Here is a 144,179-nt window from a genome sequence, read left to right as displayed (position 1 = left end):
AATGGTTGGCCCCGCTCATATCAGACGGTACTCCCCAGTGGTTGGAGATTGAAGCACCGATTGAAAAGAAGGATCTTAACATTGTTGCACGATTCTGTTTTAGCTTCATCAGCAGCTATATCATGCCATCCCAGAATGAATCGATCCTCCACCTAGCCAAGGCAGCCTGTCTGGGTTGCATCATAGAGGAGACCAGGATAAATCTAGGGATCACTATAGCACAGGAGATGGTCAGGATGGCCAAGCAGCACCAGACCTCTCTTTCATTCCCAATGTTGATCACCGAGCTATACAGACGGGATCGGGTCCCTAGAGATGTAGAGAAGGATGTGGAAATGATTCCCATATCCTCTACTGATATTCGGAGGATCGAGGCAAAATATTTGAAGAAAGAGGTGGAGAACAAGAAGAAGGCTGCCCCGATGGACTCTTCCCTAATTATAGACAAAGACTCACTACCTACAGAGGCATATTTTCCTACTTCGGCCCCTAGGCCTTCAGTTACTACTTGTACTGTACCTTTTAACACTCCAGGTTCTTCTGCTGCTGCACTGCCTCCTAGACCTGTTGTTGCTACTGTCTCCCGGACCTTGCTCACTCAGGCTTCATTATTCCAGATGGGGCAACTTGCCCATTCAGTTGATCATTGGGCTGCCATACTCGAGGCCTCCATTCTGAGCATGATTCAGATTGCCCTAGTTGATACTGTGACACCATCGAGCACTATCATTGACGCCCTTACAGCTAGGATAGCGGTGTGTGAGTGTGGTCAAGGGGCCACTGTGGAGATGACGACTTTAAAGGCCACTATAGATGTGTTGAGGAGCAATGTGGATCAGCTGAAGTCCACCAACATGTCCATGATTTTTGGGACGGTGCAGATCCCAAATGTGCCAGATATGCCTCCGGCTACCACCAGAGATGAGGTTAGAGTTGAGGAGACAAATGATCCCGAGTCTGAGGAAGAGGCTGATGAGGAGATGCTTGAGGTGGTTAAGGAAGCTTCATATGAGAGCCTTATTGAGACTAAGGAGGCTATGGTAGATGCAGATGTGCAGGCTTCTTTGGCGGATACACCATTGGCCGATCCTAGTGCAGTATTGTTCCTTCTGAGTTGACTCTGGGCACTAATACCAAAGTCCAGATTAATGCACCGAGCACTGATGCCCAGACAGATGGAGTGACTAAGTAGACAGGATGCCTTCTTTACCTTCCTCTTTGTCTTACTTTTATTTTGACTTTTGGATATTTTTGTTTTGTTTGCATTTGAGGACAAATGATTTTATTTATAGTGGGGTGAGGCCCACCTTTAGTGTGACCTTTCGTGACTCTCTTGTTTTGTGTATATATTTTGATTTTGAGCTATAATTGTGTTTTACACTGTTTTTGTGTATGATTTTTGGACCCTTCCGGGAAAAAAAATTATGCCACCTCTTGTTTGTGATTAAATGTGGATGTTCTCTTGCAAATGTAAGTGTCAGTTTTGATCAATACCAATGACTTGAATAGTGCTCATAATTGAACAAAAATAAATATGCGGCTACGATGAGGCCTAATGAAGCTGCATAGACAATATGTGAACTTTTTGCATCTCGTTGTGACTAGCCAAGTATCAAATTGAGTCTCTTGTGATGAGCATTGCACACTAGCGAAAGTGTGGAATCTTGTTTGACATTGGTGTGTATGGCTTGTGTGATGAGCTTACCGTGAACCATATGTGATGACACCTAGAATTTGTCCCATTGGTCTGGTTGACTAAGTGATGCAACCTTTTGATATGATCTTAGGCAACTTTGTAGAGTGTAAAACAATTTGATATTATACCTCTTTTGTGGCCTACCTTGTGAGTGTATGAACCCCGTTTGAACACCCTTTCAGCCTTAACCTTTTCTTGGAAGATACTTGATAAAATTGTGACCTTTCTTGATCCATTTCCCATAATCCTCATGATTTGCAGTTTGTTTAAATAGCCAACTTAGGCCAAAAGCCTAAGTTGGGGGTGTGGTGAAAAGAGATGGTAAATCAAGAAGAGCAAGAAAGTACCCTTTCACCCATGTTGTGAGAAAAATGGAACCCCTCCATATAAAAAAAAAAGAAAGAAAAGAAGAAGAAATTGAAAAAAAAATGAAAAAGTTGTGGAATAAAGTTGTGAAAACATAAAGAAAATGGGGTTTCCAACAGTCCATGGAAAGTGATAATGGGTGACTTTTGAGCACGAATGAGAATGATGAAGAAATGGAAAGATAGTGTTGTTCACACCATATGTCATGAAGATTATAGCCATTGAGCCTAAATGACCATACCTTTGCACTCAACCCCGTTACAAGCCTTGAAAAGACCTTTTTGATTTTGAGTGAGCTGAAACAAGGGTTGATTGGAAAATACGGGCAAACCTATGGTGAAGTCATGCATTGTGTTCATCTTTGTAAGTGTGAGTGTTGCATTTGATTCCGAATCATTAATTTTTGAACCATTTTGTGTGAATATGGAACAAGGCAGCTGAAAGAACGAACAAAAGAAGGCCTGAGGATCGTCTAACCCATTGGGCTAGTCGACGAACGGCAATGGTCTCGCCTAATGTTCCAATGTGCCAAGCCCTGAAGGAGAAAATCAAGTCGATGATAGAAAGGAGCAGTCGGTGAGTCACCAAACGGCTCCGCGATACATTGCCATATCGCCCTAAGTTTCATAACTTGAAGATGCAATTGACCAAAGGGCGGATCGCCGAGTAGATCGGTGATCCCGACTTATTGCGTCGAATGGTCCTTTGCAACACATTTTTGGCGATTATAAATGCGTTTTTAAATTCTTAGTTTAGTATGTAGTTTTTATTGAAGTTTTAGTATCAATAAAATTTTAATTCTGTTTTGAAGTTTAGAGCTTAGAACTGAGTTTTTGGAGACAATATTTCCTTAGCTTTGAAGATTTGAAGATTTCCATTTTTAAGAAATTGGAAGTGGATGCTGAAGATTCTTCATCTTAGACCTTTGTAAAGATAATATCAATCTGACCCAGTTGATGGAAACATAATTTGGTAACGATTTTAACCTTTTTATGATGTCTAGTAAACCCCAATTCTTGGGGTGTGATTATATGATTATGGGTGGATTTAGCAGTTGGGTATTGTTAATTGATAATGTAAATGTTGTTTAAAAGCGATTTCATTCAGTAAATGTGGCTTAATCTAAAGGGTTGTAGTTGCAAATGCAACTCTACCTTCGTGTTTTTGGCTTGCTCGAGATAGAGGTTTTAAAACCAAGATTACTAATTTGATGGTCTGTGGGTATTGGGTTTTCATGGGTTCAGCTCGAGAGAGTGAACCCTAAACCCTTTTCTAGACATTCAGCGAGAGAGAGTGAATGGACTAAAGCGAATGTTGTTCTTAATTGCTGCTTAGTGATGTTCGAGAGAAACCAATTTGATTCGGGGTAAATTGTTCGAGAGAAAGTTTATCCCCACTAAAGTCTAGCTTATTCACTCATTTACAGATATTCACTATTAATTGCAATTACCCGATTGTCTACCTTAGCCCATAATACAATCACATCCCAAGAACCCATCTCTATATTTGCTATTGTTCGTATTATTTGTTGTTGTAGCTGATAGTTGAAACAAAACCCCCTTGTTATTTGACACTTGTGTCACCCCTAACTTGAACCATGTTTATATTCGTAAATGTTTTTAGCTATGATTGACTTGAGCATATTCTTACTTGCCTATTGATTCTCAATTTCAAACCACTTCTTTGGTACTCAACCCCAACTCACATAGTTGGGTTATATCACTACTTAACGATCGTTGACACTTAGTATTGGATGAAAAGTCCTGATACGTGAAATCACGTCCCAAGTCTTCTATTCAAGAGTTGTAATAGATGTTTTGAGACGAAGAGTTAGTAAAGACTTCCGTTTGCTTATGAAAATGTTTTCAATTGATTGGTTCTAAAGAAAGTTTTAAATTTTCCCGTACTTTTCTAGTATCTTATATTATGATTATGCTAAGGGTTTATATGAGACCCCTTCGAGGTCAAGTACGCCATGTTACATCTAGGGGGTACCCCTGGGTCGTGACATCGACAACTTCAACGATCTCAATGAGCCTAATGTTAATGACCCTCATCTAATAGGTGGAATTGGTTCCATTCGCTTGCCTCCGACTGAAGGGAATGATATGTTCCATATTACAAGTACTATGTTGCAGTCCGTTCTCCTTCAAGAACATATCCCAAGAGTCAGTCCGGTTGAGGTTGTTCCCGTTTTCTTTAATGAGAGAAGCATGTAAGTGGCTGGCTGAATTGCCACAAGAATCAATCACTCATAGGAAGAACTTGTCACCGCATTTCAAGTTCATTTTTACCCCCTTCGAAGATAATGACTCTTTGGGACAGCATCCAAAGCTTCAAGCATTTGGAGGGTGAGCCAATTCATGAGACTTGGCTGCGATTTAAGAAGTTGGTGCTGCAATGCTCAACTCATGGTTTGCCCAACAATGTTTTGCTGCAATATTTTTACCAAAGCCTTGATTCGATGAACAAGGGTGTAGTTGACCAACTTTCTCCAGGAGGTTTGATATAACAACCTTACATTATATCAGCCCAGCTTTTGGATGGTATGATTACAATTAATTAGGCTTGGTACACCCGCAAAGATAAGGTCTCCCCTCTCACGTTTAAATTGACCAAGGAGCAGCATGAGAAAGACCAAGAGAGGGATCAGAACATGGCAAAGATCATGACACAACTTGACATTTTGTCCAAAAATGTCATGGGAGCTAGTGCTCTAAATGTCAATGTTGTGGGTGTCAGGTGTGTTAATCCCAATGAGGGCAAGTTTGAAGTGTTGTACAACGAATAGGTGAACTTCCTAGCCAACCAAAGAGGTGGTTATCGTTCAAAAAACCCGAGGTAGGGTGGTAACCAAGGCTGGAATAGGGATGAAGGCTGGAAAGATTGTGATAGAGAGTGGAGGGGTCGTAACCCTACTTGGAAGGAAAGGGATGGGAGAGGCATAGATATGCTCCTCCCCACGAGCGCCAAAAGCCCAAGGAATTCGATGGTGGTCGATCTTAGGATATGATGTCTCGTATTCTCAACAAGATTGAGGGGTCTGACAAAATTTTTAAAGAGATGAAGGAAGATATGTCGACCCTTAGCCAGACGGTTACCTCCCATTCCGTCTCTATCAAATAGTTGGAGACCCAAATTTATCATATCTCGTCTCATGTAAACCCGAGACAACAAGGGAGTTGCCTAGTGATACTATGGCCAACCCCAAGAATGAAGTTTGAATGAGGACTTGCGTTGTGCCACGACGTTAACTAAGGTGCTTCTTGGGAGGCAACCCAAGTTTTATTTTCTTTCTTTTTGTTTATGAAATAATCGTGTGTTGATTGTGTAGGTTAAAGTGTGGAATGTGTTTGAAAAGTGGAGATTGGCGAGCAAAATGCCCAGTCAGTGTCACCGAAGAGGTCGGTGAGCCCGACTTGGACCGTTGTTGGACTCATGGAATTTTGAAATTGGAGTCTGTAAAACTCGGAGCTTCGAGGAGCAAATAGGCGAATCACCGACCAGGTCAGCGATCACGATTTTGTCCGTTGTTTGGAGCCCCACATTAACTGGAGGTCCTATAAAACTCGGCGAGGTAACTGCCAACTCGGCGTGTCACCGAGTTGGTCGGCGAGTAAGACTAATGTCATCAAATGGGCGAGAACTGGAGAGTTTTGAAGGCCAAAAGTTCAAAAGTTCAAAATATTTCATATTCCCTCACTTTTCAACATTCCAAACTCACACACGTAGTATATTTTCATATATTCTTGTGTTTTTATCCCTTATTAGTCGTTGATTGTGTGTTCGGAGTTGGAGTCGTTGCCGCCTAGCTTTACAATATTTTTGAATAAAATGTTGGTTTTTCGAACCCCGAACTCGTATTTAGCAATTTTAATCATTTGCAATATATCTTATCTTAGTGATGTGTGTTGGGCCTCTCTGATTTCATTGATTTTTGTGCTGGTGTGCTTGAATGCATGTTTTAATCCAAATATCTTGTCTAAATTGTCTATATCGTTGATTTCCCAAAATTTTCGTGCTTAAAATTGATCGAAATTGTTGGCTTGTGCTTAAATGGTGTTGTGTCTAGTCGGGTGAAATCTAAGTAACCCGCATTTGTGCCAAATGACATACATTGCCCAATAATGGAGTGGTTGATGTCACTCTTAAGGGCAAAAGTCGTCAAATGGCCAAATTTGGCCAAACAGGCTGAAGTGTGAGTATCCCGGGGACATAGGTGTAATGGGTCTTAGCTTAATTGAATAAGTGCATAGTTTGATTTTGTTTTTGGGTGCTGCGGGGTTGAATTTGGAAGTCAAGGTTAAAAGTAGGCACGTTGGGCCGTTTGGCGAGCTAGGTCGAGCTCGCCGAACCACTCGGCGGTTCGCCAAATCCCCCTAGATCACCTTTAATTTCATGTTATTTTTCAGTTTGGGTGCTTTACGTTTCGGCAAGAAGCATGAGTTCGTCGAGTGCACTCAGTGACGCACCAAAAGTCCTTCTGGATTGCCCTTTCTACGCCCCTAACCCCTAAAATGCACTGTAACTATCGGCGGGGTAGTCCTTGCTTGCCGAATGCTATCGTCCATTCTCCGAAAGACCCTTCTCATTGGCGACATGCCATTTTTCTGGTTATTTTTATGCCAGTCCTTTCGGCGAGCCCAATTTGGCTCTCCAAAGCGATTTGGTGACTCGTCGACTGGTTCGGCGAGTCTGTCTGCCCCTTTTCTTCTGCAAATTTGGCTTGAACTGTTCCTAACTCTTTTTGATGTTTTTGCAGATATGGTTAGAACCAACCTAGACATGTCACCCCATAAGAGAGCACAGGGCATCGTGATAAATGAAGGGGGAGCCAATCCTTCCAACAAGGGAAGGACAGAGCCTCCTAAGAGAGAAAAGGGCATAGGGGAGAGGCCAGCATCTGACGTTCCGGAGTACAACTCCGGCAGCAAGGGAGAAGCCTTTAACTCCCAAGCTGTATTATCTGAGCTGGAGAATGACCAACCATTACAGTCCCAGAGAGCGGAGACCCGTGCTAGATTTCCTCCTGACTTAGCTAGAGTCCCCGTAGCCTCCTCTCTGGTAGGTACAGTGCCAGCTCCCGCACCTCTTGTGGATCCAGTGCCACCAGTGGTCCCTCCTCCCTGGCTGCTCTACAGATTAAAAGTCGATGGGTTGCGGATTATTCTTGAGGAGAAGCTACTTTCTACATAGGGCCTAGATGGAAATTTGTAGCGATCCTTTCAAAATGATACCATTACTTAAACAAGAAATCTAATTAAATACTTGCGACATTTAAAACCAATTAAGGAGGGCATACTGATTTTAATCTAGTAGAGGGATTAGATTCATAACGAACTCCAAAAAAAATATAACATTTAAGCAATTAACCGACCAGATCTTCATGCATGTGTTAACCTCACAGTCGAGGGTGAAATAACAACAATATTACAAGCTTCCGAGTACGGAAATCAGTCGGCTCATGCTTCACACAACTTTCAAGACATATAGCAAATTAGTATATTACAAGACTTGGGTTTACGCACCCCAAAAAGATAAAAACGTATAACCATACTTATATTACAACCCATGGTGACATTGACCAAATCAGCCCTCAAAATCTCCTGTAAATATATAGCACAAAGATCATGTACAAGTCCCAAGTTTATACAAAATATATATGCCTATATGCAAATGTGATCTTCCTTAAGGCTTTCAAAATCTCCATCATCAATGGCCAGTTTCAAGCATCATCGCGAACAGCCCCTACGATAGAAACAACTATCGCTAAGCATATAGCTTAATGGTGTACAAACTATAGGTTTGGAGCCCTTAAATTCACCAAGTTATCATTCTCAAGTCAAGGGCAGCACGATCGAAACAAAATCAGTAAATCAAGTAAACAATATACAAGGAGTATCAAGTTCAATATATAAAGGTCTAAATGTCAAGAATGCTCATAGCACAACTTTTCAAGATATTCAATAACAAGGCTCACCCAATATATACATCATGTCATCACACCAAGCACGAGCAGGTATCAAGAAGGGTCAAAACCCAATAATCAAGAGAACCAAGAACCATATTTAAAAATGGCTTCCTAGTTCGTACTTAAAATGGACAACTTCCATTCTTAAGACGAACTAAAAATCCAGAGTCAAGATGTCAAATGATCCGAACCAAGAGGCATGCCAAGAGTGACAAAGTCACAGCCACAAGAAGGACAAGGTCCCAAAAAGAGTGCTGAGTGATCAAACAATCCGTACAAGTGGGCGAGTTACATTAGCGTCTTTAATGTATTAAAGAATATCAATACGACAATGCAAAGTGACAAGAGGTAACCAAGGTACCAAGATAACTTTCAGATATACCAGTAGGTAAAAAGAGTACAAGTATAGGTTTATACACAAACCTCAGTTCTTTAGCACAAAAACAGTCCAACAAAACTCCACGAGTCAAATCATAGACCTAGCAGCGTATCAAAGTCATCAACTTGTACACGAGGATATACAACCTTAAAAAAATGAATTCAATAACTTATTTACTTTCTAGCAGCTCAATAATGATGACATAAAATAGGGTTATCATAACAAGTAAGCCTAGCCTGTACAAATATGACTATGCTCCCAAACAGTATATTCTGGCCATCCTAGTGCATCATGTCGCAACTAAGATTTGAAATGGCAAACGGCAAAACTGGACTGTATACTCTTCATGAAAGATGTAGGTACCTCTCTTAAGGTTTCAAACAACCATAAATCACCGCAAAATGTATTTTGGATAAAAAGAGATATTCAAAACACTAATAGTTGTCCATACAGGATTTCAAACTTCAGAATCTGGACAAAACTTGTCCTATGATGCGTCCCATATTTCGAATCCATAACAACTAAATTAGAGTTTAACATAAACATAAGAGTTGTACATATACAAATTATATTTCCAAATCATATTTATTCACAGTAAACAAAGTTCAATAGAATGAGATATGCTTAATCTACTAAACGCTACCCAGCTCAAAAATAGGTTTTACCACTTACCAAAGAGAAAAGTGTAACTCGATTTCCAGCCAAAAGGACCAAGATTTTCTCTTGTGATCTTGAAGAACAACAGGTTAGATAATGTTCTAAGGGACTTATACTTCAGGTGAGACGAATTTCCTAAGGGGAGGTGTCAAAATATAGTAACACAAGAGGTGCTTATCATATACACAGCTGTCCATAAAAGTTGGCTGCCCAAATACTTGTGCGCTGCCCAAATGCATACATATACACCTATATATATATATCCTGCTATACAAATTTCAAATTAAAACATTACGCAAATACCCCCATATAATACATTAAATTACGATGACAATTATTTTAAGCAAGGTTGCAAATATAACATTATTTCAAGTTCCCAAAATGAGAATTAAGCATATTGTAATAATTAAGCAGTGGTTTATCGACATGTGACTCTTGTTAGCATTTTCGGGGTGTTACAAAAATATTCTAGGGTGAGGGAGACAGTCCAGTACCATCGTTTTAAGCAGTTTACCAAACCCCGAGGCCCATACATGCCTACATGGGTCCGGGAGTTTTACTCCGCATATGGTGACCTGGTTCCTAAAGGCAAGAAGAAGGCTATTACTTTCAAACCAATGGGGTCCATCATGGTACGGGGGATTGTAGCCGTGATCACATCAATGTGGTACTTGATAGAGGATCAGACTTTGACTACCCTAACCGAGCTACCACTACAACACCCTTGGATAAGCTCAAAGGCTGGCTAGCTCCCCTCATCTCTAATACCACCCTAAGGTGGATTGAGGCAGGAGTCCAGATTGAAAAGAGGGACTTGAGTGTAGCTGCACGATATTGGTTTGGATTCATCAGCAGCTCCGTTATTCCTTCCCAGAATGAGTCCATTCTCCGCCATCCTAATGTGTCCTACCTTGGGTCTATTATGTCTAAGAAGAACATTGACATGGGACTTATCATAGAGTAGGAGATGGCTATGATAGCCAAACAGAGGCAGACGTCCCTTCCCTTCCCGGTGCTGATTACAGAGTTGTGTTGGAGTTCCTCAGGACGCAATGAGAGATATTGAGGTCACTCCTTCATCTTCCATAGACATTCGGCATATAGAGGCCGAGTATACAATAGAGAAGGAAGACAGGAGGAGAGCAGACTCGATAGATACATCTCCGGAGGTGGACATTGACTCTATACCTGCAGAGGCACCCTTTCCAACTCCGGCCTCTGGGTCGTCAGGTATATCTTCTCCCACTTCTTCCTCCCAGGCTCCTAGTACTTTTATTATAGCCCAGCCCGCCAAGATTACTCAGGCGATGATCTTGAAGATGGGGCACCTAGCCCATTCAACTGATGTGCGGGCTACCCGATTAGAGGTTGCAGTCTCATGGATGATTGAGAATGTCATCCTTGCATCACTGACCCCCCCTCTGAACTTCTGTTGATGATTTGACTGCGAGAGTCGCAGCTTGTGAGAGTTGATAGGGGAAGTCTTCTGAGGTTATGACTTTGAAAGCCAAAGTGGCAGATCAGAAGAGGAAGGATGTAGACTTTCTCAAGTCTACTGACTTCACTTCATTATTAGAGGTAATAGATGATGTGGATACCCAACCTAGTTCTGAGAGTCCTCTAGTTACCACTGAAAATGTGCTGAGGCATGATGTGGCAGTTGACAAGTCAGAGACAAAGATCGACAAGGAGCAGATACAAGTGAGGGAGGAGAGCATATATGGAGACCTGCCAGATCTGGAGGAGACGATTGTACAGTTAGTGATTCAGACATCGCTGACAAAGACGTCCATGGCAGGCCCTAGTGGAGCTGGTATTGTTACTAATATGACTTCGGGCACTAAGGCCCATAATCAGACTGCTATGACACTGGGCACTGATGCCATGACAGATGGAGCGACTGCTTAGACAGGATCTTCATTACCTCCCTCTTTGTCTTCTTTCATTGATTTTTGGATATTTTTCTTGCATTTGAGGACAAATTGCTTTTTTTTCTGGTGGGGTGAGGTATTTCTATACCTACCTCTTGTGAATATTACTTTTGACTGTATATTGGGTTTTATGCTATAAATTGTGTTTTGGAACTGTGTTTGTGGATATTTGAGCTTGTGGCTCCTTATTTGAATTGTAAATGATTTTTGGACCCTTCCGAAAAAAAATTGCCACCTCTTGTATATTTAATTGTGGTTGTTCTTATGCAAATTTGAGTGTCAGTTGTGATCAATATCGATGACTTGAATAGTGCTCTCAATATAACAAAAATGAATGTGCAGCTACGATGAGGCCAAATGAAGTTGCATAGACAATATGTGAACATTTTGCATCTCATTATGACTAGCCGATTATCAAATTGAGTCTCTTGTGATGAACGTTGCACATTAGCGAAAGTGTGAAGTCTTGTTTGACATTGGTGTCAATCCCTTGTGAGATGAGCTTACCATGAACCATGTGTGACGACACCTAGAAATTGCCCCATTGGTCCGATTGACTAAGTGATGTAAGCTCTTGAAATGATCATAGGCAACATTTTAAAGAATGAAACAATGTGACATTATACCTCTTTTGTGGCCTACCTTGTAAGTGTGTGAACTCTTCTTGAGCATCCGTTGAGCCTTAGACTTTTTCTTGGAAGAAACTTGATGCAATTGTGACCTTTCTTTATCCATTACCCAGAATTCTCATGATTTGTGGTTTGTTTGAATACCCAACTTAGGCCAAAAACCTAAGTTGGGGCTGTGGTGAAAAAAGAAGGTGAATCAAGAAGTGCAAGGAAGTCCCTCTTGATCTATGGTTTTGAGAAAGATATATCCCTTCCATACAAAGAAAAGAGAAAAAGAAAAAAGAATGAAAAAGTTTGGAAATAAAGTTGAAAATACAAAAGAAATGGGGTGATCAATAGTCCATGGAAAGTGAATAATGGGGAGAATTTTGAGCATGAATGAGAATGATGAAGAAAAGGGAATGTTGTTCATACCACATTTCATGAGGATAGCAGCCACTGAGCCTAAATCACCATACATTTAGACTCAGCCCCATTACAAGCCTTAAAAAGACCTTTTTGATCTTGAGTGAGCTAAAACAAGTATTGATTGGAAAATAAGGGCAAACCTATGGGTGAAGTCATGCATGTGTTCATCTTTGTAAGCGTGAGAGTTTTTTTTTATTTCGAAACTATAAATTGTTGAACCATTGTGTGTGAATATGGAATCATTCTTTGTGTGAAGGAATTTGAGTACTTTTGTTAAGCTTGAACTTGAATTTGAAGCAAGTATTGTGCACTTGAGAATCTTTGGTGATGGTGAGTCACAACTTGAATCATTTAGTGCACAATTGATCCTTGCATGAGTAAGTTGAGTGTTGTTGTGTGCATTCATAATTGAGTCTTGTGTAGCACTGTTTGAGACATCCATTTTGAACTGATGAACTCGACTTTTACTTGAGAACAAGCAAAAGTTTAAGTTGGGGGTGTTGATGAGTCCTAGATTTGGACTCATTTAGTTCTTTGTTTGGATAGATTTAGTGTCCTCAAATGCTTATTTTGTGCCAATAACTGATGTAAATTCCTTGATTTCCAGGTATTTGGATTGAGGAACAAAGCATGGACACTAATTTGCAAAAAGGAACAAACGAGCTGAAAGAACAAAGAAATGAAGGCCTAGTGATTGCCAAGTCCCTTTGTTGAGTCTCCGAATGGCCACCATTTCGCCTAAAGTTCGAGTGTGCCAAGCCCTGAAGGAGAAATTCAAGTTGGCTAGAGAAAAAAGCAGTCGGTGTGTCAATGAGTGGTTTCGCATTGCAGTGTTGGATCGCCCAAAGTTACAAAACTTGAAGATGATGAAGGCCAAAGCAAAAAGGCGATGGAATTGACCAAAGGGCAGATCACCGAGCCGATCACCAAGCCCGACTTACTACGCCATATGGCCCTTCGCAACATATTTTTGGCAACTATAAATACATTTTTGAACATTTAGTTTGGCATCTAATCTTTAATCAAATTTTATTTTGAACATTAATTAGATTAATTTTTTAGTTTAAACTCTGAGTATTGAGACAAGTTTTCTTTAGCTTTGAAGAATGGAAGTTTTCCATTTTTGAGAAATTGGAAGTGGGTCCTTGAGATTCTTCAATTTGGACCTTTGTAAAGACAAAATTAATCTTATCCAGTTGATGGAAACACAACTTGGTAACGATTTTTATCTTTTTATAATGTCTAGCTAAAACCTCAATTCTTGGGGTGTGATTATGTAATTATGGGTTGATTTACTTTATGGGTATTGCTAATTGTTAGTTTAAATGATGTTTAGAAGTGATTTCAATCATTAATTATGGTTTAATTTAAAGGATTGTAGTTGCAAATGCAGTTCTACCTACATGTTTTTGGCTTGCGAGAGAGAGAGGTTTTAAAATCAAGATTATTGATTGATGGTTTGTAGGTATTGGTTGTTATAGGTTCAGCTCGAGAGAGTGAATCCTAAATCCTTTTCCACACATTCAACTCTAGAGAGTGAATGGACTAAGGCGTAGGTTGTTCTTATTCTACATGCTTGTCGATGTTTGAGAGAAATCGACTTCATTTGTTCAAGAGAAAATTTACCTCCTCTATAGTCTAGCTTAATCACTTATATACAACTATTAACTAACAGTTGCAACTACCCATATGTTTATATTAGCCTATAATCGAATCACATCCCAAGAACTCATCTCATTATTGTTATTTTTGTGTTGTTTGTTGTTTTTGTAGTTGATAAAATCAAAATCAAACCTCCTGTTATTTGACATTCGTGTCACCCCTAAATTTGAATTATGTTTTTATTCGATAATGTCTATTCCTGTGATTGACTTGAGCATATTCGTACTTTACTCTTGACTCTTAAACACGTACAACTATATGTGGGATTCAACCGCAACTCATTTAGTTGGGTTATTATACTGACTAATGATCGTTGACGTTTAGAACTGGATTAAGTGTCCTTGAAACGTTAATCACCCATGAGGGGCCAACCACCTCCCGTGATTGGACCCATGCCTCGTAAGTGGGCCTCGTGGATGAGCACACTAAAAATTTGCGTAAGGCAATGACCACGGCCAGGACCCACACCTCGTGGATGGGTCCACGGCTCGTGGTTGGGATCCGTAGGTCCATGGACCAAGTTTCATATTCTCTGAACCCAAACCACGCCCGACATGTACGGACCGTAGGTCCACCTATGTCCCGTCGGTGGGGTCTCGTGGATGGGCAGTGAGGCGGTTAGTTAAGAACTTAATGGTCCTTTTTGGATTTAATTAGACTTAAGTGGTGTCATTTTACCCTAGTAAAAACCACTTATATAAGTAATTTACACCCCTAAACTAAGTCATTCAAGTCATCATTTTTAAACCCCCAAAAGAATCCCAAAGTTCATCCTCTCAAATAATTCTCTCTCTAGAAAGTTTAAGAAGAAGAAGAGGGTCAAGATAGGTCAAGTCAAATCTCCATTACTCCAAGCTTGGTAGGCTTTGTAATTAAGGTATGATGCCTTATTCATCCATTGAGTCCCCTAGAATTCCACAATTTGAAGAGGAATTCCCCAATTCTAGTTAGTGTTTCTTCCAATTTTGTAGGTTATGATTAATGTTGATCCAATTGAGTGGATTATAGTTTTTTATGATTGTTTATGGTAAATTTTCATGTTTATAGGATGAATCTATATGGATTCATGCGAAACCCTTGCTTCTAACATAGAATTGATGAAATTGAGTTTTATGTCATAAAAGGGGAAATTGATAATTTAGATGTAATCTTCTAAGATTCATGAAATACATGATAGATTACATGAAATTGAAGTAAAGAGATATGAACTTCTTGAGAGTAGAGCATCTAGACATGAATTTAATTAGATTAAAGGATATATGATAAATCATGATTAGTAGTGCTTGAGATTGAGCCTATATGATGATGCATGATTAGAATTGCTTAAGAATGAAGAATGTGATTAGAATGTCTTGAGATCTAGGCATATGTGATGATGATGAGAAGTAATGCTTTTAGAGTAAGGCTTGTAGTTATGAATGTGAATGCTAGGGCTTTGAGAGTAAAGCTAATATGATGAACTATGAATGTTAAGGCATTGAGAGTGAATCTTATATGGTGTTGAATTGAAAGAAGAGTTGTTGTGGAAGGATTTACCCACATGACCTATATTATGAATGTATGATATTATGCATGTTGTTATAGAATCTATGTAAATGATTTAAGAACACTTTGAGAGTAACGTGTTAATGATTATGATATTGATGTTGAGCTGCTTGATAGGACATTCTCATGAACACATAATGAACATGATGGGAAAGGTTTCCTCACATAATGAAGATTCTAGGATTGAAAGGCTTTCTCACCTAAATGAATCAAAGATTTACATGTAGATATGGACGGTGAAAGGTTTTCTCCTGCGTGATTTAATAAGCCTTCATAATGAACTAAAGCATGCTTCAAGAAGTACCCCGTAAGTGTTCAAAGGATTCATGTATAAACTATTTTAGCTTGAAGTAGTGATGTGATATCCCTTCATGAATACCTTGACTTGGTAAGACAAGATCATGCGTGGCAGCTTGAGATAGTAGAACTTATGGATAGCCTTGGATTAAGAAATTGTACCCTTCCAATGTAGCTTGAACTAGCATGAGAGGATTATTACATGATAGCTTGACTTGGTGAGGTCACACCACTTCATGATAGCTTGGATTGAACAATAGTACCCTTCCTTGATTAGCTTGGACTTGCATGAGAGTATGTCTTCCATGATAGCTTGGTCTAGCATAGTAAGGTGCTTTTCCTTGATAGCCTTGAAATACATGAATCATAACTATTCATGAGTAATGATGTGTCATTGTACAAGTAGAGGGATACTCTACCATGACTAGTAAGAAAGACTAAAGAGAAAGTAGCATGATTATAATTAAACAAGATTACTTCAAGGAAGTATTGTAAATATGTTTCTATATGAGATTGATTGTATGATAATAGCTTAGCTTTGATTGTTAATTGAATTGCTTTCCTTGACATGTATGACTAAAGGTGGATAACCTATGCAAAGAGTAAAAACAAGTTGAGGTTACTTGAGAAGTGTTCCTCTTATGATATGATGATCTATGTGCATTGAATAAGCTTATGACTTATTTTGATGTCTTTTATTCTTATAGCCTATGTCTTATGTTGATTAATGTCTATGTTATGCTTACATGTTGATGATGTATGTTGGCCATCATATTTAGTATATTTTTTACCAACACATACTCTTGCCTACATTCTTATCAAATGTAGGGTCTGGCGATATTGACTTCCATTCCCTGTGGCTAGGTTCATAGTAGAGTAAGGAGTGAAGATTTGGTGAGTCCTCATAGCAACAAGGATTTGATCAGCTTTCTCTTTTATGTCTTGCTTTTATGTTTAGAACTTTTGTATGGGCTGTGTCCCAAGAATATTCAAGTATTAGATGGTTTGAAATAATGTTAAAGACTTCCGCTTCATTTTATGAAACTTTGATTGTATTGGAAAATGTTTTATTTCCGCATCATTTTCTATTATCTTATATTATGAAAGCTAAGTGGCTTGTATGAGGCCTTTTGGGGTCTTGTACACCATGTAACGTGTAGGGTGTACCCGTGGGTCATGACAAATAGTTTCTATCATTGTGGCAAGAGTGGCCATAAGGTGAGAGATTGCCCGATGCTCAAGGTTAAAGGGAGAGAGGGCAAGCAAGCCCCTCCTAGCGGTTCAAATTCCAATGCTCCAAAACAAAACCGTTTTTGTGCTCTCCAAACCCGAGGTGACCAAGAGAGTCCTTCGGATGTAGTTACCGGTATGTTAAATATTTTTCAATTTGATGTATATGCTTTGATTGATCCTGCAGCTACTTTATCTTTGGATTCCAATTCCCAAATGAGCCTATCCTAGAGTGAAAGGGGAGAAATTATATGCCTAAAGGTCGGTTTGTCTCTTGTCTTAAAGCTAGGAAGATGATCTCTAAATGCTGTATTTACCGTCTTGTTAGGGTGAGGGATGTAGATTCTAAAACCCTAACCCTTGAGTCGGTCCCCGTACTTAAGGAATTTCTGGAAGTTCTCCCCGATGATTTACTTGGCAATCCTCCCTAGCGGGAAATAGACTTCGGTATTGACCTTCTTCCAAATACGAAACCTATCGCTATCCCTCCCTATAGAATGGCTCCGAAGTTAAAAAGGTTGAAAGAGCAACTAAAGGATTTGTTGGATAAGGGTTTCATCTGACTGAGTATCTCTCCATGGGGTCCTTCCGTGTTGTGTGTTAAGAAGAAGGACGGGTCTCTTTGGATGTGTATTTTATCGTCAATCGAATAAAGTGACCATTAAGAATATGTATCATCTTCCAAGGATAGATGACTTGTTTGACCAACTTCAAGGGGCTAGTTATTTCTCTAAGACTGACCTTCGTTCGGGTTATCACCAATTAAGGGGGAGAGGGGATAATATTCCAAAGACGGCTTTTAGAACTCAGTATGGTCATTATGAGTTCTTGGTAATGTCGTTTGGGTTGACTAATGCTCCGGTGGCATTTGTGGATTTGATTAATAGGGTGTTTAGACAATACCTTGATATGTTCGTAATTATGTTCATTGATGATATTTTGATCTATTGAAGGAGTGAGAATGAGCATATTGATCATTTGAGGATTGTGTTGCAAATTTTTAAGGACCAACAACTTTTTGCAAAGTTTAGCAAGTGTGAATTTTGCTTAAGATTCGTAGCTTTCCTTGGTCATATTGTGTCTAGTAAGGGTATTGAGGAGGATCCTAAGAAGACGGATGTGGTCAAGAGTTGACATAGACCCCTATCTCCCTCGGACATTAGAAGCTTTTTGGTTTGGCCGGTTACTATAAAAGTTTTTTTGAGGGATTTTCTTCCATTGCTTCTCCTTTGACGACTTTGACTCAAAAGAAGGCAAAGTTTGTGTGGTTGGAAGCTTGTGAGAAAAGTTTCCAAGAGTTGAAAGATAGACTTACTTCCGCATTGGTGTTGACCTTACCGAAAGGTACGGATGGTTTTGTGGTGTATTGTGATGCCAGAGTTGGGTTGGAATGTGTGCTTATGAAAAATGGTAAGGTTATTGCCTATGCTTCAAGGCAAATTAAAGTCCATGAGAAGAACTATCCTACCCATGATCTTGAGTTAGCGGCGGTTGTTTTTGCCTTAAAGATATGGAGGCATTATTTGTATGGGGTTCATGTTGATGTTTTCACTGATCACAAGAGTCTACAATGTGTGTTTAGTCAAAAGGACTTGAATCTTCTCCAAAGAAGGTGACTAGAACTCTTGAAGAAGGATTATGACATGATTGTCCTTTATCATACCGGTAAAGCTAATGTGGTAGCGGATGCTCTTAGTAGAATGTTGATAGGAAGTGTGGCTCATGTAGATGAGGAAAAGAAAGAGTTGGTTCGAGATGTTCGTAGGTTGGCCCGTCTAGGTGTTCAATTAGTGGGTTACACCAAGGGTGGTTTCATGGTCCAAAATGGTTCCGAATCATCCTTTGTAATGGATGTGAAAGCTAAGTAAGGTCCTGATCCCATTTTTGTTGAGTTGAAAGAGGCGGTGCTCAAGATTTTGGTCGAGGCTTACTCCCAAGGGGGAGATGGTATGCTTAGATATCAAGGTCATCTATGTGTTCCGAATGTTGATGATTTGAGAGAATGAATCCTAGAGGAAGCCCATAGTTCTCAGTATTCTATCCAGCCGGAGCCACCAAGATGTACAGTGATTTATGCAAACTCTATTGTCATGACCCAAGGCTAGCCCCTAGATGTGACACGGCGTACTTGACCCCGAAGGGGTCTTATACAAGCCGCATAGCTCATTCATTGCATAGATAATAGAAATAGTACGGAATTAAAGCTTTTTATTTAAAACCATACGATTCAAAACATTCAAAATACTCATTAAAATCTTTCAAAAGACACAGCGGAAGTCTAAGTCTCACATGGCCATCTGAGACACAATCTTAAAACATAAGTAGGGACACGACCCTTGACAATCAAAACCTACTAAATGTCTATTACATGAAGAAATCAAACATAAGAGACCTTGTCCCCTAATCAATGAGGACATACCAAGTCTTGGAAGAATCTCTAATCCAAGCTTCAACTAGGGGTAAGCAACTCACTTGCTGGAACCTACACTTGTAGTTAAACATAGAAGAAGAATGGGTTAGCATAATTAAGTACTAAGTATGATAGACATGCAAAAATCATGCTTAAAAAGGAAATTTGATTTGAAAGTCATGTTTTTATGCCACTTTGGTAAAACTTCATGAATATGTGTAAAAGAGGCATAATTCAAGTCATTTATCACACTAGAACAAAAACACCATGTAAACCATTACCTTCACTTCAAACCTTCACCTCAAGTAACCCTCATGCTATACCATGTGCAATGTATGGATAGCGTCCCATACCACCATCCACACTAAGGCACCACATTAAGGTCACCAAAAGTGAACTTACCATTTAATCTTTCCATCTTCAAAACTACTCACACCAAGAGATAATATTACAATAGTCATATCATCACATAAGGACCATCACCTAAGACAACTCTAAGTCATACTTGTGCAATGTACAAGTAGCATCCCATACTACTACTTACACTAAGTACTTCTTTGAAGTCACCATAAGCAAGGCACATTTATATACAACAAGTCATGACAAGGAAGTAACTCATAATACAATCCAAGGATAGCATGCATCATTTACATTTAAGCATTTAAGCCAACATTCTTCATTAGGTTCATTTTGGACACATTCATGCATTTAGAGGACTTTCAAACATTTAGTCATTAAGACTTAGAACTCACTATGACCCTCTCAAAGCCTACTCGTGCAATGCATGGATGGCATCCCATACTAACACCCACACTTTGTAGAACTCCTCAAGAAACCATAATATACATCTCACATGATGGGAATAAGCGTTTAACCGACATAGACCATGTTAGCTTGACATTGAATCCGGTGTCATGAAACCCCACACCGTAAAGAGGTGGTCTCCTTGCCGAAGGAAGACCCGTTCATCTAGCTTAGGTGGATCCATCATCTATGACCTATGTGGGCACATAGTTATGGGATATGAAAGACGTTCATTGAGATCTGGCCTAACGTTGGGAGAACTTCCATCTAACCATATCCTCTCGGTGCTTAGCATCCATTCCCATAGAGTAGTTTCATTAACATTACATTGTTGTACTTAAGAAGGACACCAACATTAGGCCTACCGACCCAAAGTACTTTTCCCAAGAAAGGGCCACCACCAATAGGCCTACCGTTTCAAGGTACATTAAGGATAGCTCATTGACTTTCCTAGAAAGAGCCATCATTATTAGGTCTATCATATCTAGGTTCATCATTTAACACAAGAAGGAGGCCACCACCATTAGGTCTACCACTTCAAGGTTTAACATCACACACAAGGAAGGGCCACCACCATTAGGTTTACCAGTCCAAGGTTTTACATTCACATTAGCACCTAGACTCCTCATGAAAGGCCACCACCATTAGATCTACCAATCCAAGGTTTAGCCTAGAATACTTCATCATTCATTCATTTATAAAAAGGCCAACACTAGGCCTACCAATCCCAAGACATTCATTCATTTATAAAGAGGCTACCAACATTAGGTCTACCAAGTCATGTTTATTTAGACACTTAAGTCAAAATACATTAATTATACAAGAAGAGGATACCCTAGCCTACCAATTCAAGATATTTCATTCATGATCACATTCATTAATACAAAAAAAAAGATGCCTAAGCTTACCAATTCAAGAGATCACATTCAACATAGCTTTCATCTATCAGGAAGAGGGCACCTAAGCCTACCAATTCAAGATACAACATTACACTATAAAAACTCTTCACATTCCATCATCAATATTCATGAGTGTTATATGAGAATATGCTTTCAATCAGAACACATTTACATTTTATACAAGATCATCATTCTATCATTGAAATCACATGTATATCCTTCACATTAACATAGTAAGTAAACACCTCCACTTTTCAAGTGGATCAACATCTCTAGCACAATTCTACTTCAGCATGTAATTAGGTCATAACTTGCCCTTTCAAGGCCATGATCAAAAGTCACCAATACACCAACAATTTACTCCAATTAAGTCATGTATAATGATACCATTCAACAATTAAATCAATTTAGGCATAATTCATCAACATTCATTCATGATCAACAAACCCACTTCATAAGGCACAATTTAGAAATTGAGAGGAATCATGGGTTCATAGAGTATTTTCATCATAAATCATCAATTAAACACCAATACAATCATAATTTGTCATTTGAAAATGTTTGATGAAAGAACCCATGAGATTGAGTGAAACCCTAGATTTTTCATACTTTGAAATCACTTTGGATTTGGCTCCTTGAATGGAAAATTAGACAAGGATCAAAACCACCATACCTTAATAGATGAGTTCCATGAAAATCCACTCAATCAGCCCTCCTTTTCAAGCCCTAAGTCTTCTTCTTCTCTTGGTCTTCAATGGAGTTCTAGAGAGAATATATTTGGAGAGGGAGGGGTTTTGATTTGGGGAATTTGAATAATGAAATCTAAAATAGTATTTTATTGTTATAATACTCTTAAAATATATTAATGAACCCAAAATAACAATCCAAACACTTAAGTAGCGAAGGGAGGAGTTTACCAAACCACCTTTGGCTTGATCGAGATTTTTTTAGAGATTGCAAGTCCAAACGACGGCCTAGACTTACGAACTGTGAGTGAATTGACGGACCGTGTTGCTGGTTCGTGGTCTGGGGTTGGGGCATGGTTTTGGAGGTTTTAACCTATGGAGGCCATCCATGGGGCATGAACGGACCTACGGGTTGTAAACCCCATCCGTAGGTCATTAAATTTTTGGCAACTTTCAAGGTTCTTTGGGGTCTTAGGGGTTAGACTAAGGGTCCTCCTCAAGGACCCCTAGGGTGGTCCTTGGGGAGTTGTACCTTGACGTTTGAATCCTAAACCCGTCAACCATGACTCGGGAAAACATCAAACCACCTCAAACCCCATGAAAAACTCACATACTCACTAGTTAGGCTCTAGGTTTACTTATTCATTTTACGGGTCGTTACATTTATTGATGGAATGGGATGAAGAATGATCTTGCGGAATTTATGGCCAAGTGTCCTAATTGTCAACAAGTGAAGGTTGAGAACCAAAGACCGGGAGGTTTGTCCTAAGACATTGCTATCCCTACTTGAAAGTGGAAGACTTGAATATGGACTTTATAGTTTGTTTGTCTCGCACCTGGCGACAACATGACTTTATATGGGTGATAGTAGATCGGATGAAGAAATCGGCTCATTTCCTTCCTGTCAAGATTTCATATTCGGCGGAGGTTTATGCTAAGATGTACTTGAGAGAGATGGTAAAATTGCATGTTGTTCCTTTGTCTATCATTTTCGATTGTGGTACCCAATTCACTTCTCAATTTTGGAAGTCATTCCAAAAGGATATTTGTACGAAAGTTATGTAACACCCCGGAAACTAGTAGGCTAAACTAGAGCTTAACATGAATTTTAGGGTCGTAAATGTTACTCCACATACTTAAAAATAAAGGGGTTTAGTGTTAGAACGTTAAGGTATGACCCCGAAGGACCAACCATGGGTCCTTGAGAAAGGCCCTAGAAAACTGCCTGGGTAGTGTACCACAAAGGGTACCCACACATCGTGGTCAGTCCACGCCCATGGGTAAAAAGGCCATAGGTGGGAGCCTATAAATGAGGCTCTCTAAACCTCGACCCACGTTTCACCAGCACGGGTCGTGGGTTCAACCACGGTCTGTAGGTGAGGGTCTCATGGATGGGCCAAAATTCTCTTACCACAAACCACGCCCAACCAGGATGGGTCGTGGTTCCATACACGGTCTGCAAGTCAGGGGTTCGTGGTTCAAGCCTGGAACAGCTTTTTGGCAGTTAATCTTACGGGCGTTTTGGGGTTTTTCAATTTTAATTAATAACTAAGTGAGGTCATTTAAGGCTAAATTAGATCACCTATATAAGGATTTTTATTCACTTAAATAAGTCTTTTAACTCATTCGTCCAAATCCCAAAAGAAAGACCCAAATCCCCTCCAAAAAAATTCTCTCTCTAGAACTTCAAGGAACAAGAAGAAGGAAGTTGGAGCTAGGGTTGAAGTAGCAAGTTTTCTTATCAAATTCATTGGAATTCATTGCTAAGGTATGGTAGTCCTTCATCCATGGATAGCTTTTATCCATGGAGTCCTTCAAAACCCCAATTTCGAAGATACCCCAAAAGCTAGGGTTTGATTCCAAAACCACGGGTTCCTTTCTAAAAATATTCTAATGCTTGAATTACATTATATTATGATTGAATTGATGATTTATTATAGTTTTTATGTTAAAATCCCAAGAACTCATGAAATCCCTATATTTCCTAATTATGATCTTGTGATGTAGGTTTGTGAATGAAAGATGGATATTGTGAGATTATGCACTACAACATTTTAGGCCTACGGCCACACTAATTCGGGACAACGCTTTTAAAGTGTTGCCTAAAATACTTTTAGGGACGATTTTAAAGAGTAGCCCAAGTTTTTAACTTTTAGCTTCGATAATATTGGTAACACTTGTAAATACTATTTAATGGTATAACCTACACTTTATAAGTGTTGTTACAATATGATATAATTGGCAACAAATATTTACATATATGGCAACACTTTTAAAGTGTCCTATTTTTATAATTGTAGAAGCAACACATTACAAATGTTGCCTTAAAATTTTCACTAAAATATTATATTCCCTCCAACATTTTTAACTCTGCCTCAAATTTTTATTGAGAAAAAAAAATAATTCACTAAACATTAAAAAAAAAATTCCCCCAAATCAAAACGTAAGAGCTTTTCTCACAGAACACACTCAAGAGCTTTTCTCACAAAGCTAAAGAATTGAAGATCGAACACAAAGTTGAAGAGCTGAAGAGATGAAGAGTTGAAGATCGAACACAGGTAATTCATAAAACATTAAGACTTTCTTTTCCCCCAAATCAGAAAAACTTTTCGTCAATTTGAAGAACACGATTTTCCTTCCAAGCTAAGTCTGAAGAACACGATTTCCGTCAAAAATTCTCACAGATTTCACGATTTCACATTGAAGAGCTGAAGAGCTACTCATTGAAGAACAGGATTTCATGATTTCTTCTTGAAGAGCTGCAGGTTACGCCTCACAGATGAACACACCTCACTAAAATGGAACAAAATGCTTCACTTGAGAAGATGGTGTCTTAAAGCTTCATCACATTGAATGGTTTATTAGGTAAGAAATTCTATCTTTGAAAGTTTAAATTTTAGCTTTAGGGTTTTGATATTCTTGTGTCTGCAGATACGATTGTGGGAAAGCTTTATCAACTAAAATGTGCATTTATGGCCTCAAATGGGTCACTCCTAAATCAGTAAGGAAAGCATACAGGTCTGGGTGTTTGTGGGATGTTGATAAATCCATCAAGAATGTCTAGAAAATAATACATGTTTGCATTTTTTGGAGCATATGGTCGATAATTTCTTCTTTTTCGTGTTTTTGGAGTAATTAGTATGATTTGTTTAATATGAGGAAAGATCTGTAAGGAATTCAAATTGTTGATACACTTATGCAATCATATCTATAAACATGTTGGCTACCCAAGTGAGGATTTCAATTGAGTATATAGTTTGAAGGTGTGTTGATTGATTATAACAGGTTATTTATGTAAAGATTCAAAGGAATTCAAGGTTTGTTCTCTGAACTATAACTATGATTTGTCATGTTGCTTGAAGTTTTGATACTATCCAGAATTTTGAATTCTTGAGTTGAACTTCTTGTCATTGTCGTTATACAATCTGAATTCAAAAGAGAATTTTGCAAAAGAATGTTGTTTCTATATTAATTCTAGATTGATGTAATTAAGAAGTTGTTGTCGTAAAACTGTATTGTGTTGCTGCTATAACTAAGTATTGATCTGAAAATTTTAGATTGCAAGTTCCTTTTTAAAGTGAATTTCTGATTGTGAAAACAAATAATGGTACTAAGATTAACTAGAAAGGTTGCGAAGTCCAATTTTAGTGTGTTCTTACTGTTCATTATCTATTTCATGACCATTTCCCTACAATAGGTTGTTAACATATTTGGTTCTGCAGAATTTGAAGTCTTTATCTACTTTTGGTTAAAATTTTGCATTGTTATTAACCTGATATTCTTCTGTCGTGTTATTTCTTGAACTTGATTGAGATTTATAAAGAGCCATAACACTTCAATATTTAGGATTCCTACCATTTTGGACACCTTCTTTGCTCATGTTGTTGTGTTCTTTTCAATTCTTGTGGTTGTAATGTTAAAATCCTTGACTGAAGAGGTTTGCTTATTGCTCTTCATTGCTAATATCTTTGTGCACATTAAACTAACGATATTTCTAGTCACACCAATTTTGTCGATATTCGCCTTGGAGATATCTGATAATAAAAGGGAACATAGAAGGAAGTATAAGATTTTTGTTTTTTTTTTGTTACTTGTGGAATTCTTATCTTCCGGAAGTGTGCTTGTTCATGTGAGAGTGGTTATGTTCAACTTGATGCACCGATCGTAAGACCTCTTCTGACAACCATATTTTCAAATGTTTATACCTGAATAAGCACAAATAGAAACAGAGAAAATAGCATCAACTCGTAAGGCAGTCCCCTTTAACTCTGCTTGTAGGGGCATTTCCAAAATTGTGTTCAATTTAAAAGAAGGCATAAATATATTTTGTATATGTTCAAAAAAGTTGTGGAACCTTCATTTTTATTCTCTATAATAGAACTTCTGTGCATTCCAAATTCCCAAAAGTAGGCAGGAATTGGTTTGACTTTGACCCTGTAATGAGACTTAGAGCTTTCATCTATTTGCTTGCAAAATTTTGAGGTACACTATCAGTTGATTGAGTAATACATGTTTAACAATTATAAAGAAGAACATTTAATTTCACGCACAATAAAATGAAGTTGTCAAGGTTGCGTTATCTTCATTTTCGTTTTAAGCTTATTCTCCATTTTCATGTTATAGGACATGCTGGACTAAAATAAATGCTGGTTTTCTCAATGGTCACCACATATAAATTTCTGTTTCTTTAGAAAATTGCATTACTTGTCGCATTCACCTTTTTGCATAGGATTTCGTCATTTATCATGATAGTCAATTGATAACTTTTGTATCTTTTAGTATGAAGAGGGTTTTAAGGATGTTACATCTTTGTAATGTGGATATCATCATGTAGATATTAATCAGCCCTAAGACCTACTTGATTGGGTGCTGCCTTTATGACATGATGTTCATTAAAAAATTTAGAGACATCCTTATAGGTGTATATGATAATCTAGTTTGATGATTATGTGATCAGCAATTACTTATCAGTCCAACTTTGAAATTTGTTATCATATCTCTCTGCAGATTATCAAGGCCTCACTAAGTCCTTATGTCATGGAAAAATTTATTGTTCCTCAATTACAGCAAAGCTAGTTAATCTGAAGATTGGAAGCCCATGGGAAATGATGCAAGTTTTACCCATCAACTAAAAGATCAACATAGCAGGGATCGATGTCACATGCTTTGATGCTAATCATTTCCCGGGTTCCCTAATAATCCTTTTTGAGCCACCCAATGGTCAGGTGTGGTTCAATTTTTTTTGCCATGTGCTTTTTCTTAATTCTAGTTTGATTTATCTTGTGATGGCTGCTTTGTTTTTGTTCTACAATAGGTTGTCCTGCACACGGGGGATTTCCGATTTTGTGAAGAAATGACAAGGAATGCAGTCTTGCAGACTTATGGTAGTCTCATCCTAGATACTACATACTATGATCCTCAGGTATTTATATTGTTAATTCATTCTTGGCTGTGAAGTCAAATAACCTACCAAAAATTATGTGCTTGGTGTGGATTTTAGGTAGTAAACTCAATAAATGGTTATATATTTTGAGTGTCATACCCTGGCAATAGAAGCAATCACTTTGAAGAAATTCTCTACTATGATTATGTCACATGTATTAGGTTTGCTGGTAAAACGGGTTGAATGCTTGTTGTAGTGTATGCCTTTGCCTATATGCTATGTTGTACCGATTATTTCATTTGTCCTGTTTCGGAAAGAAAGAAAGTTTGTGCTACTGATAGGGCGCAAACGGAGGTCGAAAGAACTTGTTCAAGTGCTTCCTGTAAGAAAATTTAGAAGAAGACTCCAGCCAAAAGTGCAAAATCTAAAGATATTCCCGTGTAGTGTTCTATACTAGGAACACCATTCTGAGTGGTAAATACCCTAAATAAATAACCTACTTACATGGGCTTTTGTATCATCTCAGTTCTTAGAAAAGTAAATGATATACTAATCAACATCATCTGTTTTACAAAAATTAAGTAGGATGCTTGAAATGCGCATATATTACTGGAAGCTCTCCATATATATACGCATTTGTTGGATTTACCACAATGGAGATTACAAGTGATGGTTCAAAGCAATGTCAGTGTGTATTTTATGATGTATTAGTTGTTTAACTAGTTGTGTGATTTCTACGTCTTAATGCATGTGACAATGGGTTATTGACAATGAACATGACTGCACTATGACTCCACTTGTGGGATTACGCTGGACATGTTGTTGACAAAAAAGTACCAGACTTTTTTCTAACTGCTAAGCTTATTGATTTCATTTTCTATTTAGGCAATTAATGATTTCCCTCGCGTTTATCATTAATAATAGAGGAATATCAATCAAGTTTGTCAGTTACTGGTTTCTAGTTTTTTCTTTTCGTATGGTACTTGTCCTTTTTCATAAACGATTATTAGTTTGAATTTTCACAGAAGACCCTTCTTATTGGTATTCCAATTTTAATAGTAGACTAGATTGGTTTTGGTGCAGTCAGTGTTAATGATCTCCCACATTATTCTATCCATTTAATTGATTCATTGGTGCTTGTCAAATGTACAAACCTGGCTTGTAAAACCTACAAATAATGACCTGTGTTATGTGCTAATATAACCGTGTTCAAGTAATTTCGTAGGTTTTTAGAGGAATTTCAGATACACAGTCGATATGTACTTGTCAACTATAGGTTTGAATCCTTTAAGAGTAGTTGACTTCTTTGATATTCAATTACCATCAATAGTATCCGCTATCTAGAAGTGTTAAGTATTCGTGATAGATATGTGATATTAACAATTCTTTATCTCTATCATTCTCTAACTAGGTATGTCCACGTACTGACTTTGAAATCAGTTAGATTCGTGGTGTGCTTACCATTTTCTCTTTCAGCAATGAAATGTATTCTGACTCTTACGTGTGGAGTTGTAAATCTACAGTGCTGATGTGATCTAATTTTTGGCTAGCATTTCTTTCGAGGCTAAATGTTTAGAATTTAGCAGAGTGAATTGAAGTTTAACTTGGTATGAGAAAATCAATGATGATGCAATTTGTTTCTTCTTGAGTAAAGACACGTTTTGGGCTCTTTTATTCTATTAAAGTTACATACTGAGTTGAGTTTGTTACTGAAATCCGAGAACTTAGACCCAAGTTCGGGAGTGGAAGGCCCTCAGGGATTTCTCAACTGTCAAAAAAAAATCTGATCTACATTTGCACTTGTTTGTGTCCAACTTTTCCCCTTCTTTATAATCATATCTTGCTAGATCCAAGTAAAAACATATTAACACCTAGTACTCACTCTTAGATGAAGATGTGAAAATGACTTAGAAAGAAGAGAAACCATAGCTAGTCTCACGCCCAAATTCGGAACTGCTAATTAATGAATGGATATACAGAATATTTAGTATATTAGGTTGTTCTGTTTATGTAATTTTAGATGTTTACACTGGTTGCTTCAGCCTGGCATGGTTCGCTTTGGTTCCCTCTAACTTCATGTTATACTTGTGGCTGATGTTCTAAAGTTCTCTTTCACTACTTTTTGCTTAAATTCAATCAAATGTTGGTATTTCTCTTTTTGATACACTTAATTTGAGTTATAAATTGATTTTCTTTTGATGACTGCAAATAGTATAGGAAAAAATATGTATCTTTGTTACAATATTTCTAGTTAACAATATTATTTGTAGTCTTGCATCTTACATGTGGTTTAATGTCCTAAGGAATTGGAGCATGAACGAAGTTAGGAGCTAAAATATATGCAGAGCCATGTGACTATGATGGAGACTTCTTGAACAATTGTGATTAAATTTATTTTTGGTTTTGTGAAATTAATTACAAGTACACATCTTGTAATATTGTTTTTTTAGTAATTGTAATATAATATGAGACAATTTGCTTTTTATATATTTATTTTAAATCTATATATTCACATTATTATTTTTAAGTTATTTATTAGCTAATTTTGTGCTTAGAGTCAACTAAGTAAGATAGTAATGTATAATGTGACAATCAGAAATATGCAAAACAATAAAATTGTGGCATATAAATATTTTAAAATAATATTTATAGCCTATATAACATTGCCACACTTTTAAAGTGTGGCCATAGAACTTTATTTGTGTGGCTTATTCATCTCAAATTGTGCCATATAACTTAAAAACAACACTTAACAAATGTAGCTTTAGAGGAGGTAGCAAATGCTACGTTTTGCAAGTGTGGCCTATGATAGTAAAGGCCACACTTGAAAAATGTAGCGTCAAGTCATGAAAAGTGTTACCATATGATGTGCTAAAGGCGTAGCCTTTGTAGCTTTTAGGCCACACTTTTGAAGCGTAGCATTTCAAGCAACACTTGAAAAGTGTGGCCTTAGATCAAAGGTTATGCTTGCTAAGGCCACCCCCGAAAAAATATTACCTAAGGTCAAAAAGTGTGCCCTTAGATCAAAGGCTACACTTTTTGATGGTTTAGACAACACTTTTTCGGGGTGGCGAAAGACCTAAAATGTTGTAGTTATGCTTGTACTAATTGAACTACTTGAATTATGTTAATATCCATGTCTAATGTAGTGAATTCTAGATGTTTTGATTCAATATGAGCTTTGATCCTTGAAAGGGCAAACTCTGATATTATGAATGAATTATAAAGTTTAGTATATGCTTTAAGAACACTTTGACAGTAAAGTGAATATGATCATGATCTAGTTGTTGTGTTGTTGAAAGGTTATTCTCATATACACACTCATGCATGAATATGATATGATGTGAAAGGTTATCTCACAATATAGTGATTCTAAGGTTGAAAGGCTTTCTGATTACGTTTCAAGGACACTTCATCCAATTCTAAGTGCCAACGAGCGTTAGTCAATATATAACACAACTAAATTAGTTGGGGTCGAATCCCACAGGGAGCAGTTTGTGTATAAGATTCAATTGGGAAGTATGAACACGTTCAAATCAGTCATAGGAATAAAAGTTATCGAATAAAATCATCATTCAAATCAAGGGGTGACAAGAATGTCAAATGGGGGGGTTTTGATTTTGATTACTAACTTCAAATAGTGGCAAACAATATGAGAGAACAATAATAAGACAGGTTCTTGGGATGTGATTCGATTATAGGCTAATATAGACAAATGGATGATTGCAACCATTAGAAAATAGTTAAATATCAATGAGTAAGCTAGGCTATAGAGGAGATAAACTTTCTCTCGAACAATTTACCCAGAATCAAGTTGATTTCTCTCGAACATTAACAAGCATGCAAAATCAAAACAGCCCACACCTTAGCCCATTCACTCTCTCGAGCTGAATGTGTAGGATTGGGTTTAGGATTCACTCTCTCGAGCTGGACCCAGGTCAACCCAATACCCACTGACCATCAGTCAAAAACCTTAGATCTAAAACGTCTCTCTCGAGCAAGCCAAGAACACAAGGCTAGAACTGCATTGGCAACTACAATTCTTAAAATAAACCACAGTTAATGATTGAAATCACTTCTAAATAGCATTTAAACTAACAATTAGCAATATCCATAAACTAAATCATCACATAATCACAACCCAAGAATTGGGGTTTTAGCTAGACATCATAAAAAGGTAAAAATCATTACCAAATTGATTAACCATCAACTGGGCAAGAGTAGATTCGTCCTTACAATGCTCCAATCCGAAAAATCTCAAGGACCCACTTCCAATTTCTCAAAAGTGAAAAACTTCAATTCTTCAAAGCTTAGGAAAAACTAGAGAAAACTTGTCTCAGTTCTAAAAATATGAGCTATGATAAGATAGTATGATATTAGATACTTAATTAAATGTTCAAAAATGTGTTGCGAAGAGTCACTCGATGAAGTAACTCAGGCTCGCCGAACCACTCGGTAAGCCACCCTTTGGTCATTTTCATCACCTTTCTACCTTGGCATTCAACATCCTCAAGGTCTATAACTTTAGGCAATCTAGCACTGTATCGCAGAACTACTCGGTGATCCGCCGACTGCTTTTTTCAGTCTCCAACTTGATTTCTTCCCTCAGGCTTGGCACACTGAACTTTAGGCGGTCAAATAGCCACTCGGCAATTTGCCGAGTGATCTTGGCGATCGCTAGGATACTTTTCTTCATCCTTTGAGCCTATTTTGTTCCTTTTTACTTGCTTTGTTCCTCAATCCATATACCTGAAAATCAAGGGTTTTACATCAGTTATTGGCACAAAATAAGTATTTGAGGACACTAATTCTATATAAACAAAGCCCTAAATGAGTCCAAATCTCATACTCGTCAACACCTAGTGAGTCCACAAATTGGACTCATTTAGGGATATATTTTGATAGAATTAGTGTCCTCAAATGCATATTTTGTCTCAATATTTGATCAAAACCCTTAAGTTTTGGGTATTTGGAGTTGGAGGGAAAGCATGGACACTACTTCGCAAAAAGGAACAAAGGCAGCTGAAAGAACGAAGAAATGAAGATTTGAGAATCGCCGAACCTGTTCGGCGAGTCCCCAAAAGTCTTATCCTTGTCTTTTGTTCCAGTGTGCTGAGCCTTGAAAGAAAGGATCAAATCGGCGGTGAAAAGGAGCAGTCGGTGTGTCGCCGAACAATTTTGCAAAGTAGTACTATCTCGCCCAATGATCCAAAACACGATGATGCTAAAGGATAGAGCAAGACGGCGATGAATCCTACCAAAGGGCGGATCGCCGAGTTGATCGGCGATCTCGACTAACAACGCCGAATGATCTGTTGTAGCACAGATTTTTGAAAACTATAAATACTCGTTGAGAGTTGTAGCATAATATCAGATTTTTAATATAGAATTTTGAGTTCTAAGTTTGGAGAGGGTTTTAAAGAGCTTCAAGATTCAAAGGGTTTCAACTCCAAGAATTTGAACTTGGGTCTTGTGGATTCTTCACTCTTGACTTGTTTTAAGACTTTCATACCCATTTGAATGCAAACTCATATTGGTATAAATTTCTATCTTTTTTACATGTCTAGCTAAAACCCCAATTCTTGGGGTGTGATTTTGTGAATATGGGTTAGATTATCTATTGGGTCTTGCTTGTTGATGATTTATTTGTTGTTTAGATGTGATTTTGTTTAGTAGTTTTGGTGGAACTTGATGAAATTTTAGTTGCAAATACCATTTCACCTTTGTGTTTTCGGCTTGCTCGAGAGAGAGGCCGTAAAACTGAGACTACTAAATTAATTGCCGGTGGGATTGGGTCAACATGAGGTTCAGCTCGAGAGAGTGAATCCTAGTCCTTCTCCCACACACTCAGCTCGAGAGACTGAGTGGGCTAAGGCAAAAGTTGTTCTTCATCCGGTAACTCGGTGTTCGAGAGAAACCGAGTTAATTCGGGGTAAGTTGCTTGAGAGAGAATTTACTCCCACTATAGTCTAGCCTAGTCACAAATATTCAACGGATTTATTATCAAAAGCATGTACCCTATAGTTTAGTTTATCCCGTATTCCTGTCACATCCCAAGAATCCCCTCTCTTTGATTAGTACTCCTTAAATTTTCGCTGATTTTTGTTTACTTGTGACAAACCCCCATTGTTAATTGACACTCTTGTGCCACCCCTTAGATTTAACATGTTCTTATTCGATAATGTTTTTAGCTATGACTAGTTAGGACTAAATTTTATTTTTCTATTAATTCTCAAAACCACTCCCTTGGGACTCGACCCTAACCCTTGGTTGGGTTACTTTACTATTTTATGATCATAGACACTTGCATTGGAAGTTGTGTATTGATTACGCAAACATCAAAATGGCACCGCTGCCGGGGAGTGGTGTTATTTGAGAATTCTTAGATTAGTAGAATTTTTGTTCTTCTTTGTTGTAGTTTTACTAACTTTATTTTTAGGTTTGTTTTGATGATTTGTGCTTCAAAAGCAGAGGAGGTGAATATATCAATCAACACTTGCGAGCTAATGGAGTTTCCTCCATTACAGGTAATGATGATTCGGGATTGTATCCTAACCTTCAAGCAATTGGAGGGTGAAACTTTCCACAAGGCATGGGCAAGGTTTAAAGAACTGATCACTCAATGCCCAATTCATGACATTCCCAACATAATACTCCTTGACTGTTTCTATAGAGGTCTTGGCCCCGAAAACAAGAGGTTGGTCGACCAAGTCATTTCGGATGGTATTGCAAAATAGCCATATACGAGGGCAGTCCAACTGCTTGACAACATGGCTAAAATGAACCAAGAAGTAGAAAAGGACTTCATGTTGGTCGCACTGATAACTTAGATGGATGAGTTGGCCAAAAAGATGGTGAAGATCGAAGTTCAGTGCAAGAGGAAGGATAAATATTTCCCTCCTCATGAGCGAAGAAGTCTCAAGGACAATGAGGTTAAACACATTGAGGGAATGCTCTCAACCATTCTCCACAAGGTGACTGAGCAAGCTAGAGAGCTGGATGAATTGAAAGAAAACATTGAAGGGATTAAGTGAATGATGTGGTCTCATTCCAGAGCTGTCCAGCTGCTCGAAAACCTTATGGGTCATGCGTTGCCTCATCTCCACTCGCAGAAAAATAGGGGGTTGCCTAGTGATAATATGACTAACCCCAACAATGAAGCTTGAATGCTAACATGCGTCGTGCCACGACATTAACTAATGCGCTATTTGGGAGTCAACCTAAAACCCTTTAAATGTTTTAGTTTGCTTTTATAAATAATGGTGTGTTGGTTGTACATGTTTAAATGCGGAAAGTGTTTGGAAAGTGCAAAGTGGCGAGTAAAATGGTCAATCGGCATATCTCTGAAAAGTTCGTCCGACTTGACCCACTGTTTGGCTCAACACAAGTTTAATTCAGAGCCTGTAAAACTCAGCGAGCTTAAAAAGCAGTTCGGCGTGCCACCGACTAGGTCAGTGACCACGATTTAGACCCCCGTTTGGACCCTCAATTTGGATGAAGGTCCTATAAACTCGGCGAGCCAAGTGACCACTCGATGTGTTGCCGAGTGGATCGATGAGTGCGACTAACGTCGCCGAATGGACGCGAACTGGACGGTTTATAATGGCCAAAGGTCTCAGAATTTGAACTTCTTCACTTTCTCTCGCTTTTAAACTTCACAAACTCACACCAAGGTAGTATTTTCAATATTCTTGCTTTCCATTAGTATTTTAGTTGTTGATTGATGGTCGGAACTAGGATTTCTTTGCCGCCTAGCATTTCAATTCTATTTCAATTGGCATATAAGGTTGGTTTTCGAATCCCGAGTTTACTTTTGAAAATTTTGTACTCATTTGCAATGATCATATCATACTGTCATGTGTTGGGCCTCTCTGATAGGATTAGAATGTTTCTATGCCGATTTCAATTTGAAAATCTTGCCCGTATTGTATTGATCGTCAAATGTCTCTGTATTTGTGCTTTTAAATGAATGAAATTTTGTTGGGTTGTGCTTGCATGTTGTTTGGATTGATTGGGTAAAGTCTGAGTAGCTCGTGTTTGGGCTAATTGACATGAATTGCTCAATCATAGAGCGGGTGACATCATTCTTAAGAGCAAATATCGTCACATGGTCAAATTTAGCAAAAGTAGGAAAAATCTGAGTATTCCGGGGTGATGGGTATTACGGGTCTTGATTGAATTCCATTAGTGCATACTTTGATTTTTTTTCGGGGGTTACGGGGTTGAATTCAAGAAAGTATGTTGGAAATAGGCACGTTGGGCCGTTTGGCGAGCTGGGTCGAGCTCGCCGAACCACTCGGTGATTCGCCTAATGACCCCATATCACCTTTAATCTCATGCTATATTTGTTGTTGTATTCTGTGACTTTCGGCGAAAAAGCTTGAGGTCACCAAAAGTACTCGGCGATTCGACAAAAGTCTGATTAATCGCCTTTTGTCTACACCCCTAAAACTGTTGTTGCACTGTAACTTTCGGTGGATAAATCCTTGCTTGCCAAAAGTAGTAGGCGAATCACCGAAAGGGCCTTCACATCGACGACTTGCCTTAATTTTTAAGCCAATCCCTTCGGCGAGCCCGATCTAGCTCGCCAAAGAGGTTCGACGATCCTGTCTGCAATAGATTCTCTGTGCTTGTGTTTGATTCTCTCCTAATTTCTCCCGATCCTTTACAGATATTATACGTACAAATCTAAACATGCCACCCAAGACAAAAGCACATGGCATAAATATAAACGAAGGGGGATCAAATCTCCCAGAGAAGAGAAGGCAAGAACTCCCACCGGCAGACAAAGGCAAAAGAAAGAAGCACATAGCTAGGAAAAGAGTAGATGTTGGAACCCAGGCTAATTTTTTGAACCAGAAGATGAGAAACTTCTAAATAACCGAAGGGATGAACTCCGGGTAGATCTTAATCCACATCCACTAGAATTCCCTAAGCTACTACTTCTCCGGCAACAGACTTTGTGCCAGCTCAGACACTTCCAGTGATCCCTGCACTCCCCATCGTTCCTCCACCTAGACTGCTGAACAGATTGAAAGGTGATAGGGTACGGACCATACTAGAGGAGAAGCTATTATCTATGGAGGGCCTGGAAGGCAAATATCCCGATGTTATGGACACCCTCCGCTACCATGAGTTTGAGCAGTTCACAAGGCCTCGAGGCCCTTACATTCCTTCCTGGGTCGGGGAATTTTACACAGCTTATGGGGAGTTGGTGCCCAAGAGAAAAAAGAAGGCAAGCAAGTTTGGATCGGTGAAGTCAGTCATGGTCAGAGGCAAGGAAGTGGATTGCAACAACGAATATATAAACACTGTATTAGGTAGACCGATGCATTCCGCACTTCCTTATGAGGGGTTGCCTATTGTTCAGCCCCTAGATGACCTAAAGGGTTGGTTGGCTCCTCTGATTTCTAATACCACCCCGAGGTGGATCGAGATAGGGGCTCCTATTGAGAAGAGGGACATGAAGATTGCTGCCAGGTTCTGGTTTGGCTTTATCAATAGCACCATAATGCTATCCCAGAACGAGTCTGTTTTTCTCCATCCTAAGGCAACTTGTCTCGGTTCTATCATGTCCAGGAGGCACATAGACCTAGGACTGCTGATTTCACAGGAGATGGCCATGAGAGCCAAACAGAAACTAACTTCTCTGCCATTCCCAGTCCTGATCACTGAGCTGTGCCGGCGTGCTGGAGTACCCCCGGGACACTGCGAGGGATATTTAGGTCACACATTCATCCTCCACTGACATCCAGTGTATTGAGGCTAAGTTCATACGAGAGTAGGCTGATGGGAAGAGAGCAGTTCTAGCAGATATTTCTCCGAATGTTGATGTTGACTCATTACCCGCAGAGGCATCTTCGCCTACTCCGGCCTATAGGCCGTAAGGTACATCCGTTCCTTCCTCTTTTTCACAACCCCCATGTGCTTCCTCCTCCTCCCCCCAACTTGTCAGGATTACTCAGGCCATGATCCTAAAGATGGGGTGTTTGGCCCAATCAGCGGATACACGAGAAATTCGACTTGAGAGATCTATTCCAGGGATGATCGAGAGTTCCATACTTGCTGCACTCACCCCCTTCAGATTTCTATTGATGCGTTGACTCTGAGAGTCACAGCTTGTGAGAGCAGACAGGGGGAATCCTCTGAGGTAACAGTTTTAAAAGAAGAAGTAGCAGATCTGAGGAAGGACGTAGACTATCTAAAGTCTACCGACTTCAGTTCATTAATAGGGAAGGCAAACGACTTGGACGCTCCTGAGATTTCGGTCATCACTGGAGATGTACATAGAGATGCGACAGTAGATGAGGTTTCGGATGCAGAGACCGACGAAGATCAGATAGTGGTACATGATGATGAGACGATAGAGAATCGAGAGGAGAGCATATTTAGAGATTTGCCAGATCTTGTGAAGACGGTTGTGCAACCGGTGATCCAGACATCACCGACTAAGACGTCCACAACAACTTCACTGGATCTGGCACTACTATTCCCTCAGAGGTTACCCAGGGCACTAATGCCCAAATTCAGAGTATCACACCGGACACTGAAGCCCAGACAGATGGATAGACTGCATAGACAGTAGCCTTTCTTTACCTCCCTCTCTGTCTTACTTTCTTTCACTTTTGGATACTTTATTTCATTTGTATTTGATGACAAATACATTTTAATTGTGGTGGGGTGAGGCTCATCTTTAGTGTGCTATTTGTGACTTGTGTTTTTGTGTATATTTGAGTTGTTCTGTTTAAAAATTATGTTTTATACACTGTTTTGTGGAGGGTTGAGCTTGTGGCTCCGTGTTTTAAATTGCAAAATGATTTTGACCCTTCCGAAAAAGTTTTGTCACCCCTTCTGTGTTGAATGTGGTTGTTCCTTCGCAAATTTGAGTATCGATTTTGATCAATACCGATGACTTGGATAGTGCTTATAATAGAACAAACCTGAATGTACGGCTACAAGAAGGTCAAATGAAGTTGCATAGACAATATGTGAACTCTTTGCATCTCATTGTGACTAGTCAATGATCAAATCGAGTCTCTTGTGATGATCGTTACACACTAGCGAAAGTGTGGAGTCTTGTTTGACTTATAGTGTCAATGCCTAGTGTGATGAGCTTACTTGTGAACTATGCATGATGGATCCTAGAATTTTCCCCATTGATCCGATCAACTAAATGATGTTATCTCTTGATATGATCTTAGGCAACTTCTAAGAGTGTGAGCCAATTTGATATATACCTTTTTGTGGCCTACCTTGTGAGTGTGTGAACCGTTTTAGATCACCCCTTTAGCCTTACCTTTCTTTGGAAGAAACTTGATGAAAACAATGACCTTTCTTTATCCATCACCCATAATCCTCATGAAGTTGTGGTTAATTGAATAGCCAACTTAGGCCAAAAGCCTAAGTTGGGGGTGTGGTGAAAAGATAAGAGCAAGTCAAGAAGTGCAAGAAAAGTCTCATTCAACCCATGGTGTTGAGAAAAATGGAAACCCTCCATATATATATATAAAAAAAAGAGAAGAAAAGAATGAAAAAAGAAAGTTGTGGAATAAAGTACAAAAGAAATGGGGTTTTCAAACAATCCATGGAAACTGAATAATAGGATGACTTATGAGTACTAAATAGAATAATGAAGGAAAAGGAAAGGAAATGTTGTGAACACCACATTTCATGAGGATGAAAGTCACGGAGCCTAAATGACCATACCTTTGCACTCCTCCCAATTTCAAGCCTTGAAAGACCTTTGTGATCTTGAGTGAACTGAAGCAAGTGTTGATTGGAAAATACGGGCAAACCTATGGGTGAAATTATGCATTGTGTTCTTCTTTGTGAGTGTGAGCGTTGCATCTGATTCCGAAGCTTTAATTGTGAACCATTGTGTGAATATAAAATCATTCTTTGTGTGAGGGCATTTGAACACAATAGTTGAGCTTGAACTTGCATTTGAAGCAGGTATTGTGAGCTTGAGATTATTTGATAATGGTATGCCACAACTTGAAACTTTGAGTGCACATTTGATCCTTTCATGAGTAAGTTAAGTCTTGTTGTGTACATTTATGATTGATTCTTGTATAGCACTATTTGAGACACCCTTTTTGAAAAGTCGAACTAGAGTTTGCTTGAGGACAAGCAAAAGTTTAAGTAGCGGGTGTTGATGAGTCCAAAAATTGGACTCATTTAGGGCTATATTTTGATAAAATTAGTGTCCTCAAATGCATATTTTGTCTCAATATATGATGAAAAACCCTTAAGTTTCAGGTATTTGGAATTGGAGGGAAAGCATGGACACTACTTAGCAAAAAGAAACAAAGGCAGCTGAAAAAATGAAGATCTGAGAATCACCGAACCCATTCGGCGAGTCGCCGAAAGGTCTTATCCTCGCCTTTGTTCCAGTGTGCTGAGCCCTAAAAGAAATGATCAAATCGGCGGTGAAAAAGAGCAGTCGGAGTGTCACCGAGTAGTTTCGCAAAGCAGTACTATGTCGCCCAATGATCCAAAACACGATGATGCTGAAGGATAGAGCAAGACGGCGATGAAACCTACCAAAGGGCGGATCGGCGAGTTGATCAGCGATCTCGACTAACGACGTTGAATGATCCGCTGCAACATAGATTTTTGAAAACTACAAATACTCGTTGAGAGTTGTAGCTTAATATCATATTTTTAATATAGAATTTTTAACATAGAATTTTGAGTTCTAAGTTTGGAGAGGGTTTTGAAGAACTTAAGGATTCAAAGGGTTTCAACTCCAAGAATTTGAACTTGGGTCTTGTGGATTCTTCACTCTTGGCTTGTTTTTAGACTTAAATCTTCATACCCATTTGAATGCAAACTCATAATGGTATAAATTTCTATCTCTTTTACATGTCTAGCTAAAACGTCAATTCTTGGGGTGTGGTTTTGTGAATATGGGTTAGATAATCTGTTGGGTCTTGCTTGTTGATAAATTATTTGCTGTTTAGATGTGATTTCGTTTAGTAGTTGTGGTGCAACTTAATGAACTTGTAGTTGCGAATACGATTTCACCTTTGTGTTTTCGGCTTGCTCGAGAGAGAGGTCGTAAAACTAAGACTACTAAATTGATGGCCGTTTGGATTGGGTCGACATGAGGTTCTTCTCGAGAGAGTGAACCCTAGTGATTCTCCCACACACTCAGCTTGAGAGAGTGAGTGGGCTAAGGTGGAGGCTGTTCTTCATGCGGCAACTCAGTGTTCGAGAGAAACCGAGTTAATTCGGGGTAAGTTGCTCAAGAGATAATTTACCCCTACTATAGTCTAGCCTAGTCACAAATAGTCAACGGATTTCTTATCAAAAGCATGTACTCAATAGTTTAGTTTATCCCGTATTCCTATCACATTCCAAGAATCCCCTCTCCTTGATTAGTACTCCTTATATTTTCACTGATTTTTGTTTACTTGTGACAAACCCCCATTGTTAATTGACACTCTTGTGTAACCCCTTAGATTTAACATGTTCTTATTGGATAATATTTTTAGTTATGACTAGTTAGGACTAAATTTTATTTTTCTATTAATTCTCAAAACCACTCTCTTGGGACTCGACCCCAACCCTTGGTTGGGTTACTTTACTATTGTATGATCGTAGACACTTGCATTTGAAGTTGTGTCTTTATTACGCAAACATCAACACCCCCAACTTAAACTTTTGCTTGTCCTCAAATAAAACTCAAGTTCAGCAGTTCAAAAAAGATGTCTCAGACAGTGCTACACAAGACTCAATCATGAATGCACACAACAAGACTGAACTTACTCATGCAAGGATCAATTGTGCACTCAAAGATTCAAGTTGTGACTCACCATCATCAAAGATTCTCAAGTTCGCAATACTTGCTTCAAATGAAAGTTCAAGCTCAACAAAGGTACTCAAATGCCCTCACAACAAGAATGATTCCATATTCACACACTATTTTTCAACAAATTATAGTTCTGAAATCACATACAACTCTCACACTCACAAATATGAACATATGCATGACTTCGCCCATAGGTTTGCCCTAATTTTCCAATCAACATTCACTTCAGCTCACTCAAGACCAAAAAGGTATTTTCAAGGCCTGTAATGGGGCTTAGTTTAAACGTATTGTCATTTAGTCTCAGTGGTTTCTATCCTCATGAAATGTGGTATGAACATCACTTTCTTTCCTTTTCTTCAACATTTTCACTTGTGCTCAAAATTCACCCCATTCACTTTCAATTGAATACCGGACACCCCATTTCTTTTGAAACTTTCATAACTTTTATTTCACAACTTCTTCATTCTCTTCTTTTTCATTCTTCTTTTCTTTTTTCTTCTTTTTTTTATGGAGGGGTTCCAACTTTTTCAAAACCATGGATCAAGGGGGACTTCTTCACACTTCTTGATTTACCTTCTCTTTTCACCACACCCGCAACTTAGGCTTTTGGCCTAAGTTGGCTATTCAAACAAACCACACTTCATGAGGATTATGGGTGAATGAATAAAAAGGGGTTACAAACTTCATCAAGTTTTTTCCAAGAAAAGGATAAGGCTCAAAAGGGTTTCAAGCAAAGTTCACACACTCACAAGGTTGGCCACAAAAGAGGTATATTGTTAAATTGTTTCACTCTTCAAAATTATTGCCTAAGATTATTTCAAGAGCTTGCATCACTTAGTCAAACGGACCAACAGGGAAAATTCTAGGTGTCATCACGCAAGGTTCACGGTAAGCTCATCACACAAGGCATTGGCACCAATATCAAACAAGACTCCACACTTTTGCTAGTGTGTAATGTTCATCACAAGAGACTCATTCTATAATCGGCTAGTCACAACGAGATGAAATAAGTCCACATATTGTTTATGCAACTTCATTTGGCCTCATCATAGTCGCGCATTCATTTTTGTTCGATAAAGAGCACTATTCAAGTCATCGATATTGATCATAATCGATACTCAAATTTGAACAAGAACAACCAGAATCACACAAGGGGTGGCAATTTTTTTTAGAAAGGGTCAAAAACCATTTACATTCAAAACAAGGAGCCATAAGCTCAAACATCCACAAAATAGAAATCAACACAACAATTTACAACGCAAAAACCCATTATATACAAAATATAGTCAAAAGGTAGGTATAGAAATACCTCACCGCACCACAAATAAAAAGTAGTCCTCAAATGCAACAAAATACTAAAAAGTCAATGAAAATGACAGAGAAGGAGGTAAAGAAAGGTTCTCTCTACACAGTCTCTCCATATGTCGGGGCATCAGTGCCCGATGTTACATCAGCAGCACTGGCTCCACTAGGGCCTGCCATGGACATCTCTGTCAGCGATGTCTAAATCACTGACTGTACAATCGTCTCCTCGAGGTCTGGCAGGTCTCCATAGATGGTGTCTTCTGGTACCTCTATTTGCTCCCGTTTGTCTCTTTCTCTGACTCATCAGCTGCCACATCATCCATTGGTACGTCTGCAGTGGTGGCCGGAGGAATCTCAGAAGTAGCCGGGGAATCCATATCATTAGCTGCCTCCAAAAGTGAAGTGAAGTCTATGGACTTTAAGTAGTCCACATCCTTTCTCAAATCAACAACCTCGGCTTTTAAAGTCGTCACCTCTGAAGTGACCCCATGTAGACTCTCACACATCGTGACTCTCATCGTGAAATCATCAATAAAAGTCTGGAGGGATGTCAATGCAGCTAGGATGGCCTTCTTAATCATCCAGGGTACCTCAGCCTCCAACCGGGTAGCCCGTACATTAGCAAAATGGGCTAAGTGCTCCATCTTCAGGATCATGGCCTGAGTAATCCTAGTGGGCTGGGAAGCAGTAGAAACACCAGGAGCCAGGGAGGAAGTGGAAGTAGATGTACCTGAAGGCCCGGAGGCCGAAGTAGGCAAAGGTGCCTCTGCAGGCATCGAATCAACATCAACCTCTGGGGATGTATCCACCGGAGATGCTCTCTTCCTTTCTGCCTCCTCCCGAGTGTACTCAACCTCTATGCGCCGGATGTCTGTGGAGGATGTGGGAGTGATCTTGATGTCCCTCTTCTCGTCTCGAGGAACGCCTGCATGCCGGCATAGCTCTGTGATCAAGATCGAGAAAGGAAGGGACTCCTGCCTGGTGTTGCTTGTCCCTCAAGGCCATCTCCTTCTCAATTATAAATCCCAAGTTGAGCCGCTTCTTTTCTATGATCGCTCCTAGACAAGCTGCCTTTGCATAGCGGAGGATGGACTCATTCTGTGAAGGCATGATCGAACTGCTAATGAATCCAAACCAGTACCGTCCAGCTACATTCAAGTCCTTCTTCTCTATCTAGATTCCTGCCTCAATCCACCTCGGGTGGTATCAGAAATAAGGGGGTAAGCCAGCCCTTTAGGTCATCCAGGGGTTAAGTTGTTGACAGACCCTCATACTCATGCTCGAACCCCGTAGCTCTATCAAAAATAGAATTGATGTGATCTCTGTTGCACTCCAGTTCTTTCCCTCGGACCAAGATGGACTTCACCGATCTGAAGGCACTAGCCTTCTTCTTCCCCTGAGGAACTAGATCATTATAAGCAAAATAGAACTCACGGACCTAGGTGGCGATATATGGGCCTCAAGGCCTGGTGAAGATATCTAATATGTGCCACCGGAGTGTGTCCAATAATAGAGGGTACTTGTGCTCTAAGCCCTCTGTGGACAGCAAAATCTCCTCAAGAATCGTCCTCAAGCTCTCAACCTCTAGCCAGTTGAGTAGCCGAGGAGGAGGACCCTGAACTGGTGGCGCTGGAACCACAGTCTGTGCCAGAGCTGGCATTGTATCAGTAGGTGGAGCAGTGGCCTCTGGAACTCTGGATGAATCTTGGTGAGACCTAGCAAGAATTTATGTTCGCCGAGACTGTAGAGGCTTGTCATCATTAGGCTCGGAGAGTAAGACCTAAAAGGTAAATGAGTCCCCATCACTTCCGGAGTCCTGCTCCAGTCTCTCAGCTTTGGGCACCTTGCCCTTGCCTTATCCTCCCTTGGGAGGTGCCAACTTTCCCTTTTTAGGAGGGTTAGCTTCCCCCTCATTAATCAATATGCCCCGTGCTCATTTCCGGGGCGGCATATCTAGGTTGGTTCTAGCCATATTTGCAAAACACACCAAAATAAGTTAGAACGCCTCAAGAAAAATGCAGAAAATAAATTGCAGAAAGACTCGTTGAACCGATCGGCGAGTCACCGAATCACTTTGACGATTTAGATCGGGCTCATCGAAAGGATTTGCTTAAACATTTTCCAGAAAAATGGCCTGTCGGCGATGGGAAGGACCATTCAGCGAATCGTCGACCTCATTCGGCGAGCACAAACAAGCCTGCCGAAAGTAACAGTGCATTTTAGGGGATGGAGGCGTAAAAAGGGCGATCAAAGACGACTTTCGGCGAGTCGTCTAGTGCACTCGATGATCTCAGGCATCTCGCCGAAAGTTACAGAACCAATCTCAACAAAAAGCATGAAATTAAGGGCGATCGATGGGGATTTTGGTGAACCACCAAGTGATTCGGCGAGCTCGACCCAGCTCGCCAAACTGTCCAACGTGCCCATTTTCAACCCCAACTTCCAAAATCAACCCTGCAGCCCCCAAAAACAAAATCAAACCACACACATTCTCAATTAAGCCCACACCCATTAGACCCATGCCACCGGGGTACTCAGACTTCCCCCGATTTGGCCAAAATTAACCATTTCACGACTTTAGCCCTTAAAAATGACATCAAACACTCCATCATTGGGCAAAGCACGTCATGTAGTACAATTTGGGTTACTCAGACATCACCTGACTAGACTCAAAAACAATAAAGCACAACCCATAAGATTTCGATCAATTTTAAAGCATGCAATTCGGGAAATTAACAACTTAGAAATTTTAGGCACGATGTCAAAATTAAAATAGGCACACAAGAACACAAATACGATTTTAGAGAGGCCCAGCACACATCAAAAAGGATTTATCAGTTGCAAATGAGTTCAATTGCTATATATGAGTTTGGGGTTCAAAAAACCAACCCTTAATGTCGAATTACAATTTGAAATGTTAGGCAGCAAAGATTTCCAACTCCGAACACAAGATTGACAACTAAAAAGCGGTAAAATGCGAAAAATATGGGAAATATAGAGTGGGGGTGTGATTGTATGAAGTTAAAAAGTGAGGGAATGTGAAAGAGTTTGAAAGTTTAAACATTTGGCCTTTTAAAACCGTTCAGTTTGCCCTTTCGGCGATGTTATTTTTCCTCGCCGAACCACTCGATGACACGCCGAGTGGTTATCTACCTTGCAAAGTTTTACAGGACCTCCAGTTAACTTTAGGGTTGAAATGGCGGACAAAGTCGGGCTCACCGACCTGTTTGGTGATTCACCGACTTGCCCATGGGCCCGCCGAGTTTTACAGACTCCAACCTAATATTTTCCTGAGCCCAACGGCGGTCCAAGTCGGGCACACCGACCTCTTCTAAGAGTCACCGACTGGATATTTTGCTCATCAACCTGCACAATCAACGCACGTTATTTCAAAAACAAAAATACAGCAATAAAAACTTGGGTTGCCTCCCAAGCAATGCCTTAGTTAACGTCGTGGCACAACGCAAGTCCCCACTCAAACATCATTTTTGGGGTTTGCCATAGTATCACTAGGCAACCCCCTTTGTTGTCTGGGTTTAAATGAGAAGAAATTTAACCCATTTCGGTCTCCAACTGCTTGATAGAGACAAAATAAGAGGTCATCATCTGGTCAAGGGTTGATACGTCTTCCTTCATCTCCTTCAAAATTTTATCGGACCCTTCAACCTTGTTGAGAATACGAGCGAGCATATCCTTAGCCCGGCCACCCTCAGAATCTTTGGGCTTTTGACGCTCGTGGGGAGGAACATACCTATCATTTTCCCCGTCTCTTTCCTTCCAAGTGGGGTTACGATCCCTCCACTCTCTATCACGATCTCTCTAGCCCTCCTCCCTATTCCAACAATGGTTACCACCCTACCTTGGGTAGTTTGCACAATAACTTCCTCTTGGTTGGCTAGGAAGTTCACTTCCTCGTTGTACAGTGCTTAAAACTTGGCCTCATCAGGGTTTACACACCCAACACCCACATCATTTACACTTTTAGCACCAGCTCCCATGACATTCTTGGCTAAATTGTCGAGTTGAGTCATCATCTTATCCATGTATTGGTACCCTCTCTTGATCTTTCTCAACATGCTACGTTGTCAATTTAAAAGTGAGAGGGGAGACCTGACCTTCACGGGTGTACCATGCTTGATTAAGTTTGGCCATACCATGGCTGCTATAACATAAGGTTGTTGCATCAGACCTCCCAGAGAAATTTGATCAGCTACTCCCTTGTTCACCGAATCAAGGCTTCGGTAAAAGCATTGCAGCAAAATGTTGTCGGGCAAACCATGAGTTTGGCATTGCAGCACAAACTTCTTAAATCTTAGCCAAGTCTCATGGATTATCTCACCCTCAAAACATGTGAAGCTTTGGATGTTGTCCCTAAGTGTCATCATCTTCGAAGGAGGGAAAATCGCACTTGGAATGCAGTGACAAGCTTTTCCCACAAAGTGATGGAATCTCTTGGCAATTTAGCCAACCACTTACATGTTTCTCCCATTAGAGAAAATGGGAACAACCTCAACCGGACCAACTCTTGAGATATGTTCTTAAAGGAGAACAGCCCACAAACATCAACAAAGTTCCTTATATGCTCATGGGGATCCTCATTAGCCAACCCACTAAACAACCCTTTCAATTGCAAGAGTTGCAACATGGTTCTTTTAATGTGGAACACACCGTTCCCTTCAGCCAGTGGCAAGCGAATGGCACCAACTCCACCCACTAGGTTTGGGTCATTTACATTTGTATCATTGACATCATTGAGGTTTTCGATGTCATCTTGGTTGCCCACTTTGCTACCATTGCTTCTGTTAACACTCATTTCCCCTACTCTAAAACAACAACACAAAAACCAAAACTAAAAGTAAGTAGATTCAACTATGACTAAAAAGAACAAAATACAACTTCACCAAAAGAATGTCAAACAACACCACTCCCCGGTAGCGGTGCCATTTTGATTAACATTTCAAGGACACTTCATCCAATTCTAAGTGTCAATGATTGTTAGTCAGTATATAACCCAACTAAATGAGTTGGGGTCGAATCCCACAGGGATCGATACGTGTATAAGATTCAATTGGGAAGTATGAACATGTTCAAATCAGTCATAGGAATAAAATTTATCAAATAGAAACATCATTCAAATCAGGGGTGATACTAAGTCTGGAAACGAAAACGGGAGGTGCTGGTTTCGATTCCGATCTGTCTCGGTCTGTTACCAGTTTCGTCTTGGTTCCGGCTTGTACCGGTTTTACGCGAGTTCGGAAGGGGTAACGGGACAAAAACCGAGATTTACGGGTTAGTCCCAGTTCCGATCCCGGTTTGTCCCGATTCGGTCTGGTTCATTTTTTTCAAAAAAAATCTTAATTATATAGCCGTTGGGCAACAGGTTTTGGGCCCCACCAGCTGCTCTTTCACCCCCATAACTCCCCCTTACACCTCCATACCTGCTAAACTTTTTTTAATACCCCAACCATCTAAAAACTACATTTTCATCCTTTTTTTCAACTATAAATACCCCCAATCTATCATTCTTTTCACTCACAAAAATATTATCTTCTACTCTCTCTAGTTTCTACCTCTCTAATCTCTTATTCTCGTTAAAATTACGAATTTGGTCTTTGGAAATTGGAGCTTCAAAATTCAACTTTCAATTTTCGGCTTTTGGTCATACACGTCTACTTTTTTAAGTAGATGTTTGGTACATTCGTTCTAACTCACTTTTCATTTAGTTATTTATTTGTTTGCATTTAATTATTTATTTTGTGAGTAATTAGTCTCTAGTCTCTACTTATTTAGTAATTTATTTGTTTAAAACTTTGCATTACATATTCGTATTATATATAATTTACTCACTTTTATATTTGAATATGGATTCCGGTTAAAACAATATTGACAAGGGTAAAACAACCATAGTTGATTTGATCACTAATTTATGGAGCTCAAAATTCAAGAAAAATTAAAAAACCAGTAGTACTTCTAAATCTAAAAAAACTTTTCAATTAAGAATAAATACGGATGATTATATGCAGGTTGATGAAACTATTTTTAATATTGATAGTAATAGTGGATTAGATCCTTATCATAAACATTTACCAAGAAGGTTTGGTAATTTTGATGAGGAATTACGTGAAGATGATGAACATGATGATGTTAATGATTATATTGATAGTTTTAATAATAATGTTGATGAATATGATGAAGATGAAACTCAGCCAGCTACGGCTACTCCCACTCCCTGTCCCTTTTTCCCTCCTGCTCCCTTTCGTTGTCCTGTTCCCGTTCCCCCTGTGCATCCTAAGACTAAGGTCAAACGCGCTAAAAAATCAATTGTGTGGCAATTTATGACTCAGAATGAAGATAAAATACAAGCTATTTGTAATAAATGTAAACATAGAATGAATCATAAAATTGTATGAAAACAGGGTGGGACGGGACATTTGGGTAATCATTTAATGTCATGTTGTAAAACTGAATTTTTGCATGCTAAAGCTGTAGCCGAAGCTAAAAAGAATTGTACCACCCTTCCTGAAAATGTAGGAGTAGAGAGAGGGCTCTAATATGGTCCAAACACAGTTGAATCCTTCTAATGTTTCTGTCTCTAGTATACAATGGTCATATAGTAGAGAAAAAGATCTTGAAGAATTAGCTAAAATGATTGTTGTTATGGGTTTGCCATTTAGTTTTGCTGAAAATCCCGGTTTTATTCATTATATTCAAATTGTGTATAATCCACATTTTAAAGGTTTTACTAGAAATACAATTAAAAAGGCTATCTTCGATTATCAAGCTCAACATTTTCAATATCTTCATTGTTTATTGTATTATAATACTTGTAAAATAGCTATTACTTCTGATATGGGCCATAGTGTAAATGGTAATGATTATTTCACTATTACTGCACATTGGATTGATGAAAATTGGACTTTGCAAAAGAGAATTTTAGGTTATAAATATTGTGAAATGCATAAAATCAATAGTTATATAGCTCAAACAATTATAGATGTTTTACAAAACTATGGAATTTGTGATAAAATAAGTAGTGTCACCTTAGATAATGCTTCTAATAATAGAACTGCTGTTGAAATACTAAAATCGTCTTTTTGCCCTATTTATATTGATGTTTTCATATTAGGTATGTTGCACATATATATAATTTGATTGTTAGAGATGGTATAACAATGTATAATGATGGTTGCATAAAATTTGAAATTGCATGTCATTTTATTTTTAAATGTCAAGTTAAGTCTAGACGTAGAGATTTTGAAAATCGTTGTCGTGAATTTATTCTTCCACCTAGAAATATTCCAAAATAAGTGTGTACTAGATGGAATTCTTTATATGAAATGCTTAAAGTCGCATATGAGTATAGGAAACCTTTACAAATGGTTTGGAATGCTCATAATTCAAATATGATATATAGACTTGATGATAATGATTGGAATGACATAAAAGAACTAATAGAATTCTTAAAAGTTTTTTATTCAACTACGAAAAAAATATCTGCACTTTATTATCCAACTATTTGCTCTGTTTTACCTAATATTTGTGCTATTTCTAGTAAATTTTATAAATTCAAAAATAAACCATGATTTGAAGAATCTGTTAAGAAAATGATTGAAAAATTTTAAAAATATTTTATTCTTATTCCTCAAATTTATTTAACCGCTTGTTTGTTAAACCTATAATTCAAAGATGAAGGTGCATCACGAATGGTTTATAAAATATTTTTAATTTGTGTATTGATAGTGAAGATGATGAAACACCTAGTTGTCAAGATGTTAAAGATAGCATAAAAATTGAAGCTAGAAAATTGTATGACTTGTATAATTCTAATATAATGAATGTAGTACGTAATGAAGAGCCTCAAAGTTCTTGGAGTAGATATAATAATGAAGATGATCTTGATGATATGATATATTGTTATTTTGAACTTTCTCATAATGATAGAAATGATTTTGATGCATATATTAATCAAAATACAGAACTTACTACTATTGATCTTCTAGAATGGTGGAGCAATCGCGGCCAGGGATTTCCAAAACTTCAACCGGTTGCTCGAGATGTGTTAGCTATTCAAGCATCTTCAGTAGCTTCGGAAGGCGCTTTCAGTGCAGCAAGATTTCAAATTGGAGAGCATAGATATTCATTAGCAGCAAATAGCTTGGAGATATCGGTACTAATTAGAGATTGGATTAATGGCGAGAGAAGGAGTTATGGTCGTCCACCTATCCAGACCAGATTTGAAAAGACGTTGATGAAATAATGCAGAATTTTAGTGACGACGGCATTGATGCAATGGAGGAACTAGCTAATCAACCAATTCCAGAGCATGTTAGTAGAGAAATGTTAAATGATTTTAAAAACGATTTCCTTGGTAGCATGAACTATTAAATTTAAATGTCTATTAGTATGAGTATAATAATTCGAGGTCTAATTCAAACAGAACACATCCTAGAAGGTGGCTGTGTAGATTAGATTTTTTAATACTCTACTAATATTTTGTAACTCAACTTGTACTATTTAATTAATAATAAAAGTATAGGCTATTCGCCTTAATTTTTTTCTATTATTATATTGAATTTAAATTTTTGAACTTTTAAAGTGTGAAATTTAAAATTTTATAGTTTTATAGTTTTAAAGTTTGAATTTAAATTTTCAAACTTTTAAAGTGTGAAATTTAAACTTTTATAGTTTTATAGTTTTAAAGTTTGAATTTAAATTTTCAAACTTTTAAAGTTTGAAATTTAATCTTTTATAGTTTTAAATTTTCAAACTTTTAGAGGGTGAAATTTAAACTTTTATAGTTTTAAAGTTTGAATTTAAATTTTAAAACTTTTAAAGTATGAAATTTAAACTTTTATAGTTTTATAGTTTTATAATTTTAAAGTTTGAATTTAAATTTTCAAACTTTTAAAGTGTGAAATTTAAATTTTTATACTTTTAAAGTTTGAAAGTTTGTATTTAAAACTTTAAAAGTTTAAAGTATAAATTTTTAACTTTAAAATTATAAATGTTTTAATATTATTTGAGTAATGTTCCTAATTTTTTAATTTTAATAAAAAAAATTGTAAATATAGCCGTTTGGACCGGTTTTCAGTCCGGTCCGGTAGTCTCGGTTCCGGTCCCGTTGCCACACTTAGGTGACACGAATGTCAAATGGGGGGTTTTGGTTTTGATTATCAACTTCAAACAGTGGGAAACAATATGAGATAACAATAACGAGACGGGTTCTTGGGATGTGATTCGATTATAGGCTAATATAAAAAAATGGGTGATTTCAACTATTAGAAAATAGCTAAATATCAGTGAGTAAGCTAGGATATAGAGGAGATAAACTTTCTCTTGAACAATTTACCCTGAATCAAGTTGATTTCTCTCGAACATCAACAAGCATGCAAAATAAGAATAGCCCACACCTTAGCCCATTCACTCTCTTGAGCTGAATGTGTGGAATTGGGTTTAGGATTCACTCTCTCGAGCTGGACCCAGGTCAACCCAACCTCTCTCTCGAGCAAGCCAAGAACACAAGGCTAGAACTACATTTGCAACTACAATTCTTAAATTAAACCACAGTTAATGATTAAACTCACATCTAACTAGCATTTAAACTAACAATTAGCAATATCCATAAACTAAATCAGCCCATAATCACATAATGAAATCCAAAGAATTGGGGTTTAGCTAGACATCATAAAAAGGAAAAAAACCATTACCAAATTGATTATCCATCAAATGAGAAAGACTAGATTCGTCCATACAATGCTCCAATTGGAAGAATCTCAAAGACTCACTTCTGATTTCTCGAAAGTGAAAAACTTCAATTCTTCAAAGCTTAGGAAAAACTAGAGAAAACTTGTCTTAGTTCTAAAAATATGAGCTATGATAAGATATTATGATATTAGATACTAAACTAAATGTTCAAAAATATGTTGCGAAGAGTCACTTGGTGAAGTAAGTCGGGCTCACCGAATCACTCGGCGAGTTGCCCTTTGGTCACTTTCATCGCCTTTCTACCATGACATTCAGCATCCTCAAGGTCTGTAACTTTGGACGATCTAGCACTGCATCGCAGAACTACTTGGCAATCCGCCGACTGCTCCTTTACGTCGCCAACTTTATTTCTTCCCTCAGGGCTAGGCACACTGGAACTTTATGCGGTCAAATAGTCATTCAACGATTCACCGAGTGATCTTGGCGATCACCAGACTGCCTTTCTTCATCCTTTCAGCCTGTTTTGTTCCTTTTTGCTTGGTAGTGTCCTTGTTTTGTTTCTCAATCCATATACCTGAAAATCAAGGGATTTACATCAGTTATTGACACAAAAGCATTTGAGGATACTAATTCTATATAAACAAAGCCCTAAATGAGTCCAAATCTAAGACTCATCACTTTCTTACCTATTGAATGTATATGAAGATATGGATGGTGAAAGGTTATTCTCACGCATGATCTAATGAGCTATCTTATTAGTTATATTAGATTGAGTGTCAAGACATTCTTCCATGAATTTGAACTTAGGTCAAGACTTAATATGAACTCCATAAGAATTAATGCTTAGAACCGAGTAGATATTGAAAATGAGAGGGAAGTTTTACGCTAGTTGAGTCTAACTACCCAATGAAAGCTTTTACACTTGTTGAGTCGGGCTTTCCAAATGGGTTCCTTCTACGCTAGTTGAATCCAGGTTCCCAAAGTATGTATCTCATGAGATGGAAACCTTCTATCTTAGTTGAGTCTAGGTTTCTAGTAGTAATCTCCTTATCCCATAAACTATGTGTCCTCATAGGTATTTAGCTAGTGGATCCACCTAAGCTAAGATTATGGTTCTACCTTAGGCAAGTAGGACAACTATTTTTCGGTGTGGGGTAGACACCGGATTCCATGATAATCTCACATGATCTATGTCGGTTAAGGCTTATTTCCCACTATGACAACAATATGAACAAGAATTTGAATTATGAACTATGGTTACTTAAGAAGCTTTACTTAGCATGGGTGAGATTATGGGGTCTTATTCATGCATTGCAGAAGTATGTCTTGAGGGTATTTATGATATGTTCCTCTTATGATATGATGCTCTATGTAATGAGTATGCTTATGACTCTTACTTTTCAATTATCTTCAAAATTATGCTTTAACTTAGTAAATTGCATGCATGCCACTAAAATGTCCCTTTTAGCATGTTTTCGATGTTTTTATGCATTGCTATCATACTTAGTGCATTTTTGTACTAACGCCTACTTTCCCTACATTTTTCCCAAGTGTAGGGTCCGGTTCTCAAGGTGCTAATCATTGTGGCTAGAAGCATGGATTTGCTTATTCTCCTAGCTTGTTGGTGAATCCTCAAGACTCGAGGACGGATGTTAATTCTTAGTAGTTCATTTCTTGTACTTGTTTTTTGAATATGTTGTATGGGTTGTGTCCCTTTTTCTCATTCAAACATTGTAATAGATGGCTATGTTGAGACTTAGAGTCTAGACGTCCGCTTTGCTTTTATGAAATTTTAGACTTGAAATGTGTTTTTACTCTTATTGTTCTATTTCTTATGTATTGATATGTTAAGTGGCATACATGGAGCCTTTCGGGGTTCTATGTGCCTTGTTACATCTAGGGGTACCCCTGGGTCGTGACAAATTTGGTAATTAGAGCACAAGGTTTAGAATGATTCTAGGATGATGTCTCATAAGCCACGTCTAGTAGAGTCTTGTTCATGAGTGTGAAGTGCGCCACACTTATGAATGAGAGGCTACAAGATGTTAAGGAAATTTCACTTCTTCATTACTTTTAAGTCGTGCCATAGAGTTTAACTCTAAAAGATTTCACTTTCCTAATCCTTCTATTGTGTCTTCAGGATATGAATACACGAAGGGCTAATTCTAGAAGGATGGAAAAAGACAATGTGAATCAAGGAGCTCCTCCTCACGCTCCTCAATCTCTGATTGACCCTTTGGCTATGTCAATAGTAGTTAGGTCGGCTTTTCAAATGTTGGCCCAAGCATTGGCGGCTCAAGCTAATAGAGAAGTTGTGACTCATGTGAATCCTAATGTGAATTTGGCTGCTTCAAGGGTTAGGGATTTTGCTCGAATGAACCATCCCGAATTTTATGGCTCCAAAGTGGAAGAGGATCCTCAAAGGTTCATCGACGAGGTTTATAATGTTCTTTCTATTATGGGGGTATATTCGCCAGAGAAGGTAGAGTTAGCCGCCTACTAATTAAAGGATGTTGCTCAAAGTATGGTATGATCAGTGGAAGGTGAGGACCCATAGGAGCGGGCCCAATTGAATGGGAATCGTTCTAATCAGCATTTCTTAATAGATTCTTTCCCAGAGAGTTGAGAGAAGCTAAGGTGGAAGAATTTATTAATATTTGTCAAGGAAGTATGAGCGTTAAGGAGTATGCCCTTAACTTCACTCAATTGTCCAAGTATGCTCCAACCATGGTAGCAGATTTGAGGGATAAGATGAGTAGATTTTTTACGCCTGTGTCTGACTTGGTTGAAAAAGAATGACGTATGGAAATGCTCCACCATGACATGGATATATCAAGGCTTATAGTATACGCTCAACCAATTGAGGAGTCAAAACTCAAGGAAAAGAATAGAGAGGTGAAAAGAGCTAGAACCATTGATGAGAACTTCTCCAATGTTAGGTCTGATGGACAAGGTCGGCCAGGGTTTTGACAAAGGTTTTCTAACCAAGGTTTCTCTATTACTCCAAGGGTCAACAAGGATAGGGTATCCAACCCTAAACCTCAAGGGGGTAATAGTAGTGGTTCTTATGTGGCTACGCCTAATTGTGCAAAATGTGGAAGAAAGTATGATGGTAAGTGTCTAGTTAGCACCGATGGGTGTTTTAGTTGTGGGAAGATTGGCCATAAGATGAAAGATTGTCTGATCCTCAAGGTTAAGGGAAGAGAAGATAAACAAGCTCCTCCAAGCGGTTCAAACTCCAATGCCCCAAAGCAAAACCACTTTTATGCTCTTCAATCTCGAGGTGACCAAGAGAGCTTCCCGGATGTGGTGACCAGTAAGTTAAAAGTATTTCTTATTGATGTGTATGCCTTTTTAGATCCCAGTGCCACTTTTTCCTTTGTGACACCTTTTGTGGCCATGAAGTTTGATATACTCCCCGAAGTGTTAGTAGAAACCTTTTTGGTCTCTACCCCGGTTGGTGACTCGATGGTGGCTAAGAGAGTCTATATGGGATGTCCCGTTTCCTTATCCCATAGAGTTACTTTGGTGGATTTGGTAGAGTTAGACATGTTAGACTTTGATGTTATTTCAGGTATGGATTGGTTGCATGCATGTTATGCCTCTATCGATTGTAGGACTCGGGTGGTTAGATTCCAATTCCCAAATGAGCCAATCTTAGAGTGGAAGGGAGGAAATTTTATCCCTAGAGGTCAATTTGTCTCTTGTCTTAAAGCTAGGAAGATGATCTCCAAAGGGTATATTTACCATCTTACTAGGGTAAGGGATGTTGAATCTGAAACCCCTTCTCTAGAGTTGGTTCTGGCAGTGAATGAGTTCCCAGAAGTTTTCCCCAATGATTTACCCAGTATTCCTCCCGAGCAGGAAATAGATTTTGGTATTGATCTTTTACCGAATATGCAACCTATCTTGGTTCCTCCTTATAGAATGGCTCTGGTCTAGTTAAAGGAGTTGAAAGAGCAACTAAAGGAATTGATTGATAAGGGTTTAATCCGATCGAGTATCTCTCTATGGAGTGCTCTGGTGTTGTTTGTTAGAAAAAGGATGGATCTCTTAGAATGTGCTTTGATTATCATCAATTGAATAAATTGACCATCAAGAATAAGTATCCTCTTCTGAGAATTAATGATTTGTTTGACTAACTTCAAGGAGCTAGTTATTTCTCTAAGATTGATCTTCGTTCGGGTTCTCACCAATTGAGGGTGAGAGGGGATGATATTCCAAAGACGGCCTTTAGAACCCGGTATGGTCACTATGAGTTTGTGGTAATGTTGTTTGGGTTGACTAATGCTTCGACAACGTTCATGGACTTGATGAATAGAGTGTATAGAAAATACCTAGACATGCCTGTGATTGTGCTTATCGATGATATTTTTATCTATTTGAGGAGTGAGAATGAACATGTGGACCACTTGAGAATTGTGTTGCAAGTTCTTAAGGACCAACAACTTTTTGCAAAGTTTACCAAGTGTGAATTTTGGTTAAGGTATGTAGCTTTCCTTGGTCGTGTTGTGTCAAGTGGTGGTATTGAGGTAGATCTGAAGAAGATGGATGCGGTCAAGAGTTGGCCTAGACTTCTAACTCCTTCCGAAATTAAAAGCTTTTTGGGTTTGGCCCGTTACTATAGGAGGTTTGTTGAGGGATTTTCCTCCATTGCTTTTCCGTTGACGGCTTTCACTCAAAAGAAGGCTAAGATTGTGTGGTCGGAAGTTTGTGAGAAAAGTTCCCAAGAATTGAAAGATAGACTTACTTTCACTCCAGTGTTGACCTTATCGAAAGGTACAGATGGTTTTGTGGTGTATTGTGATGCCTCAAGAGTGGGGTTGGGATGTGTGCTTATGAAAAATGGTAAGGTGATTGCCTATGATTCAAGGCAACTTACATTCCATGAGAAGAATTATCCTACCCATGATCTTGAATTAGCGGCATTTGTTTTTGCCTTATAGATATGGAGGCATTACCTGTATAGGGTCTATTTGGATATTTTCACCGATCACAAGAGTCTTCAATATGTGTTTAGTCAAAAGAACTTGAATCTTTGTCAATGAAGGTTGTTAAAGTTATTGAAGGATTATGATATGAGTGTCCTTTATCACCCCGGCAAAGCTAATGTGGTAGTGGATGCTCTTAGTAGATTGTCCATGGGCAGTGTGGCTCATGTAGAGGATGAAAAGAAATATATGGTTCGTGATGTGCATAGGTTGGCCCGACTAGGTGTTCAACTAGTGGATTCCGCCAAGGGTGGCATCATGGTCCATAATGGTTCCGAACAGTCCTTTGTGATGGATGTGAAGTCTAAGCAAAGTCTTGATCCTATCTTGGTTGAGTTGAAAGAGGTTGTACTCAAAAAGTTCGTTGAGGTTTTCTCCCAAGAGGGAGATGGGGTACTAAGGTATCTAGGTAGGTTATGTGTTCTAAATGTTTACGGCTTGATAGAGCAAATTTTAGAAGAAGCCCATAATTCTCGGGTAACTATTCACCCGGGAGCCACCAAGATGTACTGTGTGAACTACGAGAAGTCTATTGGTGGGATGGGATGAAAAAGGACATCACGGAATTTGTAACCAAATGTCCTAATTGTCAACAAGTTAAGGTTGAGCAGCAAATGATGGGAGGCTTGTCACAAGATATTGTTGTTCCTACTTAGAAGTGGGAAGATGTGAACATGGATTTTATTGTAGGCTTGCCATGTACTAGGCGGTAACATGACTCCATATGGGCAATAGTGGACCAGATGACTAAGTCTGCTCATTTCATTCCCGTCAAGGTGTCCTACTCAGTGGAAGAATATGCTAAATTGTACGTGAGGGAGATAAGGGAGATAAGTAAGGCTACATGGTGTGCTTGATTAATAAAGTTTCAAAGACACTTCATCCAATTCTAAGCGTCAACGGTCATTAATCAGTATAATAACCCAACTAAATGAGTTGGGGTTGAATCCCACAGGGAGTGGTAACTGTTTAAGATTCAATAGAAAAGTACAAATATATTCAAGTCATTCATAGGAATAGACATTGTAGAAGAAAAAAATAATTCAAATTAAAGGGTGACACGAATGTCAAATAATAGGGGGTTTTGGTTTTAACTATCAGCAACAACAACAACAACTAACACAAAGTAACAAATATTGAGACAGATTCTTGGGATGTGATTCGATTATAGGCTAGTGTAGACAAATGGGTAATTGAAACTGATAGTAAATAACTATAAATTAGTGAATAAGCTAGACTTTAGTGGGGGTAAACTTTCTCTCGAACAATTTATCCTGAGTCAAGTAGATTTCTCTCGAACACCAACAATCAAGTAATTAAGAACAACCTACGCTTTAGTCCATTCACTCTCTCGAGCTAAATGTATGGAAAAGGTTTTAGGATTCACTATCTTGAGTTGAACCCATGACAACCCAATATCCACAGACCATTAATTTAGTAATCTTGGTTTTAAAACCTCTCTCTCGAGCAAGCCAAAAACACGAAGGTAGAATTGCATTTTCAACTACAACCCTTTAAATTTAACCACAATTACTGAATGAAATCACTTCTAAACAACATTTAAACTATCAATTAGCAATACCCATCAGCTAAATCAACCCATAATTACATAATCAAACCCCAAGAATTGGGTTTTTAGCTAGACATCATAAGAAGATAAAAATCGTTACCCAATGGTGTTTCCATCAAGTGGGTAAGACTAATTTCATCTTTACAAATGTCCAAGTTGAAGAATCTCAAAGACTCACTTCCAATTTCTCAAAACTGGAAAACTTCAATTCTTCAAAGCTAAGGGGAAATATTTTCTCAATACTCTCTGTTCAAACTCTAATCCAAGTTCAGAATAAAATTTAATTGACAAAAGATTACTAAACATAATGTTTGAAAATGTATTTATAGTTTCCAAAAATATGCTGCGAAGGACCATTTAGCGCAATAAGTTGGGATCGTCGATCAGCTCGGCGATCCGTCCTTTGGTCAGTTCCATCGCCTTTCTGCTTTGGCCTTCAGCATCCTCAAGTTCTGTAACTTAGGGTGATCCAACACTGCATCGCGTAACCACTCGGCGACATGCCGACTGCTCCTTTCTATCGCCAACTTGATTTTATCCTTCAAGGTTTGGCACACTAGAACTTTAGGCGAGATAATAGCCATTCGGCAACTCGCCTATGGATTAGGCGATCAACAGGCCTTCTTTTCTTCATTCTTTCAACTGCCTTGTTCCTTTTGGCCCATTAGTGTCCATGCTTTGTTCCTTAATCCAAATACCTATAAATCAAGTTTTTAACATCAATTATTGGCACAAAATAAGCATTTGAGGACACTAAATCTATCCAAATATAGCCCTAAATAAGTACAAATCATGGACTCATCAACACCCCCAACTTAAACTTTTGCATGTCCTCAAGTAAAACTCAAGTTCAGTAGTTCAAAAAGGATGTCTCAAACAGTGCTACACAAAACTCAATCATCAATGCACACAAAAAGACTCAACTTACTCATGCAAGGATCAATTGTGCACTCGAAGATTCAATTTGTGACTCACCATTATCAACGATTCTCAAATTCACAATATTTGCTTCAAATGCAAGTTCAAGCTCAACAAAGGTACTCAAATTCCCTCACAGAAAGAATGATTTCATATTCACACACAATGGTTTAACAATTTATAGCTCCGGAATCATCATCAACACTCACACTCACAAAGATGAACACATGCATGACTCTACCCATAAGTTTGCCCTTATTTTCCAACCAACACTTGTTTCAGCTCACTCAAGATCACAAAGATCTTTTCAAGGCCTGTAACGGGGTTGAGTGTAAAGGTATGGTTATTTAGGCTCAGTGGCTGCTATCCTCATTAAATGTGGTGTGACAACACATTCTTCCTTTTTCTTCATCATTCTCATTCATGCTCAGAAGTCATCCCATTATTCATTTTTCATGAAATACCGGACACCCCATTTTCTTTGCACTTTCTCAACTTTATTTCAAACTTTTTCATTCTTTTTATTTCTTTTTTTTCTTTTCTTTTCTTTTTCTCTATTTTTTTTTTTGTATTTAGGGGTTCCATCTTTTTCAAAATCATGGATCAAAGGGGACTTCTTTGAATTTCTTGATTTAACTTCTCTTTTCATCACACCCCCAACTTAGGCTTTTGGCCTATGTTGGCTATTCAAGCAAACCAAAAATCATGAAGATTATGGGTAATGAATAAAGAAAGGTCACAATTTCATCAAGTTTCTTCCAAGAAAAGGCTAACGCTCAAAGGGTATTCAAGCAAGGATCACACACTCACAAGGTTGGCCACAAAAGAGGTATAATGTGTAATTGTTTCACACTCTTCAAAGTTGCCTAAGATCATTTCAAGAGATTGCATCACTTAGTCAACTAGACCAACGGGGCAAATTCTATGTGTCATCACACGTGGTTCACGATAAGCTCATCACACACGACATTGGCACCAATATCAAACAAGACTCCACACTTTCGCTACTGTGCAATGTTCATCACAAGAGACACAATTTGATAATTGGCTAGTCATAATGAGATGCAAAAAGTTCACATATTACCTATGCAAAATCATTTGGCCTCACCGTAGCCGCACATTCATTTTTGTTCAATTATGAGCACTATTAAAGTCATCGGTATTGATCAAGATCGATACTCAAATTTGCAAGAGAACAGCCACATTCAAACACAATCCAGAGGTGGCACAAAATTTTCAAAAAGGGTCAAAAATAATTTACATTCAAAATAAGGAGCCACAAGCTCAATCATCCACAAAATACAATGCCAAAACAGAATTTATAGCACAAAACCCAAATATATAAACAGAACAATAATCACAAAAGGTGGGCCTCACACCACCACAAAACAAAAGTTATTTGTCCTCAAATGCAATAAAGTACTAAAATAGTCAATAAGAGAAGACAAAGAAGGAGGTAAAGAGGGATCCTCTCTAAACAGTCACTCTGTCTATAGGGGCATCAGTGCCCGGTGCATCACTCTGAACTTGGGCATTAGTTCCTGGAGTCACCTCAGAAACAATACTCGATCCACTAGGGTCAGCCGAAACCATATCTGCCAAAGAAGTCTGCATAGCTGCATCTACCATGGCCTCATGAGTCTCTGTAAGTCCCTCATAAGAAACCTCATCAGCAACCCCAAGCATCTCTTCATTCGTCTCCACCTCAAACTCAGGATCAACTGTCTCATCATCTCTAGTGGTAACTAGAGGCATGTTTGGCTCAACTAGCACATCTAGGATCTCCACCGTCCCGAAAATCATAGACATGTCAGTGGACTTCAGCTGGTCCACATCTCTCCTCAGTGCAACAATAGTGGCCTTTAAAGCTGTCACCTCCTTGGTGGCCCCTTGGCCACGCTCGCACACTGCTATCCTAGTCACAAGGGCATCAATGGTAGCACTCAAGGGTGTCACAACATCAACAAGGGTAGTCTAAATCATGCTCGGAATGAAGGCCTCAAGTCTGGAGGCACGACGATCAGTAGAATGGGCTAGCAGCCCCATCCGTAGTAATGTAGCTTGAGTAAGTAGCGATCGGGAGGTAGCAGCAGCACCAGATCTAAGAGGCAATGGAGCAGCAGAGGAACTAGGAGTATCAGAAAGGACAACACTAGAAGTACATGAAGGCCAAGGGGCCAAAGTAGGCAAAGGTGCCTCTGCAGGTAGTGTGTATGTATCCACAACTAGGGAAGAGTCCACTGGGACTGCCTTCTTCTTCTCTGCTTCATCCTTCAAGTACTCTGCCTCGATTCTCCGGATATCAGTAGAAGATGTGGGAATCATTTCCACATCCTTCTTCTTATCTCTAGGAACCAGATCTCATGTGCACAGCTCGATGATCAATACAGGAAAGGGGAGGGAAGTCTATCGCTATTTGGCCCTCATGGACATCTCCTACACAACGATCATGCCTAGATTTAGGGTCGTCTCATCAATAATGCAACCTAGGCAGGCTGCTTTAGACTGTCGCAGAATGGACTCGTTCTGAGACGGCATGATCGTGTTGTTGATGAAGCCAAACCAGTACCTTGCTACCATATTAAGGTCCTTCTTTTCAATAGGAGCTCCAATCTCAAGCCATTTGGGAGTACTATTTGATATGAGAAGGGCCAACCACTTTTTCATATTTTCTAATGTGGTTGTCCAGATCATGTGTTCACAATCGTCATCAATATCATCAGGACATTCCAGGACAACATTAATAGCCTCACTATCACACTTGACCTTCTTTCCCCGGATAACTACGTAGCCAACCGGCTTGAATGAAGTTGTTTGCTTCTTTCTCTATGGTACCAAGGTTCTATAAGAAGTGTAGAACTCTCGGACCCAATTAGGAATGTAAGGGCCACGGGGCTTGGTGAAAAGTTGGAAATTGTGAGACTTTAGGCAACTCATTATCTCAGGTTACCTGTCAATAACTCCATCAGTGGATAGCCTTTTCTCCTCTATGATTGTCCGCAGCCCCGCAGTCTTTAATCTATTCATAGATCGGGGAAGAGGACATTGTACCAGTGGTACAAGGACCACGGCATGTGCTGGAGCAGGAGAAGTAGTAGTGGTGTCCTAGGGAGTCCTGATCGTAGATGGATCATTCATCCTCTTAGAGCGTAGTTCTGCTCTCTAAGCTGCTAGTGACTCATCCTCCTCAGGCACAACAGTTGTGGCCTGATGCTCCTGGTGCTCACCCTCACTCTTAGAAGTGGTGAGGTGAGTGGCATAGATGTCGTCACTGTCAATGCTGGCCTCCGGTGACGCAGGTGCCTTCCCTTTGCCCTTTCATTTCCCACTAGTTGTGGGAAGTTTGGTGGCCTTAGCCCTGGATGCAGCCGCATCTTTATTGATTTTTAGCCCTCTTACGGGGCTGCATGTCCCTACCAGCAACCTTAGGTCTAGCCATATCTGCAGGTACATTGTAGAAAGTTAGAAAAAATTCAAGCAGATGTGTAGAAAAATTTATTGTAGACAAACTCGTTAAACCGGTCGGAGAGTCGCCAAATCACATTGGCGAGCCAAATCGGGCTCACCGAAATGATTGGCTCAAAAATTCCCAAAAAATTTGGCATGTCGGCAATGGGATAGCCTTTTCGGTGAATTGCTGACAGCATTCGGCGAGCAAGGACTAGCCCGCCAAAAGTTACAGTGCATTTTTAAGGGTTAGGGGTGCAGCAATGGTGATCAGGAAGGACTTTCGGCAAGTTACTGAGCGCACTCGGCGGATTCAGGCTTCTTGCCAAAAGTTATAGAACCTAACTCACGATTAAGCATGAAATTAAATTCAATAAGGGGAACTTCGGCAAACCGCCGAGTGGTTCGGCGAGCGACTCAGCTCACCAAACGGCCCAACGTGCCTACTCTCAACCCATTTTCCAAATTTAACCCCGCAACCCCCGAAAACAAAATCAAAATATGCACCCATAAAATTAAACTAAGACCCATTACACCCATGCCTCTGGGATACTCAGACTTCTCCCAGTTTGCTCAAATTTGGCCATTTGACGACTTTTACCCTTAAGAATGATGTCAACCGCTCCATCACTGGGAAAAACATTTCATTTGGCACAAAATGCGGGTTAATTAGACTTCACCTTACTAGACCCAACAACATGCAAGCACAACCCCACAATTTTAATCAATTTTAAGGCACAAAAAACTCAGGAATTCAACAATAAAGGCATTACGGGCAAGGTATTCGAATTAAAATAGGCACACTAACATACGATTACTATCAGAGAGGCCCAACACACATCATTAAGATCAAAATCATTCCATAAGAGTAAAATCACTAAAAATAAACTCAAGGTTCGGAAAACCAACCTTTTAAGCTGAATAATCAAGTTGTAAAGTTAGGCGGCAATGATATCCAACTCCGAACACAAACTTGATGACTAATATGAGATAAAAATGCAAAAATACAGAAAATATTGTACGAGTGTGAGTTTGGGAAGTTCAAAAGTGAGGGAAAATGAAAAAGTTTGAAAGTTTAAACCTTTTGCCTTTAAAACCGTCCAGTTCTTGCCCATTCGGTGACATAAGTTTTGCTCGGCGACACGCCGAGTGGACACTTACCTCGCCGAGTTTTACAGGACCTCCAGTTAATGTGGGGGTCCAAACGGCGGACTAAGTCGAGATCGCCAACCTGGTCGGTGATTCGCCAATATGCTCCTGGGCTCGCCGAGTTTTACAGACTCTAATTTAAAAATGTCTTGAGTCAAACAACAGTTAGAGTCGGGCTCGCCGACTGGACTTTTAGCTCGCGACCTGCACTTTTCAAACACATTCCACACTTTGACCTGCAAAATCAGCACAAAATTATTTCTAAAACAAAAATAAAGCGATAAACACTTGGGTTGCCTCCCAAGAAGCGCCTTAGTTAATGTTGTGGCATGACTTCCCCACTCAGTATTGATTTGTGGGGTAGAGACGAGACAACACATGACCCATTTAGGTCTCCAGCAGCTGAATAGATATGGAATGAGAAGCAGTCATCTGATTCAACAGTGAGACATTCTCTTTTATCTCATTCAACACTTTGTCGTGTCCATCGACTTTGTGAAGAATGAGTGAGAGTATCTCTTCTATTTGTCCACCCTCGTACACCTTGGGCTTTATACGCTCGTGAGGGGGAATGTACCGATCTTTCTTTTTATTCGGTGCTTCCAATTCCATAATCTTTTTGGCCACTAGATCAAGCTGAGTCAACAGTGTGGCCAAAATCTATTCCTTCTCAGTCTCCTTGTTGGTCTTGGCCATGTGATCAAGGAGTTGTGTTGCTATTGCATAAGGATAGTCGTGTGAGACCCCCCGGAGACATTTGGTCAGCCACTCCTCTGTTTTTCGGACCAAGACCTCTATAGAAGCAGTCCAGTAGCATGTTATCTGAGATTCCATGAGTTGGGCACTACAACACTAGTGACTTAAATCTCAGCCAGAACTCATAGATTGACTCACCCTCCATTTGCATGAAACTTAGGATAATATCCCTTAGAATCATCATTCTAAAAGGAGAGTGGTCCACTTGGTCATCGTTGCTACAAGACATGCTCTCTTACTCTACTCTAAAATAGCAACATGAAAACCAAAATTAAAAGGTAAGTAGATTCAACTATAACTAACAAGAACAAAATTCAACTTAACTAAAGATTCTCAAACAACACCACTCCCCGGCAGTGGCGCCATTTTGATTAATAATGTTTCAAAGACACTTCATCCAATTCTAAGCATCAACGATCGTTAATCAGTATAATAACCCAACTAAATGAGTTGGGGTCGAATCCCACAAGGAGTGTTACGTGTTTAAGATTCAATAGCAAGGTACGAATATGTTCAAGTTAATCATAGGAATAGACATTGTCGAAGAAAAACATAATTCAAATTAAAAGGTGACATGAATGTCAAATAACAGGGGGTTTTGGTTTTAATTATTAGCTACAACAAAAGCAAATAACACAAAGTAACAAATATTGAGACGGGTTCTTGGGATGTGATTCGATTATAGGCTAATGTAGACAAATGGGTAATTGAAACTGATAGTAAATAGCTGTAAATAAGTGAATATGCTAAAGTTTACTGGGGTTAAACTTTCTCTCAAATAATTTACCCCGAAACAAGTTTGCTTCTCTCGAACACCAACAAGCAAGCAATTATAAACAACATACGCTTTAGTCCATTCACTCTCTCGAGCTAAATGTGTGGAAAAGGGTTTAGGATTCACTCTCTCGAGCTGAACCCATGACAACCCAATACCGACAAATCATTAATTCAGTAATCTTGGTTTTAAAACCTCTCTCGAGAAAGCCAAAAACACGAAGGTAGAATTGTATTCACAACTACAACCCTTTAAATTTAACCACAATTAGTGAATGAAATCACTTCTAAATAGCATTTAAACTATCAATTAGTAATACCCATAAGCTAAATCAACCCATAATCACATAATCACACCCCAAGAATTGGGGTTTTAGCTAGACATCATAAAAAGATAAACAGTGCTACCAAATGGTGTTTCCATCAACTGGGTAAGACTAATTTCATCTTTACAAAGGTGCAACTTGAAAAATCTCAAAGACCCACTTACAATTTCTCAAAAATGGAAAACTTCAATTCTTCAAAGCTAACGAAAAATATTTTCTTAATACTCTCAGTTCAAACTCTAATCCAAGTTCAAAATAAAATTTGATTGACAAAAGATTACTAAACATAATGTTTGAAAATGTATTTATAGTCGCCAAAAATATGTTGCGAAAGACCATTCGGAGCAATAAGTCAGGATCGCCGATCAGCTCGGCGATCTGCCCTTTGGTCAATTCTATTGCCTTTCTGCTTTGGCCTTCAGCGTCCTCAAGTTCGATAACTTTGGGCAATCCAACACTGCTTCACGAAACCACTCGACGACACGCTGACTGCTCATTTCTATCACTAACTTGATTTTATCCTTCAGAGCTTGGTACACTGGAAATTTAGGCAAGATAATAGCCATTCGGTGACTCACCCAATGGATTAGGCGATCAACAGGCCTTCTTTTCTTCGTTCTGTCAGTTGCCTTGTTCCTTTTTTCCCGTTAGTGTCCATGCTTTGTTCCACAATCAAAATACTTGGAAATCAAGGATTTATAATCAGTTATTTGCACAAAATAAGCATTTGAGACACTAAATCTATCCAAATAAAGCCCTAAATGAATCCAAATTGTGGACTCATCAGTGCTCTTGTCTATAATTTTGGATTGAGGTCCCCAATGTACTTCAATATTTTGGAAGTCTTTCTAAACGGGACTAGGTACCAAGGTGAATATTAGCACTACTTTTCACCCTAAAATAGATGGTCAAGTGGAACGGACCATTCAGACTTTAGAGGACATATTGAGGGCATGTGTGATAGATTTTAAGGGCAATTGGGATGACTATATGTCGTTAGTTGAGTTTGCTTATAATAACAATTATCATTCGAGTATCGACAAGTATCCCTTTGAGGCTCTCTATGGTAGGAGATGTAGGTATCCTATAGGATGGTTTGAAGTAGGGAAAGTTTCTCTCCTAGGCCTGGAATTGGTATACGAGGCCATTGAGAAGATTCGGGTTATTAGAGAGAGGTTAAGGATGGCCCAAAGTCAGCAAAAGTCCTATGTCAATGTTAGCAGGAGAGATCTAGAATTTTATGTCCATGATTGAGTTTATTTGAAAATCTCGCCCATGAAGGGTGTTATGAGATTTGGAAAGAAGGGGAAACTTAGTACTCTGTTTGTGGGTCTTTATGAGATTTTGAGGCGTGTAGGCAAGGTTGCATATGAGTTAGATTTGCCAAATGAGTTGGCATTAGTGCATCTGGTGTTCCATGTCTCTATGTTGAAGAAATGTATTAGAGATACATCAACCATAGTTCCCTTAGAGGGTTTAGAGATTAAGGAGAATCTTGCTTATGAAGAGGTACCGATTGAGATTCTAGACCGGCAAGTCAAGAAGTTGAGAAACAAGGAAGTTGCCTCTGTGAAGGTATTATGGAGGAATCACTTAGTTGAGGGTGCTACTTGGGAGGCCGAGGTCGATATGAAGTCCCGATATCCTCACATTTTTCCTTCTACTCCTATTCAAGCTTGAGGTAAGTAGTTCCTCTAGAGTTTTATTGTTTTGGAGGTCATGTGTGATTATGTGTTTCCATGATTTCCTTATGTTATGCATGTTCTTGAGAAATTCATGTTTAGTAAGAAAATGAGTTTTCATGATTTATGTTCCTCGTGTTTTTGTGTATTGAGTATGAGTTGCCTATTTGACTCCATGAGATTAATTGATGAACATGATTTAGTATGCTTTTGAGAGTAAATTCCATCTTAGCTCCATGATGTTGTGTTGAGCATGCTTTAGCTGGAGAAGGTAGTTCCTCCTATGAATATGAGAAATGTTGAGTTTTCATGCATAATGGGTTGTTAGATCTAGTTCCTACTTCTTTGTGATGCATTGTATATGTTTGAGTTGGAGCTGAGGTTTCCTCATTTGAATTGTGCATTATTTTGATGTTTCATGCATGATGGGATGCTAGTCTTGAGTCTTTACTTCCGTAAGGTGTCTAGATCGTCATTCGAGGACAAATTTTCTCAAGGGGGAGATATTGTAACACCCTGAAAACTAGTAGGCTAAACTAGAGCTTAACACGAGGGTTAGTGTCATAAGCATAACTCCCCGTTTAAAAGTAAAGGGATTTAGTGTTAGAACGTTAAGGTATGACCCCCAAAGGACCAACCATGGGTCCTGAGAAAAGCCCTAGAAAATTGCCTGGGCAGTGGACCACGGAGGGGACCCATGCCTTGTAGGTCAATCCACACCGGTAGGTGAGGAGGTCGTAGGTGGGAGCCTACAAATGAGGCTCTATGAACCTCGACCCATGTTTCACCAGCACGGGTCGTGGGTCCAACCACGGTCCGTAGGTGAGGGTCTCGTGGATGGGCCAAAATTCTCTGACCACGAACCACGCCCAACCAGGACGGGCCGTGGTTCCATACACGGTCCGTAGGTCAATGGTTCATGGTTCAGGCCTAGAGCTATTTTTTGGCCGTTAAGCTTAGGGGCATTTTGGGGTTTTCCGGTTTTATTAATTAATAACTAAGTGAGGTTGTTTTAGGCTAAATTAGATCACCTATATAAGGATTTTTATTCACTAAAATAAGTCTTTTAACTTATTCTTCCAAATCCCAAAAGAAAGACCCAAATCCCCTCCAAAAAAATTCTCTCTCTAGAACTTCAAGGAAGAAGAAGAAGAAGGAAGTTGGAGCTAGGGTTGAAGGAGCAAGGTTTTCTTCTCAAATTCGTTGGAATTCATTGCTAAGGTATGGTAGTCCTTCATCCATGGATAGCTTTCATCTAGTGGTGGCAAATGGGCGGGTTGGGTCAAATTTGGGTAGGTTGAAAATGGGTCAACATAAAATGGGTAATAATTCAACCCGTCCATATTTGATATGGGTAAAAATGGATTGGGTAACAAATGGGTTGGGTAAAATACTAGTTTACCCATATTTTACCCATATTTTCATGAGTAAATAGTACTCTACTTAGGAATTCAACATGGAGAAAATATTTTAGTCTTTTCTTAGATGAAAAATGTTGAAAATGCTTCATTTAGTTTTATTGTATCATAAAAGTAAAAAAAATCCTATAACTTTTAAATATAAAATAAATTTATGTAATAACAAGGGGGACATATTTTTAATTTCAAAATAAATGAATATTTACATTTTAGAACTAAAACATGGTTAATGCACTTTAAGCAATGTCAATACTAGTACATGATTTGCTTATTTTACTCTTTTATTTATTATCCAATATAAAATTAAACAAATAAAAAAATATAATTATAATTAACAAAAGAAATGTACATTTAAAATATATATTTTTGAAGGGCCAAAGACTTCACATTTTCAATTATAGAGAAAAAATAATTAGTTTTATAAAAGAACATAAAAAGGAAGAGAAGTTACAATATTTTGGTAATATCATGAATTTTGAGTGAATAAAAGTTAGAAGCTTAACCCATTTGGCTAATCCATATTTTACCCATATTTTTATGGGTTGATTATGAGTATCAATCCATATTTTACCCATGTAAAAAGTCACTCACCCAACCCATTAAAACATGGGCGGGTTACCAAATTATGGGCTCATTTTGCCGGCACTACTTTCATCCATGGAGTCCCTTCAAACCCCACTTTCAAAGATAGAAATCCCCAAAAGCTAGGGTTTGATTCCAAAACCATGGGCTCCTTTCTAAAAACATTTTAATGCTTGAATTACTTTATATTATGATTGAATTGATGATTCATTATGGTTTTTATGTTGAAATCCCTATATTTCTCAATTATGATCTTGTGATGTGGGTTTGTGGATGAAAGAAGGATATTTTGAGATTATGTTTGTAGTAATTGAACTACTTGAATTATGTTAATATACATGTCTAATGTAGTGAATTCTAGATGTATTGATTCAATATGAGCTTTGATCCTTGAAAGGAAAAATTGTAATATTATGCATGAGTTATGAAGTTTAGTATATGCTTTAAGAACACTTTGAGAGTAAAGTTAATATGATCATGATCTGGTTGTTGTGTTGTTGAAAGGTTATTCTCATATTCACACTCATGCATGAATATGACATGATGTGAAAGGTTTTCTCACAATATAGTGATTCTAAGGTTGAAAGACTTTCTCGCCTATTGAATCTATATGAAGACATGGATGGTGAAAGGTTATTCTCTGATGCAATACGGATTTCATCTAGGCTATTTACTAGAAGCCAAGCTCAAGACCTTCAAAGGATGCAAGGGTTATTTATGAAGATTGAGGTGCTCGAGATGGTGTTGATAACAAGCAAGGACTTTCATGCCTTGAAGATTGCAGAAGAAGGCACTTTTGGCGAGCAGGGCCCACTTGGCGCATCGCCCAATGGATTAGGCGATGGTCCCAGCTCGCCTAATGCTCCAGAACGTGACCATGGTTGAAGATCACGCAGAGAAGCTCGCCAACCAAGTCGGCGCATCGCCCAACCCACTTGGCGACCCGACCCAGTTCGCCCATTGTCATTTCGGGTCACATTTGGGCCTTTTACTTTAAAACCTATAAATATCTAGCTAGGGTTCATTTTAGACGTAGATTATTTTGATACTGAAAACTCATGTTGAGTGTTGAGAGCTTGGTAAGCTTTTGTTGTCTTTTGGTTAGAAATGTCGGTTGCTCGGGATATTGATTCCCTTGAGGTCGTTTTAAGAGTTTGGTGCTATTGTAGGATTAATCGATTAAGGTCTTTGGATTTAATATACCTATAGGTTGCCTTTGATTTCCTCTTTGTGTGTCTAGTTATTTATCCTTTACTTTTTGTCTTTTCGATTTCCACATATCATCATCGTTTCTCATGTGATAATCCTATCATTTGGTATCAAAGTCGAGTCTAGCTTCGTTCCTACGAATCTAGTCTTGGGCAAAAAAAAAATCTGTTCATTTTTGTTTTTGTGAATTTTAGGGTTTCTTAGATTTGAGTCTTGCTTGAGTTTCTAAGGTTGGAATAGTGTTCTCCAACCCTATTTGAGTCTTAGGCTGAGATTAGAAGGAGTCTAGAGGCTTGTTGAAGAACCCACCATTGAAAACATGAAGAAGCTTGAAGGAGACGAAGTGGGTTTCAAAATTTGAAGGATTTGGGTTGGAATTGAAGGTTAAAACGTATTGGGTGTTGTTCCCCACATCAAGGAGAGCCTTCATTTAAATTTTCGTGAAATTCCGAGACAAAAATTTCAAGGGTTTTATTTAGGGTCTTCATCTTGTTCTTGAAGTTTTAAAGAGTATTCAAATCTTTGAGGGGAAGAACATTTGAAAAGAAGGGGTTTGATCCAAAAGGGGAAGAAAGAGAAAGAGTAAAAGTGTTTATTAAAGGGGAAATTACAAAAGGGGCAAGTACTAAAGGACAAGAGCGGGGGTGGGGGTGGCCCGCCAGATTTCAAATTTCAGAGCTTTGAAGGAGTTGCAGAAGGTCAATTGGGCGAGCAAAAGTGTGCATCGCCTAACCAATCAGTGCCTCGCCCTTTAGGCAGGTTGTTCATCGATTTGGTCACCCATTTGAGGGAGCTACTGGAACATTCGGCAGAACCAACCCTTGGTCGCCGAGTCCAATCGACGCATCGCCGAACTACCACCCCTATCGCCGAGTTGCCTTGTCCGTTTGCAGAGTTTGGTGAGTCCATCTTCAAGCTGGCCAGTTGAACTTCAACTTAGGCGAAGAAAACAGGTCATTCAGCGATCGAACACTCTAGTTACTCCTAATCTCATGTTTTAAATTCTTAGTTTCTTTTCTTCTGATTCTGAAATGTTCTTAAGAATCCTAAACCAATTATCAACTCGTAATTACTCTACTTGTTGGCTATCGGTTCTTGAATTATCTTCGTTGTTTGTGCCTTTTATTTTCGTGTTTTTCTCATTTTTATTTCGTAGTTAATTATTGATTCAAGTCCGTTTGTTCAATCGAGTTGTCCGTTCTTCTTCAAACAAGAATCCATTCTGACCTTGAGTTGAAATTGATACCTTGTGATCGGCGGAGTATAAACAATTGTCAACCTTAGTCGCGCCAATTATGAGGCAATTAAAAGGTGCGTAAACAAGAGTGTTTGTGAGTTCTTTACTAACTTGACGTGTTTTCTGCTTGTGAATTGTCTTATTGCAGGTACAATGGAGACCGGAAATGAAACTCAAGCACCTATTGGAGATATTACTTTGGCAACTTTGTTGGAAGTGTTGAACAACGTGAGAGGTGATATAGCAAAGATGGATGGTAGGCTTGCTACTGTGGAAGGTAGAGTCAACTCCAATGACTCCACACCACAAGCTACCTTTCTTGCTTCTACAAGTGGGAATGATCACACTAATTCTCCTACTCACTCCGGGAACCCTCCACCAAGATTTGCACCCAACTTTCAATCAATTGGGTTCAAATAGCCAAAGTTCCAATCGACCGTTCCATTTTCCGCTTAGTCAAGAAGCTCCACCAACTCAAAGCCATCCTTACCAAACACCACTTAACCAAAACATTTCCTACCAAAGACCACAACCACAACCAAATCCCATGAATGAGATGAGGAATGAAGAAGATCAAGGAGGTTATGAGGGTGAAGATGAAGAACCACCATGGAATGAGTCACCAAGGAATCGACCAAGAGGTCAATTGTTGCAAAGTGGACCAAGAGATAGATTGGGTCCAATTCCGTTTGAGAGGAGACAACATGGGAAGCACCCTCAAGGTGGAAATCAATGGGAAGTCAATTGCAATCATGAAGTTGGTCAAGAAGCTAGAAAAGAACATGGTAACCGCTATCAAGGAGGGCATCAAAGGGGTTATCGTTACAATGACCAAGGTGGCCATGGAGGCCGAGATGTTGGCATCAACTCTATCAAAACGAATCTTCCAACATTCAAAGGGGAATGCAATCCCGATGCTTACTTAGAATGGGAGTTAAAATGTGATTGGATTTTCAATGTGAATGAATTGGCGGAGGTCAAAAGTAGTTGCTATGCTATCGCGCAATTCGAGGGGTATGTTGTCACATGGTGGGAGAATATGAAGAGGTATCACTTAGTTGTTCAACAAGGTCATCCTCCACCATGGCCCTAGTTGAAAAGGTTGATGAGAGCTAAGTATGTTCCGAAAAGATACCGCCAAGGATTACTTGCCAAATTGTATAACTTGAGGCAAAGAAGCAAAAGTGTTGAAGCCTATCATGACAAGTTCCAAAACACAGTCATGAAGTTGGAATATAGAGAAATTGAAGAGCATGTCATGATTCGCTTCAAGGTAGGGTTGAACAAAGAGATTTCTTCTAAGATGACCCTTCATAGGTTTGCTACTTTGAATGATGCTTTTGAAGCCGCCCATGAGATAAAACTAGAATTCAAGGAGGAGAAGGTGGCTAAGTACAAGACTTCATCTTCCAAATCTTAGAGCAAGAACAAAGGGGGAGCTCAAACATCGTGGGGTTGGGACAAGGGTTCGGATGTTAAGAAGTCTTATGCGAAGAAGCCCTTCGAAGGAAACACTCCAAAGTACCCGCCTAGAGACAAAGGTATCACTAACCCAACCAAGTTCCCTAAATGTATTCAATGTCACAAATGTAGGGGATGGGGTTATATAATGCGTGAGTGTCCCAATCGACTGATTGCTCTACTTCAAGGAGGAAAAATATATCTTAGTAAATAAATGGAGCCAGAAGAAGGTTGTGAAGAAGATCCTCAAGAAGAGAATGAGTTTGAAGATGAAAAAGATGAGGAACCAAACCTTTGTGTCAAAGAAGGAGAGAGTGTTACTCCTCTATATGTGGTGATACGAGCAATGGTTAGTAAGGCCTTGGATGATCAGAGTCAAAGAGAGAATTTATTTCACTCCAAGTGCTTCATCAAGGATAATGTGTGTTCCTTATTCATTGATAGTGGGAGTTGTGCAAATGTTGCTAGCACTGTATTGGTGGAATTCTTAAAACTTCCTACCACTAAGCATGCTACATCGTACAAACTTCAATGGTTGAGTGAGTGTGGAGAATTGAGAGTGCATCGACAGGTGATGATCAAGTTTAAGATTGGGAAGTATCAAGATGAGGTTCTATGTGATGTGGTCCCAACACAAACTTGTCATATGCTACTCAGGAGACCATGGCAACATGATCGTTCAACCAAACATGATGGGAGAATCAACAAATATTCACTTGTGTTGAATGATCATAAATATGTTCTTCATCCTATGTCCCCCTCTCAAGTCAATGATATATATCAAAGAATGAATGAGTCGAGGGAAAAGAAGAAGTGTGAACAGGAACATATGGAGGCTGAGAGCCAAGAAGAGGAGGAGAGGAGGAAGTTGAAAGGAAAGGCCCAAGTGTTGTTGGCTAATTACAAAGAGATAAGGGATAAAATTGAGTCTAAAAGTTCTTTTATCCTTATCAAACATAGGGATCATGTACTACAAACTAACCAATCCCATTCTTCCCTTCCCAATTCTATTTCCTTTCTTTTGCAGGATTATAAGGATGTCTTTCCAAATGAGATTCCAAGTGAATTACCCCCTCATCGGGGAATTGAGCACCAAATTGACTTCGTGCCAGGATCACAATTGCCAAAAAAGCTGGCTTATCGAAGCAATCTAGAGGACACCAAGAAGCTACAAAGGCAAGTTGAGGAACTTCTCAACAAAGGCTATTCTAGAGAGAGCATGAGTCCACGTGTCGTGTCGATTCTATTGGTTCCAAAGAAAGATAGAGCATGGCGCATATGTGTTGATTGTTGAGCCATCAACAAAATAACGGTAAAGTATTGTCATCCTATCCCTAGGTTAGATGATATGCTTGATGAGTTGAATGGTTGGTTATCATCAAATCCGGATGAACCCCAGTGATGAATGGAAAACCGCCTTCAAGACCAAGTTTGGTCTATATGAATGGTTGGTGATGCCATATGGTCTCACTAATGCTCCTAGTACTTTTATGCGTCTCATGAATCATGCGATGAAACCCTTGAAAGGGAAATTTGTGGTTTTCTATTTTGATGATATTTTGATTTACAGCAAGACCATGCATGATCATGTTGAGCATTTGAGATGTGTGTTTGATGTGCTTAGGAAGGAACAACTTTATGCTAATCTTGATAAGTGTTCATTTTATGTTGATGAAGTTGCCTTCTTAGGTTTTGTTGTGAGTTCAAGAGGGGTTGAAGGTGACGAGTCTAAAATTGATGCTATTAAGAATTGGCCAATTCTGCAATCCATAAGTGATGTTCGAAGCTTTCATGAGCTGGCCAGTTTTTATAGGCGATTTGTCAAATGTTTTAGTACCATTGCAGCCCCTTGCTAGAGGTAATCCGAAAGGATAAACCTTTTAAGTGGGGATAGGAACAAGCCAACGCTTTCGAGGCTTTAAAATCCATGCTTAGTTTCGCTCTTTTATTGCAATTACTTGATTTTGATAAAATGTTTGAAGTGGAATGTGATGCTAGTAAAGTAGGCATTGGAGCCGTCTTAATGCAAGACCAAAAGCCCATTGCTTAGTTTAGTGAAAAGCTAAAAGGTGCTACTTTGAATTATTCTACTTATGATCTTGAGTTGTATGCCTTGATTAGAGCTTTGGGTAATTGGCAACATTACTTGTGGCCCAAAGAATTTGTCATTAGGACTGACCATAAGTCCCTAAAGCATATTTGGACCCAAGGAAAGTTGAACAAGAGTCACGCTAAATGGATTGAATTCCTTGAAACTTTCCCTTATGTAATCCAATACAAAAAAGGAAAGGAAAATGTGGTGGTCGATGCCTTGTCTAGAAAACATGTTTTGATAAATACTTTGTCTTCCAAATTGATTGGCTTTGAATGTTTGAAGGCATTGTATCCCGAGGATCCCGTGTTCGCTCAAATCTTCAAAGATTGTGAGGAATAGGAGAGGGAAAGGTGGATGAGGGATAGGTCTTCTACTCCCTATTCCAAGTTTGATGGTTTCTTGTTCAAAGGCAAGAGGCTTTGTGTGCATGTGAGCTCTTGGAGAGAACTATTTGTGAGGGAGGCACACAATGGGGGTTTAATGGGTCATTTTGGTATTGAGAAAATAAGGGGAATTCTTGAGGAACAATCCTATTGGCCTAAAATGCATAAAGATGTTGTTCGAATTTGTGGTCAATGTGTTGTATGTCGACGTGCTAAGTCACGCCTCCTTCCCCATGGTTTATACACTCCCCTTACCACCCCTCAAAGACCTTGGCTTGATATTTCAATGGACTTTGTTTTGGGTTTGCCAAGGACCAAAAGAGGTAGAGATAACATCTTTATCGTTGTTGATCAATTTTCAAAGATGGCTCATTTCATTCCATGCCATAAATGTGATGATGCTACCAATGTAGTGTCTTTATTTGTTGAGCATGTTGTTAAATTGCATGGAATTCCTCAAACCATTGTGAGTGATAGGGATCCAAAATTCCTTAGTCACTTTTGGAAGGAATTATGGGGTAGACTTAGTACAAAGTTGTTGTTCTCAACTTCGTGTCACCCACAAACTGATGGCCAAACTGAAGTTGTGAATAGAACCTTGGGTTCTATGCTTCGTGCCGTCGTGCAGGGAAAGTTGGCCTCATGGGAGGAACATTTGCCTTTGGTTGAGTTTGCATATAATCGAGTTATTCATAGTACTATTAGCATGACTCCATTTAAAGTAGGTTATGGTTTTAACCCCCTAACCCCTTTAGATCTCACTCCTCTTTCTCAAGATGTTGTGAAGCTTAGATGGGAGTAAGCGAGCTGAAGCTATGCGGAAGCTACATGAAAAGGTGCGACTGCACTTAGAGAAGAAGAACCAAGATGTAACAAAAAGGGCTAACAAGGGCCATAAGAGGATTGTGTTTGAACCGGGTGATTGGGTGTGGGTACACTTTTGCAAGGAGCATTTTCCCACCCTCGTAAGACGAAGCTAATGTCGCGAGGTGATGGACCATTTCCGGTGATTGAGCGGCTCAACGACAATGCCTATAAGGGTGCCCTTCCTCCGGAATATCAAGTGCACAACACTTTCAATGTGTGCGACCTGTCCCCTTTTCCAACTGTTGGTGATGATGATCCGTCGAATTTGAGGACAAATTCTTTTCAAGAAGGAGAGAATGATGCAATACAGATTTCATCTAGGCCATTTACTAGAAGCCAAGCTCAAGACCTTCAAAGGATGCAAGGGTTATTTATGAAGATGGAGGTGCTCGAGATGGTGTTGATGACAAGCAAGGACTTTCATGCCTTGAAGATTGCAGAAGAAGGCACTTTTGGCGAGCAGGGCCCACTTGGCGCATTGCCCAATGGCTTAGGCGATGGTCCCAACTCGCCTAATGCTCTAAAACGTGACCATGGTTGAAGATCACGCAGAGAAGCTCGCCAACCAGGTCAGCGCATCGCCCAACCCACTTGGCGACCCGACCCAGTTCGCCCATTTTCATTTCGGGTTATTTTTGGGCCTTTTATTTTAAAACCTATAAATAGCTAGCTAGGGTTGATTTTAGACGTAGATTATTTTGATATTTAAAACTGAAAACTCATGTTGAGTGTTGAGAGCTTGGTAAGCTTTTGTTGTCTTTTGGTTAGAAACATCGATTGCTCGGATATTGATTCCCTTGAGGTCGTCGTAAGAGTTAGGTGCTATTGTAGGATTAATCGATTGAGGTCTTTGGGTTTAATATACTCATAGGTTGCCTTTGATTTCCTCTTTGTGTGTCTAATTATTTATCCTTTACTTTTCGTCTTTTTTTATTTTCGCATATTATCATCATTTCTCTTGTGAGAATCGTATCATTCTCACGCATGATCTAATGAGCTATCTTATGAGTTATATTTGATTGAGTGTCAAGACATTCTTCCATGAATATGAATTTAAGTCAAGACTTAATAAGAACTCCATGGGAATTAATGCTTAGCTTCGAGTGGATATTGAATATGAGAGGGAAGCTTTTACACTAGTTGAGTTAGGCTTCCCAATGAAAGCATTTACACTAGTTGAGTCCGTCTTTCCAAATCGGTTCCTTCTACGCTAGTTGAGTCCGAGTTCCCAAAGTATATATCTCATGAGATGGAAACCTTCAACCTTAGTTGAGTCCGGGTTGGCAATCTCCTTATCCCATAAACTATGTGCTCTCATAGGTATTTAGCTAGTGGATCCACCTAAGCTAAGAGTATGGTTCTACCTTAGGCAAGTAGGACAACCCCTTTTCGGTATGGGGTAGACACCAGATTCCATGATAAGCTCACATGGTCTATGTCGGTTAAGGATTATTTCCCACTATGACAACAATATGAACAAGAATATGTATTATGCACTATGGTTACTTAAGAAGCTTTACTTACCATGGGTGAGATTATGGGGTCTTATTCATGCATTGCAAAAGTATGCTTTTAGGGTATTTATGATATGTTCCTCTTATGTTATGATGCTCTATGTAATGAATATTCTTATGACTCATGTTTTTCCATTATCTTCAAAATGATGCTTTAACTTAGTAAATTGCATGCATGCCACTAAAATGTCCCTTTTAACATATTTTTGATGTCTTTCTGCATGACTATCATACTTGGAGCATTTTCGTATTACCGCCTACTTTTCCTACATTTTCCCCAAGTGTAGGGTCCGGTTCTCAAGGTGCTAATCATTATGGCTAGAAGCTTGAATTTGCTTATTCTCCTAGATTGTTGGTGAGTCCTTAAGATTCGAGGACAGATGTTAATTCTTAGTAGTTCATTTCTTGTACTTCTTTTTAGACTATGTTGTATGGGTTGTGTCCCTTTTTCTCATTTGAACATTGTAAGTTGAGACTTAGAGTCTAGACTTTCGCTTTGCTTTTATGAAAATTTTAGACTTGAAATGTGTTTTTACTCTTATTGTCCTATTGCTTATGTTATGATATGCTAAGTGGCTTACATGGAGCCTTTTGGGGTTCTATGTGCCTTGTTACATCTAGGGGTACCCCTGGGTCGTGACAGGTTAAGATTAGCATGAATTTTAATCCCTAAACCGATGGGCAAGCAGAGCGTACTATCCAAACTTTGGAAGACATGTTAAGGGCTAGTGTGATTGATTTTAAGGGTAATTGGGATGACCATTTTCCATGGATTGAATTTGCCTGTAATAATAGTTATCACTCGAGTATTAGTATGGCTCCATTTGAGGCTCTTTATGGTAGGAGGTGTTAGTCTCCTATAGGTTGGTTTGAGGTAGGTGAAGTTGCTTTGATAGGTCCCGAGCTAGTTTATGAAGCAATTGAAAAAGCTCAGCTTATTAGAGAGAGGTTGAAAACGACTCAAAGTCAACAAAAGTCATATGTCGATGTTAGAAGAAGGGATCTTGAATTTGATGTCCACGATTGGGTTTACTTGAAAATCTCACCAATGAAGGGTGTAATGAGGTTTCATAAGAAAGGGAAGCTTAGTCCCCGGTATGTAGGCCCACATCAAATTTTGAGAAGTATTGGTAAGGTTGCTTATGAGTTGGACTTGCCAAATGAGTTGGCATCGGTGCATCCGATTTTCCATGTCTTTATGCTTAAGAAATTGGAGATCCGACATTTATAATTCCCCTATAAGGGTTGGGAGTTGATGAAAGTCTCTCTTATGAGGAAGTTTCGGTTGAGATTTTGGACCTACATGTTAAGGGGTTAAGGAATAAAGAAGTTTCTTCCGTAAAAGTATTGTGGAGGAATCATTTAGTTGAGGGTGCTACTTGGGAGGCCGAGGTCGATATGATGTCCCGATATCCTCATCTCTTTCCTTCCACTCCTACTCTAGCTTGAGGTGATGAGTTCCTCTTGTTTTGTTCTATGTTTTGGAGTCATGTATATTTTATGTGTCCCATGATCTCCTTAAGTTATGCACGTTCATGAAAGCTTATGTTTTGAAAGAAAATGAATTATGTTGTTGATTTTCCTCATGTTGTTGTGCATTAAGTATAAGTTGCTTATACGCTTCATGAGATGAATTGTTGAACATGATTTAGTTATGCTTTTTGAGAGCAAGTGGCATATTGGCTCCATGAGATTGTGCTGAGCATGCTCTTGAGCTTGGAGAAGGTTGTTCCTCCTAGAACATGAGAAATGTTGAAATGTTTCATGCATAATGGGTTGTTAGATGTTGTTCCTACTTCCTTTTTGATGCATTTGAGTATGATGAGTTTGGAGTTGATATTTTCTCCTTATTTATGTGAATTGCATGCATAATGGGCTGATATAGTTAGTTCACCCCTCTTATGATGTTTTGAGAATGTCCTAGTTTGGAGTCGATAGTTCCTCCTTGGTTGTATGCATTGCATCGAAGGTTAGGTTGTTAGTTCCTCTCCTACTCTTTTAGAACCAGTTTAGATCTCATTTGAGGACGAATGGCCCCAAGGGAGAGATATTGTAACCCCGTATCCGAAAAAAGGAAATGAACCAGATTTTGGAAAGTTGCAGGTGCCAGCCACGGAGGCCAACCACGGCTCATGGGTTGAACCATGGACCGTAGGTAGGTCCATGGGTTGGTCACCCTGCCAAGGGTGCTAAGGTCAAGGACCACGACCAGACCTATTGACTGTAGGTCAGACCATTGTCTGTGGTCGGGGTCCGTGGTTCGAGACCCCAAGATCCACCTTTTTGACCATGAACCACGGTTCACCAGGATGGACCGTAGGTCAGTCCACAGTCCGTCAACTAGGTCCGTCTGTGATCAGTTGACAGTTATTTTTAGGGGCAGTGGGGTCTTTTTCTAATTAATTAATTCCAACACTATGTCGTTTTACCTATATTTAGAACCTCTATATAAGTCTTTTTTGCCCCAAATGCACCCCCTTTAATTCATTCTTCCAAATTCCCAAAATAAAACCAACTTCTCTCAAATATTCTCTCTCTAGAACTTGAAGAAGAAGAAGAAGATTTCACCTGATCCAAATTCTCCATTGAAGATAGGAAATTGGACTTGAGGTATGATAACTTTCATCCATGGACACCTTCCATCCATGGAGTTCCTTCAAAATTCAAGTTCAAAAGAAAGATAGAAAACCCCATTGTTAGGGTTTGATTCAAAAGTCACGGGTTCCTTTCAAAATTGATTCTAATGGTTGAATTATGTTATTATAAGCAAGAATTTACGATTTCCTATGGTTTTTATGATGTATCCCCGAAAACCCATGAAATTCCCATATTTCTCAATTGTGATCTTATAATGTGGGTCTTTGTTGATGAAAGAGGAATTTTATGAATTGATGCATGAAGTGGTGGAATCATATGAATTATAATGAAATCCATTTCTAATGCTTGATCTTTAGATGTGATGATTTATAGTAGGTTTTGAACCTTGAAAGGGCAAAGTATGAGATTATGCATGTTTTTATGAAATCTAAGTAAATGTTTTAAAGACAGTTGGAGAATAAAGTGTCAATGATTATGATAATGTTGTCGTGTTGATTGAAAGGACATTCTCATGAACACATAATGAACATGATGGGAAAGGTTTTCTCACATAATGAAGATTCTAAGGTTAAAAGGATTTCTCACCTAATTGAATCTAAGATTTACATGTAGACATGGACGGTGAAAGGTTTTCTCACGCATGATCTAATGAGCTATCCTAATGAACTAACTTGGATTGGTTGTCAAGGACATCCTTTCATGAGACATGAGTTAAGTAAGACTTAATAAGTACTTCGTGGGATTTATGCTTAGCACCGAGTGGATATTGAAATAAGATGGAAGCCTTTACGTCAGTTGAGTCCGGGCTTGCATGTATGTCTCATGAGATGGAAACCATTTACGTTAGTTGAGTCTGGGTTTCTAGTAGAAATCTCTGTATCTCATCACTATGTGCCCCCATAGGTTATCTAGCTAGTGGGTCCACCTAAGCTAAGAGTTCATGGTTCTACCTTAGGCAAGTAGGACAACTCTTTCCGGTGTGGGTAACACCAAGTGATCATGTTATAGCTCAAATGGTCTCATGTCGATTAAGGCTTATTCCCACAATACTATTAATGATGAACTAAGACATGCTTAATGAAGTATCTCGTAAGTGTTCAAAGAAGTTAAAGATGATGCTAGTTTGTATTGAATATGATGATTCTGGCTTATGTTTTCCAACTATATCTATAATGATGTTTAAACTTGACAAATTGCATGCTATGAAATGAAATGTCCCTTTGTGCATGTTTTAAATGTTTTTAAGCTTAGTTATCATACTTGATGCATTTTTGTACTAACACATACTTTTGCCTACATTGTTTCCAAATGTAGGGTCCGACAGTCAGGGTCAGTTTTGTAGCTAAGTGTTGATCTAGAGATTTCGAGCTTTGGTGAGTCCTCATGCTTCGAGGACGGAGTTTCATTGTTTAGTTCCTTTCTTTCATGTATTGCTACTTTTGAATATGATGTATGGGCTAGGCCCAATTTCATTCGATATTGTAATAGATGGCTATGGTGAGACAAGTCTCTAGACTTCCGCTTTCGTTTATGAAAAACATTTTAGACTTGAAATGTGTTTTACTCTTATTATTCTTTCTTATGTTATGAGGACTAAGTAGCTTGCATGGAGTCCTTCGGGGTTCTATACGCCATGTTACATCTAGGGGTACCCCTGGGTCGTGACAACAATAATGGAAAATGACTGATTTTCAGGATTGATCTTAATTAAAAGACCAATTGAATGAACTTTGTGAATGCAGGACCTAGTGTGCAAATACAAAAGGTCGGGCGCCAAAAACTCCGCGAATGCGGCACTGAGCCCACAAGTGCAAAGGGCCAGCTACCTTGACCTTCAGGAATACGATGTAAGGCCATGAACGTGATGACCAAGCTCCCCGAGTCTCTGCGAATGCAGTACCAGGCTCGTGAACGCAAAGATTAATATCATTGACTACCCCGAATGCGGTCTGAGGCACACAAACACAGAGAATAAATGGAGGTGCACTAATTTATGCAACACATGTTGATTTACAAGCCTTAAAATCTTTGACAAGGTGCTCGAAATTTTTTGGAACCCCATGCAGGCAAATGAAATATGCTACCCTACCAAATTCTACATTCCAGACTCAACAGAGATGTGAAAACTTTCAACCGAGGTCGTCTCGACAAATTTTTAAACCCAAACTTCATTATAAGCTCGAGATAAGCCCAGAAGCCTTGGGATTCGCACTGAAGGTCTTTCTATACCAAAGTCGACATTTTTGTGTTAACAAAACCATCAAAATTACATTTTGATGTGGTTACCTAAAGTTTATACCGAAGTCAACCGTTCAAGATTCAAAATCTCCAAAACGTGAAAACTTGCACAAAAGCTAAAAGAACGACCAGGTGATCGAGCCATCAATCCAGCAAGTTATAAATGACTTGGAGTTGTTATATGAACACTCTAAATGCTGAAAGGAATGCAATAAAGAGGAAATGACATGGAGGGTCATTAAGTCAATAATAAGTTTAATGACATAGAGGGTCATTAAATTAATAATAATTCACTTCGGACAACAATAATGGGGGGGGGGGGGAATAATTACCTGTAAAGTTGTAATGCTAAAGTAAGTTTCGTGGAGAAGTTCAGGGAGATTTTATGTATTTACTCTTAGTTCCTTGATATTGCCACCCATTAGCAGTCTTATTCTCCCGATATACTGTACCATGTCATATACACCTCATATAACCATGCTATGCCATATTATGTATATTATGCAAGAAAAAAAAGAGGGCCTCACACCCACAACTATCTAATACCTCTAATCAAACACCAGATAATATCCTAAGATTATTATATCTCATACCTCACACCAATGACTCCTAAGGGTATAAAAGTCATTTAATATTTAAAGGTTATTTTTGTCAATCAACATTTATATTCATATTTGAATATATATATAATATATATATATATATATTTTTTTTTTTTATTTATATTTATATATAAGATAGATGAACGCAATATTTGGCTTAAATAAATTACTTATATGGTGTGATTATTTCTTTTTTTAAAAAAACAAAATAACATAGGGAGGATGTATTTGAGAACAATGTCCAAACAAGGTGTTGAGAAATTGGGCATTTTCCGTTTTAAAAAAGAAAAACTGATGAAACGATGGACGGCGAAGGCACCTAGTGTGAGCCGGCCGGCGTGCAAAAGTTGGGGTGGATAGAAGCGTGGGAGAGTCGTGGGGGGCGTAGGTTAAGGAAAAGGTGCTATATTACGCCCAGTGGCCCTTATAATATAACCTAGAAGAGATAGAGAGGAGTGGAAGGAATTAGGTTTTTGAATTTTGTGGAATTGTGATGGATGATATACCTGAATGGCTTAAAGGGTTGCCCCTCGCACCTGAATTTCGACCTACTGATACTGAATTTGCTGACCCCATTGCCTATATATCAAAAATTGAGAAGGAAGCTAGTGCTTTTGGTATATGTAAGGTCATTCCGCCATTGCCTAAACCTTCAAAGAAGTATGTCCTTCATAACTTGAACAACTCTCTATCAAAGTGCCCCGACCTCAATTCTGCTGGTGCCCCTGTTTTTACCACCCGACATCAGGAATTGGGTCATACTGAAAAGAAGAAATTCCCATTTGGAGCTCAGAAGCAAGTCTGGCAAAGTGGACAACTTTATACACTAGACCAGTTCGAAACCAAGTCCAAGAACTTTGCCAGGACTCAATTCGGCATCGTTAAGGACATTTCTCCCTTCCTTGTCGAGGCAATGTTTTGGAAAACTGCTTTTGACCACCCTATCTACGTCGAGTATGCAAATGATGTGCCTGGTTCTGCCTTTGGGGAGCCAGAGGGGAATTTTTGCAGGACAAAAAGACCACGTAACAGGAAAATTCTTGATAGAAGAAGTTTGAGTACTAGTGTGGACAAAGGTCGGTCTCATCATAGTGTAGAGACACCATCCTCTACTTTGTTAACCCCTTTATCAAACTCATCTCCTTTTAGGCCAAAAGGTTGTAGTAATGCTGCTGAAATGGAAGGTAGTGCTGGTTGGAAGCTTGCAAACAGTCCTTGGAATTTGCAAGTAATTGCGCGGTCGCCTGGCTCACTCACTCGCTTCATGCCAGATGATATCCCTGGTGTTACTTCACCAATGGTCTATATAGGGATGCTGTTTAGCTGGTTTGCTTGGCATGTTGAGGATCATGAGCTTCACAGTCTAAATTTTCTTCATACAGGATCCCCTAAGACTTGGTATGCAGTGCCAGGAGATTATGCATTTAGTTTTGAAGAAGTCATTCGTTGTCATGCTTATGGAAAAACTACTGATCGATTAGGTATGAATATATACTTTTTTGTCAACAACAATGTGATGAAATTTACAAAAGAAAAAAAAAGAATGAAAGGCATATTTTATTTTTTTCCACGACATCTTCTTTAGCTTCATGAAATGTTCTAACTCTTATTTTTTATCATCTTACAAAAGACGGAAAGAACTAGTGCTCTTTGGCAGTTATTTCATAATTGGTAATCACAGGTTGTGCTGATACTTTTCTTTTACCTAATAATTGTCCTTTGTCCATTACTCTATTGCTATTGCCAATGGAAAGAAATCGTGAAATGTATGGTGGATAGTCACAGTATAATGCCCATTGCTCTCAGAATTGGATATTTTTAAGCCATGAAAGCTTGTTCTCTGCCGCATTGCACTTCTTTCAGGGATAAGCCTTCGAGATGTTTTTTTTTAAATGGTTGATAACTTCATTTACAAATAACTTAACGTTTAGCTTCCAAACCCCATGCGATTAGCTAGAGAAGTAGTTATATCCTGTTTATTATGAAGAAACAACAAATAGTAGGAAGGTATTCAGAATTAGGACATATTTCTTCCAATCAGTTTTTTTGTTTTGTTGTTGGTTTTAAATGATGTTTGACATCCAGTAGAGTGTCTCTCCCATCTTTAAGAATACCTCCCATCTATGTTCATTGACTGAGAAAATTCCAGTCAGCAGCTCCTTAACACCATCACTAATTGTTGAGTATCTTGTCAATTTTAGGTGTATGAGTTGTTTTTCACTACCATATCATCCCTTATTTAGTGCAATTGGAGAAAACCTTGTTGAGTTGTTTCCTTTCTTTTCTTTCGTAGCTTGACATGTCTCTTCTATTTTTCTCCCTTCTTCGGAAACTATGATACTAGAAACTTAATTTAGGATATGATCCTACAAATCAACTTACACTAGTATTTAACTCAAAGCTATTCTGATTGCTACTTGAAATATTTGTTAATTTATTAAATTAAAATAAATTTGGGTCATAAAGCTTTGAAATTCCCAAGTGGAAAAGCCAAAGCCACTTATACTGAACAACATGCCATATACCTGACTTTTGGGCATTCCTTCTTTTAAGGATTTTTAAAGATCCCTTTTAAAAGTTGTGTCTCCCCTTAGGTGAACTACTTAAACTAACATAAGAAAAACTTTGATTTCCGCAAAAAACCAAACAAGTTAACCTATCCAAAGAAAAAACTACTCAACTAATCATCAAGGAACCAATTAGCACTTAATGAGACTTTTCCCAAATCAATATTAGTAATTAGGTGGAAAAGGTGATATTCACATGTAGGCTATGGTGTAAACTGTAGAATATTGGAGTCAAATGGTTGATGCTTGAATCTGACGGTGGCATGCTATTGGGTGCAAAGTAAGAGCTGAGAAGAGGAACATAGATAGTGGTTTTGATACTCACTTGGACAATATGAAATAAGAAGAGCATTCTAAAGAGTTGAAACTCTCTTTGTTAAATTAGTGGGACTTCCTATTTTTTATACTTTGGGAGTAAGTAGGATAATTCAGTCAGTATAGACGGCAAAATGATCTTTGTAAAGAATGATGTATTTATTTGACATTTTGTACCTACATATAGTGTACATTTTGAATGTGAAATTTCCCTTACTGCATCAATATAATGTTTGTTTCTCATTGGAGCAAAGGCGTAGCAGATTTTGAGGTGGTTTAATGTTCAGTGTAAAGATTGTCCAAGTTATTATAAAGATTCAAAATACTGATTATTTGGTGGAATGGATACAAAGGATTCATATAAAAGATGTCTCCTACTGGTTTTAGGTTAGTTGATGACAATGAGGTAAATATAGATGCAGAAATGTAAGCTATTTTAAAATCCTATGTGATATCTGTGTTCAAAAGTTAAAAGCACAAAAAAGGCTCTACAATCAGCTGGGGTTTAAAGCGCAAAGCACAAATAAAACATGAGCTTAAATGAAAAAAGTCACAACAGATAGGAAGTATACAAACATATATGTTTAGTTCAAGGATAATAACTATAAATATGAATAACAAATATATGGAAAAAAATTTGTATTTTTTAAGGATAAAGTGAAATATCAATTGTTTAGTGTCGCCTTTTCAGGAAACACTCGTCTCTTTCACACGGAAAAGTTTGTCTTAGAGCCTTGCTGACGCACTCATTAAGCGCGGCAAATTGCTCAACATGTCTTGAGCCTCACTTCAGGGCTTAAGCGCACCTTTGACAACACTGTTTAATATGTGATAAGGTATTCTATTTTAGGAAAATGAATAATGACTTAGTGTGGCTCTAAATAGGAAGCTGAAAGCATGACATTTTGTTTGAGCAGAGGCAAGAAGATAATGGGCATCCGAAGAATCCAATTGTGTGTTTCCCTTTTAATTGCCTCAAGAGCTTCTTGCCATAAGCTTTTCGTTTTGGCTGCAATCCAATTGTGCTCAATCTTCTACTCTTTTGTAAATTCATAAAAAATGGAATTTTGCTTGTTGGTTTTCTTTTCTTTGATATTTCCTTTTACTGGTTCTCCTATCTGGGAGTCCAAATACCACCAAACTTTTTCCTCTAGTTTGTTGTCTCTGTATATTCACATCTTATTGATAAGGCAGGAAGACTTTGTTGTAAGATTATATACCTCCAACCATGAAATTGGATGTCTGGGTGAACAAGGGAGCTAAGTGTGAAGATGTTACTTTTGGGTTCTTGCGTAGTAGGTGGACCTTTTACCATATCAATTAAGAAAATTACCTCTCATGTTTTGTAAATTGGAGTAACCATTCCATCAGGGAGAAGCAAAAGTCATATTGCCTTGAATGATATACAATTACATCTTGCACTTATTGCTTAAAACATTTTATATCACTTTTTGGCAGTGGTGTTCAATTTGTATATGTTTAGGGGTGGTATGCTGGCAGTTATGAGATATGACCCATGGTAGGAAGTTTACATGCATTTGCAGTCTAATTATCTCTTCATAAGTTAGAAAGTAAATAATCTAATGAAGAGTATGAATTTCTTGTGTGGTCTGTGGAAAGAAATATGATCTGCTTCTTTATGGGGTTTTGGAACCTGTCTTCACTAAGTGAACGGTTGAACCTAAAACCAAAACACCGATTGAAAAATCAGAAGTGTAAATAATGACCCTTGCATGATCTGTATTTATCCCTCTTGTTAAAATATCAGCAATTCTTTGTTTGAGTTGGATGTATTCCCCCTCCTTATTTTTAAAGATTCCCTTTATCAATGGGGTGATGAAAATTTCAGATTTCTCTCAAAAAACGAAGTCTGTTTAATTTGATCTATTTCTTGGAAGTGCCTTCAGAAGTGATCATGTTGTTGAGTTAAACAATTTCCATAGGCCTGCCAATTTTCACTTATCAATGTAGATCTTTGGCTTCAGTCATCTGGCAACTCGCTTATTGACTCTTAAATGGAGATATTTTGGAGTTTTTCTCTGAAATATTTCGTGTTCTCCGATTCAATAAATATAATATTTGATCTCCAGCTGCTCTTGCGCTATTGGGCGAGAAGACCACTCTTTTATCACCTGAAGTTCTGGTAGCATCAGGCATCCCCTGCTGCAGGTGGTTTCCGTTTGTCTGATCCCATTTAACTTTGTTTTTCTCTTGGTTATTTCCTGATACTAAAATGGAGGTTTCCTTTGCCGTTCCTAACTTATCAAATTTTTTGCAGTCATTCTAATGTATGTGCTCTTTTTAATTTGCTTAGGTTGGTACAGAATCCTGGTGAATTTGTTGTAACTTTCCCAAGGGCCTACCATGTAGGTTTCAGCCATGGTAATTGCTTCTGATCTTCTATTAAAGATGTTGTTATTGTGATGAACTTCAACAATTAATGCAGATATAGCTTCTTTTTATTTTATTTTATTGTCATCTTTCTCCGTGATAAGTTGACTAAGTTTTTTCCCCCTTTTGTCTCGGATATGAATATATATATGTTTCTTTCTGTTTTGACATTTAAGTTTTTCCTTCTACTCCACATCAGAGATCTTCAATCCATCATTAGCAGCTCTCTCTATCTATAAATGATGCGGAAACAGAAATCTTCTTAGGCTTAAGAACATACGGTTCTCTATGGAGGTCCTAAGGTGATGGTGAGGAGCTGAGGGCCCAATGAGATGAGCTATTCATGGGAGGGTGATCCTAGTCTTAGACTGGTGAAGGAGCTAAGACCGTTGAATGATGATATAAAGATTTTGAAGTGAGTGGTAGTTGGTAAACAAAACAAATAAAATCGTCTCTCTTCAAGGTACTAGTTGCATTGCAGAAGAAAGAAGATAAGCATGATCCCGATGAAGAAGGTGTGTCACGACCCAAACTACCCCCTAGACGTGACATGACAAATAGGACACCGAGAGGCCCTAAACAATCCACTTGACATGAATATGACACTATGAATCACAATAACACTATGAAATGAGTCATAAGCTAAAGCAAGTCTAAATCATAATATCTCAACCTAGGAGAATATGAAAACAAGACTGAAATAATGCGGAAAACATAATAAGTCTGACATAAGCCTCAAGTATCCATAATGTGGTTAGGAAAAATACCTAAACCACGAACAACATTTGAAAACTGAAATGACATAAGGAAAGGAAATGATAAAGTGTGATCTCGTCCTCGAACCATGAGGACTCACCACTAGCAACCAAAGCTGAGCAAACCAATCCAGCCACGGCCAGATGGAGGAATGTCAAACCTTATATTATGAAACAATATAAGCACAAGAGAATATGCGTCAATACTTTGAATGTATTGAGTAAAAGGAAGATGCATAAAACATAAACGTGATAATGTGAATAGTTCAAAACATGCTAATGCATGACTAAGCAAAACAAGTCAAAGCTTAATAAACTAAATCATAAATCATGGGACAAGATCAATGCAACATTTGAAAATCATGTGGAAACTTAATCATAATCATTGAGGAAGTCATAAAACCTTTGGAGAAAAGCATAGTTCTTTGTGGGATGTTTACCATTAACCAACATAGATCATGTGAGCTATAACATGGAATCCAGTGTCTTTCCCACACCGAAAAGAGATGTCCTACTTTGCCAAGCTAAGGACCATAAACTTCTAACTTAGATGGATCCACTAGCTAATGTCTTTCTAAGACAAGTCCTACGGGGGCACGTAGTTATGAGACAAAGAAATTGTTACTAGAGACTCGACCTCTACTAACGGAAAAGCCTCTATCTCAAAGTCCTCTCGGTGATAAGTAAAATCCCAATGGAAAATAGGCATAATCATATCATAGTCATAATATTGGGAGATCCAAAGACTAGTAGATTTCTTTGGAATCCTTGAACAATTCAAAGGAACCTCTACCTCCCAAGATGGATTGTTTTGGAATCATAACTGCAACGGAAATTTTAGTGTGAAGGAAGCTCACAAAAAGTTGAACTCTTTCACCCATCAGGTTACTGGCTGGCCATGGAAACTTATCCGAAAAGTTAAAATACCTCCTAAAGTGTCCTACTTCACTTGGCTACTAGCAAAGCAGGCTGTTTTGACTCATGAGAACCTCATGAAAAGGGGTATCCAACTGAGTCCTAGGTGTTTCCTGTGTGGAGAAGAGGCTGAAACAGTCAATCACCTCTTTCTTCACTGTAGGATCACTAATATTTTGTGGAGCATTTTCATCAATTCGAAGGGCCTACTTTGGGTGATGCCAAGATATATATTGTCCAGGCCCTGAAGATATGGAGTAGCTTTGCCTACATTTCTGGTCATAAAGAAAGATGGAAGATCATCCCCACCTGTATTTGGTGGTCTGTGTGGAAAGAGAGGAACCTCAGATGCTTCCAGAACAAAAGTAACAGCATCCAGAAGATGAAGATGAAGATAAAGATGAATTGCTTGGTTTTATTTCATTTTTGGTGTAAACAGGAGTATATGGATGATCTAGAATCAGTAATGAATGCTTTAGGCACCTTGTAATTTTTGTTATTTAGGATTGAAGATCTTCCTGCTACTCTCCTTTTATTTGTAATTAGTAAACCTCAGTTTGATTTTTTGGAATATAATACAAGACTGTTACCTTCTCAAAAAAATATTTGGAAAGGTAAAATCTAGTTATACGAATCCAATCATAAGCTTAATATCATAGAATAGCTCCTTTCAAAACAATGATTTCACAACTTGTTCATGAAGACACTTATCTAAGCATTGAAATCATGATCATCTTTCATAATGAGAATACTTCAATTAGGAAGCAACCTTTCATAAAACATTTGATATTTCATCTAAAAACATCCTCTATTGATGAACTCCTCAATTTCATGATGCATGCATAATTTTATAATGGCTTAAGTCATACACAGCCCCTTAAAGTTGTCTGCATATTTCACTTGAACACCTCAACCAAGTCTTGTACCTATTGAACACCTCTAGTACTTAGGATTGACACCTATTTGACATTTTTTTGACAGTCAGCCAAAAATATTAAGTGTGTGAGACACACTCGCTATGACATGACACTATGACAAATTAAGTTATGACATGTGTCAGTGGGATCCAAAAAATTGTTAAAAAATATAAATCAATGAGTGAAAAAAATATTTTAAATAATAAAAAATAAAGTTAATTTTTTGTAATCCCTACACAATTCCCCCACCCACCAAACCTTTTCCCTGCAACCCATAAGAATCAGCCCCCCACCGTCTCTTTCTCTTTTTGTTTTCTGTTCTTCTTTATCATAGATTAACAATGGCAAATAGATTCAATTTTTTTTTTGATAGTTACCATTGTTACTAAACCCACCCAAATTCTTCCCTACTACCTATCAGAACACTACTTTCCTTTTTTTTTTTTCTAATCTTCTAAATCAACAATGACAAATATATATTCAATGGTGATAGAGGATGTGAATAAGTGACTGTAGAAATAATAATAATAAGAAGAAAAGGGATATAGCGTTGAAGAAAAAAAAACACGAAAGTGTCTATGTAAATGGTAGAGGTGATGGTAGTTGTTGCTTAATAGAAGAGGAAGAAATGGATGTATTGGCTGCCATAATAACAAATCTGAAAAAATAATATGATAATGATGGTAAAGGAAGAGCAAAAAACGAGGAAGAAGAAGAAGGGTGTTTATGGCAACAATGGCGGATGCGAGTGCTAAGGTGGAGAAGTGATGGCAACAAGTCCAATGAAGAAGAAAGAGGTTTTTAAGTTCAAAAAGTGTCTAATTTAATTCTTTCACGCGCTTGTTATTCGTGAATTACACCCAAAATGCCACGTAAGTAAAAAATGCTCAACTGGTATCAATTCGAAGTACTAGAGGTGTTCAATAGGTATAAGTCTTAGTTGAGCTGTTCAAGTGAAATATGTGGACAACTCTAAGGGGTTGTGTATGAATTAAGCCTTTTATAATCATAGTTCATAATCATAGCATAGACATATAGCATGGGTTCATATGAAATTCATAAGAAAACATGTAATTGAATCAAACCATGCATAATAAGATCAAATATATATAATTGAATCATAATTAATTGAACTCATGGAGAATCACATGAAACCCTAGAAAATTGGGTAGAATTCTAAAGAGAGTTTATTTTGGGACTCAATAGATGAAAAGGATCCATGGATGATGTTCCCACATACCTTGGGTAATCAAAGCCCTAGAGATTGAAGAAGAAACCTTGAAGAGACCTAGCTTTTCCTTGAGAGCCTTGAGAGAGAATTGGAGAAGATGAACTTAGGGAATTTAGGGGTTTTGAGTGAATGGAAGGGAATAGGTAGATTTTGAAGAGTAAAATCAGTTTTAAGACTTAGTTATAGGATCAAAACGACATTAGTAAAGATGTAGAAAGGATAGTAAAAGACCCAAATGACCCTGACTTAAAACTACCGGAGGGACTCTACGAATCGACTTATGGTTCATAAAATCTTCTACGAACCGTCCTGGTCGTCCTTAGATGGAGTTACTGGAGACCAATTGGTGATCAACTTCCACAAGACCCTTCCTATGGATTGTGGAACTTTCTATGGCCCATAGGCCCTCTTCATAGAACCCCATGACCAAAAACCCTTCAAGTCCAAAATACTTCCCACGAGTCTGATCTACGGCTTGTGTAACCTTCTACGGGCCGTACAAACCTTCCATGGAATTAGAGGTACCAAAAACACCAATTCTGGAATCACCTTTATGGACACTTCCTATGGCCCGTCAACTCTTCTGCGAGCTGTCCTGTTGGTCCATAGGAACTTCTTCTAGGACTTGACATTTTCTAACTTTTCACAACTCATTCCATGACTGCCCTCTATGGACCGTAGATAGACCCGTACAACTGGCACTAACAATTTTTTCTGCAACTTTCTTTCCAAACTCAACTTATCAATTTCTGAGTTACAAGGTGCGTCCCTATTGGATTAATTTGGATGTGTGCAAGTTTACCTAAAAACCAAAACTGCAAATAAAAAAAGTGGGGTACTAATAGACAATTTTGAATTAGTATTGGTTGCACAAGAATGGAGCAAAAGTCTCAAATTAGTTGGCTATGGAAGGGGACAAACACCATGCTTTTCATTAAAGGCAAGTGCTGAAGAAGTTATAGTTTCATAAAGAGGCTTCACATCAAATAGCAGTGACTTCTGCATGTGAATTAAAATCTGTGAAGAGATCTTGGTGTTGTAAGGTAAGTTTTATGACGAGGAAGAACAATGTCAAAAGGTTCAATTTCAAGAAAATCAAAGATTGCATTCTTCTAGCCTCTTTACTCAAACTATCAACATTCCATCCAAAGGTGTTCAAACCAAAAATAGCATTTGAGTAAAATTGAAAAAAGCTATTTAGAGAAGACGAGAGGAGGAACAACTCCACTTCTTCTTCTTGCATGAATTAGAAATTCACGTTGTTGAAGGAAATTCACAAGATATTTAAAGACATTCAGAGTGTCAAGGAAAAAATATTTAACATCCATCTTGTCTATATGTTATAGAAAATATGAAGAAAGTGATCGTTATGATGAAAGAGGAGAAGTTTCATAGGTACAAGAGATACTCCAAGTGTTGGGGGGGGGGGGTATGTATGTTAGTGGAGAGATAGGATTTGGAAAGAATTTTGAGGAAGATGAGGTGGTAAAAGCCCATGAGTCGGATCGGTTCACTATAGCTTTTTCAACAATTATGGGAGGTGGTGAGTAGAGAGGTCATGGAATTAATAATTTATTTCCATTTAAAAAATAGCCTTCAATTTTTTTTTTTGATGAAGTAAGTTGTTTCAATAACAGTATAAAGAAGATGCAAAGAGTACAAAAGTAGATATGCTAGCTCCATTACGTGATAAAAGTTAAGATTCGGGAGCCAACCACAAAATATAAAAAACTAGAGGAGTCTTAAACATGACTATGGATGGTCTAGAGTTAAAGAGCCAACAAAATCTAAGAAAGCAATAGACTTACTCAGATATGACCGATGACAACTTAATAATTCTTAACTAAAAAACGCAAAGGTTACTTTTATAAGTTCACCCAATCAAACATACACCAAAGGAATATAATTTATGTCTCTCACATCCCATCTTCAATTCTAAGAGGCTAGGAAAAACTAATGGATAACTTTATGAGATGGAGCCAATGGAAACTAGAAGTATGGTTGGTATGATGAGATGGAGAGGGTGATGCTATCAAAGGGAGAATGAGGTTTTGGCATATGCATATTCTACATTCATAGACTTCTTGAAAACGTGATTATACATATTTGCAAAGAAAGAATACAACAACAACAACAACAACATACCCAGTGAAATCCCACAAAGTGGGGTCTGGGGAGGGTAGAGTGTACGCAGACCTTACCACTACCTCGTGGAGGTAGAGAGGCTGTTTTCGGTGGACCCTCGGCTCAAGTACATCCAAACCAAGCAAGAGAAGAGGAAACAATATATATAACATAACATCCAATACGAAAAAAGTGCATAATCAACAGCGGAGACAATAACATCAAGAACATACTGTGAGAGGTGAAGCGCCGTAAACAACAAATGACTATAGGATCACAGACAAGAACTACAAGTGCCAGGCTAGGACTACTACAAACACTACCAGCCCAAACCCTCACAAGGAAAGACAACCCGCTAACCCTACTAACCTTCAACCTTAATACGCGACCTCCACTCCTTCCTATCTAGAGTCATGTCCTCGGTGATGTGAAGCTGAGCCAAGTCCTGTCTAATCACCTCTCCCCAATACTTCCTAGGCCTACCTCTACCCCTCCGCGTACCCTCTACCACCAGCCCCTCGCACCTCCTCACTGGAGCGTCTGCGCACCGCCTCTTCACATGCCCAAACCATCTCAGTCTCGCTTCCCTCAGCTTGTCCACCACAGGGGCCACTCCCACCTTCTCCCGGATAACCTCATTCCTAATCTTATCGCTCCTAGTGTGCCCACACATCCATCTCAACATCCTCATCTCCGCAACATGCAATTTTTGAACATGTGAGTTCTTGACTGGCCAACACTCCGCTCCATACAACAAGGCCGGTCTAACTACCACTTTGTAGAACTTACCTTTAAGTTTAGGTGGAACTTTCTTATCACACAAGACTCCAGAAGCAAGCCTCCATTTCATCCAAGCAGCCCCTATGCGATGTGTGACATCATCGTCAATGTCACCACTTCCTTGGATTACAGCCCCAAGATACTTAAAACTTTCTTTCTTAGGAATGATCTGTGTGTCAAGTCTCACTTCCCCATCTGCCTCATCCAACGCATCACTGAATTTGCACCCCAAATATTCCGTTTTGGTCCTACTCAACCTGAAACCTTTGGACTCCAGCGTTCGTCTCCACACCTCCAGCCTCGCATTAACTCTGTCCCGCGTCTCATCAATCAGTACTATGTCATCCGCAAATAACATACACCATGGGATCTTCTCCTAAATAGACCGCGTCAACTCATCCATTACCAAAGCAAATAGAAATGGGCTAAGGACTGATCCCTGATGCAGCCCCATCTCAACTGGGAAATGCTCCGAGTCTCCTCCAAGCGTTCTAACCCGGGTCTTGGCTCCGCCGTACATGTCCTTTATCGCCCTAATATAAATCATCGGGACACCTTTAGCCTCCAAGCACCTCCAGAGGACATTCCTCGGTACTTTGTCATAGGCCTTTTCAAGGTCAATGAACGCCATATGTAGGTCTCTCTTCCTTTCTCTATATTTGCAAAGAAAGAATGTTTACCATTTTAGAGGGTGTGTACAAAATATAAATTCTATAAGCACTATCGGTTCTAGGAAGATGTTGTAACCTCATATGATGTAATTGTGTGGAAGAAAGTCATGAGGGGGAAGTGTGATATTTAAGATCAACATTTGTGAATCACAGTGGGAAATGCACTGCGAGATCCTTTATTAAATAATCATGGTGTTAGGCTAGCTTTCACGTACTTCTACTACTTCCACGGGTACTTGCTACCTCCAAGCAACACAAACTGGATAACTTTATACACCAAGGTTTGAACAGATGAGATGAAATCATCTAGTGTTATTGTGTCCATTGAGAATTGAACTTGAGATCTCACGGTTTCACTCATTTTATTGACCATTAGGCCACACCTCTGAGTGTGATGTAAGATCCTTTTGTGATGAGATGCATTATAGGGTGGCCTAATGTTAAAGATTTCCATAAAACATTCACTTTAACTATGGATAAGGGCCCAAATTAGCTAAAATGATTAGGAGAGAAGGAATGAGTTCCTTGAAAAATGTCTTTGAGAGTATGTTGCAGTTAAGGGAAGATGAGATATAATAATATAAACAGGAGATGACTAAATGTTTTTTGCTTGATCAATGGAGGGATTTGAAACACACATGGAATCTAATATCAAAACTAAAGCACTAAGAAACTTCTTTCTAAGTGTGCATTGTGGAGTAGACAAGCGAATTTGTTATCCACCTAGTTTTGAACTGTGCGCCACTATTCTCGAGGATTTTTGGGTTGAAAAAATGGAAGCCAAGAAAAAGGTTTTATGAACGTTAACTCCTATTTGCTTGTTTGGACAATTTGGTGAGAAAAAAATGGTATAAGTTTAAAAGGAATACATAAATCTATAAGAAGGTTAAAAGTGAATTTTCACTAAAGTTGTATTTTGGTGGAGCAGAATGTTGCCGCACTTTATGTGGGAGAAACAGGGAGTTAGCAAAAATATGCAGGATGCTTTGAATGTTCCCAAGTGGAAAGAGGCAATTCTAGAGGAGATGGATGCTCTTAAGAGAAATGAAACCTAGAAAATGGTGAAACTACCACGTGGAAAGAAAACAATGGGCTGCAAGTGGTTGTTTACCATCAAATTTAAATCAGATGGGTCCTTGGAGAGGTATAAGGCACATTTAGTAGCAAAAGGGTTCACTCAGACCTATGAAATTGACTATCTTGAGACATTCGCTCCTCTTGCCAAGTTAAATTCAATCAGGGTTCTTTTGACCATTGCTGCCAATCTTGATTGGCCCCTTCAACAACTAGATGTGAAGAATGCATTCTTGAACAGAAACCTCGAAGAAGTTTACATGGATCCTCCTCCGGATTTTGAAGAAAGGTATGTAACTAGAGTGTGCAAGCTAAAGAAAGCCTCCTATGGGCTCAAACAATCCCCAAGAGCTTGGTTTGAGAGATTTACTCAGTTTGTAAAAAAACAAGGGTACACTCAAGGGCAAGCAGATCATACCATGTTCATTCGACACTCTCTTGAGGGAAAGACAACTATCCTCATGGTGTATGTTGATGATATTGATGATATCATACTTACAGGGGATAACTTACCCGAAAAAAGAAATAGTTGGCCTCGGAATTTGAGATCAAAGATTTGGGTCAGTTGAAAGATTTTCTTGGCATGGAAGTAGCAAGATCAAAAGAAGGCATTATGGTGTCACAAAGGAAGTATATACTAGATCTTCTAAAAGAGACAGGCATGAGTGGTTGTCATCCAGCTGAAACACCTATTGATCCCGATTATAAAATCCAGAAACAAAGAAGGAAATTCAGTTGACCAAAGTCAATATAAGAGACTAGTGGGGAAGTTGATCTACTTATCACTCACTTGACCTGATATAGCTTTTGCTGTAAGCTTAGTGAGTCAATTTATTCACTCTCTGAAGGAAGAGCACCAAGAAGCGGTCTACAAGATTTTAAGATATCTGAAAAGTTCATCAGGGAAAGGATTGTTTTTCAGAAAAGTCCAAGATAGATGCATTGAAAGCTTTATAAATGCAGATTGGGTAGGTTCTACTATTGATACGAGGTCTACATCAGGATATTGGGAAATCTCGTGACTTGGAGGAGTAAAAAGCAAAATGTTGTAGCCCGTAGTAGTGCTGAAGCTGAATATCGATCTATTGCCCATGGGATATGTGAAATGATTTGGCTCAAGAAGATAATGGAAGAACTAAAAAACAGTTGGTGTTACCAATGAGATAGTACTGTGACAACAAAGCTGCCATAAGTATTGCTCACAATCCAGTTCAACATGACAAAACAAAGCATTTTGAAGTGGATAGGCACTTCATAAAAGAGAAGATTGAAGAAGGAAACGTGTGCATGCCTTTCGTCCCAACAAATCAATAAATTGAAGATATTTTCACAAAAGGTTTGTTTAAACCAAAGTTTGAAATTCTTGTAAGCAAGTTAGGCATGAACGATATATACATGCCAACTTGAGGGGAATGTTGATTTGTAAATATCTAGGTGTGATTAGATATGTTTTAGTAGGATTCTAATTGATCTCATAGAATCAAATCTGATGTGCTATTGAATAGGTTAGGATATTAGAATCATCCCTTGATTCTCAAATCTCCTAGAATCAGGGGATCTGATTGCTAGCTAGTTTATTTTTCTATACTATAAATTTGTATCTCTATGGATGAATAAAATTGTACAATTTTGGTACCAAAACTTACAGCCTCATCCCCTCTCCTCCTTATTAGCAGTATTTAGTAAACCTGTGGTTTCTTATTCTTCAATATGTATTAGTGTCTGCTGCTTCATTTACTTTGTATCTTGCTATTTGCTGTCATATTTTCTTATCCATGCTTCAAATACTTCTCTTTTGAGCCGAGGGTCTATTGGAAACAACCTCCCTACCCAGAAAGGCAGGGATAAGGTCACTCATGGGATTACACTGAGTTTGTTGTTGTATTTGCTGGAGTGAGAGAATTCATTCTTCTATAATGGAAGTATTGGGAGCCTAATAATGTAAAGATGATACTGTCTTGATGAGATATTCAATGAATTTATTTTATCTTCTATAAAAGAAATTCTGTTTCAGTCGAGTTGCGTGTGAGTCTGGATCCTTTATTGTGGTTGAGTGCCCAATTTTTTCTTTTACTGTGCCCCCTCCCAAATTCTTGTGTTCATAGTGTGGTATGAAGTGAAACATGCGTTGGTAACACAATGAGTTTGTTTCAATTTTATCCTGGTTTCAAAGATCCACTTGTAAATGCAGGCTTCAATTGTGGCGAGGCTGCCAACTTCGGTACTCCACAGTGGCTTGCAGTAGCCAAAGAAGCTGCTGTTCGTCGAGCTGCCATGAACTATCTGCCTATGCTCTCTCATCAGCAGTTGCTTTATTTGTTGACAATGTCTTTTGTTTCAAGGTCTGCTCATCAGCTCTTGTTGCATATATGGATCAGCCCAACATGTCCCCTCTAGGAGATGAGAATTAGGTGTTTCTTTTGCATTCCCGGATTGAAACTTTGTAGGCTTTATCTTAATTTATCTTTTATTGATCCGTATTTGTAAGAACTACTTTTTGTCCAGCTGTACAAATCTGTTTTTTCCATGTTCACAATACATTATTTAGGTCAGAAGTGAAATTGTAGACATCTTTTTAAAGTTAAGTGAGTAATGAGGTTAAGGTATACTTTTTTGTTACTTTAAAAGGTGAAAGTTTCTGTAGTCTGCTACTGTTCCTGCAATAATGGAAATATTGGGCTGTGGAATGAGTGACTTTTGAAAAACTGAGTGAGGATAGTTAATGTGTGATATGGGGATATTTAAGCTTTGTTGTACTCCATTTTGTTGCTTTCCCGTCATTCAAAAACCAAAGCCTAGGGAGCGGACAGGCTTATGGTTACATTTCCTTTTCCTTTAATAAACTTAGAAATATCTTTTGGTTTCTTTACTTCTATGTTTGTGATGACAGTGTGCCAAGATCCCTGCTGCCTGGGGTTCGAAGCTCTCGTCTGAGAGATCGTCAGAAGGAAGAAAGGGAGTTTCTGGTAAAGAAAGCCTTCGTTGAGGATATAGAAAAGGAGAGCGACCTGGTAACAGTTTTACTTCAGAAAAGCTTTTCTGACTATGCAATGTTGTGGGATGTGGATATGCTTCCATCTTCAGGTAAAGAATCTGAACTGCACAAGAATGTTTCTGTGGATGCTTCTAAAGAGAACGATCAGTCTGACAACAACGATAGTCAGGATGTATTAGACCAAATGAGCTTATACATGGAAAATTACAGTGACTTCTATGTGGATGATGATGTGTCATGTGAATTTGAAATCGATTCTGGGACATTACCCTGTATAGCTTGTGGGATTCTTGGTTTTCCATTTATGGCTCTGGTACAACCATCGGAAAAGTCTGCAAAACACCTTTTTCCTGAGGAATTTCAGAATAAACAAGAATCCGGAGTGCTGAAACATGTGGAGTCGGATAACCATAGGTGCATGTTTGAGGACTACAATAGAGGTAGGAGGCCCTTTATAACTTTTCTCCCTTGTTGAGTTTGTCTGTTCTGTTATCTTGATGACAAAATCAATGTCTCTTGTTGATGATATCTTCCTCTGTAATAATTGCTTGTTTGGATTGACTTTGGGCATATGACTGACTTATAAACCAAAAGTCATAAGTTAGAAATTTTAACTTATGGCTTTTGGCTAATTTTTATTAGTTTGGCTTAAAGCCAAGTGCTTACACACTTTTCTATCTTGTCCAAACACTAAAAAAGTTCTTAAAAGCTATTTTGGCAAAAAGCACTTGAACTAAGTCAATCCAAACAAGCTCTAAATGTGCTAATTTTACTGCTTGTAAAAGGTAGCGCAAATTGATTTATGAAACTTCTTGTGTCTGATCAACATGTGACTCTGTGAGAAATAATCCTAACTCTTTGAACACAGCAGTACTAGTTCTTCTTCCTCTTTTTTGCTACAAAGGAGTATCTATGCATACTCTTTCTGTCATTATTCTCCTTTTTGACACCTTTTTTCTCCAATAAAATTTGCTTGTGTTTCAGCTGAATACTAATCCTCCACGAGGTAGTGGTAAGGTCTGCGTACACTTTACCCTCCCCAGACCCCACTTTGTGGGATTTCACTGGGTATGTTGTTGTTGTTGTTGTTGTTCAGCTGAATACTAATAAAAGAAAAGAGAATAAGTTTCACTGATAGAAAAAGAAGAGAATTGCTTGTGGCTGCTCGCTTACTACCAGTTCATTTCTAAGCTGAACAAATTATATTAATTATGCTGCATTCACATGTTTGAAGAGCTAATCCTTTAAATGATCTAATTCTGAATATGTAGTAATGAGTCCCATTTGTGTATGTTTCTGAACTACAGCTGTTGATTTATAATTTTCATTTCCGCCTGAAATAATAAGATACACATGGTTAGAATGTCTAGTCATAGATGGCTCGTCTCATTGTACATTATAAGGAAAACCACTTAGAATATTTTGGAGAATATTCTCTACTTAATTATAAATTGATATCACCTTATTAGTATGTAAACTATTTCCCTACCATATTATAGATAGCCTAAAGCTCCCTATTAAAGAGCACTGCCCCCATAAACAAACGAAGGTTCAGTGCCACTCCTCTCTTTAAAATCATTCAAGCACCATCCATCTCTCCAGCAACTAGCACTGCTACTTTTTTTTTTGATGAAGTGAGTGGCATTAATAGAGGCATCAAGAGGATGCAGAATTGGTATAATTACAAAATGTGGCATTGTAGCTTACAAAATGTCACTGGCTGACTGTACAAACTATCTAAGCCAGAACTAGTTAACGCAGAGCAAGTCCTGAACTCTGCGTTAACAGCAGGGTACAGACTGGACCAACTAAACAAATTGACTAAGCACCTTGCCTTCAAATTACCTGAAGAGGTTGATGCCCCATCAAATGATCTTTGTGGTATCCCCATTTAAGCTTGTCAGCTGTCTGGGGATTTATGTGGCAATGCTGGAGTCTTGCAAGACGATCAATCAAATCATTCACTTCCCAATCATGCATGTCTCTTCTGAATGTCAGATACCAGTTGGTCCCTTCTCTATTTGCAACAATACCAAAGTTGGGATCTTGAGCAATTTTGAACAATTCTGGGTAATCATCCTGAAGAGTTGTATTGCCAAGCTATTCGTCTGTCCAAAACCCTAGCAGTGCACCATTAGACTTCGAAGTGAGCATGCTGATCAAAGTGTCCCTCAGCTGTCTAATACCCTTCCAGAGTCCCACACCATGAGGAAGAGTAGAGGTCTCTGTGCACCATTGATTCAGTCTTCCAGCTTATCTATGATGACATATTTCCAGAGCTCTGCTTCTTCCTAGTTGAATCTCCAAGGCCTCTTCACCCTCATTCTTTTGTTATGGAAAGCAAGGTTCTTGATACCAAGACCATGATATTTTTGTTGGATGACCTCCCATTTGAGAAGGTGAAATTTGTGATTCTGGTTGTTGCCTTCCCACAGAAAGACTCTTCTTATCTTGTCAATCTGATGAAGGACCTCTGTTGGCATTGGAAATAGGGCCATGTAACAAGTGGGCAAGCTGTCTAGGACACTATTGATAAGTGTTGGCCTGCCAGCAAGGGAGAGGTATTGCATTTGCCATGTTGCCAACCTCTTTTCAAAGTTTTCAACTACCCCATTCCAGATTTCAGTGAATTTGAACTCAACACCCAGAGGTAGACCCAAATAAGTGGAAGGAAAAGAGCCAATATTGCAACCCACTATATCATCCAACTCCTCATATTTGATCCTTCATTAACAGGGTATATAGTGCTCTTTAGCATATTCACATGCAAACGTGAAATATCTTTGAAAATAAATAAGTTAGATTAAGATGTATCACTTGTGATCTTTCGACACCACTGAAGATCAGAGTGTCATCTGCAGAGAGCAAATGAGATACAATAGCTTGCGATCTCAGGTCCCTTCCAATCTTGAAAGGCTCAATCCATTGCAAGGAGCTAGCTTTCTGGAGCATTTGCTGAGACCTTCCATTGCCATGATGAATAGGAGAGGTAAGATAGGATTGCCCTGTCTAATGCCTCTTTGAGGGGAGAAGAAGCCCACAGTACCCCTGTTAACCAGAACGGAGTATTTGACTGTAGAGATGCTAAATTTGATCCCTCTTATCCATTTGTCACCAAAGCACATTTGCCTCTGTATGGTGAGTAAGTATGACCAACTTACTTTGTCAAATGCCTTTTCAATGTCTAGCTTTAATAACAACTCTCATTCTCCACTCTTCAGTCTCCAATCTAGTGCCTCATTAGCAATGTTGTTTTGATCCTATTAGCCAATAGCTATGAAGCAATCTTGTAGGTACTGCTAATAAGACTAATTGGTCTGAAATCTTTAAGTTCAGTCGCCCCTTTTTTTTAGGGATCTGGGATATGAAGGTGGCATTGACAGATTTTACCATGTGACAGTGATGATGATAGTGTATCCAAGCATTGATGGTTTCATATTTGGTAATCTCCCAGGACTGTTGGAAGAATGCCATAGTGAAACCATCCATCCCCAGAGCCTTATCTGGTGCACAACTTTTAATGGCCGAGAATATCTCATACTCTTCTCGGCCATGTATCGAATGAAATTGAAAAATACCTAACACATCTTTAACTCAGATGCAGTGGTATTAGTTCTTCGGAGCTCAATCTGCACGAGTTAAGGAGGGATTACCGGATTAGTGTATTTCTTCCAATTAAAGTAGATTCAGGAAGCAATAAAGGAATTGGTCCTTACCTTGAAGAATGCAGCTGGCAACAGTGTTGAGCTGAAGAAGTCTTCACCGAGTTGGATTCATGGTGTTCGTGAGAATTTTGAACACCCAAATGGATACCACTCAAGTTTAATGCAGATCTGCCATGCTTGCGTCGAAGAGAAAAGGATTTTTGGAGCTCCAACAGACGTCCTTCAATGTACTGGAAAATGCTTCTTGTTCTGACATGATTTCACGCTGTGTTTCCTTTTTTCTTTTTTCTCTGGTTTAGCTGAGAGGCTGTGTTTTGGGCTTGAGTCACTTTTGGACTCCAGCCATTTATAAGTAAACCCCTTTTTTATTGATTCTCAATAAATGGGCATTGTCCATGTTTAATTTTTTTTAATAAAAAGATCTCATACTCTTCAGACTCTCTTTCCAGCTATAAGTTTTTTCTGTTCAAGAGATTCTTGCTAAATTCTCAAATCTAGCAGAGGGTCTCCAAGGCCCATTCTCCATGTACAATTGCTGATAGAAGTTCAAAATCTCCTCTTTGATGTCTGCTTTATCATCAATAATGAGCTCCCATATTTGTAGTTTATCAGTATAGTTGTATCTTCTGTGAGCATTTGCCAAGCTCTGAAAATACTGTGTTCCTATCCCCATCCTGGGCCATAAATACCTTGACTTTTGTCTCCATGAAATGTCCTCAATCTTTGCTATCTGTTGTAACTGTGTCTGGAGATTGAATATTTGAGCCTTTTCAGCCTCATTATGGATTCTTCCATCGGATGTTTGCTCCACTAGAGATAATTCATTTAAAGCCTTTTCTTAGATCTTCAGCTTCTATACTACTATGAATATGAAATCAGGACTGCCCATGACTTCATAGCTATTCCACCCGTCTTTGACAAAATCAAGAAACCTTTCTGTTGTAACCACGTGTTTTCAAACTTGAAGTAGGATGAGCTAGAGTGTCGTTCCTCACACTCAAGCATCAAAGGCTTGTGATCAGATATCACTCTAGGGAGAGCCACCTGTTTTATCGCCTTAAGCTGTCATTCCACTCTTGTGAGATCACCCGTAAAAGCTCAACTCCTCTACACCAAGTATAAAGTGCACTTTGAAGAGGTAAATCCAAGAGTCCCAAAACTAGTATAGTATATGAGAAACTTTTCATACCTCTAGTCCTTTGACCTGAATTTTCTAAAAAAGAAATGATAGTTTCTAACTTATTTTTTCATGTTTGGTTGGTGAGTGAAATATTTTTTGAAAAATATTTTCTAGTGTATGATTGGTGAATGAAAAACCCTTTTAAGGAATTATCTTTTATTTTTGGCTAGAGAGTAGAAAATACTTTCTAGAAAAATAGTTTTTGACCTAAAAATCAATCTCGATAATTGATCCGACACCTAACCCCGACACCCAATTTGAAACCTGACCCCTACTCCTGACACGGGGCTCGACTTTTGAACTGCAACCCGACCCTAACCCCGACTCAAATTGGGACACGATCCCAAGATCAAACCCAGGACCTAACCTTGCTTGAGACCCGACATTCAAACTAGAGTATGATCCCGACACTTTTACCTAAAATCGACCCGAGACCCGACCTCGACCTTGACCCGAGACCCCAACATCCAACTCAAGATCAAACTTTTGAAACAAAATTTGACCTCGACACCTGATTCGCGACTCGACCCCTGATTCCGACCTTGGACTTGACCTCGACCCTGGCTTGAAACTCGACCAGAGACCTAACCTCGAAAACAAGACTCGACTCTAAACGAGAGCCCACCCCAACCTCAACCTCAACAACCAACTCAAGACCTAACCCAAGATTTAACCCGATCGAAGAGCCATCTCGAGACTCGACACCTAACCGAGACTAAACCCCAAAACCGACCCCAGATCGTAACCCCAATCCTTACCCGAGACCCGACCCTGACCTGACACTCGACTCATGACCCAATCCCGACCTCGACATCCAACTTGAGACCCGACCCAACACCTGACCCAATCCTCGACCCGTTCCGACCCGACCCCAACTCGAAGACTTGACTTGATCGAGAGCCAACACTCGATACAAGACCTTACAATGACTTGAGACCCGACCCGACCTTGACACCCGACTCTAGACCCTTTTTGAGACTCGTTCTCGACCCCGACCCCGACCCAAGACCCATCCTGATACTCGACCTCAACACCCGACTTCGAAACTCAATCTAAGACCTGACCATGAGACCCGACCCGAGCCTTGACCTGAGACCTGACCCTAACACTTGACTCGAGACGTCTCCTGAAACTTGACCTTGACCTTGACCTTGACCCTGACACCAGATACCGACTTCGACTCAAGACCTGACGCATTCTCAAGACCCGACCCTAATCCGATCCGACACCTGATCTCGACACCCAACCTCGAGACGCGACTTCACACTAGATCTGAAATTCAACCTCTTATTCTAACTCGATATCCGACTCCGACTCAATTCGGAACTCGGTAATTGGGTATTGAATCAAGGTCAAGAGTTGGGTCTCGAATTGAGAATCAGGAGTCGGATCTAGGATTAGTATTGAGAATCGATAATCGAGACTTAAGTTGGGATGAAAACTTGAGGTGTGGTTCAAAATGATTTTGGAAAATGTTTTCCTCATCTTTTCTATTGCAAGTCATTTTCCTTAAATTTGAGAAAAATAAGTTGATTTGGAAAACATATTCCAAAATATTTAAGCCAATTAAACATGAGAAAATTGGAAAACATTTTCCTTCATACCAAAGACGCCCTTAATGTTGATACTTTTCCACAACCTTTTGTCCCATTGTATTATGATTCCCCCCTCTGGTGCCATTTGCTTGTAAATCTGCCCAGTTAGCCCATCTATTCCCCCAAAGAGAACCTACTAGTTATTGAGACCAATCCTCAATTTTTGTTTCTTGAAGATGCAGTATATCAGCCTTGCACTTCATTAATAGAGACTTAATGGTACTCCTTCCTAACATAATTTTTTTGAGGACAGTTACAATTGTATTTCTATCAAACAAAACTTGGACACTCAGGAAAAGTGCTAAGTTGAGATCTCCACAAAAACAGCAAAAATGTACAAAAGAACCACTGTCCGAAAACCTATATTCTTATACATTGCCAATTAAATCAACTAAGTCACCTACTTTGCTCCATATATTTTGTTTACACCAAAATAAGAACCAGTTGAGAATTTTGACTCTCATCTGGAATGCGCCTCGTGACTCCTACCCCTCACCCTTATTGGTTCAGCATCTTGAATTAAACCTGATGTAGTCTTTTTATTTCAGTTGTCCCTTTCTTCTTCTTTGTGTTTGATTCACATTCTGATGAAACCCTTTGTTGCACCTGTTCCTGCCTTCATTGGTCTGTTCTAAGGATCATATCCAATAATTCGTGTTCAAATCCAGTGGCATTGATTCCAAAAGCTTTGCATGCCTTAACCATGACCAACTTGTCCATTTAGAAGTAGAAATAACTGGAGTTGTATGAATAACTTGCTGATTCGGCACACCATCCCCATGCCAGGGAAGAGGAAGGAAATCATAGTAGGATATAGAGATTGTTCTGTTTCAGAAACTTCAATCAGGCTCGCAATCTGCTTTGGGAATATACGGTAATCAGGCTGCTGAACTTGAGAACCAAGAAAATCAAGTTGCTGGGGATTATCTTCCTATTTCCTTCGTCATTGGCTTTGAATTGCTTGGGCATTCAATATCTTCAGTTTCCGACACCAGATGCTGAAGTTCTTGAGCTTGTAGTATGAATGAGATTGGGTCTAGAGAGTCGTGCATATGCGACATGGGTTGATTAAAAATACAGGGATACTGTGCCTTGGGTTCCAAATATTTTTGGAAAAGCTACCTAATTACACAAACATTTCTATCATATTTACTAATTCTCCCTATAGTTTGAAAATAATTACTTATTGTCTCACTAATTAATAATTTCATACTGCATTTATACACCTAGATACATGTATTTTTAGTACCAGATACACTGAAATAGGGAGTGATGCGAACGAGAGAAGGAGAGACGCGAGCAAGATAGTCTATGTATCCCAGATACATGCGAATCACACTATATACATGTTTTTGGGATACTAGATACATTCCACATACATTCTGAAATGCATTTACATAGGGGAGAGGCGAGCGAGAGGAGAGAGAGAGTAGATACTTGCAAATCAACTTGGATACAGTGTATCTAATCAAATAACACCTAAATTTGACCCTATGTATCCGAGATACATTTATCTAGATGCACTAGATACATGTATCTGGATGGACTAGATACATGTATCTGAAGTTCAAATTCTAGTAAGATTCATAATATTGGAAACTCACATGAAGGGAAGTAATTTGCTCTAAACTAGTGGATTTGTGTTGTTTGCCCAATATTTCTCCCCTTATTCTTCTTTGGATTTGGGCTTTTTTTGGTCAAAGGCATTACTAGCATAATTCGAAGGCCCAACTTTATAGAAAAAGACAACCTTTTTTGCTGGTCCATTGTATCTATAAGTCGGCCCCACTTCGTGATCACGTGGCAGATTTGAATTATCTGCATATTTCACGTGCCATGCCAGAGGCCTAGCCACTGTATTGAGCTCTGACTCCCTCGCAAACTCTACCTCTTAGTCTCCAACCTTCTTCTTTCCCTTCGATCAGAGTTTTCACCAGCGACCCATATCTTTGTGTGTGCATCAGGAATCAGCTAGATTCATATCTCAAATCAACTACCTTTAGCTCCAATTTACAGGGGATATCTCTATAGTTCTCTTTAATTCAAATTCTCACCCATAGTATCTTCATTGATGTCCACATAGCCACCACAAAAATTGCCAATCGTTTGGAAAGAGCATGTAGAACAAGCATGTAGTGGTATTCAGAAGACTTTGATCCATTGTTCTTCAGAAGATCACTCCTTCGTATCCAAATCAACCAGCGGGGACCACCAGTCTAGGGATAGTCTCCGGCCATTCCAGAACCATTCTCCCACCTTGACTCTGGCTGCTTCTTGTCGAGATAACATTTCAAAGAGAAAAAGGTTGTACGAAATTGGGGAAACCTTCAAGCCTGCTGTCATCTTCCATCTGTTGTAGGACCACTTTTGGATTGTATCATGATTTGGGTTAGCATGGAAGAAATCATTGAATTTTCCAACCAGACATTTTATCCAGATATTTGAGATTATCTGGGATGGCTGCTGAGTTGTCTGATTGGATCTGTTAGACTCCATTGATGGCCACTTCTCGATCCTCGAAACATCATAATAAGACATCAGTTGAGAGTTGGGACACCATCTCTCCGATTTCAGAGTAGTCTCCATAAAATCTCAGGATCTTGTTCGCGATGTCTTCCCATCCTCCATTATCTATATCCTCTAGATTACGGATTATTTCTTGTCACCCAGCCATATTTCAACTCGAAGGAATCTGCCGTAACTGTTCAAATTCTGGTAAACCCTGTAAATATAAGCTTCGATTTTCCTACTCCACCTTTTACAGAGCTTCCCTTCTCCCTTAGAAGCCTCTTTCATGGCTTCTCATACCCATCTCAAGCTGTTCTCACCAATTCGAATCTTCTCAACAAACCTCCTACTGCATTCATTAAATCATAAACCGTCTCCCGCGATCACCACTAATGCCAATAAGTTCAATAGATTTATTGCCGCAGAAAAAAAGGTTCTTCCCTCCATCCTGGAAGGAGGAGAGAGAGAAGAAGAAGAGAGGAATGGGAAAAGGAGAAATAATTTCTGGTGATCAGAAGGATCACCGTAGAGAGAAGTATCGACAAAGAATTTCTATTAGGTCTTTGCCTCGTAAGATATGCCTGGGAGCTTAGGAAAATAAAATCTATGACTATTAGAGTTCAAAGTTTATGGCACGGCTACTTTTTAACCGACCAGCATCATCTAAACTTTGAATTTCTTTTCATTGCTATACCAATTTACAGTACGTTGATCATATTCTGGAACTTTGCAAACACCATATCTCTTTCCAGTGATTAAGAATAGATTTTCTTTCGAGTGTAATGCAAGAAGCACTTTCCTTTGTTGTACAGTTACCCAAGACTTTCTGGAGGAAAGAATTCCAGCTCCAATTTTCTTATGGTAATTGTGCACTGTTCTAGAGAGTTGCGTCAACTTTCTATGTTTCCAGAACAACCAAAGTCAAGATGGTTTCTCACTTGGAGTTTGAGGGAGGGAGCATGTTAGAATATCAAGTGAATATGCATCTATATTCATGTGTCTAGGTTCATAGTCCTTGAATGATATATTCTCTGTACTAAATTATATAGAATATTTATTCAACTTATATTATGGAAATTAATAACCCACCATATTGTACGTAGCGTTAAACTCATATGTAAGGAGCACCTCTTGTACATTGCCTATTAAGTTAATAAGAAGTTTCTTCTATATTTAAACACACATATCTTCATATGCTGGCACACTCATTGGATTAGAGTACAGTCTGGGAATATTAGTTCACCTCCAATGGCATGACCAATTAGCACATTTTTTTTAATCATTTTTCACTCTTCTCCTTTTAAGTCTATTAAATAGGTACATCTTAGTTAAGCTGGTTTCAATGAAAAGAGAGTTGTATCACTGGATGGAAGTAGTTGTTTTCACGTTTATTTAGATGAGATGAGAATACCTTCTCTCTTTTTTTTAATCACAGAGACCATAAATGGTCATTTTCTAAATAAAAAGCAATTGGTTTGGACCCCAAAAAGGCCCAATATACAAAAATCAGCCCAATATTTAGAAAAGTATACAGTTTGTAACTGACTGATTGACCATGCTTTGTGGCCTGTGCCTATAGGTATACATCTAGACACCTGGTATAAAGTAACAAAAAGCTTAAATCATTTGACCAGATTGTTACCCACAATAATTTATCAAGTAAATTGTCAACTCAACCAACTGATTGACGATGATGCTGCGTGCCTGTAGGTTAGTATCAATGTTAAAATGTGTGACCATTTCATCCAAAAGCTTTTATTTTCTAATTGGTTGCAGTGAGACTCGAACCTGGAACCTTGCTCAAGGTCCATTTTTCAACACAGTCATAGCTAGACCTATTTATATTCTTGGTTTACTCAATTTTAGGCCTCATGCTATGTTGCCACCTATGTTGCTCGAACTCTTCAAAAATGTTATCGGGTGTGTGTCGGATCCTTCAAAAGTAGTGCAATTTTGGAGGATCCGACACGGGTGCGGCAACAATTTTGGATAGTCTGAGCAACTTAGGTTGCCACTATGTTGCTCGAACTTAGGTGCAGATCTAGAGGTTGGATTCTTCATCACATACCTTTGAGGATTCGAGGATGTTGATATGAGTGTAGATACGGATGCTGGGATACAACCAATAAATGTATATTACGGCATAGATAAGTATATATTTTGATTAATTAAAGTGATGGAACCTAAACTAATTATATATTTTTCAAACACCAAATATTTTATTCAAAAGATATGACATCAATATACCCCATGTAAGACTGTAATCTCACAAAGTGGGGTCTGGGCTGAATAGAGTGTGTGCGGACCTTACCCCCCTACCTTAGAAGTAGAGAGAATGTTTCCGATAGACCTCGACTCAAGGGAAAAAAAACAAAACAGTCCCGCAAAAGAAATAATAGTCCGATGTACAAAAAACAACAAATAGCAACGGAACAGAAACTACCAGTAAAACAATCTCGTATAATAGCAAAGCATCTCATACTTTATACGACTATATGTATATGACATAAACCAAAAGATCATAAATCAAATACCTAATCAATCTGTACTTCTTTGTCATAGATGTAGTCAAGCACCCAAGGTAAGTTGACCACACCCGGTGTGATTTCCACACCCACATCCACACCCAAATTGGGTGGGATCGACATGGGTGTGGCTGGGATTTTGAAGGGTCCGAGCAACATAGACGAGGTGTGAAGTGCCTCACATTGGATCAGAAAATGGATTTTTGTCTCTTTAAATGGTCTTGGCAATACTCATCCTATGAAACTTTTGGGGTTTGAGTTACGCCCAATCCCCGCATATTCTTTAACAATCTGGACACCTTGAAATTACCCCCTGGGGGCTGTAAATCCCACCTCATCAGGCTTTGCTGATGAGTTTTGATGTGAATATAAAGTTACCTTATCAAAAAAAAACAATCTGGACACCTGGTCTAATGCAAAGCTTAAACATCATTTGACCAAGTTGTTACCTGCTACAATTTATCTGTTTAATTGTGACTTACCTAACTATTTGGCAACATTTGTCCAGTCAAATAATTGTTATTCTCATGTCTGGGAGATACTGCAAATTTATCAGAATGATTGGACTTGCCTGCGGAATACTGAATTTCCTCTTCATGCAGTTGACAGAATTGAAAGAAATGGAGTGCATTCCTTTAACCATGATGAAGTGTCTTTGTCTGCCCAGCCAAGCGAGTCTGCAGTTTCTCCGCACGAGGGTCAAACATCACAGTCTCATCATCTTTCACATATAGATAATGCAGCCCCAACTTCAAAAGTTGACCTTGAGAAGGAATGTGATGTTTCTAGAGGTCTTGTAAGACCACGGATATTTTGCCTTGAGCACGCAATTCAGATTGAAGAACTGCTGCATACTAAAGGTGGAGCAAATGTTCTTGTGATCTGCCATTCAGGTAAGGTTCCTCATGTACAACCTCGTTTGAATTGTCTTAATGATGATAATACCAAAGAAACTACTAAAGTTTTCAGTTTTTTCTAGTTCTTGGTGTATTGAACGTTTTTTACAACTTTTGATTTCATGTAGACTTCCAAAAAATAAGAGGACATGCTGCTGTTGTTGCAGAGGAAATTGGCACGACATTCAAATATAATGAGATTCCTCTGGCTAATGCATCTCAAGGACATCTTTCATTGATTGATCTTGCAATCGGGGATGAAGAACAAAACAAATGTGCAGAAGATTGGACACTGAAATTAAATATTAATTTAAGGCACTGTGTGAAGGTGCAAAGGAACTGTCCACTTAAGAAATTAAAACATGCATTGATTTTGGGTGGATTATTCTCTGATACAACTCGTAATTCAGATTCCTTGAGTCTCCTCAAGTGGCGGTCCAGAAAAGTGCGCTCAAAGAGAAAGTTGAATCATTCAACAGAAAGTACACCATTTGCAAATGTTCAAATAGCAAAGGTAGTTTCAGGGTCTACAGTGGGCGTGCAGAATGTCAGAAAGGGGAATATAACAATCCAGTATTCCAGGAAAAAATACAAGCCTAAGGATTGTAGTTCTGCGCAGGTTTCCAGGGTTTTCATGGATCCATTTAATGTTCCAAAAGAAGTTTCACTTGCAGATGCAAAAATATTAGGAAGTACTCACCTCAGGGATGAAAATGCAGGCACCGCTTCTTTAGCGGAAAGGTTCTTTGCTTCTTCTGATGGGAAACCCCGATTGCGATATGAACATGAGATGCTTTTACTAAAGAAAGACCGAAATGGGGATCTCCTTGCACCACAAAAACCAGATTTACTTGTGACGACATCTTTAATGGTGGAATTCGATGAAGCCCAGGCTGAACGTTGTACTACTGAGAAGTTTTCCTTGGAGGATAAAACTTGTGATACAAATTCAAATAGTTGCCATACAGAGAATAAGACCATGGCTGCAGAGACTAGTGGAGAAACAGAGATAGCACATGTGCATACTCCTGCATGTACATCCATATATGTGGTTCAAAGCACTGCATATAATGAAAATTTGGAGGAGAATTGGGATATGACGGAAACTGTCATCAGAGATAAATCTGATCATCCGACGGAAGCAGATTTTGAAAGAGATCATCATAGTGGGGATGATAAAGCTATTATGACCAGATCTCCCATGCCTGTTAACTCCTCAGGATCTTGCACTGATGGTCCTTCAAGAAGTTGTGATAAGAAGATTGAGGATCAAGACTCGCAACAATTTGGCTCAGGTAGTGAGACATCTGATAGTGAAACTTTGCTCAAATCTGTGGAGCAAGAAATCCAAATTCATAACTCAGTTAAAGACATAGCTGTCTGTGACCATGTCACACCCATAGAAGAAGCTTCTGCCTCAGCAGAAAGTCTCAAAATGACGACAGAGACATCTACTACTAAGCACTCACAGAGTGGTGATGACATCTCTGAGCAGCATACAAATGGAAAAAATGGTGGCAAAAGGAGGTGTGAGCTAGACCTCTCAACTGATTATGGATGTAGTGTTAGTGGCTTTGTTAAAAGTCCATGTGAAGGTTTAAGGCCACGAGCTAGGAAAAATGTACCTGGGAGCAGAGTTGATACTAAGGAATTTCTTGAGAAGAAACCTATGGGAAATAAGGTGGAAAGGTCTTTACATAGTTCCATCATTCCCAAGGATAAGAAAGAACAGAAGAAGGGAAGTCATAGGTGTAACTTGGAAGGGTGCTGGATGAGTTTCCAGACAAAGGTAGAGCTGCAACTGCACAAACAGAACCGGTGCCCCATTGAAGGGTGTGAGAAGAAATTTACCTCCCACAAATATGCTATGGTTCATCAACGCGTTCATGAAAATGATCGGCCCTTGAAATGTCCATGGAAGGGGTGCACCATGACATTCAAGTGGGCCTGGGCAAGAACTGAACATTTGCGCGTACATACTGGTGAGCGGCCATACAAGTGCAAGGTTGAGGGTTGTGGACTGACTTTTAGGTTTGTATCAGATTATAGTCGGCATAGACGAAAAACTGGGCATTATGTAGATGCGGCCAATTGAGATTAGTTACTTTAATCAGATCGATGGGTTGTGTAATGTACCAAATACTAGACTGGGGTTGAAAAGGCAATCATGTAAACTAATGGGCACTTATCAGTTTTAGCATGGGGTGGTAGTAGAGTAGCTGTGTGCAGGATCATCTTTTAATTAAAACTGAAAATTGCATGTCATTCTTTCGAATTTCTTCATCTGTGAAGAAAGTCTGTCTCGTGGTACTCTGGTAATGCTGGACTGGACAGTCAATATAGAATAGAATAATAACCAACAAACTGAAACTGCAGCTTCTGCTTTCAATTGAAGAAACTCTCTTTTTATCTTTGTCAATAAATTCTGTTGCCCCTTCCAAATGTTTTCTAACTAGTTATTTTCGCTCTTTCAAACCTCTACAACTTTTAACCGCATTACATATTTCTCGATATTTTAACATTTTCTAATGAGTTTCTTCTCTCCCGAAGCTACAAAAATAAAAGTTGAAATATCATTTTACCCCTAAACTTAATTTAGTATTTTATAAAATATCTAATTAATCAAATACTAAATAATAATCATAGCATGTTATGATTAAATATTAAAAGTAAAAAGTGTCAACTTAAATGAAGAAAAACAAAAATATTCATCGAAAGATATTAGATATTTTTATTCTTTTAAAAATTAATTAATTACATTTTTTTTTATCTTTTGTTTTTTTTTTTTGTATTTATTTTCATTGCACTTAATATCATACAAACTAATTTTTTTTTCTCTTCTTTATTTATTATTTTTCTCCTTTATTTATTTTAAATTCATCTTCATGACTCATATTTAATTATCTATTTGTTTGTTATTCTTGATATAACTATCATTCTTTTCATATTCATAACTTTCAATTATTAACAGATGCTACCTATAAAAGTTTTTAAATACATTGTTTGTGTTTAGTCTTTCGTATTTCAATCTCATTTATTTTATCCTTTGAGCTTCTACCTGTATTTAGTGGTAATAATTATATTTTACTCATCTTTCTATCTTGCTTGCACTATATAAAGGTATACAAAAGAATAGTAACTTACGACATCAAGTAAATTTATTTTCTTTTGTGTTTAAGAGGCTTATATTTATAAGGTAACATGAAACTATTATGATTATTTGCTATTTGATTCATGTTTTTAGTTTGACTTGGTGAAGAAGATTTTTGAATTTTTCTTGATTGTGGAAGATGTTGATATGAACTCGAAATATTATGTACTGATTTTATATTTCTTCTTCCATCTATATTGTTATGATCAAAGTCTTATGAGAGATATGTATATTGTATTTTTCTTTCATGTTTTTATTTATTTTTCTCATTATTAGACTTCTTTAATTTGATCTTCTATGAATTTTCAAATGTCGTAGCTTTGTAATTTTAATCATTTTATTGATCTATAAAACATTACACGGGCATGTGTTCAGAAACTAATTCGTATAAGAGAACAAGTAGAAGTGAGTGAGTGAGTTTTTTTAACCAAAAGGCCATGAGGCCATTTTATTGATAAAGGAAAAATAACAGAATAAAACAAAACAAAATAGAGCTGGTCCATTTCTGGACCCAAACAAAACAGATAGAAACTCAAGGAACTGGAAAGACCACTCTTCAGCTCCTTCGTCTTCTTCACAAGCTCGAGCTATGGTTCGGCGGCGATCGGAAAGGGGCAGGCAGCTGTAACTCCAGATCTTGTTCACCTCATGGTCCAAGAGGAAGCTAGCTTGAGTAGAAGACATTGGAGACACTCAAAATTCTCACTAGCGCCATGACTCTAACTCGTTGAAGACTCCTTCAGCATAGCTTTATAGGACCAAAAAGCTTTGTAACAGTGAGTACCGCTACCCCTAATCCCTTAAACACTTGATAATTTCATATGATTTGATTCAACTCACCGCTTAATAGATTGAGCTCCCAAAAAAGCTAATACCACTATTCAGGGATGAGGTTTATCATATCTTATGAATTTAACTTTCTGTGGAAATTGGTATATTTGCTATTCAACTAGTTGTTGCTTTAGCTATACCCTGCTTGTTTTGGAATTTTCTTTTGCGCAAGTTTGGGATTCTAAGTTTTTCCATCTGTATGATTGCTCTTCCTGCACTTGGAGCTTGCTCGAAACTAGTATATGTAATATGATTTGTACCTGGTCTATCAATGATGTTCTTAAGAGCTAATGATTCTGTCTCTAGTGTAACAGGGTAATTTCTGATTTATACAATGCTCAAGCCCCAATCTCATTGCAATTACTTCAGCTTCTAGTACAGCCCCTTCCCATGTTGTTCTTGTTTCAGCATATACAAATTCTCCACTGTCACTCCTCACACAAAAGGCACTGGACATAGGACCTGGGTTGCCTTTACATGCTCCATCAGAGTTGCATTTGGAAGTTCCCCTTCCAGGGACATTCCAAGTAACAACTTTTGTGATTAGAAGTGGAGTATACTCCTCTAAGTATTGCACAATGCAAGGTTAACTCTTAGGAATATCCATTTGTAACACCCCGTAACTAGAAAGAAGTTAAAAATTGGAAATAGTCATTTTTGGAAACAATATAAAAATCTGGAAAATTGTTAAGTATGTTAAGTTGAGTTTTTGGTCAACTTCAAACGATCATAACTCCTAGCTCAGGATGATTTAGGTGTATTTCCGGATATTGTAGGAAAGATCTTGGAATAATCTTTCCAACGCCAGCGAGCTTGCGCGATTCGAGTTCATATGAGTGAGATATGCCCATTTGAAGTTGGGTTGTTCAAATAAGGAAAGTCTAATTCGGATTTTAGAAGGGCATTATGGTCTTTTCCATACCCCATGACGTAATTTCATTTTTTGTAATTAATTGGGGTCTAAGCTGATAGGATTCAGTTTACACTTTTACAATATTGAGTTAGAATTTTAGAGAAGAGAAAAGAAGAAGAGAAAGGAGGAGAAGAAGCCAAAATCGTCAAATTCTCGAAGCTAGGATCGTGGATTTCTTCAAGGGTGATCCCTACAAGGTATGTGAGTTCACACAGCGTTGGGTTCATTCACCCACACTCCAAATATGTTTAATTCAGCATGAATTCGTCCTAAAAGTTGAAAGTTTGAATGTTCTTGATGTGTGTTCTTGAATTTACTTTCGTTCTTGAATTTGGGATGAGATTGAGGAGTTCTTGAGAGTTTAAGGTCGATTTTAGAGTTGTGTATGATTAAATTCTTGTGTACATATTCTGGGTATCTGAATCTAAAGAGAATTGGAGAAAAAGAATCGAATTTAGGTGATTTGAGGTTAGAAAACGAAGAATGAACAAGTCGGCAGAATCTGGGTACCAGGTCCGCAACGCGGACCTATTCCTCGGGATTGAAAAAAATATCTTTGCGGAGCGGAGCGGTCACGAACTGTTCTACCTCAAAATTTATTTCGCGACCAAATATTTAAATGCATCTCCGAGTCGCGGACTAGTTTCCAGATTGTAATTTCTTGATCTTTTCTCATGTTTAACTATCTAAAAACACTCCTAAACATCATGAGATTTTTCCTATCACAAATCACAATCCTTGAATCCATAATTCAATTCAAGAAAACTTAAGAGTAAAGTCAAGAGAAGTTAAGAGTCAAGTCAAGAGAAGTTCATAGAGTCTTCCAAAAGACTTTTACAAATATTTTAACTTTGTTTTAAGACTTGTGTTTTGAGTTCAGTAAGTAGTAAAAAGTTTGAAGTTCAGTTCTTCAAAAGAGTATATGGGGACTATGTATTTTCAAAGAGTTTAAAATGTTTTCACATTTAAAGAAGAAAGGCAACATTAATTTCCAAAAGAGTCTTTGAGCTAGTTTTCAGTAAAGAGTAAATGTTTTCACATTTAAACAAGAAAGGAAACTGAGATTTCCAAAGAGCCTTTGAGCTAGTTTTCAGTTAAAGGGTAAATGCTTTCACAATTAAGCAAGAGAAGAAACTTTGAGCTAAGTTTTTGAGTAATTAACTCAAATCACAGAAAGAAGTATGTTTTTTTAAACATAAGAGCTAGTATCATATTTTGGGAGTAGTATTGAGCATCGATATGGGGGAGAGTTCAAACAACTCACAATCCCCATAAACTATGTAGCCATCATGGGTAGAAAAGGGTTATACTTTTTAGATGATTCCTTAGTGCTTTTTAGCATAGACTAGTGGATTCACTTAATAGTTCAGATTCTATACCCCCAGCAAGGTATAAGACGGCCCTTGCAGCGTGAGGCAAAACGTTGTATCATCACGATAACTCTTAAGTGATGGTTGTCGGTTAGAGAAACTCCCACAACAGTATTTTGTATTTTTATATACATCAGAAATATTTGTATTTTCATATACAAACAGAGTTCATATTGTATCTTTCCATACATACAGAGTCATTATTGCATTTCTAAATACACAGAGTTGAAAACCATGTTTTAAAGCTTTTCTTTATACTGTATTTATTTACACTACTTTATATTAAAATCAGTTCAGTTCAGTTGAGCCAGCTAAGTTCTTCATTTTCTTTCAAGCTTATGTCTTGTTTTAGAATTCCCCTCTCATACTCGTACATTCAATGTACTGATGTCATTTGGCCTGCATCTTATTATGATGCAGACACAGGTAACTAGGATCGCCATCCAGCTTACCGTTGATCAGTTGAGCACTTCTGAGTCTTGTGGTGAGCCTCCTTGCTTTCCAGAAGATCCCTTTTATTGTTTTCGCTATTATTATCAGTTCATTAGGATGTCGTGGGGTTTGTCCCGATATTCATCTCAGTTGTTTTAGAGGCTTCATAGATAGATAGTCAGATGTTAGTTCTTTAGTCTTTTCATTGTATTTATCTTATGTTGAGACTTGAGGTTGCCTTAATGGCCAGTTGAATGTTCCTTTATAACATTACGGTTTATTACATTGAATATCTTTGTTGAGTTAAGTCTTTCGAAGAGGGCGCCCTAGTTCTTGTTTACTATGGATAGGTTTCCTTTGTTTTTCTATAATAAAATAAGCTGTCATTAGGGACCTTGTTTTCCTTTTATCATTATTGCTTTCTTCCTCGGTAGCTCCTTAAAGATGTATTGTGAGGAATGGAAAAATTTTCTATATATTCATAATACTTCTCATTCTGCTTCTGCTTCACCTGGGTTGTCTCCTAAATGCGGACTGGAACTTATCTACTTCAATAGTTCGCTAACCACTCGATAAGCCAGGCCAAGGGTTCGCTTGGGGCTATCAATGGTTCTCGAGTGCCAGCCACGTTCGGAGTGTAGGCACGGGGCGTGACACCATTAGCCAAGGATACATAGTAATAGTGAATAAATAAATGTTCACTTGTAGTGAACATACATCCTCCCTCCATGATATATCACATTCCTTCTCTTCCATATGTTCCAAATCACCATGGCAGGTATGATTTTAAAGACAATCTTTAGTTTAGGAGCACACTTGCATGCAACCACTTATCAATGTTGTCCCTTAATTGCTGAAATGGTCCTTGAACACAGTCACATATTTCCATACTATTTGAGCATCAGGACAATCACAAAATAAGTGTTGAAATGTCTCCATAACACCTGTGTTACAACAACAACATGTAACACTTCCGCAATCCTCATTTGCATAATCACCTCACCAATACGGATTCTCCTTTTACACACTCTCCACCTTAGAAAGGCAATCTTAAATGGCAAGCCCTTGACCCAAATATTTGAGAAGATCTTCTACCTTTCCTGTTCAACTCTTACTAGATCCCATGCAGTTCCCACTATGAATTTTCCATTTCCAAACGGCTTCCAATAGGGATTATCCCATCCTGCATCAATTTGCACCATTCTAACTTTTTCAAGGATATGATTAACAACCTCAATAGGGAATAATTGATTTAACAGAGGAACATTCCAACTATTACCCACCATTAAGGACTTAACTCCTTCAATACCTTCATTTATAACACGAGTAACAGGTAACACATAACACAAAGCACCCAATTGAGTCCAATTATCATACCATGTAGTAGCACTACCACAACTTGGTTTTCACCATATTTGCTGGTCAAAATAATCTCTTGCTTGTAGCATGTATTTTCATGTTTGTGATCCCCCCCCCCCTTCCATTCCACACCTATGCCTCTTACAATATTTTTTTCACATGTAGTTTGCCCATAGGCCCATAGTGATTTTTTTGTCCTGAAATTCCACCATAACTTTGTAAAAAGGGCTTTTGATACATCAAAAGGAGACCTAAATCCCAAACCACCTTCATTCTTTGGGAAGCAAACCTCAGACCAGGCTACCCAATGTTTATTTTTTCTTTCCTCCTTGAAATTTCATAAGAATCTTGCAAATGCTCTATGGAGGTCATGAATCACACATTTAGGAGGGACAATGGTAGATAGGAGGTATATTGGAATGCTTTGAAGGACATTAGTAATCAATACATGTTTTCCTCCAAAGGACTATAACTTACCTTTCTATGTTTGTAACTCATTCTGCACCTTCTTCCCTAACTCAATAAAATTCGTTTTCCTTTTCTTAGCATGTCCAATTGGACACCCGAGATACATTAATGGAAAACTACCTCTGCTAAAATCAGTGACATCTTCAATCTCCTGAATTAATAGCCTTGAAATCTTGTGAAATACAAAGAAATTGCTTTTATCCTTGTTAATTTTCTGTGCAAACTGATTCTCATACTCCTTTAAAAGCTATACCACTAACAGAAGAGATTTCTTTTAAGTAGTACAAAAAATAATAGTATCGTCAGCATAAGCTAAATGATTGATACTATCACTCCATTTTGGCATTCCATAACCCTTAAATTTTTTGTTCAAAAATAGCTTATTCAGTGATCTAGACAATACCTCAGCAGGAATAATAAACATGGTAGGGGATAATGGATCTCCTCGCTTTACCCCTCTAGTAGAATTAAAAAACAAACATGAGCCTGACCATTCATAAGCACCGAATACCAATTGTTAGCCACCAATCTCCAAACCTTGTCCACCAGTAGACTATCAAAACCCAACTTCTCCATCACCTTCATTAAAAATCTCCAATCGACCCTATCATATGCCTTAGCCATATCCAGCTTAATTACAACATTTGTAGGTTTACCTCTTTTCCTGATGTCACCTACAATCTCTAGAGCCAATAACACATTTTCAATAATACTTCTACCCTTCACAAAACCTGATTGGTTTTGTGAGATAATTCTTGGCAGCAAACTCTCCATCCTGTCATGAATCACCCTGGAAATTACTTTGTTCAAAAAGTTGCTTAGACTGGTTGGTCTTAAGTCAGAAAAGGTTTGCACATTTTATTTTATTTTTGTAGTAAGACCAAATTTTGTGTGTGATTGATTTTGGGAGTGTGCAACCTGAAAAGACCTTGTTCACCACTTTGACAACATCACTATCAATTATACTCCAACAGACCTGGTAAAAGCTTCCAGTGAAACCATCAGGGCTACTGGAACTGTCTCTATTTAATTTGAATACCACTCTTCTAATTTTTTCTTCTGAAGGTATAAAGTTCAACATCAGATTGTCATCTCTATTAATACATGCATTAATATTCTCCAGCAAGGTCAGCTCTTCATTGCCATTCTTAGAGGTGAATTGTGTCTGATAAAATTATATAGCTTCAGCTGCTACCTCTTCCTGGCCCACATCCCATTCCCCATTATTTTTCCCAATTATGTTAATCACCAACCTCTTCTTTCTACCGTTTACCAGGTTGTGTAAGAACTTGGTATTTCTATCACCTTCAGAAAACCATTGAATGCCAGCATTTTGCTTTCAATATTCTTCTTCATAATCCAAGTATTTCCTCAGTTTAGCTTGTGCATGTTGTAACACCACCCTATTTTCTGCAGATGGGTTATTCTCAAATAGATCTTCTTTAATCCTCACTATGTCTTCCCTCACTTTCAACCTCAGCCGTCAGAAACAAATCTAACCACATTTGATTCATCAACACCCTGTCAAGCCTTTTAAAAGATACAATCTTCAGTAGCTCTCACATTCCACCAAGTAAATGGGCTTCCCTTATACCTAATATCAAATAACTCACAAGCAATTCCATATCATGACTAAGAGTGTAAATATCATTCCACAAGTGTGTCCTCTCCCCTGCATCATACTTTGCATATACCGCTGTTATGACCACCTTTTTACCATCCAACATCGTTAGTTGAGTAGTCAATTGTTGGTCAGAGTTAGCAAAAATAGTAATCATAAATATCCAAATCTTTCCATTCTGATTCACCTGAGCATACCTCATTCCTAACTTTCTCTTGTATCTCTGTATCTGACCTAGATCTTGACATTAACATTTTACAATATTAACATTTTGATTACAAATATGACAATTTATTATAAAAACAAATAGCTACACAATTTAAGAATATTTTATTGGTTAGTGAGTTGATTTTTATGAGATTCATATTTTAACTTTTAGTTTTATCTACTTTTAAGAATCCCAATCAGAATTATATATAGATATGTTTCTTTAATAAGTATCTCACTTTTTTCTTTCTTGTTAACCTTTACACGAAAGGAATACCAACTAAATATTATTCATCACATTTTTCCTTGAATTAACGTTTCACTCTTTTTTCCATCCTTTTCAATGTCATTTTTGTCAAGGAAAGAAATTGTATCTCCTTCTTGAAAATATCCATTAACAAATTGCTTTAATTCTTCTTATTTCTTTTCAAAATTATCTCTAACAACACAAAAAAGAAATCTTTGGAGGGAAAATCCTCCTAGTGTCATCCCAAATAGATAAAAAAAAAAAAGTAGTGAAAGGAGAAGAAAGTCACAAGTGTTGTTTTGAAGAATATTTTGCGACAATAATTTTTTTTGTTGTCAATAATTATGGTGTCCTTGTTTGTTTAGGAATAAGAACCGTTGATATGTAGATGTGCTAATATTATGGTGTATAAACGTGATACTAAATGTTATGATGTTAATAATTGTAATGTCTAATTTGTTAATACATTGGGCGATGATGAAATATGAATTTGTTAATATTATGAATTGTGAAAATGAATAGTATATTTATAGTAATTTTGGTGTCTTTCTTTGTTAATAATTTCTCTATTTTAAAATATGAAGGTGTTGATATGGTATTGAATGTGGTAGTGAATTATTGTGTTAGTATTTTTTGTGGTTATTTGTCTATTAATTAATTAATATGGTCTGATGAATTGTGGAGGTGTTGATGTTATGGTATTAAATGTGATATTGAACTATTATGTTGCTGATTTTTGTGATTTCTTGTTTATAATTAATAGGCCAAACACTAAGTAGATCCTTAAATTTGTCCCTAAATTTCATTTTGGCACTTCAACTCAACCTTGTTCCATTTTAACCCTTCACCTCCCATTTTAATGTTTCATTTAGAAACTTATGAGTGATATGGTAGAGTGTGCATCACACTTTCTCTAAGAGAGTGAAAACAAAAAATAATATTTTTTCTTTAAAAAATAAATAAATAGTTAACCCTTTTAACTCTATCTTTTATGTACCATTCAAACATAAAATACTAATTTTATAATTTTTTAAAATTTTTAAATATATGATTTTCAACTGCAATTTTACATTTTAAAAATCGGCATTCGTCTGTTAGTTATTGTAAAAAATAAAAATTGACGGATGATCATTGATGTTTTCTTAAAAAAAAATATAACGATTTATTTTCGAGAGTTTCTCTGTATTTTTGCGTGAAAAATAACCAATGAACGTGTGTCGATTTCTTCCTTAAAAAATCAATGACAATCCAACGAAGTCTGTCGAGTTTTAGCATTTTTTAGTAGCGTTATTAATTAGCAATGAACTTGGTTTTTCTTTACTTGTATTTAGTTGAATGAAAAATTAGAAAGCTAGTAATTGAGTTAAATCTAAATAGACTGGATATGAAAAAATAAGTACGTGATGTTATTAAATTTAATTAATTACTTAAGAAAGAAAACTGACACACTTTCATCGGTTATTTTTCGCACAAAAATGTAGAGAAACTCTCTCTCTCTCTCTCTCTCTCTCTATATATATATATATGTGTGTAAGCATACTCATAGAGAAGAGAGAAGGTAAGATCGCGGCCGACTGGTTGGCATCTGAAGCAGCCGCCAGGTTATCAACAGCTTTTGACCTGTCTGCCTGAACATAAGATACCTAAAAAAGAAGAAAGAAAAGGAAAACGTTATTGTAAATGGCACGAGAAATGGACTCACTCTACAAATAATTGTGTAAATTTCAGGAATCTGATTCAAGATTACTTGGACAAAGGTTTGTTCCGGGTAGCAGACCGACCAATGGGAATCGAGATATCACCGTTTGCGGGAGCAGTAGAGAGATCAATATGATGTCTGCTGACTTAAGGAAGTTGTCTGATCCACAGAAAGAGTTGGAGGCGGCTGAGCACATCCCATCCCACAAGAGTCAAGCCCTTCAATGGGTTAAACGTGTCAATCCGTCAATTATTTTAAAAAAAGTTACAATATTGATTTTTAAAATGAAAAAGTGGAAATGAAGAACATAAATACATATTAAAAAAAAATCAAAAAATTAGTATTTTGTGTTTCAATGGTATATAAAAAATAAAGTTGAAGGGTTAAAGTGGAACAAGCTAAGATAGAGAAAAATGAGGGCAAGTTAGAGGAGTTGTGTATGGGTTTTTAATTGGCTTTTGTGTCGTGTCATGCCATGTCATTGCGTATGAAGTACACACATCCTACTTTGTTGATTTTTTGGAACAAAGTGTCTAAATGAAACATAAAAATTAGAATTAAAAGGTTAAAATGGAACAAGGTTGAGTTGGAATGCCAAAATGAAATTTACAGATAAGTTTAATATGTGTTTGGCCTAATTAATATGGTGTCTTAAGTTGGGGAGATGTATATATGATGGTGTAAAATAATGAAAGTGAATGTTTGTATTTGTTGTTTTAGTGAGAATATTAATAAGTATTTTTATATCATTCAATGCCTCCATAGGAATTCTTAAGTAACTAGTAAAATTGTTCGTGCTTCGTGTGATTATAATATTTTTAATTGAATTATAAGATATATAACAATTGATTGAAAATTTGTTTTAATAAAATTGTATATATTATTCATAATTAAATAATGCAGAGTTTTATCTCCACCTAAGACATGATTAATTTAAAATATATACAAAGTAGATATTTTTTGCTTCTTGAGTACAGATTATTCATATGTTCATAACAAATTCAAAATATGTTAAACTAAATAAGTGGTGAAGTATATAAAGTAAAATATTTTTTCCTCTTTTTTGTAAGAGTATTTAACATTCAATTGGTGATTTCTAAGTAAAGACTTCTGATCTTTCATAATTACCATTAAAAATTATTTATTATAATCTTTTACACATTTAACAAATATTTTTAGGAGTTACAGAAATGAAACATACAAGAATAATATCCAATAAAAATTAAAAGTTACGAAGGTGAAGAGATATGAGTTACAAATAAATATTAATATATTATATTATTAAATACCAATAATTTTTAAAGCACTTCCTACGGTTGTAAAAAATATTAATAAGGTCAATAGTGCATTAGCTACTATGAATACTTTTTTTTTCTATTAAAATCTATATATATCTATATATATGAGAAACATAGAGAAGGTGATGTGACACCTCTCTATGACCTCCATTTCATAGTTTTTTTTTTTTTAATCATTTTTTCCTTCATTATTTAATTATTTATTTTTAATATCTCAAAAAGTCTTCACATTCAATTACTCAACTTTTCATCTACCACTATAATATATATTTAAAATCTTTAATAAAATAAGAAATAACTACCAATAACTCACACCTCTTCAACTTATAATCTTAATAATATCCATAACTCTTTTTTTAATCTTCATAACCCCCAAAATTAAATTTATTAGGTTATGACACCTTATGGTATTCCTCCTATTTTTCTATATAAATTCATATTTTATAGAAGGAAAAATTTCATTCAAAGTTATTCTTTCACTTCTCCGTCACCATATCATATATTAGGGTGAGGAAGAAATGCTAATCATCACATCATACGATTGCTTTCAACAAAGTCGTCGTAAAGAATCTATGGGTAAAAGTGTTTCTTTAATTTTTTAAATTATATTTTTTACTTTAATAATTTATGTGATGTTATGTATTTTGTTTAGTCAATTTTACTAATCTTTGAAACTAAATTGAATAAATTCAAATAAAATCGTGGGGTAACTAACAATTTCATAATATACTATTTGTGCTTGTAGGGTGAAGAAGAAAGTTGAGGAAGATACAAAAGTAGAGAAAATTGTAAATTTCAGAAGAAGATAATGTAGAGTCTTACAATAAAATTATTATTATAGTAATTTGATCTTTTTAGTTTTTCTTTCCTATTCTCTACATTTCATTTATGTACTTTATTGAAGAACTTAATATATAAAGATTTTTTTTTCTGCTTCTTTTATATGACTATAGTTGTACATACATAATTCATTAGGTTAAATTAATGGTTAGTTCTTCTAAATTTTTATTATGATAATTTTTTGCAACATTCTAAAACGAACATTATGTACGCGATGTTACTGTTTATTTGTATGCCGAAAGACATTCCTAAATACGACACTAAGATTAGAAGCATTTTAAAGAGCGAAAATTTAATAACTTACAAAACAAAAACAAAAAAACGTTATCCAAGTAATGAATTAAAAAAATTGACAACAAACTTTAGTATTTGTATAATTCTAATGAAAAACTAAAGAAACTACAAAAATTATATGCAATACTTTCGTTTTTTAAAAAAAAGAGACAAATCCTATTTATTTTTTTTTTGATAAATTTCACTATATTTTAATTTATTATTATTAAAAAAATGTCATCTATTCTCTCTCCATTTATTTCTATTATATATTGTAAAAACTTAAATGTCTCAAAATTTATTATTCTACTTATTCCAATTCTTTATTGTAAATTGAAAGGCCTAAATATTTAACTCCAACCTTTCATTCTCCAAGAAGAATAAAAAATTTAAAAAATTTATATGTATCTATATATATTATATAAAGCTAAAATATTAAAAAAAAATAAAATTTGGCACCTCTCTTTGGCAATGATCGTTTTTTTTTATTGTTGTAATTTTCACTATATTTTTATTTATAATTACTAATAAAAAAATGTGTCAATTACTATTCCCTTCATTAATTTCTATTATTTATAATAAGAATTTAAAATACCTCAAATTTTACTACTCCACTTATTCCTATTATTTATTGTAAATTTAAAGGCAAAAATATTTATCACTCAAATCTTTCATTTTCTCCTTAACAAATGAAAATTTATTAAAATAGAGTAGTTTAATGAAATATCATTTCAAATAGCTTGAAAAAATTTAAATCATCCCTTTAACTCTCCTAATTATGAGATTTCTCTTTTTTATCTATTCTTCAAGGGTAAGGATCAAATATGCCCCTAAACTATTCAAAAAGGTCAAGATATACCCTCCGTTTAAAGTTTGGCTCACTCGTGCCCTCGCCGTCCAATTTTTCGTCTAGATATGCCCTTCTGGGCGTTAGTTGGCCTACTGGACATATCTAGCTCATTTTCCATTTCTTTAAATGCCACATGGAATTACCATTTCATTTTGACTTTACCACATGACATTTATATGAAAATGGAAAGGGATCAATTATGCCCCTAAAAAATTTGAACCCATAAACACCTAATCAGACCCATTAATCAACCCCCCCCCCCTTTTAAATAAACTACCCGACCCGTTTTCAACAATTTTGTTTAAATTTTTATTTTTTTCCGGTAAATCTCGAAAATGAGTAATTGATTAATAAAAAATAGGAAAGATATGAAAAAAATATAAAAATTAACGCCAAAAATTCACAAATAAATATTGTAACCTTAAATTCAAAGATTTATTAATTTTTTTATTTTTTTCGGTAAATCCTGAAAATGAGTAATTGATTAATAAAAAAATATGAAAAATATATAAAATTAACGCAAAAAAATCACAAATAAATATTGTAACCTTAAATTCAACAATTTCAACAATTTCCTTAAATTTTTATTTTTTATTAATAAATTACTCATTTTCGGGATTTGATTTATGGGTCGGATTAGGTGTTTATGGGTTCAAATTTTTTAGGGGCATAATTGACCCCTTTCCATTTTCATATAAATGTCATGTGGTAAAGTCAAAATGACATGACAATTCCATGTGACATTTAAAGAAATGGAAAATGAGCTAGATATGTCCTGCAGGCCAACTAACGCCCAGAAGGGCATATCTAGACGAAAAGCTAGACGGCGAGGGCACGAGTGAGCCAAACTTAAAGCTGGACGGCGAGGGCACGAGTGAGCCAAACTTTAAACGGAGGATATATCTAGACTTTTTCGAATAGTTTAGGGGCATATTTGACTCTTTACCCATTTTTCAATAATCTAAAAAATATTTACATAATTAGTCAATTAAAGAATAAGATAATTCCTAGACTAAGAGATAATGTGGAGGTTAACCTAAAACGATTAGATCGTAGTTTATTCATGGTTAAATATTTAGGGATCGTGAAGGTGGAGGGGCAGGTGGTGGTGGTGATATAGATTTTTCTAGCGGTGGCGTTGAAGAAAAGAATGGAGGAGGCGGCAAGTTTACATTTCTCTGCAACTACACAAGGTAATTAAATCTTCAACAACAAAAAATAAATTATCCCAAGCCTTCTATCACCCAAGTCAGATTCAAATCCCTCAATATTTTTAAAATCAAAACTTCCACAAAGAATTAGGGTTGTAATTGGGGAAGAAAGTATAAAGAAGAAGGAGAAAAAATAATTAAAAAAATTAATTGATGAAAAACACGTGACAGGTGCGTCTGTTTTACCACAAGTCTCATGAGTGGTTATTGCGTTTTAAGGGGTTATTTATTACATTTTTAAATAATTAAGGGGCTGATAGAACACCCGTAAAATTGGAATGTATAATTGAAATTTCAGGTATAAATTGAAGGGTTTTAGACCATTTTCTCTTGTTATTGTATCAACCTAAGGGGTGGGGGAACATTTAATGTTTCTTGTTGGATAATCAGGCAGTAATTGGCATTTATCTGTAATTTGCTTTTTAAAATTTGATATGTGATATACAATAGATTTCAATTTGGTCGTGTTCACAGTGCACCTTATTGGCTTCGTAAATAAGTGGGTCGATTTTTAATCTATTTGATTATCATATTAAGATCCAAGTTTGATATATTGAAATATATAATTAAATATTGGGTGTATTATATTATATGAAAACTATTAGAGTCGTAGTGTTTGAAGAAATTATGACTTAATCCTATAGTTGAAATTTATGAACTTGATTATAGATTTGAGCAACTTTTTGACATATAGTGATATGAGTGTTGTTAGTTTTGAAATCTTATTGTGGTTATTTATTTGGATAGATTGCATTGATTTGGAAGTCTAATGAAACGGAAAGACTCAAGTCCTGGAGTAATTGTTCGATTATTTGAGACAAATGGATTTCTAAACCCTTATTAAGTGTACAGAATCGTGTCTTTCCTTGTGGTATGTGTTGGGGAGTAATAGTGTTACACCCCAGAAATTCTATGACTTAAGTTAGAGCCTCACCTTATGAATAATGACTTAAAAATAGTTAAAATGATGTTTATAAACCTAAACTAATGTAATTGACTTGGTTTGGAAGAGTAAAAGTCTAAACGTCAAGAAACGATCACGACGTCCGGAAACTAGAAAAGAATGTGTTCTAGTGTGTCCTTAGGTTTTGGGCAGGTTTGGGAGTGTCGTATGATGGTATAATCTGGTAAAAAGGTTTAAAATAGGTAAATATATGTTCCTAGGGTCAAAACATTCGAATACGACTCTACGGGGCCACCCTAAGGGGCCCCGAGGAGGACCCCAACCTTAGCCAAGCAAGCTGCCAAGGCAGCTTGCAAATTGCACTTCGAGGGAATAGGGGCGCGTCGCACACTTGCTCCCCCAAGGAGCAAAAAGTCAGTTCGCGACGCGGTCGTGTCGCGGACTCTACTGTCTCAAAATTTAATTCCAAATAATTTCAGGGAATAGCTCCGTGTCACAGACTTGTTCCGCGACGAAATGCAGAAATTCAGAAATCTATTTTACTTCATTAAAGAGTCCATTTAAGAGAGGGGTATTTGGGGTACTTTAGGGGACGTGTATATAATGATTTTTAAGTCAATTTACCTCACTTTTATCACTCAAACACAAAACCCCAAAGATCTAAACCTAAAGTTCCTCCTACTCTTTACGCTCTCTCTCTTCTCAAGAACTCCATTGAAGAAGATTGGAACTTCAAGAAGAAGACCAACTCTCCAAGATTTCAACTCGGATTTTCGTGGTTAATTCATCTATAAAGTATGGTTGCTTATCACTATTGGGATTCCTTTCCCCAAGAGGCCCCTTCAAGATAAATTTCAAAATCTCCAATTTCTAGGTTTCAATCCAAAAATGTGGGTCTTCTTTCTAAAGTGAAATTGATGTTATAAACTGACTTTGATTGATGTTATATGAACAATTATGGATGAATTTATGTTGTATTGGTGGTTTCTTGAAGAATTCCCCATGAGACCCACGTTTCTCCTTCTTTTCCAAATTCTAACCCTAGTTTGTGTTGGATATTGATTGAAGGCTATGAATTGAATGTGATGTTATGTAATTCATGTTTGTATGATGATTCTACCCTAGGTAATGTATAATTTCTATGAAATTAGGGTTAAGTCTTTGAATGAAGCCTTGAAGGCTATAAAGGGAATATGTCAATTGCTTATATTGATGTTGATTATGTTATTACTTCATGAATTACCTTGTATTATGTATTGGCTATGAATTTCTTGGTAATTAAAGTATGGATGTCCCATAAAGGGCAAGAAGGTATGAAGGTTGGTTCTTCTTTGAACTCAAGTATAAAAGGTGAATTACTTAGATTGCAATGATGCTATACCTAATGTGTTATTGTGGTGTTGATGACCTAGTTTCCTCATCCTTAACCCTCTACACTTGAATTAGCTATGAAGTATGTACATATATTATGGTATGATTGTTATATGATTGAAAGGTAGTTCTCATGATTGTAGTGTAATGTAAAGTGAAAGGTTTACTCACTTGCTAAGTGTCTTTAAAGTGAAAAAATTGTTACTCACTTATGAACACATATAAGCTATTATGGTAAGATGTCTACATAAGGGTCTATTAAAGGCTAATGTGTATGATTACAAAAGGGAATCAGATGCTTAGCATCGAAAGGGCATGTAAATGAGATGGAGGTCTCACGTTTAGTAAGTCCGACTCCCCACATGGGTTTCCTCACTTTTAGCAAGTCCGGATTACCTACAGTATGTGTTGTCTCATGAGATAGAAACCCCCACGTTTAGTAAGTTAGGGTTTCTAGAAGCAATCTCCTTGACCCTTAACTATGTGCCCACATAGGACTCTAGCTTAGTGGATCCATAAATATAGCTATGTACGAATGGTTACACCTTAGGCAAGTGTTAACCCTCTCTTTTCAGTGTGGGAGTAGAACACCAGATTCCATGTAGCTCTCATGGTCTAGGTCGGTTATTGCAATATTTCCCTAATGTAAAAGTAAATGATGGTATGAAAGGGGTGAACTCTTACTAGGGCTTTCTTAAGGGTTTCTACATAGTGTAAGGGAGGGTATGTGACTTCTTTTGCACATTGCACTTGTGGGATCCTAAGAGATGGTTGTAGTAGCGTTCTCTTATGATTATGATTGTTATGACTTATATATGTTGAAGCTATGTTATGTATGATCATTATGAATGTGGTAAGTTATGATGAAATATTATCTTATGAATGTATGCATGAAGTAGGTTGCTTAATGTGATACTTGGCTTTGAATAGGGTTATGGGGTTCTATTATTTGCATTGCACTAGTATTGCTTGGGTTGTCTACATGTTGGGATGATATTATGTTGGTTTGGACTATGATACTTAATTTGTGTGCATATTGGATTTACTTGGCAAAAAGCATGTTTTGAATAAAATATCCTTTTATGCATGTTTCAATGGTTTTTATGCATAGTAGTCATACTTAGTACGTGTGTTGTACTAACCCATATTTTCTCCCTTTTCCCAAACATTTAGGCTCGGGCTGTTGAGGATTCAAGCTTACTTCTCAAGACAGTTAGAGTTGCTTCACCAAGTTTGTGAGTCCTCAAGTCTGAGGACACGACCTTATGATCTAGCTTCTATGTTTAGTTCTTTGATTATGTTGAAAGACATTGTTGTACTTCCTATTTTCAAGACTTCTTATTGATGTAAGGGCTAAGTCCCATTTTCAATACTTCTATGTCTAGATTGTGTATTGTGACGAAGTTAGATTCTATTTTTCATATATGAAGTGAATTTGAACTTCCAATGATTTTATTCTATGATACATGTTATGATGAATGCAAAGGGCTTGTATAAGACCTTTTCGAGGTCAAATACGCCGGTAACGACTAGGGGGTGCTCTCGGGTCGTTACAAACTTGGTATCAAAGCATAAGGTTGAGAATAATATAGGATCCATGTCACAAGATACCACGTCGAGTAGAGTCTTGTTCATGGGTGTGAAGCGTGCCACACTTATGAATGAGAGGCTACGAGATGCTTAGGAACTTTCACTCTTTTGTTACTCCATAGTCGTGCCTAAGAGTCTTAACTCTATTTAGTCCTTTTCTTCTAATCCTTCTCTTGTGCTTATAGGCAATGAATATAAGAAGGAACAACGCAAGGAGGGCCCATGAGGAGAATGTGAATGAGGTGGTTCCCCTTCAAGCTCCTCAAAACCTCAAGTTCCTATTAAAGAAGGGGCTATGTCTAATGTTGAGATAAGGTCGGCTATTCATAATTTGACTCAAGTGTTGGCCACTCAAGTTGCAAGGGATGCTAGGGTGCAAGTGAACCCCACTGCTAGCACTACCGCTTCTAGGATAAGGGATTTCACAAGGATGAATCCCCCTACTTTCGTTGGCTCCAAAGTGGAAGAAGATCCACAAGGGTTCATTGATGAAGTGTTTTAAGGTTCTAGACTCTATGGGTGTGTCTTCTCAAGAAAAGGCAGAGTTAGCTGCCTATCAACTCAAAGATGTGGCACAAGTGTGGTATGAACAATGGAAAGAGGGGAGACCTATTAGAGAGGGTCTGATAAGTTGGGCTACATTCAAGATGGCTTTTCTTGATAGGTTTTTCCCCTTGGAACTAAGGGAGAGGAAAATGCAAGAATTCATCAACCTCCGTCAATGGGGTATGAGTGTGAAGGAGTATGGCCTCAAGTTCACTCAATTGTCCAAGCATGCTTCTACTTTGGTGTCAGACTCTAGAGCTACAATGAAAAAATTTGTTATGGGTGTATCCGATCTTGTGGTGAATGAATGTAGGTCGGCTATGCTAATCCCAAGCATGGACATTTCTCGCCTTATGGTTCATGCTGAGAAAATTGAGGAGCAAAAGCTTAAGCGAGTTGGTAGAGAATTGAAGAGGTCAAGGGCCGATGATGGAAATTCTTCTAAGGTTATGTTTGAAATCCAAGATAAGCCAAAGATAAAAAAGAGGTTTTCCAACCAAGGTCCCCCTAACACTCCAAGGTTCAACAAAGGTAAAGTGTCTACCCCCAAGCCTCAAGAAGCAAGAGGTGGTGGTCTTTATGTTGAGAAGTCTATTTGTACAAAGTGTGGTCGAAAACATGAAGGCAAGTGCCTAGTTGGCATGGGTAATTTCTATGGTTGTGGTAAGAGCGGCCACATGAGGAGGGAGTGCCTTATGCTAAAGGCTCAAGGAAGGGAAAATGCTCAAGCACAAGCAAGTGGCCCAAATCCCGATGCTTTTAAGAAGAATCGCTTGTATGCTCTCCAATCCCGAGGTGATCAAGGGAGCTCTCCGGATGTTGTGACCGGTATGTTGCAAGTATTTTCAATAAATGTTTATGCATTGTTGGATCCCGGTGCCAATTTGTCTTTTGTAACCCCTTTAGTGGCTATAAAGTTTGATATGTTTCCCGATGTCTTAGATAAACCCTTTTCAGTTTCTACCCCGGTGAGTGATTCCATAGTTGCTAAAGAGTCTATAGGGGTTGTCCCATATCTTTGCCCAACCGAGTCACTTTAGTTGATTTGGTGGAACTTGATATGTTAGACTTTGATGTTATATTGGGGATGGATTGGCTTCATGCTTGTTTTGCGTCCATAGATTGTAGGACCCGAATTATGAAGTTTCAATTTCCTAATGAACCCATTTTAGAATAGAAATGAGGAAATTTCGTTCCTAGGGGAAGGATCATTTCATGTCTAAAAGCTTGTAAGTTGATTTCTAAGGGTTGTCTCTATCATATTGTGAGGGTCAATGATCTTGAGTCCGAGATTCCTCCTTTGGAGTCGGTCCCCGTAGTGAAGGATTTTTCGGAAGTCTTTCCCGATGACTTACCCGGGGTTCCTCCCGAACGGGAAATAGATTTCGGCATAGATTTATTGCCGGATACACAACCCATTTCAATCCCTCCTTACCGGATGGCCCCGACAGAGTTGAAGGAATTAAAAGCTCAACTCAAAGATTTTTTGGATAAGGGTTTCATCCAACCTAGTATATCTCCTTGGGGTGCACCGGTGTTATTTGTGAAGAAGAGGGATGGATCTCTTCGTATGTGTATTGATTACCGACAGTTAAATAAGGTGACCATTAAGAACAAATATCCACTCCCTAGGATTGATGACTTATTTGATCAACTTCAAGGAGCGAGTTACTTTTGAAAAATTGATTTGAGGTCGGGTTATCACCAACTTAGGGTGAGAGGTGTTGATGTTCCGAAAACAGCCTTCCGAACAAGATATGGTCATTTTGAGTTCTTAGTGATGTCCTTTGGTCTTACAAATGCCCCAGCGGCTTTCATGGACCTTATGAATCGTGTGTTTAGAAATTTTCTAGACTCATTTGTTATTGTCTTTATTGATGACATCTTGATATACTCTAAAAGTGAGGATGATCAGATGAATCATTTGAGGATAGTATTGCAAGCCCTCAAAAATCACAAAATCTATGCTAAGTTTAGCAAGTGCGAGTTTTGGCTAAGATCGGTTGCTTTCCTTGGTCACATTGTTTCTACTGAGGGTATAGAAGTTGATCCAAAGAAAACTGATGCGGTTAAAAGTTGGCCTAGACCTTTGAATCCTTCCGACATCCGAAGCTTTTTGGGTTTGGCCGGTTACTACCGGAGGTTTGTTGAGGGATTTTCATCTATTGCATCTCCATTAACGACCTTAACTCAAAAGAAGTCCAAGTTCGAATGGTCGGAATCTTGTGAAAAGAGCTTCCAATTGTTGAAAGATAAGCTCACCTCCGCTCCGGATTTGACCTTACCGAAGGGCACCAAAGGGTTTGTAGAATATTGTGACGCTTTTCGAGTGGGTTTGGGTTGTGTCCTCATGCAGCATGGTAAGGTTACAGCTTATGCCTCAAGACAACTCAAGGTGCATGAGAAGAATTATCCAACTCATGACCTTGAGCTAGTAGCCGTAGTTTTTGCTTTAAAAATTTGGAGACACTATCTCTATGGGGTACATGTGGATGTGTTTACTGACCACAAGAGTCTTAATATGTTTTTAGCCAAAAAGAATTGAATCTCCGACAAAGGAGGTGGTTGGAACTCTTAAAAGATTATGATATGAGTGTCTTTTACCACCCCAGAAAAGCAATTGTGGCTGCAGATGCTTTGAGTGGTATATCTATGGGTAGTGTGTCACATGTGGAAGAAGAGAAAAGGGAGTTATCCTGTGATATACATAGGCTAGCCCGGTTGGGTGTCCGACTTGAAGATTCCTCAAAAGGAGGTGTCATGGTCCGTCATAATTTCGAGTCATCGGTTGTTGTTGATGTGAAGTCTAAGCAACATCTTGACCCTATTTTGATGGAACTAAAAGAGTCGGTTCTCAACAAAGCAATAGAAACTTTCTCTCAAGGTGAAGATGGGATGCTTAGGCACCAAGGAAAATTATGTGTGCCAGATATGGATGGCCTAAGAGAGACAATCTTAGAGGAGGCCCATGGGTCCCGATACTCCATCCATCCGAGAGCCACCAAAATGTATCACGACTTACGTGAGATTTATTAGTGGAACGGAATGAAAAGAGACATAGAATATTTTGTGGCTAGGTGCTCAAATTGCCAACAAGTCAAAGCCGAGCACTAAGGACCGGGAGGTTTAACTCAAGATATTGATACCCCCACTTGGAAGTGGGAAGAGATCAATATGGACTTCCTGGTAGGTTTGCCTCGAACACGTAGGCAACATGATTCTGGGTCATTGTGGATAGATTGACTAAATCAGCCCATTTCCTTCCCGTCAAGGTTTCTTATTCGACGGAAGATTATGCTAAGTTGTACATTAAGGAGATTGTGAAATTGCATGGGGCCCCGTTGTCGATTATTTCGGATAGAGATGCCCAATTTACTTCCCATTTTTGGAGGTCTTTCCAAAGTGGGCTTGGTACTCAAGTGAAACTTAGTACCGCATTTCACCCTCAAACGGATGGTCAAGCGGAACACACTATCCAAACCCTAGAGAACATGTTGAGAGCGTGTGTCATTGACTTCAAAGGTAATTGGGATGACCACCTACCTTTAATAGAATTTTCCTACAACAATAGCTACCACTCGAGTATTGCTATGGCACCCTTTGAAGCACTTTATGGTAGAAGGTGTCGATCTCCGGTTGGGTGGTTTGAAGTAGGTGAATTTGCTCTTCTTGGTCCCGAGGTAGTCTATGAGGCTACGAAAAAAGTTCGACTTATAAGGGATAGGTTGAAAACGGCTCATAGTCGGCAAAAGTCTTATGCTGATAATAGAAAGAGAGATCTTGAATTTGAAGTAGGTGATTGGGTCTGCTTAAAAATCTCACCAATGAAAGGGGTGATGAGGTTTGGTAAGAAGGGGAAGCTTAACCCCTAGTATGTTGGGCCTTATAAGATATTAAAGCATGTCGAAAAGGTCGCTTATGAGTTGAAATTACCCATCGAATTGGCCCCGGTTCACCCGGTGTTCCATATTTCTATGTTAAAGAAGTGTATAGGTGACACAGTGTCCATTCTCCCTCTAGAAGGTTTAGGGGTGAATGAGAACATTTCTTATGAAGAGGTTCCGGTCGAAATCCTAGATCGTCAAGTTAAGAAGTTGAGGAATAAAGAGGTAGCCTCTGTAAAAGTCCTATGGAGAAACCACATAGTTGAGGGTGCAACATGGGAGGCCGATGCCGACATGTAGTCCCACTACCCTCATCTTTTTCCTTCTACTCCTAGCCATAGTTGATGTTAGTAGTCTCTCTTAATTAGGTATAAATTGAAAATCATGTGTGTTGATGATTATGGCATGATTTCCTTGTATGTGCATATATTTGTGAAAATTCATACTTAAAGCTGTATTTTGAGTTTTCATGAATTTTGTTTCTCATGGTTGAAATTGCACCCGTAGATGTTGTGTGATGTTGTCTTTATGAGAGTTGTAATGAGCATGCTTGATGATATCTTGCTAAAGAAATGTCTTGTTGATTGCTTAATATATATGTTGATGCTCATTGAATATGGAGAAGGTAGTTCCTCCTATACTTATGTGAAGTAAAAAGTTTTGAGCATAGTGATGTTGTGGATTAAATTCCTATATGATATGATGATATGATGTTGTTGATGTGACTGGTTGTTGTGCTGCTAGTTTGAGTCATTATCTCCCTAGAAAGAAGTCCAAGTAACATTCAGGGACGAATGTTCCTAAAGGGGGGGGGGATATTGTAACACCCCGGAAATTCTATGACTTAAATTAGAGCCTCACTCTATTAATAATGACTTAAAAATAGTTAAAATGATGTTTATGAACCTAGACTAATGTAATTTACTTGGTTTGGAAGAGTAAAAGTCTAAACGTCAAGAAACGACCACGACGTTCGGAAACTAGAGAAGAATGTGTTCTAGTGTGTCCTTAGGTTTTGGGCAGGTTTGGGAGTGTCTTATGATGGTATAATCTGGTGAAAAGGTTTAAAATAGGTAAATATATGTTCCTAGGGTCAAAACGTTCGAATACGACTCCCCGGGGCCACCCTAAGGGGCCCCGAGGAGGACCCCAACCTTAGCGCAGCTTGCAAATTGCACTTGGAGGGAATAGGGGCGCTTCGCGCACTTGCTCCCCTAAGGACCAAAGAGTCAGTTCGCGACGCAGACTCTACTGTCTCGAAATTTAATTCCAAATATCTTCAGGGAATAGCCAAGTCCGCGACGAAAATGCAGAAATTTAGAAATCTATTTTACTTCATTAAAGAGTCCATTTAATTTAGGGGTATTTAGGGTACTTTAGGGGACGTCTATATAATAATTTTTAAGTCAATTTACCTCACTTTTATCACTCAAACACAAAACCCCAAAGATCTAAACCTAAAGTTCCTCCTTCTCTCTACTCTCTCTCTCTTCTCAAGAACTCCATTGAAGAAGATTGGAACTTCAAGAAGAAGACCAACTCTCCAAGGTTTCAACTCGAATTTTTGTAGTTAATTAATATATAAGGTATGGTTGATTATCACTCTTGTAATTCCTTTCCCCAAGAGGCCCCTTCAAGATAAATTTCAAAATCTCCAATTTCTAGGTTTCAATCCAAAAACGTGGGTCTTCTTTCTAAAGTGAAATTGATGTTATAAACTGACTTTGATTGATGTTATATGAACAATTATGGATGAATTTATGTTGTATTGGTGGTTTCTTGAAGAATTCCCCATGAGACCCATGTTTCTCCTTCTTTTCCTAATTCTAACCCTAGTTTGTGTTGGATATTGATTGAAGGCTATGAATTGAATGTGATGTTATGTAATTCATGTTTGTATGATGATTCTACCCTAGGTTATGTATAATTTCTATGAAATTAGGGTTGAGTCTTTGAATGAAGCCTTGAAGGATATAAAGGGAATATGTCAATTGCTTATATTGATGTTGATTATGTTATTACTTCATGAATTGCCTTGTATTATGTATTGGTTATGAATTGCTTGGTAATTAAAGTATGGATGTCCCATGAAAGGCAAGAAGGTATGAAGGTTGGTTCTTCTTTGAACTCAAGTATGAAAGGTGAATTACTTAGATTGTAATAATGTTATACCTAATGTGTTATTGTGGTGTTGATGACCTAGTTTCCTCATCCTTAACCCTCTACACTTGAATTAGCTATGAAGTATGTATGTATATTATGGTATGATTGCTATATGATTGAAAGGTAGTTCTCATGATTGTAGTGTAATGTAAAGAAGGTTTACTCACTTGCTAAGTGTCTCTAAAGTGAAAGGATTGTTACTCGCTTATGAACACATATGAGCTATTATGGTAAGATGTCTACATAAGGGTCTATTAAAGGCTAATATGAACTTATGTGATGACTAAAGATGATTACAAAAGGGAATCAGATGCTTAGCATCGAAAGGGCATGTTAATGAGATGGGGGTCTCACGTTTAGTAAGTCCGGCTCCCCACATGGGTTTCCTCATGTTTAGCAAGTCCGGATTACCTACGGTATGTGTTGTCTCATGAGATGGAAACCCCCACATTTAGTAAGTTAGGGTTTCTAGAAGCAATCTCTTTGACACTTAACTATGTACCAACATAGGACTCTAGCTTAGTGGATCCACCTAGATAGCTATGTACAAATGGTTACACCTTAGGCACGTGTTAACCCTCTCTTTTCGGTGTGGGAGTAGAACACCGGATTCCATGTAGCTCTCATGGTCTATGTCGGTTATTGCAATATTTCCCTAATGTAAAAGTAAATGAAGTATGAAAGGGGTGAACTCTTACTAGGGCTTTCTTAAGGGTTTCTATATAGTGTAAGGGAGGGTATGGGACTTCTCTTGCACATTGCACTTGTGGGATCCTAACAGATGGTTGTAGTAGTGTTCTCTTATGATTATGATTCTTATGACTTATGTATGTTGAAGCTATTTTATGTATGATCATTATGAATGTGGTAAGTTATGATGAAATATGATCTTATGAATGTATGCATGAAGTAGGTTGCTTAATGTGATACTTGGCTTTGAATAGGGTTATGGGGTTCTATTATTTGCATTGCACTAGTATTGTTTGGGCTGTCTACGTGTTGGGATGATATTATGTTGGTTTGGACTATGATACTTAATTTGTGTGTATATTGGATTTACTTGGCAAAAAGCATGTTTTGAATAAAATGTCCTTTTATGCATGTTTCAATGGTTTTTATGCATAGTAGCCGTACTTAGTACGTGTGTTGTACTAACCCATATTTTCTCCCTTTTCCTAAACATTTAGGTTCGGGCCGTTGAGGATTCAAGCTTACTTCTCAAGACACTTGGAGTTGCTTCCCTAAGTTGGTGAGTCCTCAAGTCCGAGGACAAGACCCTATGATCTAGCTTCTATGTTTAGTTCTTTGCTTATGTTGAAAGACGTTGTTGTACTTCCTATTTTCAAGACTTCTTCTTGATGTTAGGGCTAAGTCCCATTTTCGATACTTCTATTGTCTAGATGGTGCATTGTGACGAAATTAGATTATATTTTTCATATATGAAGTGAATTTGAACTTCCAAAGTAAAAGTTTTAAATTTTCCGTGATTTTATTCTATGATACATGTTATGATGAATGCTAAGGGCTTGTATAAGACCTCTTCGAGGTCGATTACGTCGGTAACGACTACTCGGGTCATTACAAATATGACTTGGTGATGGGTTGACCTGTCCATATTGAATAATTCTAATGATGAAAAAGGGGTAACAAAAGTCAATGTGATTAATTATTGGTGTGTGATGTGTTTTTTTTAAACCAAAAGAGGTGTGTGATGTGTTAAAAATGACTTGAAAGACTTATTGACTCATTGTTGATGTTGTATCACGATTGTGTTGTTGTGAATTGTGCATTATTATAAAAATTGTCATCTCCACATTAGTTATGTGAACATGTTATTTGCATTGGTTCTGAGACATGGCTGTTATAAGTGTTATGTGAATTGAGGAAAAATAATTTTTTTTAAACAGACCATTTCGAGGGACGTGTCGTGCGCCGCAACAGATACTATTATCGAAGGATGTATCGCACGCCTCGATGGATACTACATTTTGAGGGATGTGTCGCACGCTGCGTTGGATTTTATTATTGAAGGTAGTGCCGCACGCCACGAAGGATGTGTCACGCCCCAAACTCAAGGGGCGCAACTGACTCCTAAAGCCAAAACTCAGGCCCGAGCCGACCCTGCTGAACCATTTGCTACTAGCGCATGGCAGTCACATGCAATTAAGAAAACAAACAAGTATATCTCAGCTTAAAACTAAGCCCTCGGCCGGCAAGGCCCCTGTCAACAGATCTACAAAAGAACCAGCTACTCCCAAAAGTTCATATAAAGAAACATCCAACTAGCACAGAAGTCCTGATTGGGCCGTCGAGGCCACCATGATATCTATACCAAAACTAAAAACAGGTAAATATCAGTACAATACATCAAACAGCTCACAAGCTTCAGCAAACCAACAACATAGGCCAGCATGGCCATAACGTAGCTATAAACCCCACACACTAGTCTGCAAGCCTCTAAGAGTAGTAAAGATTGGTGGGACAGGGCCCCAGCCTACCCATGAGAATATATACAACAAAAGGTAACAAACCTCCCAACTCTGGCAGCTCCGGAGGAAAGGGGCTAACCAATCGAATAAAAGTCAATCCTGCTGATATGGAGGTCTACTCGGTCATTTGTCAGGACCTGCATGCATGAATGCAGCGCCCCCAAGGCAATGGGGCGTCAGTACAAAATAATGTACAGAGTATGAAAGGCAATAGACTATGATGAGGTATCCTGATATACTGGAATAATCTGATAAATAAATTAAGGATAAGATAATTGTACTGACCTGCTTCTAAATCTAAATTTATCAAAAATAATAAAACAACAACCTAACCAAGCCCCCATAAGCTCGGTAGGTACAAACAGCACACAAGACCACCTACTCAGGCCCCCATAAGCCCGGAAGGTGCCAATCAGCCTGTATACCCCTATCGGTAGTCCCCTAATCCCGCAGGCAGTCACATAGCCCTCTTAGGCAACAACATGGCCCTGTAGGAAGCACATAACCTTCTTAGGCGTCAATATATATCCCTGTAGGCAACTCATAGCCCTTCTAGGCATCAATATAGCCCCGTAGGCAACTCATAGCCCTTTTAGGCATCCATATAGCCTTGTAGGCAGAACATAACCCTGCTAGGCATAGATCACATTCCTGCAGCTAACAACAATAGCCCAAAGGCAACAATAACAATCCAACAGCTAAAAGTGAGCAATTTAGTTATAGGCAACCTATACAAATAGCCTCTAAGTCGTGTCCCACATACGAATGTTACTACTGAATAAGAATCCCGATAAGAGAGGATTATACGCACTCGAGCAGCCAACAATCAACAATAATGGCTATAAGTATAACAACGATAACAACTCAATTACATTGCTCCTAAGCTTTAAGGAAACATGCCTTAGGAAGAGAATAGCCTTAACATACATTTTTCGCTAAATTCACGTGGCCTAAAGACTTTAACTCATAACTCCCTCGATACTACAACAAGGTAGGACCATAATCAACACATAAAATAAAAGATACCATGACAATACAATAAAAGATATGTATTTCCATCGCAAATTGCTATTTGCTGCTTATAAAAGCTAGAGTCGATGAAAGAAGGATCTTACCTCGATCTTAGGTTCGTAATTTACCTCAAAACCTTCAAATATATTCAAACCCCTGTTGTCCCAACTCTAAAATGTGATATGCACAATCGATAAAACAAATTATACCACGATGATGAGCCCAACGCGTAGAACAACTTTCGTCAAGGACTTACGTCGAGAAAATCTATATTTCACTTGATCCTAAAAATGGGTTTCTATGTTTTCTCTGTATATTTAGCTTAAAAATGAAGAAAAACTCGAAGAAGAAGATATATACAACTTTCCACCGACCTAGGGCCCCACCTCACGTGCCTGCTTGTGCAGTCCCACGAAAATACGAATATCTCTCTATTCTGAAGTCGTATGAATGAATGGTTTGATGCGTTGGAAACTAGACTCGTAGACCTTCGATTCAATAGTTTGTGGGCCCCATAACTATTTATAGATTGGGAGAAAACCTCCAAGACATTTGACCCAAATTTCAGAGAAATCTTTAAGAAGGAACTTACGATAACTTCCGCCAACTTTTATTTTTCCACTTACCTAACTTCAAAACTTGAGATGCAACACTTGAACACTTAAAATAGGACATACCACATCATTCTTAATTTATTACTCACCCTCCTTGTCTTTCCACGAAGATACGAGTTAATTTAGACGTTTTGAAAAGT

At 38.1% G+C, this 144,179-nt stretch overlaps 2 protein-coding genes and 2 long non-coding RNA genes across 7 annotated transcripts; all 4 read left to right on the top strand.

The window, feature by feature from the left end:
• The first annotated feature begins 23,994 nt into the window (after positions 1 to 23,994).
• Positions 23,995 to 29,456, top strand: LOC125855455 (uncharacterized). Of its 3 annotated transcripts, none has more exons than XR_007445489.1 (5): positions 23,995 to 24,128; positions 24,255 to 24,435; positions 26,578 to 26,795; positions 26,885 to 26,992; positions 29,257 to 29,456. It is a non-coding gene; the product is annotated as an uncharacterized LOC125855455 (long non-coding RNA). The 3 variants fall into 3 exon arrangements; XR_007445490.1 differs by lacking the exon at positions 29,257 to 29,456 and adding an exon at positions 24,856 to 24,887 and having other exon boundaries at positions 26,885 to 27,224; XR_007445488.1 differs by lacking the exon at positions 29,257 to 29,456 and having other exon boundaries at positions 26,885 to 27,224.
• Positions 29,457 to 73,510: 44,054 nt separating this feature from the next.
• Positions 73,511 to 74,590, top strand: LOC125856000 (uncharacterized). Its single transcript, XM_049535613.1, has one exon. It carries the CDS (start codon positions 73,511 to 73,513, stop codon positions 74,588 to 74,590), a length of 1,080 nt encoding a protein of 359 aa, XP_049391570.1.
• A 9,247-nt stretch (positions 74,591 to 83,837) lies between these two features.
• Positions 83,838 to 115,007, top strand: LOC125854870 (probable lysine-specific demethylase ELF6). Of its 2 annotated transcripts, none has more exons than XM_049534457.1 (7): positions 83,838 to 85,074; positions 88,566 to 88,644; positions 88,790 to 88,857; positions 99,525 to 99,675; positions 100,224 to 100,768; positions 112,404 to 112,694; positions 112,865 to 115,007. In XM_049534457.1, the coding sequence occupies exons 1-7, from the start codon at positions 84,087 to 84,089 to the stop codon at positions 114,790 to 114,792; spliced, it is 4,050 nt and encodes a 1,349-aa protein (XP_049390414.1). In that variant the 5' UTR covers positions 83,838 to 84,086; the 3' UTR covers positions 114,793 to 115,007. The 2 variants fall into 2 exon arrangements, with proteins under 2 accessions (XP_049390414.1, XP_049390413.1); XM_049534456.1 differs by having other exon boundaries at positions 83,839 to 85,074; positions 112,826 to 115,007.
• Positions 115,008 to 116,295: 1,288 nt separating this feature from the next.
• Positions 116,296 to 119,677, top strand: LOC125855639 (uncharacterized). The gene is made up of 2 exons (XR_007445511.1): positions 116,296 to 116,624; positions 119,383 to 119,677. It is a non-coding gene; the product is annotated as an uncharacterized LOC125855639 (long non-coding RNA).
• Positions 119,678 to 144,179: the final 24,502 nt, after the last annotated feature.

This window comes from Solanum stenotomum, chromosome 2, assembly GCF_019186545.1.
Source record: "Solanum stenotomum isolate F172 chromosome 2, ASM1918654v1, whole genome shotgun sequence".
Lineage (NCBI taxonomy): Eukaryota > Viridiplantae > Streptophyta > Magnoliopsida > Solanales > Solanaceae > Solanum > Solanum stenotomum.
The sequence above is the reverse complement of the archived record's forward strand: the minus strand, read 5'-3'. Positions and strand labels throughout refer to the sequence as shown.

Excerpts from the sequence above, each read along its gene's own strand:
- LOC125856000 (XM_049535613.1), top strand. The coding sequence starts at position 73,511 with ATGGAGCCAGAAGAAGGTTGTGAAGAAGATCCTCAAGAAGAGAATGAG.
- LOC125854870 (XM_049534456.1), top strand. The coding sequence starts at position 84,087 with ATGGATGATATACCTGAATGGCTTAAAGGGTTGCCCCTCGCACCTGAA. Across the intron at positions 85,075-88,565 it reads AAAAACTACTGATCGATTAG|CTGCTCTTGCGCTATTGGGC; the intron begins GTATGAATATAT and ends TTTGATCTCCAG. Across the intron at positions 112,695-112,825 it reads TCTTGTGATCTGCCATTCAG|ACTTCCAAAAAATAAGAGGA; the intron begins GTAAGGTTCCTC and ends GATTTCATGTAG.